Source organism: Microcaecilia unicolor, chromosome 7 (assembly GCF_901765095.1).
Source record: "Microcaecilia unicolor chromosome 7, aMicUni1.1, whole genome shotgun sequence".
Lineage (NCBI taxonomy): Eukaryota > Metazoa > Chordata > Amphibia > Gymnophiona > Siphonopidae > Microcaecilia > Microcaecilia unicolor.
Window position 1 is genome coordinate 28,641,396 of NC_044037.1, and position 121,896 is coordinate 28,763,291.

Below are 121,896 nucleotides of genomic sequence, written 5' to 3' on the forward strand. Positions count from 1 at the left end.
ACAGGTCAAGTACAATTTATTAATCATAGTAAGTCAGGCTTTTATTGTATCTGAAGAGGGCAGAATGATCTTTATATCTGGTTTTCTCTCAGAAAAAAGTCCAAGAAAAAGAAAAATAAGAAGACACGAAAAGAATCTAGTGACTCCAGCACCGATGACTCTGATGAGGAAGAAGAACCAGGCGGAGACATCTGGATTGAGAAATCAAGTGAGTTCTTACTTTTCAGGTTAAAAATTTCAGTTTGCCCTCAACTTAGGGGCCCCTTTTACCAAGCTGCGGCAAAAGGGTGTCCTGCACTGGCATTGATGCGTGTTTTTGACGCAAGCCGAGGCCCCCTTGTACCGCAGCCGGTAAAAGGTAGGTTTGTCTTTTCTTCATGAAATGGCCACGTGGCAAGTGAAGCACTTGCCGCGCAGCCATTTCAGGGGGGAGTCCTTACTGCCATCCATTGAGGTGGCAGTAAGAGCTCCCACGCTAACCCGACGGTAACTGCCCAATTACTGCCGGGTACACAGTGGCACTACAAAAATAAAAATATTTTTGTAGCGCTGGATATGACGGTGTGCTGGGGGTGAAAACTACTGCTGGGCTTCTGTGGTAGCCCGGCGGTACTTCATTTTTAGCAAGCGGTAAGCCCACTTTGAGCTTCACTGCTTTGTAAAAGGGCCCGTAATGCAGAAGAAGATAGAATTGTTACTGTATTATGAATTTCATTGGTTACCTGTGTCACATGGCATGACATTGAACAAACTGATGCAGGGCTCTTTTAAAGATATTATTTAAGTGAACATAATTATTTTTCTGGAGTTAGTTCTTTTTTTAAGAGATAAAGGAGTTACTGTTGAGGGAGGCCCAGTTGTTTTAATCAGTATAATTGGTGCGAGGGTGGCTATGCTGAAATGCTCCCCTGCAGGTGTTTTGTGCTGCTTGTGTTACTCTACACCCTTCTGCAAGAAAGAAGAAAACTTTTTTCTTTTTTTCTGGAGTTGCAGGAGCCACACCATACAGGAAACAAAAATATCCTCCTAAGTTTGTTCCTTGCAAGCCCTTATCCTTGCAGTCTGCACCTTTTGAATAGATCACTGATACGTGAAAATAGGTGGGGGGAGGAGGAGGCAAACTGGTCAATATTCAGCTTGCAGCATTTTTTTAAAACACTGACTGCTGCGGACAGAATTAGCCCTGGATATCCATTGACAGGCCATGTCTAGTCATAAGAACATAAGAATAGCCATACTGGGTCAGACCAGTGGTCCATCTAGCCCAGTATCCCACCTCCACAGGTCACATGTACCTGGCAGAAACCAAAGCAGCAACATTCCATGCTACCAACTCCTGGGCAAGCAGTGGTTTTCCAGTGTCTATCTTAATAGCATACTATGGACTTTTCTTCCAGGAAGTTGTCCAAACCTTTTTAAAACCCAGATACACTAACCGCTATTACCACATCCTCTGGCAATGAGTTCCAGAGCTTAAGTATTCATTGAGTGAATATCCAGGGCTAATTCATTATGTGCTAGCCATCAGGTCTTATTTGTTTTCCAGCTGAATATCGACTGGGACCTGCATAAGAATATATGGCCTCCCTCCCCTAGAAACTTCAGACCTCCGCCCCCTCCCCCCCCCCCCCCCCTGCCTGCCTGCTCAATCCCTGGTGGTCTATCAGGAAACAGGCAGGCGTGACAACTCATTCTCCTCTATTGCACCAGGGATAGAGCAGGTAGGACCACAAGGATCCTGAGGAGAGAGTTCTGGATATTCCACAGGTATGGGGGGGGAGGGGGGGAGAGGAGGATTGGCACTCTTCAGGCCGGTACCTGGAAGTTATGCGGGTGCTGGCATCCACATAGCCTAATGACCAAAGATAAAACTGCTATTTTTGAGGTCCTGTTTGGTCGCTTAGTTTGTGGGCACAGGTACTATATATGGCCAGCACCTGCATAGCTTTTTGCATACCCGATTCTGCCCTCGGAACACCCCTTTCCATCCCACTCCAAAAATGGCTGTTCAGAGCCAATATTCAGCGGCACTGCCCAGTTAATTGCTGCTGAATATAGGTGGTTAGCTGGTTCTAGGCGATTTAAGCGGGGAGGAACCTCTCTTGCCTTCTTTAGTCACTTTGAATATCAGGAGGCAAGTTTTTATTTGGATTACTTTTTCTTAAGGGCATGAAGCACTATAAAATAGTTCAAATGGAGGAGCATTCATCTTGAAGGGCTAGTTTGAGGTAAATGTGCAGCCAGATAAAAATGTAATGTTATTTATATGTACATCACTGCAGGAAATACAGAAGAGACCGATTTTGTAGGACCAGAAACACCAATCATGCATGCATCTCAAGATGATAAGCCTTTGAAGTAAGCAAAAATACCTTGTATTCTTAGTTGTGAATTAGATTCTCCTCATTGAAAATGATGTGTATTGCAGTAAAAATTGTTCTGATAAATTTCAAAATATGTAATATGGGATATTGTCTTTGTGTTGCATGGTGTGTCCTCCCTCGCTTGTTACATGGATTTGGAGCTCTTTTGAACCTTGACCCTATGGAGGTGGACCTCTCTCTTCTCAAACTGAAGTCTTTATCAGTAGGGTGGGTGCCAAGACCTTGATGAATCACCCCATACCACCACTTGAACACCAGTTGATTGGGAATACACAGTGGCTATGGAAATCTGCACCCCTTGAATGCTTTCTACATGCATTTTGTATTAGTGCATCAGACTTAGAACATAAGAATAGCCATACTGGGGCAGACCGATGGTCCATCTAGCCCATCAGCAAAATTCGCCCTTTCCTCTCTGAACACACCACCCGAACTCTCGTCCACGCTCTCATTACCTGTCGCCTGGACTACTGCAACTTACTCCTCACCGGCCTCCCACTTAGCCATCTATCCCCCCTTCAGTCTGTTCAGAACTCTGCTGCACGTCTCATATTCCGCCAGAACCGATATACTCATATCACCCCTCTCCTCAGGTCACTTCACTGGCTTCCGATCAGATACCGCATTCAATTCAAGCTTCTCCTTCTTACCTACAAATGCACTCAGTCTGCTGCCCCTCACTACCTCTCTACCCTCATCTCCCCTTACGTTCCCGCCCGTAACCTCTGTTCACAGGATAAATCCCTCCTCTCAGTACCCTTCTCCACCACCGCCAACTCCAGGCTCCGCTCATTCTGCCTCGCCTCACCCTATGCTTGGAACAACCTTCCTGAACCCTTACGCCAAGCCCCCTCCCTGCCCGTCTTCAAGTCTTTGCTTAAAGCCCACCTCTTCAATGCTGCGTTCGGCACCTAACCCTTACCGTTCAGTGAATCCAGACTGCCCCAATTTGACTGCCCCTATCGGACCGACCGTTCACTTGTCTATTAGATTGTAAGCTCTTTGAGCAGGGACTGTCTCTCTTTGTTAAATTGTACAGCGCTGCGTAACCCTAGTAGCGCTCTAGAAATGTTAAGTAGTAGTAGTAGTAGTATCCTGCTTCCAGCAGTGGCTAATCCAGATCAAAAGTACCTGGCAGAAACTCAAGTAGGAGATCGCATAGCTGATATAATTACTATATGATGCCTCCAAGCTAGATTTACCTTAGAGAGGTTTTCTTGTTGATGTTTAGATGGTTTCAGTAGTTTTATTCAATTTCCACCACTTTTGCTTGGTTAGGACACTCCTTTTCATTGTCTCAATTTCTTATCTTGGAGTGGTATATTTTCCCTTGTTTTCTTTTGTAGAAACTCAAGTAGTAGCAAGATTCTATCTATGCTACCAATCCCAGGGCAAAGAGTGGGCTTCCCCTATTTCTGTCTCAATAGCAAACTATGGACATTTCCTCCAGGAACTTATCCAAACCTTTTTTAAACCCAGATACGCTAACCACTGTTACCACATCCTCTGGTGATCAGTTCCAGAGCTTACTTCATTGAGTGTCCCCTAGTCTTAGTACTTTTTGGAAGAATAAACTTGCATTCATGATTTGTTTTCCAGTCATCAATATGCCCTGCTCCACACATTTTAGGGGAAAATGTGTTATTAAGAGATCAAAACATATACCCCAAAAAATTGAACTGCAACAGTTGATGAGTCAGAACTTAGTAGAAGCATCTTTGGCATCAATCACAGCTGTGGGTCTGTTGGATAAGGCTCCACTAGATTTCGCAATAGCACAGGACCTAATAATAGTTCTCAGTGTCCCCATCTGCTGGTAGGAGGGCAAATACCTACTTGTCGGGAATGATCTGGAGAGATAAGGAGCACCCCCATAGCGTGATTCTGCCACCACTGTGCTGTACAGTAGGGAGGGTGTCTACTTGTTAATGTGTTGTGTTGGGTTGCACCAAACTAACACTTTTGCATTCTGGCCAAAAAGTTCTAATTTATTTATTTATTTATTTTCAAATCACAAAGCTTTTTGCTGCAGGGCTACAGTACCCTCCTCAGTGGTCCTTTGCACACTTTAATTGGGAATCAGTGGCTTTCGTCCTGCCACCATACCATACAGGCCAGATTTCTGGAGTGCTTGGGTTGTTGTTATTGGTGCTCATGGTTGTCTTTGCTTTCAGATGCACGGCCCATCAAAGAAAACTGTTATATTTATCCTATTTGTCATGTAAATCAATACAGATTAACACAGGTGGGACCAGTTCAGTTAGTGTATGCTTTTGAAGACAATTGATTTTACCAGAGCTTAATCATTTAGGATTGCTATAGAAGTAAAAGGGGGTTGGTACTTACCAACCAAGCTGTTCATGTTGGGTTTGTTCTTCATTTTCTAAGGCTTTCCGGCACATATTTTCACAATTTGAAGCATTTAAAACAGGTTGCTGTTTATGAAGTACAACCTAGTTACTAATAATGTGTTAGCATGCATTACTAACTCTAGTTACCAGAGCTTATAGCTTAGGGTTGCCCCTATAGATTAAACAGACCAAGCAATGTCCCTTTCCATGTTCAGGTTGGCAGAATCCTCCATGAACTGTTTCTCTTTGGTGTTTTACAGCTATGGACACGCTCTGCTGCCAGGTGAAGGTGCAGCCATGGCAGAGTATGTAAAAGCTGGCAAGCGTATCCCACGGAGAGGTGAAATTGGTCTGACCAGTGAAGAGATTGCTTCGTTCGAATGTTCGGGTTACGTTATGAGTGGCAGCAGGTGAGTTCAGAACTACGAGGTGGGACAGTGATCCTCATAATGTATTAGCATTTCATCACAGAAAGAGGGAGCCTTGTCATAAACATGTTGTGAATTACAAAGTATCTATATAAATAATTCTCACCTTCTCTCTCACCTGCTGAAGCTCACTCTGTGGGAGGCAAACACAACACTCACTCTCACACTCATGCACCACTGTCACTCATAGACCCGCCCCCCCAGCCACGCCCCTTCCGGACATAATTCGCAACCCCAACGTTCTAAATGAAGCCTCCAAATTGCTCCAAACCGGAAGTGTGAGGCCTCAGAGATATCCTGTTTGCCCAGGCCTCCAAACCGGAACTCAGAACTCTGAAGCGCCGTATGCCCCGCCCTCGCGTCAGAACGTCATGACGACGAGGGCGGAGCACACTGCAGGAGCAGGACACAAACTCAATCTCCCGGCTGGGACAGCGACGCTGCAAATGCTATCTCCCCGTGCCCGGCCCTCAGCGACTCGGCGGCCATGCCTCACACCGAACCTGCATCACAGAGGGGTTGCGGGATAGCTGCCTCGCTGACGGTACGTCGATGCTGAAAACCCCATCTCCCCGTGCCCCAAAACCTTGCTAGCGCCCGTTTCATCTCTCCAAGAGACGGGCGTTTTTTATGTATATTTTATTAATTTGAATATAGTCTGCAAGGTAATTCCTTGAAAATGTCAGGCTAGCTATTCTGGGTGATCCGTTTGGGTTTTTAGTGTATGCTAGGTCCCTGGATTTTAATGTTTTTCATGCTTAGAAGTTTGTTGCTTTGTCTTTTTGGTTCTATCAGATTGTGGGGTCTTTTAAAATGGGGTCATTTTGGTCACACAGATGGCCAGAACACTAAAATTATTCACACTGACTAAGGGACATCAGGAGAGGTTAAAAAGAAAAATTCTGCCCCAGTACAGGACCCTTTAAATTGTTTTTTTGTTTGTTTTTTTTCTGTTACAAAGGAGTAGCCTAAGTAAAAAAATAAATCCTATTTAATAATTCTCACCTCCAACGTTCTGACTTGCCTGGGACCGTGGCTCATTCCGAGTTGGTCTGCTAGGCTCCATAGATCAGGCTGACATCACTGTAGCCATTATGATGTCAACTTCAGAACCTGGGGGGGGGGGGGGGGGGGACACATGCCTCACAGCTGATCCATGTCCAGAGGAGGGTCGCTGGGCATGGGTGGCTGGAGGGGGGGGGCAGGGGAGAGAGGAGGGTCGCTGGACATGGGTGGCTGGAGGGGGGGCAGGGGAGAGAGAAGGGTCGCTGGACATGGGTGGCTGCAGTGGGCGCAGGGGGAGAGGAGGGTGGCTACATGGGAGCAGAGGAAAACCTTGCTAGCGCCCGTTTCATTTGTGTCAGAAATGGGCCTTTTTTACTAGTAAATAAATAAACTTGCATAGAATTAATTCTGAGTTATCCATTATAGGATGTGGTGTGCAGTCTTTTTCCTATGTAAAGCAAGAAGACGTGACCATTTTTCTGCACTGCTTATTCAACTGCATTGGTTACCATTAAAATTTTGAGCCCGGTTTAAAATTCTGTGTATTGTACATAAGGTACTGTACTCTGGTACTCCATCTTTTTTGGCATCTCTGACAATTTCATAGACAACCTTTCTGGTCCCTCTGTTCCTTAGATGCCTGCCTACCTTGTTCTTCCATCGCCCAGATTTTTTCATTACTAATCCACCAGTAATTCTCCCTTTTTTCTTTTTTTTCTCTCACCAAAGTTTTGGAATTATCTTCGATCCCACATTCAGAAGTTCAGAATTTTTTCTAAATTTAAGCTACTATGAAAACTCATTACCTTTTGATTTATCTACTTTAGAGGGTCGAGTTTGCCTATGTGCAGCAGGGTTGCCAGTACCATGGATTTCCCGCAGGATTGGGTGGGGTTTTTTTCAGTAGTCACTGCAAGTTTCCAGTGGTCACTGATTGCAACTTTTGGGCGGGTTTTGGGCAGCCACACTGGTAGGTCCAATTTGATGCTGGAATGAGGCTTGTACATCTCAAGCCTTGTTCCCGCTCTAAATTTGGCCAGTAGAAGCACGGAAGGAGGAGGAACTATTGCTGCCCCTCATGTTGCTCCGAGGGGACCCCCTTGCTCTTCACAGGCTATTTTTGGGCACGGAGTTAGATGGGAAAAATTTTTCCATCTGGCAATCCTGTTGTGCAGATGCTTCACTTTCTTTATTATTAGAGTAGACTTTTGTCATTTATTTTAGTGTGGTTTTAACTTGTGTGAATATGCCTTTCCTATATTTAATGGAGTTCTTTTCTTTTTCCTTTTCATCCTTTTATGATTTTTTTTTCTTTTAAACCACTGTGATCTGTTTGCAGAAATGGCGGTATATTAAATTAACATAATACTTATTAGGATTTATTTACCGCCTTTTTGAAGGAATTCACTCAAGGCGGTGTACAGTAAGAATAAATCAAACATGAGCAATATTTACAGCAGTAAAAATATTCAAATAATACAAAGTATGGCATAGTATACTACTTACAATGTCAACACAATACAGCTCTCTACTGGAGGGATTTGTGGGGTGTCCCCTTAATCCCTCAGTGGTTTTTGTTCTAACCCCCCCCCCAATCAAAAATGGCAAGAGAAACTAGTCGTCGTTTATTAAAAACTTGATACACTGCCCTTCGACGAGGAAATCAGGGCGGTGTACAAAAATAAGAATTACACATTAAAAACAATAGAAAGGAACGCCAAAAAAAAAATGCACAGGACGGAAATCAAAAGGTAAAGAGGTCATAGTTCTGTTCTAGGACAGGCAACCAAGCCAGGTCAGTCAGAAGCAAGAAAGGGGAAGGCCTGGGAAAGTAAGGCTGAAATTTGGGATAGGATTGTGATAGCATCAGGATAATTGGTTATGTCTCTAAGATTGCAAAGTTAACTGATTATAAGCCGACACATAACCGGTTCTTTGCTATCTTAGAAACATAACCAATTATGTGCTGATTTTGAACGCGTCGATATTTATGTGTTTATTTTTGTGAAATGGATGTTCATGTTACACACATCTGGCGCATAAATGTCTGTCTCTCCTGTATTTTAAAATAGGATCTACGTCAGCAGATTCTGTTCTAAAACACTGGTAAAACTTGAGATGTACTGACCTGTGTGTCTCAATTCCTACTTCTACAACCTGTCTAAAATGCTCCTGAATATGAGTAGTGGTCAAGTTGGACCAGCTTCTATGATGAGAGGTGTTGGTGTAAAGCAGTTATGGAGAATATTCCCCACTTTTGAGAAAGTTGATATTTGAAGACTTGCGCTATCATTTCTCCATTAAAATGAAGCAGAAAATGTCATTAAAATAGATTTTAAGTTAAAAGTACACAATGAACGTTCCGGAACTGCTGAAGTAAACAATGTTGTTGCCATGGAACAGTCAGAGGGAGCGATTTCCTTGCCAGTTTTCTAATCCCCTCTCAGAGATTTGTAATTGGCCAGGAGTACCTGAGACCATAGGCACCCGGTATAAGAGGCTTGGAGAGGCTAAGCCTCCCCTGCTGTGCTGTGAGGGGTTTAAATTGTTGATTTACCTCCATCCTCACAACAGGAGCTGCAGTGAAAGCCCTCTAGCCTTGTGTAACCAGTTGTAGAAATTGGTTTATGGTTTAATTTGTTTACTGTACTGGGGAGAGCAGGGGGGGGGGGTTGGCTGGAGGTGTCCTGGGTTGCCAGGGAGATATTTAACAAGGATGACTTCCTGACCTTCACTGAGGACAGATAGCAGCAGAATCGGATACTGGGCCAGCATGATCAGAAAAAGTCACCAGACAACAAAGGTAGAAAAGATCATTTTATTTTCATTATAGTGTTTGGAATATGTCCACTTTGAGAATCAGGTGCTCAACATTAAAAGTTTATATTTATTTACTTATTTATGGCATTTTATCCCACATTAAACATGAATTAGGGTGTTTTGTGGCTCTACATGAGAATTGTGATGATATGATCCCTTGTTTCATATTGTTGACGGTTCTGCCCAGTGTAATATTTATGGTACAGTAAGGTTCTGAGTGTGTTTTTGCACAAAGTTGTGCATAGTGTTTTGCAGGTGAGCAATTGTGCTTAGAATATGCTTTGAGCAACCACTTTATTCTTTGACATATGATACATATCTAATATCTAAATTTAATAAAAGGATTTAATTGTGACTTATTTTTATTTATTTTTTTCTGTGTGTTATCAGACAATTATGGATTTCAGCTCCACCCCTGGCCCCACCCCTAACCACGCCCCCTTTAGCCTCCCCAAACAGTTGGGCCACCGACCGCCTATGCCTGAGACTATTGTAATACATGCCCTGTTCTTTTTAGGCATCGCCGCATGGAGGCTGTGCGTCTGCGTAAAGAGAACCAGATTTATAGTGCCGATGAGAAGCGAGCCTTGGCATCCTTCAACCAGGAGGAGAGGAGAAAGAGGGAGAACAAGATCCTGGCCAGCTTCAGAGAGATGGTGTACCGAAAGACCAAAGGCAAAGAAGAAAAATAAGGACAGGACTTACTGCACAGCCTCTCTTCTGATTGAGTTCCTTAGAGACAGGTTGTTGTTGTTTTCTATGATGGTCTCTTGTGGCCATCTCATTTTTTTAAAGATTCTTGTAAGGTTGTGAGGTTTTTTAACTCACTGTTTGTTTCTCAAATCTAGATGGGAGTAAAGAACATACTAAAACATTATTTTCTTTAATTTCCTTTATTTAACCCCCAGTGGCGTAGGAAGGGGGGGGCGGTGGGGCGGTCCGCCCTGGTGCACGCGTTGGGGGGGGGGGGGGGGGTCGGCTCGCTGGTTCCCTGCTCTTTCTGCCCCGGAACAGGTTACTTCCTGTTCCGGGGCAGAGAAAGCAGGGAAGCAGCAGAGCCGACGCAGCTCCCAGTGACGTGCACTGGGGGCGGATCGGCCCTCCCGCCTGCCCCCCGCTGAAAGGTAGGGTGCGTTTCGGGGGGGGGGGGGGGGGAGCGCTCTGGAGGGGGGGTGCGCAGCGGCGACCCGCCCCGGGTGTCAGGCACCCTCGCTACGGCACTGTTAACCCCATAGTTCAGGTTATCCAATGGTTATTCAGTCAACATAATTTCAAATGTCCTCTATCGTGATTGGGTTGGACTGGCCTTTTTTTTTTTTTAAACTCAGCAGTTCTTTTCTCCTGCTCATTTTGTCTGCTGGCTCAATTAGAAGTGGCCTTTTTTGGGCTGTGGTGCCATGAGCCTTCACTCTGAACTGCCTGTGGGGTTTTTATTTTTTCCATTTGTTCATAACCTTCCCTCCCCCACAGCTCAGCCCTTGCAGCAGCACTCTACGGCTAGGGACCACAAACCTTGGCTCTGTTTTCTGAGCCGGGTAGAAAGATATCCCAAATCCGGCCTCCAGGTGTCACCATTGAGCAAAGAATGGGAGTACCTTTCTGCCTCTGCAGGATGCTCTCTGGGAGCAGAAGCTGGGCCCAGGATTCAAACCTTTGTGCACCGCTGAGCTGACAGGATTTCTTTAGAGACCGAACTTTGTAATTGGCCATTTTCATTTGATTCACAAATTCAGCCAATTGCTGTGTTATCCAATGGATTGCAGCATTTCACATCCTCAAGATATGAAAAGTAGGGGTCAGTATTTGTACTGGGTTATGCCCAAGCACTGGCATTGAATATACAGAGATGCATAGCTAGATATCACTTATCCGGTTAGGTTCAATATTCAGCACTTAACTGGACAAGTTAAATCAGATAAAGATAGGACTGTATTTTATATGTTCTATGTATCCAGTTAACTTATCCGTTTTTTGTTTTTTTTTAATCTGTTTATTGGAGAATGGTTCAGAGGTGACTACACAAACATGAAAAGTCAAGCAATATAACAAAAAGTGCAGTCAACAAACCAGGTTATTTGCTATAAACACTGCACATGTCCCATTTGTAATTTATATATACTGATCCCTCCCCCCAGCTCAGTGCTCTTTTAGCTTTATAGAGACTGAGCTCCCGATTGTTCCTGGACTGCCTTCCATAGGGTGCCATATGGGTCTAGGTTCACCCACCTAGATTGCGATAAGCGCAAAAGTTCTCATGAAACTGTCTGTGACATGCTTGCCTGCTTGCCTTCCACTTAATTATGGTGACAGGGTCTTTCCCCACCCAGAATGTTTCAACATTTTTATTGACGACAACCAATAGAAAAGTTTCCAAAAAAGAACACACCCGCACGTGTGAAATCTGAATACACACAATAGTGACCAAAAAGATCCGTTTGTCATCAAGCTTGTATTACATTTAACCCCCCCCCCCCCCCCAATGATGCACACGTACGCAAATGATGCACACGTTATTGCACCGCCCCTGATTATCGTGATCTTCCACCCGCTCCGATAAGTGCCTGCACTGCGTTTCCAGCGTGCACAGCCTTTCCTCCAGAGTGACTACTCTGTCCTCCTGGGCAGAGATGCGTTCTTTAGCTTGCTGAATGCGGGCTGCCTGTCCAGCCACAGAGTCTTTTAACTCCTCCATTGCAGTGTGAAGTTTGGTCAGTTTATCATCCAAAGGTTGTGACAAGTGAAACATGGAGACTGGACAACTGTCCTCAGAGCCATGTGCCACTGACGCTTCTTGTTGAGCTGCGCAGTATTTGTGGCCTGCTCCCTGTCGAGACGAGCTGAACAGGTCGGCATACCAGGCACTGCGGACACTGTGCGCTGCCACTCTCAAACCAAAACGTGTCCCAGTTGAACAAAGTGAGTCTTGAAAAGTAAAAGGAGTCCATTCCATCACAGGTGTTTGCAGATAAGGGGAATTTTGAATTGGAGGGAGCGGAGCTGAGCTTAAAAGCGTCCGCTCAAGCAGCTGCTGTCACACGACCCCCGGTTAAAGTCTGAATATCGGCAGGAGCCTCTTTTATCTCTTTAAGGAGATAGGTGAGCCTTCATTCTGAAGTGCTCTTTAAACAGTGGTACTTCTTCTTACTGCCATGCTTGTGAGTCCTGTGTAATAACAATTTATCGGTTTTTATACAATTTTATTATTTTATGTTTCAACAGTTTTATTGATGACTCATCAAAGCAATTACATCTAAGAATATGGTTGTACAGTTATTCATACATGAAATTATGTACGATAACACACTAATGCCACCTGCCATCAAATTTTTAACAATTTTATCCCCCGCCCCTATTTTGTAAGGTTGTAACAGTTTTATATTTAAGCAGTTTTATTAAGTCAGCATGTTATACCATAACAGTCCATACCCCTAGCAGATTACACATACAAACCGGTTACATAGCTCTACTCATTTCGGAACAGCCTCGCAGACTTTTGAATATGTCTGCCCTATCCCTGAGCAACCTTCCTCACCCCCCACATTATTCGCACATTCTCTAGAAATAACAAATCCTATCACTATATGCATTGTCCGCATAACCAATTTTATTATTTTAAAGTGGGAGGCATGCCACAGATTATTCTACTACTACTAATCATTTCTATAGCGCTACTAGATGTGCTCAGCGCTGTACACATTATATATAGATACTTTCTCTGTCCCTAGAGGGCTCACAGTCTATGATTTTGTACCTGGGGCAATGGAGGGTTCAGTGACTTGCCCAAGGTTACAAGGAGCTGCAGTGGGAGTTGAACCCCGGTTGCCAGGATCAAAGCCCACTGCACTAACCATTAGGCTACTCCTCCACTGTGCAGCATCCAACCATACTGTAATAACTTTGAAAATCTATGCAACTGCATTTAAAGAAGGGACACTGTATGCCTCGCAGGAGTATATATTGTTTAATTATTCTGTCATTGATTAGAGTGTGTATGAAACTTGACTGCTGCATGTCCTAGTGAGTTATGTAACTGAGAGGTGCAATAGACCAGCATAGCAGGAACCCTCAAATCCAGTTCTCGAGATCCACAGCCCAGCCTGGATTTCCACAGTGAATATGTATGAGATCTACCTGCATTCACTGCTCCCATTGCATGCAAATAGATCTCATACATATTCATTATGGAAATCCAGAAAACCAGGCTTGGTTGTGGATCTCGAGGACCTCTGTCCTAGAGTGTGGAAAGCCATGCCGTGTACATAGCCCTTGTCTATTTCTGAGTGAATTTGTTATTTGCTTAGGTTGTACCCTGTCACATTACCAGTTTTGTAAAAGAGTGTATCAAAAACTATTTATTGTATGTCTACTTTGTAGCAGAACCAGCTGCTGCTGCTTTTTTTTTTTTAATTCTAGAAAATGTGCGTAACTGCTTAAGAAGTCTGAAAAGTTGTAAGATGAGGATGAAAGGTCTCCGGAGTGGAGGAGTAGCCTAGTGGTTAGTGCAGTGGACTTTGATCCAGGGGGACTGAGTTCAATTCCCACTGCAGCTCCTTGTGACTGTGGGCAAGTCACTTAACCCTCCATTGCCCCAGGTACAAAATAAGGACCTGTATATATGTAAACCGCTTTGTAGTTGCAAAATACCACAGAAAGGTGGTATATCAAGTCCCAGTTCCCGTTCCCTATTTCAGATTCTACATGGAATGTTGCTACTATTGGAGATTCTAGATGGAATGTTGCTACTATTGGAGATTCTGTTGATACTGTTTGAGATTCTACATGGAATGTTGCTATTCCACTAGCAACATTCCATGTAGAAGCCTGCCCTTGCAGATCAGCAACGCGGCCGCGCAGGCTTGTTTCTGTGAGTCTGACGTCCTGCACGTAGGCATTGCTGATCTGCAAGGGCAGGCTTCTACATGGAATGTAGCTAGTGGAGGAGTAGCCTAGTGGTTAGTGCAGTGGACTTTGATCCTGGGGAACTGAGTTCAATTCCCACTACAGCTCCTTGTGACTCTGGGCAAGTCACTTCAACCTCCATTGCCCCAGGTACAATGCAAAATACCACAGAAAGGCGGTATATCAAGTCCCATTTCCCTTTCCCTATTTGCTATATTCTGTGTCTCCTGCTGAGTGTAACCAACCTTTTGGTTACACTGCCTCCCTTTCCTACAGTCACAGTGGGTATCTAGATTGTAAGCTCTTTGAGCAGGGACTGTCTTTTTCTGTATGGTGTACAGCGCTGCGTAGGCCTTGTAGCTCTATAGAAATATTTTGTATTATCTCCATGATACTTTGTACCATACTTGCTACCTTGTAGCTCTATAGAAATATTTTGTATTATCTCCATGATACTTTGTACCATACTTTGTATTATCTCTGTGATACTATGTACCATACTTTGTAAGCCGCACTGAACCTGCTATTGAGCGGGAAAGAGCGGGGTATAAATGCCACAAATAAATGATAAATAGTAGTAGTAGTAGCTGTGGTAACAAGACAGTACTTTGTACGGTGGCAGAAACTGCATTTGAATTCAGATCTTTTGCTTTGCTCTAGCTTAGTCATTCTCAACCCAGTTCTCGGGAGCCCCTCAACTAATTGGGTTTTCAGGATAGAGTATCCATAAGGTACATCTGCATGCAGTGCAAGCAATACACATAAATCTTATGCGTATTTATTGTGGCTATCCTGAGTGTGTCCTAAAACCGGGTTAAGAATCCATGATTTAGGGTGGGTTGGCAATTGTATGGCTCAACAATCTAATATCAATTTTGTTTTATGTTTTTACTTTTTCTTTAATTATATGTGTTTCTTTGTAGGAAGGAAAAGACACACTCCTTTAAATGTTGCACTGACTCAAGTGTCCATATGGACTCGTATGTAAATGTGTCAGTTTTAAATAAATGTGTCCACTTGGGTCAGTGTGACATTAAAGGAGTGTGTCTGGACTACTGAGATCTTTTCCTCCTTATCGATCTATCCAAAAAAATAAATAAACTATATTATGAAATTGACGTTAGATGGTTCAGCTCTAGTTTTCCTAGCTTCAGTTGTCCATTGGTTGCGCCGGTGAAAAAATGTTTCTATCTTTTTTTGTAATATTAATTGGCAATGGTATTCTCATATTGCCCACAGTGTTTGCTTGCAGTTAGCAGCACACGGAGAATGCAAGGTTATTTTGGTGTTAAAAGTAGAAGTCCTGCAGTTTGCTAGATCCCATCTTCTTCTGTGGCATTAGCAGCTGTTTGTGCCTTTTCGTGCTGCGTCCCAGAGCCCAAACAGAACCAGCACTGCTTCGCACAGACAAACTCTCCAACTGGTATCTTAGAAACCTGGACAGCTGGTAAAGTATACTAAAACAATAACAACTAGAAACAAAAGAAGAAAAAAGAACCAAAAGATGCTCCTTGGGGTTAATACAGGTTTATTCTTTATCCAAAATTAGGAGAAAAAAAATAAGAAATAGTATAGATACAGTATACAGGACAGAAAGAAGAACATATACAGAAATGGAAATTCAGTGGAAAGGGTCAGGACATTCTTTCAGACTCCCTGGCGTGGGGCCAAAAGAGATGTACGCTGACCACTTTCCTGCCTTACAGAAAAGTTTGTATAGGTTTTTTTTTCCTTACAGTACAAAGGAGTAAGAGGAAGGGGAGGTTTCTCCCCCCATCTTGCAGGTCAGGATCTCTGTGTTTATAGTATCAACAAAGAAATACATAGCATATGTTTGCATTTCCTTAGAAGATGCATTTGTTGTCAAAAAGTGACAAAATGTTTTGGATCATTATCTTTCTTCTATTTACAGTTTTCCCCACAAAAGAATATATTTGTCAGAACTTTTGGTCTTTTGTCTCAGTATTTTTCTTATCCTTATTCTAAAGAGAGGAGACAAGAGTTTAACTGCTGGTGTTACATTTCTCTCCTGACAGCTCAGATCTTGTGTTTTGGAGACATGTCAGAACATAGATTCTCTTGTGTTCAAGAAGATACATAATAAAAGCTATTGCTACCTGGCTCCAGAGGTCTGTTTCTCAAAGGGAGATCTATTGCCTCCCCTTTGTGAGATACAGTATTTGATGTATTGTTCTAGACAGAAAAAGAAGTCTCTGCAAGTGTTATTTCTCTCACGGTTACAGAAAAGTCATTCTCTCTTGCGTTGAAGTGGCCCTCTACAAAAACATGGAAAAAAGAACTCTGTCGCCCAAATTCCCTGAGGCCTGTCCACACTTATGGGAGAGATCGTGGGCAGACAGGTTTACAATTACCTGCCTGGACAAGAGGGGGGGGGTAGAGTGAATTGCTTCCAGCAATAACTGTTCTTATGATCAGAAGGGGAGAAATCTTAATTTCTCCCTGTCTAAAAATGAAAAAATTAATTCTGTACATTGAATACTGGAGGCCTTCTCTGTGCCTCCTCCAACACAGCCCAAAAACAATGTAACATAGTAAATGACGACAGAAAAAGACCTGCACGGTCCCATCCTGTCTGCCCAACAAGATAAACTCATATGTGCTACTTTTTGTGTATACCTTACCTTGATTTGTATCTGCCATTTTCAGGGCACAGCCCGTAGAAGTCTTGCCCAGCACTAGCCCCGCCTCCCAACCACCAGCCCCCACCAGCTCTGCCACCCAATCTCAGCTAAGCTTCTGAGGATCCCTTCCTTCTGAACAGGATTCCTGCAGCTTTTGTAAAAAGGATGTGTATAAGAAAAACTTAACCTCAATCCCTGAACTTGTGGGAAGCTGGAACAGTACAGCGCTGAGGAAAGTTAGCATGCCAGTCAAATGCCTTACACAGCAAAGATAAACAGTTTCACAAAATACTGCTACTTTTATTTTTCACATACGATAAAGAGATGCAAAGCCATTTTGAAGTGCTGCTGGTTCCGAGTTTGTGTGCCTGTCAGAACCTAACCTGCTCTGTTTGGATGGTGTATACTGCACTTTTTAATTTGCGTAGGCAGGGTTCACCCTTTGCTCCTGGAGCAAAAGAAATAGTTTGTGCAATGTGAATCTTTCAGTTGGTGCATTCCACTGCTATCTCTGTTCCAGTCAGTACTCTGAAACTGAAATGTGTCACCAGGCATTAGTGCTGAGAGTCACAGGGGCGATGGGACCGACAACTGCAGATTAAGAGAACTCTTCCACCTGAGTTTTGGATGTATTTGACGATTGGCTTTTTATTGTTGTTTGTTTGTCTGTGCTTGGCATGCTTCTGCAAAATGTTTAGCATATACTATTGAACCAGACAGAATGTTACTCCAAGAATTGTTTTCCAGTTGTGTTTGCCCATTTGCCTTGAATAAAAAAGAAACCAGACTTAAAAGGTGATGTTCTTCATCAGGAGGATTTTGCTTTCAATTATGTCTTTTAGCCACTTTTCTCGAAATCTTGTCTTTCCAGGTCTATAAATTAACAGAGAGCATATTTTAAAACTTAAACCAATACAAAGACAAGCCTTCCCTGCCAAGCAGCTCATGTGATAAGAGATCACCTGACCTTGTGGCTTGTTGCTTGAGTTATCAGTTCTAAAGGAAAGGAATAACACATACGGGGCCAAGGCTAGTAATTTAGCCCAGTTTAAAACCTGATCAAAACTTTTTTTTTTTAGAGAGCAGATCTAGCAATCATTATTTACCAGGAAAGCTTTCCATGTGTCCACCTCCTGCTCCTGGAAGTGAGCAGCGTAGAATGAGCTTTCCTATTTGGAATTTTAGGGAACTTTGTAGAACCTGGTCACTGTTAATGGACCAGATTTTTGTCCCAGCTTGCCATGTCTTTATGTTTCAGTATGTCTTACTACGTCTGTTTTCACAGTGAAATTTCTGGGTCAGCTGCACGTGGGACTTAGGCTCTAACAGATTTGCTGAACAGAGGTACACTGCGATAGAGAAAACTTACCTGTGTTCCATCCTGTTTGATTCCAGTATAAATAATACTTCAATGGGTAATGTCTAGGAGAGATGAGAAACAAGTGATAGCTTGGCAGATTTGGAATGTATTGCAAGAAATGCAAAGGTTCAAACATGGCTTCCTGCTTAGGTAGTACATGTCAAGTCGCTTCACTGGCTCCCTATCCGTTTTCGCATCCTGTTCAAACTTCTTCTACTAACCTATAAATGTACTCACTCTGCTGCTCCCCAGTATCTTTCCACACTCGTCCTTCCCTACACCTCTTCCTGTGCACTCCGCTCCATGGATAAATCCTTCTTATCTGTTCCCTTCTCCACTACTGCCAACTCCAGACTTCGCGCCTTCTGTCTCGCCGCACCCTACGCCTAGAATAAACTTCCTGAGCCCCTACGTCTTGCCCCATCCTTGGCCACCTTTAAATCTAGACTGAAAGCCCACCTCTTTAACATTGCTTTTGACTCGTAACCACTTGTAACCACTCGCCTCCACCTACCCTCCTCTCCTCCTTCCTGTACACATTAATTGATTTGATTTGCTTACTTTATTTTTTGTCTATTAGATTGTAAGCTCTTTGAGCAGGGACTGTCTTTCTTCTATGTTTGTGCAGCGCTGCGTACGCCTTGTAGCGCTATAGAAATACTAAATAGTAGTAGTAGTAGTATACTGGAGGTTCAGTTTTGATCCTAGTACCAATGCTCTCAAGAGCTAATTCTTATTTGGGTCCTATACGTGAGGGCACAGCTTACAAGTAACCCAGAACTAACCCCCTTCCTCAAAATCTTTCAGATGGAAAACACTTGTTTACAACTCCCCATCCCCCCCACTACCTATACATCAGGATGTGAAAGTCATGGGCTGTCTAGAGAAGGAGGTGATGGCAGCTACAAGGAGCAGATGGGGTTAGAGGCTGATAGGGTCAAACTTGGAATTGATAATGGGGAGCATGCAGATGTTGAACATGGAGAGGCAGTAAGAGTGTGGTGTGTATTTATACAAGTGTGTGTGTTATGGCAGTTATAAACATACCCCTTCTGTCTGCACGCCCGCCCCCCACTAATCTATGCCAAGCCCTGTATGACTAGAATTCAGAGGTTTCAAGGTATACAAAATGGGCAATAACATACCATGCTTTAGGTAGCTTCCCTACAGAACAGATATGTGGCTTATGCCTGCCTATACTGCAATTCAAAAAGGTTCAAATCTGCAGACCAGGTATGATCCAGCAACTCTCTGCACTGCAAGTGTGTATCCATTATCCATTCCTCATCAGCCTCCCATCTGAAGTGACTATGGAAGTTTATTTAAGCAGGAAGTGCCTCTGCTTGGCACTTGCTCTATCTAGCAGGAACTGCTGGGCATTTCAGTCCTTAATTTGCCATATTCTATTGTTACATTCCTTGTTTTTATACAATAAGGTATGCCTTTGCATTTTCTCTTAAAGCTTTCATAATGCAGAGTACATTTTGACAAGCTCGTGGCTAGCAATTCTAACGTGGAAAATACATAGGGACAGTTATAAAGAAGTAGCAGACCCAATGTAACACTCATTGACACTGTCATTCAGGTGTAGTGATCTTGCATCCTTCACCACTATACTGGCCACTACAGTGGGGAAAGGGGAAGGCCAGCTTAATGTTTTAGGATCTTAATCATTTCACCTCTATCCAGGAAATCTGGACTGTCTGCACATGTTGTCCTTTAGATTATAAGCTCCTTTGAGCAGGGCCCGTCCTTCTTTGTTAAATTGTACAGCACTGCATAACCCTAGTAGCGCTTTAGAAATGTTAAGTAGTAGTACTTACAAGAGGTTTGATTTTGGAGAGTTGTATAATGAAATAAACAGATGCTGTTGCTCGTGGAATGGGTTTCCTGCGTGTTGGGATGCTCCACTTCATCCTATAATGATACCTTTTACAATACTTCTGGTCCTCTTCGTGCAGAAAATCAGTGCAGTGAAGCCAGCTGTCATGGATCTCCCAGGTCTGTATAAAGAACAGACACCATAAATGCAACAGGAAGTTCCATGCATGGCTATCATTGTGGCACCCCATAAAAGAAAAGGGTGAGGTTCTGAATGCATATTGAATCTCAAGCGATGGTAAGGGAAACATTTTAGTAGTAACTAACTACACAGTCCTGTACGTGATCGCCTTAACAGCTTGAGTGGAAAGAAGCTGCAGCCTGGTGTGGTTGGGGTCTGTCCAATAAAACAGCTGGGTAAAGGACTGTGGTTTTAGTACTAAAGATTTCCCTTGTGGTTGCATATGTAGAAATACACGTCTTGGTTATGACACAGCGGGGTTGAAATCTGAAGACATAAGTAGGCCTATCATGAAAGTACATTGTCATATTTTTTTCTTTCAAAGATTTATGCCCGTACTTAATATTTCCAAGGAATTTTTTTAATGCATGAATTACAGATGTCCTGCAATATCCTCCTTAAAAACGAGAGGCTAAGGTCCTGCTGAAAATCTCCAGGGAGCAGATTGAAATAGTAGCTGGGTAAAATGTTTTAAGCTTCCAGATCTGATGAAGGCCTTTTTTTTTTTCCTTCCCCTGACGGAACTTGGCCTGTACTCTTTCTTAGTGTTATGAGCACCTGTTTTGTTACTTTTGTGTTCCACTTCACATCGGTGCTGCCTTCATTGTATATGTTTTTGATTTCTGTTTGCTTTTGCCAACACTCCCCCCTCCCCCCTTATGTACAAGAGAAAAATAATATGGCTTAGAATAAAATCGTTTTGCTAATTCCTGCTGACCCTGCTGGCAGCCACCTCGGAGAACTAGAGGTTGCTGGTTCAAGTCCCACTGTAGCTTTATTACGTTGAAACCCTCTGATCACTGTGCAGTGGCAGCTAAGAAAGCAAGTAGAATGTTAGGAATTATTAGAAATGTGGTAAAATCAGTTAGCTTAGCGGGGTTAAATTTTTTTTTGGATAATTCTCTAAAAAGAAAAGTCTATAAGCCATTATTAACATGGGACAATCCACCGCATATTTCTATTATAAGAAGTATAAAATCTGTTTAAGCTTTTTTGGGCTCTTGCCATGTGCTTTGACCTGGCTTGGCCTCAAATGGAAACAGGATACTGGGCTTGATGGACCTTTAATCTGTCCCAGTATGGCAATGCTGATGTTCTTATATTCAAACATCTGTGAGTATTCTGGGTTTAAAAGCTATGCAAGGGCTGTGTGCAAGTTCAAACAGGAAGCTGAGACCCATGGACAATACAAATACAAATATTCAACTTGTGGGTGTTTTAAAAGAAGCAGTTCAATGGAGTTTACTGGCTGCTATGTCTTGCTCACAGAAACGTATTCTTCAAGCTGCTGTAATCCTCGTTCCACAGTAAAGTCTTCGCATGCCATCCATTCAATATTCTTGATATAGTAGCTCTGCACTGAAAAACAATACAATTATTAATCCAGATAGCACTTTTTCGATCTTCAAAATTATTTGATCTGGGTAACATACTTTCCTTACCTTTTAGAGAGCTCTCTATGTTGTGAACGGATCGTGTAATTGCAAGTTGAACAATATTAGCTGCAATTTTCTCAACTGCTTCAGTGTCACAGTCATCTTCAGATGGTACGCTCCGCTTTAAAAGAAAAAAAATCACCCATTTGTGAAAACAGAATAGTTTATCCACAATTCCGGTAATAACATGTATAGAATGTTCGTACGTTAGGGAAGCTCGCCAGGTGTCCTTGGGCTGGATTGGCCACTGTCGTGGACAGGATGCTGGGCTCGATGGACCCTTGGTCTTTTCCCAGTGTGGCATTACTTACGTGCTTATGTATTCTCTCCATTTTTAGAATTCTAAACTTAGTCTTAGACCTAGTATGCTTTACAAAGTCCAAGTAAAATCCCAGAAATCTAAACAGTGAAATAGATAACCACATTTTTTTTAACTTTTGTTTTTTTAATAAATGTGCCAACAGGAGCAGTGTTACAATGTGGGAATTAAAACAAAGCTGAAATCGAACGTTTTTGAAAATATCAGATGAGCCCTCCGAGTAGGGACCACTGTTTTTAAACCACAGCCCTTTGAACCTTCAACATAAATGACAATACGGCTTAAGAGCTATAAGCAATTAAAGGGCTTATTTTCGAAACCTAAACATGTCCAAAAAGTGGATGGATGTGGGTTTTTGTTTGCTAAAATGTCCAAATTGCTATTTTTTAAACCCATTGTAAGACTGTTTTCTAAGCATGTTGGTATGCAGTGCATCCAAATCACAAGGGGGGTGTGTGCTGGGGGCAGGATTTGGGTATTCTCAAAACTTGGATGTTTTTCTGCTGTAATGAAACAAAGCAAAAACATTTAGGGCTATAAGTTAGATGTTTTGGCCTAGAATTAGTCACAAAAGGTGCCCTAAATGACCACTGAAGGGATTAAGGCATGACCCCCCCCCCCTTACTCCCTCAGTGTTCACTGACCCTTCCCACTCCCCAAAGATGTAAATGAAATAGTATATACCAGCCTTTATGACAGCTTCAGATGTTATGGCCAGTCATATTAGAGCAGCAATAGCCTAGTGGTCAGTGCAGTGCACTGTAGAGAAGGGAACCCAGGCCCATAATCCACTCTAACTGTTACACTTGTGGTGGGAAGTGTCAGCCATTGGAGCCAACTCTGTGGGTGCTTGAGCACCCCCAATATTAAGAAAGTTCCTTGTATGTGTCCAGGGAGGGATTATTTTCATTGTGTTTAGCACCCCTAATAATTTTGAAAAGTTGGCTCCTATGGTGTCAGCCCCCCCAAAACCTACCGTACTCACATATAGGCAATACCTGCAGCCATAAGGGCTATTTGTTGTGGTGTACAGTAGGTTTTTGGTTGGTTTTGGAGGGTTCATCGTACAATATAAGGGGGTAACGATGAGATGTGTTCCTGGGACCTTTTATGTGAAGTCCACTGCAATGCCCCCTAGGGATGTCTGTGTGGCCAGTCTACTAAGAATGCTGCCCCCTTCCCCCCCCCCCCCCCCCCCATACATCTCAATGGCTTGTTGTTGTGTGCTTCTTCCCTTGGACTTATTTTTCCCCTCCAAAATAGTCCAAAAAGGTAGACACACTGAGCATCGAAACATCTAGCAAATGGCCTATTTTTTTTTTACACAAAGGCATTTTTCTGGTTTGAAAATCACTACGTTTGCCTCTTGATTTTTGGACATTTGCAGCAAAACATCCAAAATCAGAATTAGACATCATATCAAAAATGCCCCTCCATATCAAACAGCCTTCACTGGGTACCTCTGGTGAGTATAAGTTAATTGTACAGCGCTGCGTAACCCTAGTAGCGCTTTAAAAATGTTAAATAGTAGTAGTAGTGCTGAAAACAGTCATATAATCCGATTCCATATGAGTTCATGGCAACACAGGAGCCCACTAGAAGCATATAAATCAGCTGTTCAAAGTGAAAAGTAGTATTGTTATACAAAATACAGTTGTTTATCTCGTACAGCAACTAATCACACAGGGGCCTTTTTACTAAGCTGTATTAAGCATTAACACACACTTAATGCAGCAAAAAGTAACCTAACACAGGACGTATAAAGTGTTCTGCATACGTTTTGCCATTAAATGCGAATCTTTTTCATGTATATTTATTTGTAGCATTTGTATCCCACATTTTCACACATATTAGCAGGCTCAATGTGGCTTACAAAATACCGTAATGGTGAAGCCAAGTACAGTAGGTATTAAACAAATACAATTAGAAAAAGGGTCAGGTAAGGTAGGGGTAAATGGGTACAATAAGGGACAAGGAAATGAATAAAAATGTCCGTTGCAGTGTATGTATAGATGCATTGTAGACTTGAGGCATTTAAGTAGAATCAGTAGGGTAGGCCTTGTAAAACAGATAGGTCTTTAAAGATCGCCTGAAGTTTTGATGGTCGTGTATCGTTTTCACACTCTTTGGTAACGCATTCCACATTTGCGTACTTAAGTAAGAAAAATTGGATGCATAGGTTGATTTGTAGCTGAGACCAATGCAGCTTGGATAGTGAAGGTTCAGATAAGTACGTGATGAACTGATTCTGTTTTTGACTGGAAGATCTATTAAATCAATCATATCTCCTGGGGCATCACCGTAGATTATCTTGTGGACCAGAGAGCAAATTTTGAAGGTAATGCTGTCCTTGATAGGGAGCCAGTGTAGTTTCAATCGAAGAGGTTTAGCGCTATCAAATCTTTTTTTGTTGAATATCAGTCTGGCAGCTGTGTTTTGGGCTGTCTGGAGTTTTTTTTCATAAGCTGTACTTTACAACCTGCATGTATTCCATTGCAATAATCTGTTTGGCTTAAAACCATTGATTGTTTCAAGTTACGGAATATTTCCCTCGGAAAGTAAGGTCTTATACGTTTAAGTTTCCACATAGAATAAAACATCTTCTTTATAATGGTGTTAACTTGGCTCTCCTAGTGTAAGATGGCTATCAATAATAACTCCTAAGATTTTAAGGCTATCAGAAATAGGGAGAGAATAAGCAGGAGTGATTAGGGTTGTAGGCTTGTAATTATTGTATGGGGGTGAGAGGATAAGACAATGTGTTTTTTTTTCATTGTGGATATCCTGAAAACCTGACTGGCAAAGGGTACTCCAGGACTGGAGTTGGGAAACACTGAGCCAGAGCACTGACATTACTGCTGCACTAATTGGTAAGCAAATCCATAACAGGGGAGCCCTTAGCACCTCCTAAATAGGAGGTGGTAAGTGTTCCCATGTTATTTTTTTTAAATGACCATCCACTAATGCTAACGGGGATTTATCCAGTGGATTATTTGTGAATTCCTTAGAGATCAATTTAAATTTTTTAGGGTAACCCTGGATGGATATTTTCTCCATTCCTGCTCACTACATCACAAGGCTCTTTTAAGTGATCTCAGTTCATCTGTGAACCAGGACACAGACTATTTCCTTTTACAAAAATGCTTTTTCTTAGGGGGGCCAATCTGATCCAAAGCAATTAACGAAGCAGAATTTGATAAAGCTACTACCTTTTCAGCACCTAATAAGTCCGTATCTGCAAGCTTAGGGTTCAAAGTTGATTTAGAAATGTTGTAATTGGCTCATCTGTCATTAAACTCTGGAATTTGTTGCCATAGAATGTGGTAAAGGCGGTTAGCTTAGCGGAGTTTTAAAAAAGTTTGGCCGGCTTCCTAAAGGAAAAGTCCATAGACTGTTATTAAATGAACTTGAGGAAAATTCACTATTTCTGGGATAAGCAGTATAAAATGTTTTGTATATTTTTGAGATCTTGCCAGGTATTTGTGACCTGGATTGGCCACTGTTGGAAACAGGATGCTGGGCTCGATGGACCTTTGGTCTTTCCCAGTACGGCAATACTTATGTACTTATCTTTCATATGATTTGTTAGTTTATAGCTAATTATTTTAATATTCACTTTAAAAGAAAAGGAGACTAACAATGATCTGCCCAAGGCATAGGTATTATATCTAATACTTTCACAGAATCATATGATAAACCCCTATCTACAAAAACCAAATCCAAAATATGTCCGTCTTCATGCATTGTATCTTGGATAATTTGTTGCTGACCTAAAACAACAAAGCTTGTAAAAACAATCTTCAGTCACTCCATCGGTATGCCTCTTATATCCCTGCATATTAAAATCCCCTAATACAATAGTCTTTATGGGGTTCACATTAAGATCTACAATTATCTCAATTAACCCAAAGAAATCTCTATGTAAGATTCCAGGGTCACAATAAGATAATAAATACAACATTTAAAACGGATGAAGTCAAAACCAGAATTTCAATCTCCTCTATCTTTGGTAAAGACATTTTTATAAAAGTGTAAAAAAATCCTTAAATAAAACAACTGTTCCTCCCCCTCTCTTATTATCATGAGATTGTGAAATTACCAAATAACCTTGTGGAGGCAATTGGTTAAGAACGAGCATGTCCTCTGTTTACAACCATGTTTCAGGAATATAAACTAAATCAAACATCGTTCTTTTAAAGCTGCCTCCTTTCAGAAGCGCCAAAGAAAGCTAAATATAATTTTCTTTTGCTTCTTCCATTTGTGATGGATTTTTTTTTAACATAGCATGTTGTAAATTTATTTCCCAGACATATCACCCCTAAATCTCACTTTTGGGTAGTTCACCCATGGCATCTCTGGTTCCTACCAGAGCCAATGGAGGTTGAAAATGAGTTGCCCAAATTCTCTGGTTCTCAGCCAACTGCTCCAGAGCTGCCAAGTTACACAGATCCAGAAGGGATACTTTTTAGACAGTCCCGTTTTTTAACTTATTTTTTTTGTAATTATTTATTTACGACATTTTATACCCCACATTATCCCCAAAACAAGCTCGAGTTCAATGTGGCTTACAGTTTAGATTAAAAATACAGAGTTTGAATTTCAACAATATTGAAGTAGTATGATGAAGTGGCTGAGAGTAACAGATTCGCAAATGAACTGCAAATAGTGTACAAGATTTGCAATACAGAAAAGAGACAAGATTATCAACTAGGTATTGTTATATTAACTAATGGAATGAATTCTGAAAGAAATTAGTTTTTAGCCAAAAATATAGCATTGCCCTATTTGTAGTCCCTGATTCTACCCATTGACCCCCCTGATTCTATAAAAGTCACCAAAACTTTTGTTGCCAAATTTAGGCACATTCCAGATTTGCGCGTGCAATTTAATTGAACAGTGAGTCAATTAGTGCCAATAATTGGCTTTTTCACAAGCAAGTATTGGCACTAATTAGGAATAACATACATACTTTTAGGTGCGGGATCCATGCCTAAAATTTACACATAGTCCAAAAAAGGGGGCACTGAAATGGGTGGGTGGGTCATGGGTGATGGTTTTGAGTTCTACATGTAATTACAGAATAACAGTATTCTGCATGTAAATTTAAGCGTGAGCAATTTGCATCATGATTTTGTTGGCGCAAATGGAGGAGTAGCCTAGTGGTTAATGCAGCAGACTTTGGTCCTGGGGAACTGGGTTCAATTCCCCCTGCAGCTCCTTGTGTGACTCTGGGCAAGTCACTTAGCCCCTCCATTGCTCCAGGTATTTATTTATTTAGATTTTGCTCACACCTGAGTAGTAACTCAAGGTGAGTTACATTGAATATTTCTCTGTCCCAGGAGGGCTCACAATCTGAGTTTCTACCTGAGGCAATGGAGGGTTAAGTGACTTGCCCAGCAAGGAGCAGCAGTGGGATTTGAACCAGCCACCTCTGGATTACAAGACCGGTGCTCTAACCACTAGGCCACTCCTCCACTCTGGAATCTTGCTATTCTTTGGGTTCTACATGGAATGTCGCTATTCTTTGAGATTCTGCATGGAATCTTGTCACTCTTTAGAAATAAAGCCTTTCAAACACATGTCTTACACACAGGTACCACAAGGGGGGAGGGGGGATGAGAGGGGGACAAGTAAGGGATGGGTATAAGATGGATGTATGTGCACGGTATGAATCCTTTTTCTTTCTGAGTGAATAGCCTTATAAGGAACAATAGAATGGTATTATTAATAATAATAAGGGGGGAGAAAAAAAAGGAAAATGTTGATGCAATTGTGCTGTATTAGTGCAAACAGAGATACACTGAAAGAATACTTTGTAATGGATTCTCAATGTAACAGAGGAAAGTACAATGTCACGCATACTGAAAGCATGTATTGTATTAATGTTAATAAAAACAATTTGAAAAAAAAAAAAAAAAAAGATTCCAGAATCTTATTTATTTAGATTTTGTTCACACCTTTTTCAGTAGTAGCTCAAGGTGAGTTACATTCAGTTACATTGAATATTTCTCTGTCCCAGGAGGGCTCAATCTGAGTTTGTACCTGAGGCAATGGGAGGTTAAGTGACTTGCCCAAGATCACAAGGAGCAGCAGTGGGATTTGAACCGGCCACCTCTGGATTGCAAGACCAGTGCTTTAACCGCTAGGCCACTTCTCCACATAAGTACCTGTATATACTATGTAAACTGCTTTGAATGTAGTTGCAAAAACCACAGACAGGCGGTATATCAAGTCCCATTCCCTTTCCTTGATAGAATACTGCTTATGCGGCCATTTTTTGGGGGGCAATTGTTTAGGCACCATATGTAGAAGCTAGCCCTGAATGCATGCTTTATGTCCCATGTCCTATTATTACTACTACTACTTAACATTTCTAAAGCGCTACTAGGGTCATGCAGCACTGTACAATTTTAACAAAGAAGGACAGTCCCTGCTCAAAAGAGCTTACAATCTAATGGACAAGTATGCAGTAAATCAATCAATCAAATGGGGAAGTCTAGGTTTCCTGAGTAGAGGTAAATGGATGCACAAGGATGGGGTAAATCTCTCTCCTAGAACTGGGTAACTTGGCTGCTCTCCAACTCTAAGCATTAAGTTACTACAATGAAAGAATGTATTTGCTCACTCAAAAATATCACTGCTGGTGCACCTACAGCTAGATTGCAATTTCCCCTGCTACTTCTGATGGGAAGAAGGCCATGAATGAAGATCTGTGGGGCAGTGGCGTTCCTAGCGTGGATGGCACCTGGGGCGGATCGCTGATGCGCCCCCCCCCCCCGCCTGCAAAATGACACCTTCCCCCCTCCCGGCAAAATGACACCCCCCCCGGGTGCACACCGCTGGGGGAGGGGTGCTGTGGCGTGCGCCTGTGGGCTCCGACTTCGCAAACTTCGCTCGTTCGCTGCAGCTCCCTCTGCCCCGGAACAGGAAGTAACCTGTTCTGGGGCAGAGGGAGCTGCAGCGAACAAGCAAAGTCGGAGCCCACAGGCGTGCACCGCGGCACCCCCCAGCGGTGTGCACCCGGGGCAGACCGCTCCCACCGCCCCCCCCCCCTTGGTATGCCACTGCTGTGGGGTGGACTGGAGCAGGAGATTTAGAATAGGTAGATGTATGCTTGCCTAGGGTTCCAATATTGTGTCAAGCCAGTTTGGCTTGTGCTTCAGGAAGAAGACAATTTGACTTCATGTGGGTTTAAATACAGGGAAGGGAAAGGGGACTTGATATACCACCTTTCTGAGGTTTTTGCAACTACATTCAAAGCGGTTTACATATATTCAGGTACTTATTTTGTACCAGGGGCAATGGAGGGTTAAGTGACTTGCCCAGAGTCACAAGGAGCTGCAGTGGGAATTGAACTCAGTTCCCCAGGATCAAAGTCCACTGCACTAACCACTAGGCTACTCCTCCACTAGCAACATTCCACCTAGAAGCCTGCCCTTGCAGATCAGCAATGCAGCCACGCAGGCTTCTGTTTCTGTGAGTCTTACGTCCTGCAAGGGCAGGCTTCTACATGGAATGTTGCTAGTGAAATAGCAACATTCCATGTAGAATCTCAAATAGTAGCAACATTCCATTAGAATCTCATATAGAGAAAGGGAAATGGGACTTGATATACCGCCTTTCTGAGTTTTTTTGCAACTACATTCAAAGCGGTTTACATATGTTCAGGTACTTTATTTTGTACCAGGAGCAATGGAGGGTTAAGTGACTTGCCCACAGTCACAAGGAGCTGTAGTAGGAACTGAACTGAGTTCCCCAGGATCAAAGTCCACTGCACTAACCACTAGGCTACTCCTCCACTAAAGTCACAGAAAAGGGTTTCATGCAATGTGAGCACCTAGGAAAGATGAAAGCAGAGTTCAGATTGTTCTGAACAGTAAGAATGAAAGTCTCTGTAAACGACAAGACCAAAAGATCCAACGATCCCAAGGAGATGCCCACCTCTTTACCACTGCCTTTGACTCCTAACTACTGCTCACTTGCCCTGTCCTTTTATCCTCACCTCTATCCCTTACCCTTAATTGTTCTGTCTGTCTGCCTGTCTTATCTAGATTGTAAGCTCTTTGAGTAGGGACTGTCTTTTTGTGTATGGTGTACAGCGCTGCGTATGCCTTGTAGCGCTATAGAAATGATAAGTAGTACTGGCTGATCTGCAAGGCTTCGTTCTGTTTCTGAGTCTGATGTCCTGCACGTACAACGTGCAGGATGTCAGAAACAGAACGAAGCCTTGCGCCGGAAGAACAGGACCTCGGCTGGCGGGGATTGGGTCCCCTGCCAGCAAAGTAGGCAATGACGGCGGCAGGGAAGGGTTGGCGGCAGGAAGGGGGTTTCAGAGAGTCGTCGGCAGGGGGGGGGGGTCAAAGTTGTTGGTGGTGGTGGCAGGGAGGAATAAACAGCATGGCATCTAGCTACTTTGGGGGATCCTGCCAAGTACCTGCAACCTGGATCGGCCACTGTTGGAAACAGGATACCGGGCTTGATGGACCTTTGGTTTGACCCAGTTTGGTAAGTCTTATGTTCTTAAATAATGAATTTTGGGGGAGGGGGGCTTGCTATATAGTCTTGAAACTATGCACCTGTATATAACGTCCTGCTTGTGTGTTTGTGTTAATAAGATATGAAACTTTAAACAGAATGTTGAACTTAAGAAACAGTAGTAGCGATTCTGCCTCTTTTCCGGGTTGCTGCTGGTAACTTTTCTGCCAGCCCTTTTTTCAGCACAATCTCATGTGCAGTGGGCCCTGTTGTCCCAGTAGTGTATTAGGGGTGCTCTGTTCTCTCTAGTGGGATTTACACATTAAATTTGATAGGAACGCTGAAATCCTAGTAGGAGTTTCACCTACAGGTATTGAACGGCCTCCCCTTGCTCAGCAGCTGCCAAATAAAGCCTTTCCATGATAGTCTCATTGCTTGGAAGGCCCCTGCTTTTCCCGTCAGCCTTGTGAAACATTCCCCACTATTCATTTACTATCACGGAAAACCCCGGTTCTTGCAAGAATTAAGATATTAGGCTGCACATTTATTCTTATGATTTTTTCTGCTTTCTAGAAAAGGGTCTGCTCAACTAATCTATCCTCAAAGCTGGGAACATTAACCGATGGCAGATCAGTTACAAAAGTGAAATTACCTAACCTACCTGTCCTGAATGTCTGAGCATTTGGGATTCTGTTCTAATGCTGGTACGTCCTCGGTCTGTCTCACCACCAATCCTTATTTTGCAGGTTTCAGGGAGAAATGTTTGGATTCAGCAGTAACCAAGGTGACATGACAACTATCCAACAGCAAACAATTGTGCCTGGACTGCATTGTGTAGCAGAGGCAGCTGCCAGGAGGGCCGTGGGAAGGGCGGGATGCACAGAGTAAACGCGCAACAGGAAACTAGAACGGACTATGCAGAAAGCGTGCAAAAGAAATGTTACGTCCACTGCTGTTCTCTACTCTGCCCTGGCAGCCAGGGCTGGGGAAAATTCTGTTTTACAAGAGCGGATGGGTCTGTTTAAACCTTCTTACCTATTTTAAACAGCCTTTGAAATGCGGATCGGTTTCCCTCATTCTCTGCCCCGCTGCCCGTTTCTCTTTCAGAGGTCTTTTGCTCGGTTAACGTGGTCAGTCCAAGTCGGGTACGAATAGAAAATAAATAAATAAAAATCCAAGAACAGAGCCAAGGGTCATGGTTGGGTCATGAAAATGATTTCGTTTATTCTTAAAAATGCTTAGTTTGTCATAGTAAAGAACTGAAGTATAGAGAGAAATCAAGCCTGAGGCCGAGGTTTGAGACTGAACTAAGTATTACTTATTACTAGCGATTTGTAGTCAGGATATGTCATAGGGGCCAATTTTTCAGAATTATTGGGGGTGCTAAGAAGCCTAATGGAAATAATCCTTCCCTGAACACATACAAGCAATTTTCTCAATATTGGAGGTGCTCAAGCACCCACAGAGTCAGCTCCAACGGGGCATGTTTTCTTAGCCTGCTACTGTGTGGTGGGATCTCCAAACTCTGGGGTGGAATTTAAACCGGGTGAGCAAGTAGGAAGCACAAACAGTTACTGGGACATTGCAGAAACAAACAAGCTCTCAGCTTTGCCCTCTAGTATTTCTGGCACCTGTGGAATAATCTAGAATATTTAATTTCATATTGGATACATTTTACAGGTTGAGCAGAGTGGGATTAGCTGCAGCACAGACACTTGTACAAGACATCTGCATTTTGGCTCTCTTGGCTTCTAGAAGCAAAATGTGAAGTTCTAGAATTCTAGAGAAGGGAATGATGACTAAAATGCATTAACAACAGAAAGTGCTGGACATAGGGCTGACCTTGCCAACAAGCAGCCTAGGCATCTGCCTAGGGCAGTATTTGGGAGGTGGTGGTGCAGCAGAACTGCATTCTCTTATCCAGGAGTTCTCAACCCAGTCCTCGGGACACAACTAGCCAATCAAGTTAAAAGATACCCACAATGAATATGCATGAGTTAAATTCATATACCATGGAGGTGGGGCATGCAAATCTATCTCATGCATATTCATTGTGGATATCCTGAAAAACTGACCGGAAAGGTGTGTCCTGAGGACTGGGTTGGGAACCCCTGCTCTCATCTCAATTCCCCCCCTTCCCCCTTCAACTCCTGCTGCAGAGCTGCCAAGTTACCCAGTTCTAAGAGGGAGATTTTAGGCCAGTTCTGGATTGCAGACAAAACGGTCCTGTTGCATTTTGGAAGCTGTAGCCCTGATTTCTTTTTTAAGCTCCAACATTTCATTTAATTTTTATAACAAACAAAATACAACTAAGGAGAATTATATAAAACATAAAATATACATAAAACATAATTTTGTCATTGTCAGACAGGAAAATAATACTACAATCACAATCAGTTTATAATTAACAGAAAAACAATTGTAATACTGATTGATGAGACAATATTAAATCCATGAAAGGTAAGTTTCAAAAGGTTTCCAAATTCTATGGTATCGATTGGGGTTTTTTTCCGCAGCCTTAAGTTCGTATAAGACTAGGGCTGCATTTTGATCAAAATTTGTAATCGCAATTAATTGCATGATTAAAAAAAAAAAGGAAGCAGAGAAAACGTCAAACAACATTGCATTTATTAATAACATAACCATAAGAACAAGAACAGCCAAAAAAATGCATTTTCAGCATAAGTAAACTTCATATACTGTCTTTTAAGACCAGCAAAACACATTCAGTATATACATTAAATATCCTGTAGATTATCTTACCCCCCCCCCCCTTTTTACAAAGCTGCGCTAACAGCTACCGGTGCGGTAATGTTGGCACAGCTCATTCAGTGAATGGGCTGTGTACGCATTACCGTGTGGGTTTGTAAAAAAAAAAAAAAAGGGGGGGGGGGTTAGTGTTTCAGCCAGGTGCTGAGGCACACAAGATTTCCCACATTGCCCGGTGAAAGAGATGCCCATTTTTTAATGACTACTGCTACTACTACTAATCATTTCTATAGTGCTATTAGACATACTCAGTGCTATACACTGAACATGTGAGAGACAGTCCCTGCTCAACAGAGCTTACAATCTAAACAGGACAAATAAGGGATAAGGACAAAGACTAGAAAGATTCCGGAATCCCAAAGAGTAGCAAGATTCCAGAATCTCAAAGACTACTTCTACTACTGCTAGTTATCATTTCTATAGCAGCGCTGTACACTGAACATGTGAGAGACAGTCCCTACTCAACAGAGCTTACAATCTAAACAGGACAAATAAGGGATAAGGACAAAGACTAGAAAGATTCCGGAATCCCAAAGAGTAGCAAGATTCCGTGCAGAATCCCAAAGTGTAGCAAGATTCCAGAATCTCAAAGACTACTTCTACTACTGCTAGTTATCAGCCATACTTACAATCTAATCAAAACATCCAAAATCGGACTTAGATGTCATATCAAAAATGTCCTTCCACATCATACTTCCTGGGTATTCCTGCAGTTCCCAATTATGGATTGCCTTGCTGAGAGCTGTTCAAGCCACTCTGATCCGTCTCAACATCTGGTCTTCCACAGTCCATTTTAGATCCTCTTGCCCTTTCCATTTTACTTCCTACCCTGTTCCTTTTACCCTATCTAATGTAACTGTAATTGATTCCTGTACATTGTAAGCCACTTTGAGTCTGCTTAATGTGGAAAAAAGTGGGGTATAAATGTTCATAAATAAATAAATAATAAATACTTTGTTTTATTTGAATATTTTTTTACTGTCTATTCCTTATGTTTGACTTATTCTTGCTGTACATTGCCTTGAATGAATTCCTTCAAAAAGGCGGTAAATAAATCCTAATAAATAAATAAATAATTGCCAATAGTAACGGTTCCAAGACAGATTAAAGCTTAGCGGGGAGAAAGGACAACCCTGTCTCCTACTTTTCTTAAGTCATATTGGGTTAGCAATGTTATCATTAATCATGATTCTTGAGGCTGGTGAATGACAAAGGATTTTAAGCCAATTTGAAAAATCATCTTCTAGATTTAACCAGTTTATGATCTTAAAAATTTAAGGTCATTCTCTCTGGCTTCTGCTTAAATTTGCATAAATCAGTAGCACTGCCGGTATTCCCGGAGGTGCGTATGGGGTGGCCTGGGACATTCCCCCTACAACGGGCACAGACTTCTTTGAAATATTTGGGAGTGACTATCCCCATGGACTTGTCCACACTTTATGAACAGAATGTGCAGCGATTGATGCAGGACATGGGAAAACAGTTACAAGCTTGGGGACCTTTACCACTCTCCCTGATGGGGAGGATTGTTCAACATGGTTATTGCTCCTAGGTGGCTATACACATTCCAAACTCTCCCACTTTTTTATGGAAAGGAAGAAAACCACGCCTCCCATTCTCCACTGTGTGTGTCCCGACAGAATATGGAGGATTGGGGTTGTAAAACGTAAAATATATGACTGTTGCCAGTGGCATGCGACATCTAAATGATTGGTTCAGAGGAACTCAAGACTACACGCAACTATATCCTGAAATGCACTTCAGTAGCTACCTACATACAAAGGGGCCCCCGCCGCCATATATCCTGCAGAGAACAGGAATAATGGGGTTAGCGAAAGCAGTGTGGAAATGGATTTGCAAGCTCCACAGGTTCTCGGCTAGAGTCATCCCGTACTTATCGATATGTGGAAACCCTGCTTTTAAACCTGGGCTCCTCGACCCAGCATTTAATCGCTGGCAGCGGAACAGGATGGTGTACCTAACACAAGTAATCACACAAGAGGGGAGGATAAAACCCTTTCAAGAGTTACAGACTGAGTTTGCAATGCTTCCTTCGGACAAGTTTAATTACCTCCAGTTACGACGCTATGTACAATCCTTGCCATGGGAAGACCTGGCTGCAGATGTTAAAGAGGAGCTGGCCTCAGCTTACTCTTTGACAGCGCAACAGAGGGTGCCACTCAAGTTTCACCACAGGCACATTCGAGATACCGCTGAGGAATTGGACTATGTGAAATTACTGAACATGTGGCAGCAAGACATACCAATGAACCTTATTCTATCTCAGTTTAAAACACATGTTCTTACAATGCGTAAGCAGACAGCCATGGTCTTGCACTGGGAGACACAATATAAAGTGGCACTCCGGCTGTATATTTCTCCCAAAAGGGCCTTCCATATGGGGCTCTCTCCTTGGGGGGAATGCCCCAAGTGTGGGGAGCCTGGGGCCACCCTGGGACATATGTTCTGGACACGTAGGGGCATAGTTCAATACTGGAAGGATATAACACAGTATGTTTCAAAAATCGGGAAGTCAGGGTGGAAATATGACTCGGGATTGTTACTGGGACATCCGGTATTTGTCCATCCCATCCCGGCGGGACTAACAGCTTTTGTAAATAAGTCTATCATAGTTGCTAAGCTGGTGATCCTGTCTGAGTGGCTCTCCCGACACTACCCCACACGCGCCCGATGGAGGGCCCGCATGATTACACTCTTGCGGGTCGAAAGGATGGGAGTCGCAGATTTCAAATCCAGAATTGGATCACGATTTCAGAATACCTGGAGCCCGTTTCTTAATACACTGTCCCCGATTGCTAGGAGCAGACTGTTGAATTTTTAATGGTACCCAAACGGCTAGGTTAAGAAGGACTGGGGGGGGGGGAGGTTGGAGGGGGGGGAGGTTTTCTGGGGGGAAGGGGGGATGGAGAAGGGTTGGGGGGATATTAATAGAAACAAGTTATGGTTATGTTTCTGTGTTTACAGTATTTTCTTTACTCAATAAAAAAAAGATTGAACATAAAAATTTTTTTTAAGGTCATTCTATTCTGTCAAAGGCTTTTTCAGCATCTAGTGATAGGGCTACACAAGATTCATTTATATTAGAGGCAATATAATTAGAATCATAAAACAGTCTGAGATTATCTCCTATTTTTCATTAAACCAACTTGTTTGGGATAGACAATACAATATTGTATTTTGAAGAGCCTAGTAGTTAAAATTGTATAATCAATCTTTAACAAATATATCAGACTGTAATTTTGCATTAAAGGAGGATCTCCTCCAGGTTTAGGAATCAACGTAAGGTTGCATATGCAAAATTGCTTTGGTTAGAAGAAGATTGATGACGATAATAATCGTAGTAATTAGTTAATAGAGGAATTTATGGAAGGTTTTACAAAATTCTGAGGTGTAACCTCTGGTCTCAGAGTCTTGTTAGCTAGTAAAGATTTAATAAATCTTATTATGTAATTTTTCCTTCCAGCAAGGTCTGTTGTTTATCAGTTAGTTGAATATGGGTAAAAGTTTCTACAAAAGAATCCATTTCCACAGAAGTCGAGTGGAATTCAGACTGAAACAGATTTTCAAATAAGTTGGTAAACGCCTTCTCAATATCTGCTTGTTTGATATATAATCTTCATTGTAGAATCATTAATAGAGGTTGTGTGTGTTTTTAATGCTTTCCTTTTAAATATTGAGAGATCCTACCAGCAGTATCTTTTTTAATATATCTGAAGCAGCCGTCCTACTGGCAAGTTTATTTCAGTTTTATTTTGAAGTAATTAGTTCTGAGAAAATTGAACACAAGGTATTTTGATGTTGGGTTTCCAATACTTTTATTTTGTTCATTTCTAGTGTATCATTGTTCTTTTTCTAAAAGGAATAGCTAAAAATCTGATCATGCAGGTTAGTTTTATAGGTTTCCCCAGAACAGAACTATGTCATAATCTATCGATTCGTGAAGAAATTCTGATGAAAAAAGTTCACTAAGGTCTGGCTCAGATAGAAAGGCATTATTTAATTTCCATGTAGCCCTGATTGCAATGGGTAGAACCAAGGATTCCAAATACCACATTGCATTGGGAATGTACATTCAAAACCAGAACTAGCCAAAATGTCTTCCTCCTGGAACTGGGTAACTTGGCAGCTCTTCTGCTGCTCTTCCTGGGCCAAAGCTCCAAAAAGGACAGCACCAGCCTGTACGCAAGCACTGCCACATTCCACCTTCCTCCCAACTGAAAGTCCTGCACCAGGGAGGGCATAGTATGGCAGTTCTGGAGCATAGTCATGGTTTGAAAGGCCCCATGCTGGCACTGAGTCTAAATCTCTTTGGAGCTTTTGCCCAGGAAGATGTATAGTGACAGTGGTGGTGACAGCAGCAGGGGGGGTAGAAATGAGACCAAGCCTTGTGACTGTGGGCAAGTCACTTAACCCTCCATTGCCCCAGGTACAAAATAAGTACCTGTATATATGTAAACCGCTTTGAATGTAGTTGCAAAATACCACAGACAGACAAGTCCCATTTCCCTTCAAATCTACCTCTTCAAAAACTATACGAATATCACCAAACACCGAAGGCGTATGCCAAAGTGCTCCTGTGATGCTTGCTTGACGCAATACATTTTGTCTGCTACCTTCTTTTGATTGCCTTCCTAGAACTAGGTGCTAGGCTTTTTACTTGATCCTGTGTATCCAAGTTATTGTAGGTATGGGGCACATATTTTCATAACTCTATCCCTTGTTGGAAAGTTATTAGACATCATTTATCTTTATTTACCTTTTAATGTTACTGCTGTGTTTTAAGCTTGAGGGTCTTAGATCCAAAGACCTAGGTTAAGACACAGGCAAATTTATGTCCTCTCTGGCCAAAGTTGCACTCATGAAGGAAACTTACAGTCCTTTAGGCTTGGTTCTTTTTAATGCAAGACCTGTTATGATTCCCCAACGGAGCAATGTCTCTAAATGGGCTCATTGTGTGCTTATCATGACAGTAATCAACCCACTTCTACACTAGAGTAGAAATGGGGTTGATCTCAGTCTCTCAAATTTACTACTAATATTCCCCTTGTAGTTGATGTAATAGTGATGGAGTATTTGGCAGATTGTGCTCAACAGAAACTTGGCATTTTTAAGAATCTTTTTGTTGAGACTACTCCAAATTTCCCATTGTAGGCTTACCTTTACTTATTAATCCAGGTGTAGTTTTAAAAAGGGGTGTTATAACCTAATGTTATGAAATTAAAACATTTTGATATTGGACTATTGAAAGACTGCGAATGCCTGGTACGGCTGGTATTTTTGAAGAACTCTCTTTGGGTGATTAACAGGCCTCCATTATTTTTACTTAGAATGTTAAGTCTGAAGCTTGTCTTTTTATGCTTCTTATCCTTGACTGTTGGAAGATTTTGTCACATTGACAATCTGGCTTTTGGTGATGTAAAATGCACAACACTACTCTCCCACCTTACGACTATTACTGTGATTTTGCCATTTAAATTACATCTTATCACAACATCACATTGCATTTGTTCACACCGGAAACGGCAAATGCCTTTCCGGTACTATGTAAGCCACATTGAGCCTGCAAATAGGTGGGAAAATGTGGGATACAAATGTACCAAACAAATAAATAAATATACAGTAGAAGGAATGCAATTATTGTGTTAAAAGCAGCTCCTCCTCATGGAGCAAGATGTACTCTACACAGTCATGGGTCTTTTTGCGAAGCTGCAGCGAGCGCTGTGTGCTTACCACAGTTTAAAATGGCATCTGGTGGTACCTACATGCTAAAATATATTTTTAAGTTTGTAGGCAAGGGGGCGTGTCTAGATGGAAACTTAGCATTTTTGTGAACATTGCCATATAGCACAGGATTAAACTTGAGTCCTTGCTGCCTAAAGAATAGGTGTCGGTAAACACTCACACTAATAGCTATTCAAAATACCACCACCTGAATTCTCTCCAAGGCCAATCACTTCAACCAGAACACTCCATTGCTCATTTCAGTATCACTAGTTACCTATTGCTTCACGGGTTCATTTCAAGATTCTTAAACTTACACAAACTTTACTTTTGGTTTTTTTTTCAGCACATAACATCTTTGGCTCCCTATTCCATTTAGAATTCAGTCTAACTGTAAACAATTTTTTATTGAACAAATGAATAAAAATACATTAATTCAAACAAACACACGTTGTTCAATATTTTTAACAAATTTTAATTTCTAACCCAAACTCCCCGTAACCATTGCCTTGAAACTACAACTGAGATGACCCGTTGTCTGGACTCTTATGACCCCAGGTCACCAGTGGAATGATAAGGTCTACTTTCCTAACCCCTCCCCCAACCAGGCAGAGAACTCTAAAGTAACCCTTTACTAAACTTTATAAATTAGAAAACACTCAGGAACCTATTTAATACAACATTTCTTGCTTTATGGGAAATAGTTTGCAAGTAACAATTCCAGATAGATATGAAGACCCTTCTTCTCCTTGGAGAAGTCTGAGCAGCCAAACTTCTTTACAGTTTTATGGGGCCCCCTCCCCACCACACCATTAGTAACAGTGGAAAGCAGGGGTGTAGCCTGTAACACATTTTGAGGTGGAGGTGGGAGGGCCAACCATTCCTTACTACTCTTTTTCCGACTCCCCTCCTTCATTAAAAATGTTAGCTTTGCTGGTAGGGATGCCCAAGCCCCGCAGCCCAAACCTCCCCCACTACAAAGTCAGCAGCGTGCTCTCTAGCCAACAACACCAACATCCTCGTGCATGCTCCGTTCATGCGCACAGACTGAGCATATGCGAAGTGCCAGCGTTGGCTGCTAGAAAGCATGCCGCCGACTTCCTCTTACCAGGGAAGGTTCAGGCCGCCGACTTCCTCTTACCAGGGAAGGTTCAGGCTGCAGAGCTCTTTGGGCTTGGGCATACCCCCAGTCATTCAGGATACTGCAGCTGGGGGGGGCAGGCCTCCCCATGGCTATACCACTGGGTCAGCCGGGCCCCCTTGCCCCCTCATCAGCAGGCCTGATGAAGTGCTCCGGAGTCTCAACAACTCTGTGCAGCAGCGAGTAAAAATATGCTATTCACCGAATTCTCCTACCAACTGGAGGGGATAGCATTTAACGAAGACCAGAAGGATGGCCCTCAAGTTATGGCACTCTCGCTGAGAGAGAGATATAGAAGGTTGGTTCCTGGCTCTCTCTCTCTGTAACCCATACAAGCTGCACTCAAGGTTCCATCTCCAAGTGGCATCTACTATCAGTTAATAAAAGAGAGGCAGCTACTACAATTCAGTGTTCCATCAAATATCAATTGATCCATTTGAAACCAATATTACACTTATTAACTCACCTTTTACAGATTGCAACATTATGAAAAACAGCATCCTGTATTATTTTCATATAACTTCCTAAGAACCCCTGTGTTAAGGAACAAAACTGAGATAGTGAGAGGAAAAACATGGGAAACAGCATCCAAACCTTTAATTTTTAATGGCTATATGGACAGAAGATGTCAACTGCTTTATAGATAGAATACCAGGAAGAGCCGACCAGATCCTCTTTGCTAAGCTTATGTGACTCCAAAAACACACTCCTACTAAAATCACATACAAAGGTACATAACTGAGATGGGTCTTGTTTTATTTTCCAAGTTTATTATTTTTTTTTATAGAAGAGTGGTGAACTCATTTGTTTTTTCCTTTTATTCCGAAAATAAGTCTTCCTAGTCCACGTTATCCAACCCCTAGAATAAAGAAAAAGAGAAAGTAAAGAGACATCCTATACATCTACCTGGAACCTTGTACAACATCATGTTTCAAAGAGGTGGAAAACATTTAGCTGCCTTTATTTTTTTTGGGGTGGGGTGGGGGGGTGGGGGTGGGGTGCAAGGAAGGCAGAAATTGGGAGAGGGCAATTTCCTTCTGCTCTTTTGGGCTGGGATCTACAAATAACCACTATTTGGGAATGTTATCTCCTCCTAATTCACCTGGCTCAGTTATTGCATTCAAAGTCTTCAGCCGAGGGCCATGCGCCAGGCTCCATGTGGAGATCCTGCAATCATGGGCCCTATGTGTGACCACTACCCGTGGTAATTGTGCGGTGACTGACTTCCTTTCTTTCAGGGGCTGTGATTGTAGCCTTCCCAGCAGACCTACTGTACGGAAGACCTAATCCAGGAACTGGATTGAAGCTTGAAGAACAACAAAGAGAGTCCAATTCTCCCGCAAAACACACAAGGAAACAACAACAAGTCAAGTGGAAAATATTCAGAAGGACCAGACTGAAGTCGCAGATGTTAACAGTCAAAAATGATGATTTATTAAGACCCTACACGGTCCGTGTTTCGGCCAAAAGGCCTTCTTCAGGGGTAACTCTCTTTCAGTCCAGTTACTGGAGTAGTCTTCTCTTTAGGATGATTCTGTTGGCTCCACTTCTTCTAGGAGTCCGTTACTACATCTGACAGGAAAAGGTCCACAATCTGAGTCGTGCAACCCACTCTGATTTCTGTGGCCTGCCTCAGTCCTACAGCTATCTTGCTGGTAGTACAGGTCTGCTGACTCCTCATCATTTTTGACTGTTAACATCTGCGACGTCAGTCTGGTCCTTCTGAATATGTTCCGCTTGACTTGTTGTTCACTGGATTGAAGTTCTCCATATGGTGCAGCACAGCACTGCTACAGTTGCCAAGTCAGCCTATTACTAGACAATGTACTATCTTTACATTTTGGAATAAAATGTCTTTTCTTCTACACTTTCAAGGGCACATCTCATACAAAATCAACTTTACCCGAATTGTGCTGACTGCTCCAGAAACAAGAAACTAAGGGGCCCTTTTACAAAAGCTTTAGTGCTTTTATACCTATGGCCTTCTTAGCATTTAGTGCACGCTAATTCCGTTAGCACGCATTAAGCTTTAGTAAAAGGGCCCCTAAGGATACCTCCTTTTTTTTCTATCTGCTGTTCAGCCATAAAGCTGGTGAGGCCTAATTCACTAAGGCTTTCCTCTTGCAATGAATAACATCAAAGGGCTATGCCAGTACTACTCATATTTGCAGGGTGTTCTCTTCATGACTTCAATAATGCACTCTATACAAAAATCTTCACACAAAGACTTAAAAATTCTGCACACAACAGTTTTCGATTCTGCTAAATTCTTCACAGTACGTCAAAATGCCATATCATAGATAAAAAGTTAGTATTCAAAGATATAGAATTATTTGCTGCTTAATTTGCCAGAAGTATCACAGCTAACTTCTGGTTTTCACAAATGTTAAATCTGGCACTCCATGGACAGCTCCAAGATGCAAGCAGTATCAACTTCCTGCAACTGCCTATATTGGTACCAACACAGCAGTGTCTGTGGTCGTTACTGCAAAAGCCAACAGAAGTTAGTGCTACCTGCAGCTCTTTTTAGACTCTGTAGATTATCAAACAAAAAGCTCTGAAAACAGGAACCCTAATTCCGTTATTCTGGAAATCCCATGACAATAATGAGAGGCTGGGCATTGTGTGGACTCAAATTCACTGACCGCCACATGCACCCGGATGCTATATAGGTTGCCCAAATTTGGGCATTCAGGACAGATGCATTCACAAATTAATTAACTGAGGCATCACCAATAATTGGAGTTAATTGAAAACAATTTGGATTTGCGCACACATCTGTCCTAGTTGCTATTCTATAAACATCAGCACCTAAATTTTAAAGCACACAACTCAGAAGGGGCGTAGATATAGGAAGAGTATGGGCGGATAGGGGGTATTCCCAGAAGTTGGGCACAATGTTATAGAACAATGTCATGGTGTTTTCTACGTTCTCCACATTCCATCTTAACAATTTATTTTATCATAAAAGCATTTAATGCCTGAATTCCTTTAATCTTAGTGGTATATACATTTGACAAAGTTTTTACTTGCACCAGTTGAATCTGCAAAGCATTAATATCAAAAGTATTACTTTGTATAGGGTCATTCCATGCCAAGTGGTCTAAACCTTCCCACCATCATGTCTCCAATTTTGTTCAAATTTTATCTGTTGCGTGAGTCAGGTGTTAAACGAAGTTTCCCAAAATTTGAGGTCTCTAACTGCAATAGTTGCAGATCTAGACCCCCTTTTCTGAAAGGTTGTCAGTCCATGAGCGCGCGACATTTACCAAAATGCCATTTTTGGGGTCTAATAAAATCCAAACACATTTATAAGAATGGCTAAAAAATTCAAATCCTGTACAGTTTTTGATGCTAATTCCAATGAAATACATTTTAACATTATGGATGCAAAATCCAGTCAAACAAGTTGACTCAAAGTGTGCATCAAAATTGGTCGCGACTCATCGGAACATATCTGGACCAATATTCAGACCGCAACAACTTCCATGCAAACAAAGATACGGACTTGAAATTTTGAACAAGCATTATGCTTGTGCTGGACATAATGCTGCCAGATTTGCAACTAACCAGCATCTATAACCGCCCTGCAGGATCTCTTCAAAGTTGGCACTGTCAGCACAAATGGTAAAATGTACCAAAGTTCAAAGCTAATTATTAAAAAAAGAGTCTGCCTGAATCAGCTTGTGAACAGTATCATCTGAAAGAGAAAATTTTGCTCTACAACACTGATAGGTTTTTGTTTTGCAATGCCACCATTAAGTAACCATTTACTCAGAAGCAAGGAGATGTCAGAGCCAAAGTCAAATACCGCTCCTCCTAGCAGTGGTGGTAAAAACAGCCAGCAACGCACCTGACATTAGATACAACAGAGCCCCGTGCTGAATACAGGTATCCATACGTCCAACCATAGAAGCAGAGGGCATTGAGACTGGGGTTCAGAGGGATAAACCCTGAGTTTACCCTTCTTTGCCATATTGCTAAGTAAGTTGGAGCTACACTACACTCACAGCCACCATCTTGACTCCTCCCCCAACCCCGATTTAACTCTTCATATCATTTTGTCATAGCAAACCCATATTAGTGGTTTAAAAAAAACAAAACAAAACAAAGCTTTAAACCCAGAAGTTAAATAGAGTCCATCTGTGTCCAATCAGAGTAACTGAGCCAATTCTAATACTCCTGGATGATGAATCAAGGTGTATCAGTTGTATGATGTGATTCTGAAGCAAACGTTTAAATATGCCTAACATGGAGATGCGAAAAGAGATCCCATGCCAGGGGTGGGCAACCTGTGGCCCACCACTGAATTTTGCAGCAGCAGAGCACGAAGGTTTGTGAAGGTACAGGGAAAGATGGATGATGAACAGCTCAGGCAGATCCCAGAGAAAAACCTGTTCCAGTCTGCAGGCCCTGGGACTCGGAAGATTCACGTTTCACCATAACAAATGTACTAAGCACAAAGCAAAAGCAATAATGGAGAGGCCCAACAAGAAGCAAGGGAATGTCCTTGAGTGGGCCAGTCCTGACTCCAAAAGAAAATCTGTAGCAAAACAAAGCCTGTAGTCCACATACAAACTTCCAGCTATAATGAAAAAAAAATGAGCTCTTCTGCCAAGAATGGGAAAACTTGGGGACCTACTGGCAGGGAGTGGAAGAGAGGGAGAAGGGACTAAGGTCAAGAGGGGATTTCTATTATTGTTTTAGTATGTTTACAATTGTTCTGTGCTGGTAGTTGTTGGAAGTTAAATGAAACAAAAAAAAAAAAACCATATGTGTATAAAATTATGCAGTTTTTGCACACTGAAAATCATGGGTTTATGAATTCACAGGCACAAACTCACCTTTGATTTGTAATACAGGTTAACACCCGATACTCGTCTGTCTCTTTCCATTAGATACCACTGGTACTCATATCGTGCAATTCTTTTCTCCTGCATGAAAAAGCACAGTCCAGATTAATACAACTCATTCCATATAATTAACCCTCAAAATTTAACTAAAGGTGCTCATACAAAGCAAAATGGCTCACTGTTTTTAATTATCAGTTAATTGTACAAACTGCAATATTAAATAAAATACAAAGAAAAGAATATGGATGCAAGGCACAATAAATTTATGTGAATCATGGTGGAACAAAGTCTTACAAAAGTTCCAAATCATTAAAAAACCGAAAAGTACAGTATTTTACAGGTGTCAATAGCCTGCCAGCTACGTGGATTCCCTAAAATTAATTTTATGGTTATTTATAAATTTAATGCAAGTCAGAAACTGAGTGACCGAATACCATCGGATTTCTGCTTGCGACACTGGGCCTCGGCCTCTCACCTTGCCGCCGTTAGTCCAGCGGTGGATTTGGGTAGTGGCTACTCCGGGGATAATTAAACAAATGGTCATGATGGTCAAACTAGGCAGAATCTCAAACCACATAATGGCAGTAACCGCTGCTTACAAACTCCACTCGCTCACTGACTTGAGGGTCACCGGCCGCCGTCCAGGCTATGGCAGAGCGCACTGCGCCTGCGTACAACTCCTCCAGCTCTCGCGAGAATTCCGGAAAAAGGGGCCTGCCTGTCACTCACAGCCAACGCGAAGGAGGAGTTACGTTTTTGGTCAGAGCAGCCACTTCAGAAAATGACTAGGGATCATCATAAATACAGAGGGTTCGAGAGGGAGGGTCAGGGTGGGATTATGGGTTAATTCAAATGGCCTGAATTTGTTCGCCAGTCAATAATTGAAAGTTTATGTTTAGACTTCAGAACACATGTATTTGTGGTCTCAGATCCGAGAATGTTGTTTATTGGATGTACCTACTTTCCAACAAGTCTGTTTAGCTGAAGCTCGTTCTGGGCTCCCCCTCCCCCGTTCTGGGCTTCCCCCCCCCCCCCCCCCCCCCCCCCAGCATGCTCTATCACACTGGTGATAAATGTATTTCAGTTTCCCAAACTGCTGAAAAGTGCATGCACAGCAAGCTGCAGTTGAATTGCCTTGGCTGAATGACCGATGCAGGAAGCACTAGCGTATGGCTTCTACTCTCAGCATAATACAATGGCATGCAGAAAATTAATTATATGTAAATTTCATGCATGCAGATTTGCATGCTAGTCGAGGACACCTGTGCACAAAGTTTTTGTAGTAAGTGCAGCTTCCTGTGCGCATGTCAGAACAAAAACCAGCATTTTTAGCAGACTGGTCCCCTAGAGCAATGGGGCACTGCTGTGGACTTCATATAAACGCTCCCAGGTACACATCTCACCGTTGCTCTCTTATCTTGCAACAGCATAACAGTGAACAAAGTTCTCTAAAGCATGAAACAAGTGGAAAACTTATGATCCTGGTTTCACACCCTCCCCCAAAACACCCACTGCTACCCATCCCCTGAACTGTGTACAACTATGACAGCCTGTTGAATGTACTCTTATGAGTCTAGATCATCGTGGTAAGATGAGCATACCCAAGAATCCCAAACCTCTCCCCCAATCCCATCCTCCCCCCCCCCCCCCCCCAGGCAGAGGACCTTGAGCCAGTCTATTGTTAAATCATGATACACTCTGAAATCTACCGCACTTTTGCTCTGGGTTAGATAGGTGTAAATAACAAGTCCAAACACAGACAGAAAAGCTTTTTGTCTTCTTGCGGTAACATGGGCAGCCCGTGCCTCCCATAACATTGTCATGTAGCCTATTTCTCCAATACCAAAGAGAGGGAGGCACATCCTGCAACCAATGAAGGATATATGTCTTTCCCAATGCATAAGCTTTAGTAAGAAATAAATGAGAAGCTTAATCAGAAATCCCATAAGCTTCCCACTTAGCCAATAGAACCACATCAAAGAAAAAACTATACGTTGACCAAAAATATTCAGCAAGTATCTAAGAATTCTTAGTAATAGTACAACCCTGCACAAAGCCCACTTGAGATTCCTCTATCACGTCAGGGAGAACATGGGATAGACGATTGGCTAAGACTTTGGCAAATAATTTGATTTCCTAATTGAGCAGGGAAATTGGCCTATAAGATTCCAGTTTCTTCAAGTCATGACCCAGCCTGGGCATGACAATGATCTGAGCTAGCCACAGAGAGTCAGGCAACTGTCCTGCTTCCACTATGGAACTGAACATTAATGTCAGTGGGGGAGCAACCTCACTTATCATCTTATAAAATTCCCCTCTGTAACCATCAGGCCCTGGAGCCTTTCCTAGGGGGCACTTCTGTATTACCCAGGACACCTCCTCCTCCCCAAAAGGAGCACTGAATAAATTCAGACTTCCCGGATCTAACCCCAGAAGACCAAACCAGACAAATACATAGTGCCTTCCAACGGTGCAGGGTCTGGAAACTAATATAACTGTGCATAATAATCCCTCATAATTAATTTCAATATCTCCTCCAGATTCCCATTAGAAGAGTACAAAACTATTTTAAATGGACCATGTTGAGGGAGAGCCAAGCATGCCAACAATCTACCATTCTTATTAGCATGTTTATATTTTTATTTTATTTGTAACATTTGTATCCCACATTTTCCCACCCATTAGCAGGCTCAATGTGGCTTACATAATTTATTTATTTATTACATTTGTACCCCACGCTTTCCCACACATGGCAGGCTCAATGCGGCTTACATAGTAACAATATAAAAAATTACAAAGTCGTAAGAAGAATATACAATTTGTTGTAAACGTAATATTACTGGGCTTAACCGATAAGTGAATTGAACACAGAAGGAAATGAGCGTTAGGAGGTAGGCGTAGGAAGATGGAGAGGAATAGATATGGGATAGCAATAAGGATAATGGGAAACATGGTCAATGTATAACAATCGTCGGTAAGAATCATGTGGGCAGGCTTTAGTTAAGTTGAATCATTAGGCTAGGCTTTCTTGAAGAGATGGGTCTTCAATGCTTTTCTGAAGGGCAAAAGGCCGTTGATTGTTCAGATGGATCTTGGTAGAGCGTTCCAAAGCTGGCTACCCAAAAAGGAAAAATTGGATACGTAGAAGGATTTGTACTTAATACCTTTGCAGTTGGGAAGGTGTAGATTAAGGTAAGTACAGGAAGACGTCAAACTGTTTCTGGTTGGGAGGTCGATAAGGTTATTCATGTAGGTAGGGGCTTCTTCGTGTAATATCTTGTAAATCGTAGTGTGAACTTTAAAATTAATTCTTTCTCAGATGGGGAGCCAGTGAAGCTTCTCTCGAAGAGGTGTTGCGCTATTGAATCTAGACCTGCCGAAAATAAGTCTGGCTGCCGTGTTTTGGGTAGTCTGGAGCTTTCTCAATATTAGGGACTTACAACCTAGAAAAACACTGTTGCAGTAATCTGTGTGAGTACAGTGGATTGTACTAGGTTCCGGAAGGTGTCCAAGGGAAGATATGATTTCACTAGTTTCAAAATCCACATTATGTTGAACATCTTTTTGTTTATGAATTTAGCATGGTTTTCAAATGATAAATGGCTATCAATCGATACTCCAAGGATTTTAAAGTTGTCTGGGGTGCTAAGAGTAGTTGGGAGGAGTGGAGAGTGTTGAGATGAGAGGACTAAACACTGTGTTTTCTCTTTATTTAATTTCATCTTGAAAGCATCAGCCCAAGAGGTTAGAGTGGTCATACCTGTGTTTATTTTATCGGAGATTTCAGATAGGTTGGATTTAAAAGGGATGAATATGGTGACGTCGTCAGTGTAAATGAAGGGATTAAGACCATATTTGGCTAGTGATCTTGCCAGAGGAATCATCATAAGGTTAAAGAGTATTGGAGAAAGCGGAGATCTCTGTGACACTCCACATTCTGATAGCCATGGAGATGACATGTTTGTAGGCCCTTTGACTTGGTAGGATCTTGTAGTGATGAAGCTTTTTATCCAGTTAATGATGTTGCCACCTATCCCAAGTTTGTCCAAAAGTTTAGTTAGGTTGGTATGATCAACCATGTCAAAGGCGCTGGATAAGTCGAATTGCAGAAGGAGGATATGGTTACCAATTGCTATTTCTTGTTTGAATTTGGATATTAAGGTAATAAGGACCATTTCTGTACTGTGGGCCGAACGGAAGCCCGATTGTGATTCATGCAGGAGAACTTTTGAATGTACTCATTGAGCTGTGAAGTCAATCTGTTTTCCATCAATTTTGTAATTAGGGGAATGGAGGCAATTGGACGGTAGTTGGTAATATTGTTTGCAGGTTTCTTGGAGTTCTTTGGTATTGGTGTTAGTAATATATTACCATGGCTGGTGGGGAAGGAGCCTCGTTGGAGTAGGAAATTTTAAGTGAGTGGTGAGATCGGCGATGAAACACATTGGAGCGCTTTTCAGAAGGTAGTTGGGACAAGGGTCAAGTTGGCAATAAGACCTGGAGAGTTTAGAGATGGTTTTGGAGACTTCTTCATTAGTAAGGAGGGTGAAAGTGGTCCAATATCGGTCAGCCGGTACTTCAACTGAGCCAGGGTCCAGTTCATCAAGAAAGGTGTCTACAGTGGCAGTAACTTGGGAAATCAATTTGCGAAGATTAATGATTTTGTCGTTGAAATACTTAGCTAATTGGTCAGCAGAAGGACAATTTGAAGGTGATGAAGTTACTGGATCAGTATTTAGGACAGTTTTTATGATTTGAAATTGTTTTTTTTATATCTGCACCAGTCACTGTGATTTTTTGTGTGTAATAGTCTCTTTCGGCACTCAGACTTGCAAAGTTTCATAGGTTACTATGGAACTTTGTAAGTCTAAGTACTTTGAAAATATGCCTCATAGCATAACAGTACCACACATGAAAACAGTGTTATAATTGTAACAGACAAAAAGGTAGGATGGACATGAAAGTGACACACCTGTGAAGGAAGGGAGTAGTGACACTGCTGACAGTGCTTGGTCACTGGAAAAGGGCAAGTAGCATTTATGGGACTGCAAAATTGCTGGTATAAAAGCTTGCATGAAATAATAGGTTTTCAATGCTATCTTAATTTTTTTTTGTTTTGTAACTTTATATTTATTGAAGTTTGCAGGAAATACATGTAACAGACAATTTCTCAGTACCCTTCTCCGCCACCGCCAACTCCAGGCTCCGCTCATTCTGCCTCGCCTCACCCTATGCTTGGAATAAACTTCCTGAGCCCTTACGCCAAGCCCCCTCCCTACCCATCTTCAAATCCTTGCTCAAAGCCCACCTCTTCAATGTTGCTTTCGGCACCTAACCTTTATACCTTTCAGGAAATCTAGACTGCCCCTATTTGACTGACTGTACATTTGTCCTTTAGATTGTAAGCTCCTTTGAGCAGGGACTGTCCTTCTATGTTAAATTGTACAGCGCTGCGTAACCCTAGTAGCGCTTTAGAAATGTCAAGTAGTAGTAGTAGTAGTATCTTGGGAGAGAGAGAACAGCAAATGTAAACTGTACATTATAGCCAGACCTCCCCTCTCAAAAGCAAAGTATAACATTCATGTAGAAATACGTCCAATAAAGACAAACTCAAACTACAAAAGCAACCCTCTCCTCCACCCCACCCCCACCCCTTCTGTGGCTCAATCCAGCTAAAATCCCCTCCAATTGAAGAAACTTTTCCCCACATCTCCCAATACTGTTTCCACTAGTTGTTATATAAGGCAGTTAGTCTTTATTGATCAAAAAGAATACACAGCCTCTCTTTGACCATGTCCAGGGTGAGCCGGTCCTGTGAGAAGCAATCACCAACCTCGTGACTGTCATGGTCAGGAGCAACAATTTAGCCAAGGCTCCTGTAATTCTTTCTACTTTCCCATTAAAATAAAGCAAGTTCTAAAGTACCTGGAACAGGAGTTTCAAACAGTTGTTGCCTATATGCAAACTCCTCTTTCCACAAATCCTGAACCAGAGGAAACTCCCACTCATGGATAAAAGTACCCACCATGATACACCCACGCCAGCAAAGACCTCCCCCTTTCCTAGTAATGACCCGCATCCTAGATGGAGAACAATGCCACTGCTCCAAAACTTTAATCCCATTGTCTAGAATCTGTGGTGCATATGACAGTGTATTTGTGCACAATGAGAGATCTTTCCACTCTTCTTCCAAAAATTATCTTCCTAAGTCCCTCTGCCAAGCCCTCCACCCAAGAAGAGAGTTAAGAATGCTATAAAGGAAGGATATATACCCTCTACCCAATGGATGTCTCAGCAAGGCTTAAAAGGCAGACTTAGGTCCAGCGCTTCCCTCTACTAACTGCTCAGCCTAAATAAAGTGTTTAACTTGAAGATATGGGAAAACATCTCTGGCTTCCAGGTGATAGTGCTCCTGTAAGAATCCACCCAGATTGAAGGATACCACCTTCTTCAATAAAATGGTCAAAATATAACAGTCCCTGATGCTCCAATCTACTAAACAAAGCACTGCCCCACCCAGGCTCAAATCTATCTGTACCCCTCAAAGGATGGTAAGGCAATTTCTTATTCTTCAACAGAAGCTGTCAAGCTTGGAGCCAGACACTCATAGTTGTCCTTACAAATGGATTACCCAACTCTCCAACAGTCTTCGAGGAAAAGATTTACCAAGGGAGGTAACACAGCTATACATTATCTGACCCCTGTTCCACCAGTACCCACTGTTTAGGTTGTAAAGTGCACCATTCAAAATACCACCTTCATCTGTGCCACTTGATAATATTTTTCCAAATGCTGTCTTAAATTTTAAGAAAGAAGTCTCTAGACAAATGTATGAGGGGAGGTGGTTCCAGATGGTTGGAGTCATCACATGAAAACAAGACTATCTTGTGACATCAATCCAAAAATTAGAATATGACGGAATTGCCACTAGGTTATGACTGGAAGATCTAAGAGAACAATAGATTTTTTAAGAAAAGAGGGAATTCCAGAATAGAAAGCCTGATCTGCAATTTCAAAGAACTTTATAGAGGAATGACTCATCTGGCCAATGTGATTCCTACAAAAAACGAACCCTTCCAAGAAAGATATTGGAGTGTTACTTATGCCATTGGTTTGAAAGAAGGATAGGAGAGCTGGCAACTCTATTATCTTTAACAGATAGCAGGCCCAATTTGCCCCCCCCCCCCTATTTCTGTACTGCAATGTTCTCAGCTGCAGCATTTGCAAATGTATATTTATCAAGAGTCATTATCCTGTAGCACTCAGCTTAGTAACTCCTACAGTATATAACACACTGGTAAAATGCATTATTTTACTACAGCTTAGTAGATATTGCCCTTTAATTGCAAGCCTCCTAGAACTAAGGAAACACCTGAAATTTAACTTGCCTTTAGCTACCAGTTATAATAAATTAAAAAAAAAACCCAAAAACTAGACTTAGATGAAGCCCTCAACAATTAAAAGAACTGATCCAGGTAAGTTTATCACACCTTTAACTTGTATTACAGCCAATAATAAACTTTATTATTACTGTTTCATGGTAGTTCTATTATTAGGTTTCAATTTAGTTTTTGAAGTTTGCCTCATTTATTGTATTTATGTTTATTCTTGTTTTTGGTTTTTTTTTTACTATAGTTATGCTGTTAACAAAATTGTTAAGTTTTATGTACAACTGTACCTGCTGTACACCACCTTGGGTGAATCTCTTCATAAAGGCGATTAATAAATCCCAACAAATAAATATTCTGAATCTTAAAATATAAACTTTTTGGATTAAATGCTCTTAAAAGATTTCTGTCTCCCTGATCATGTATTTTTGGTCACGGGGTTACGTTCCTGCAAACCAGTTGTTTAAACATCCAGGGGGAGAGTCTGTCTCAAAGCTACTCCTATGCATAAGCTTCCTGTTTGTTTGCTTTATACCTTAGGGCAGACTATACTGCCTGGTTGCTTGCACATGAAGATCCAAGATCCATACCCCGGTAGAACAAACTGGCTGAACCAAACTGAGCAAAGGTAAGAGCTACCCGTTAAAACTCATCTGATCTCACTCAAGCTAATACTGGGAGGTGGGAGTGAGGATCTGTTCTGGACAAAAAAAGAATGGGGCACACATCCCTCTGGGTAGGGTTACCATATGGCTCCAGAGCACCCTCTAAAAATTGCCAGTACAGTCCCCTAGCAGCTGAACACCCGCAAGGCTTATTTTTAGAAGTAAATGACTAGTACTGTCTTAATTTTGTAAACAAAACAAAAAAAGCAGGTCATATCTTAAAATCAGCGGAAGCCTCTTGGCTCGGTTTGCAGCAGTCGACTTTGAAGAGTACACCATTCCATTTTGGGAACTCCCTCCCTTCCTCTGAACTTGTTCATGTCCCTTTAAGAATCAAAGTCTCGCGCGATCTTGTGCTCCCAGGCTAGCGCGATGGCGGCTCTGATGAGCGGGCTCGATGCCTGAGGCCGCCGCGGACCTTACTTCAGCGAAGGGAAAGGACCCCCGCTCTGTTGCAACGCAGCCATGAAGCAGGACAAGGAGAACGCGAAACCCAAGGAGAGAAGAGTGGAGTTGCGGGGCGAGGACCCAGAAAAGCCAGAGAGGGTGAAGGAGAAGAAAGAAACTCTGAGTAAGGTGAGCGACGGGGCTCCTGCCGAGAGACGAGTGCAGGCCGGGCCTCGGTGACGTCACGGGCGGGGGCGGAGCCAGAGGCGGAAGGTTCTCTGGTTGGAGCCTTGGGGAGAAATCTATGGGATAAAAGTCCTTTCTTAATTCTCACTTTTGGTGGCATTCTGTTTTACAGATCCACAAATTTGAGCAGTCTTTAGCCCTCAAAGTTCGAAATTCCTTATATGTTGAACATGGAAAAGAAAATAAGATGATACCTTTTTTATTGGACATAACTTAACACATTTCTTGATTAGCTTTCGAAGGTTGCCCTTCTTCGTCAGATCGGAAATAAGCAAATGTGGTAGCAGATAGTATATATAAGAGAAACATCACAGCATTACTTTGACAGTCTGACAGAGTGGGAGGGTGGGGGTATGCATGGGGACATCGAAGCATTTCATTGATATTCTAACAGGATGGGTGTTGGTAGGTGTATTTCTCTGTTTATTTCTGTGTTTATTACCCTCCTCTCACCTACCAACACCCATCCTGTTAGAATATCAATGAAATGCTTTGATGTCCCCATGCATACCCCCACCCTCCCACTCTGTCAGACTGTCAAAGTAATGCTTTGATGTTTCTCTTATATATACTATCTGCTACCACATTTGTTTATTTCCGATCTGACGAAGAAGGGCAACCTTCGAAAGCTAATCAAATGTATTAAGTTATGTCCAATAAAAAAAGGTATCATCTTATTTTCTTTTCCATGTTTTATTTTGTTTTATTTCTATTGATTACATAAAGAAAACATTGATAACATTTAAGAGTGGACTAACACGGCTACTACTACTACTTAACATTTCTAGAGCGCTACTACCACACCTCTCTACTTATATGTTGATAAAGGGTGGCTGCCTTTAACAACCTATCTTTTCCTTAAACAAGAGCGCTTCATAGTACTCGAGTGTAAATTGCAGGTTTTGCTTTGAATGCATTCACAAATTGCTTCCCCTCTACCCTCTTCCTACCTCCCTCCTTTTTCTTCCTCTGTTACCTGTCCACTGATATTCTTTGGTGTGATTACCTGATTATTTCTTGTATTTCCTATCCCTGTTATTAAAATTTAATAAAAAATTTCTAAAATAAATAAGAAAGTAAAAAAAAATCTATGGGATTAAACAAGAAAGAGCACGTTCTAATATGTAATAAGAATAGTTAATAAAATCATCGTCTGCAGTGGCAATGTTTGTGCTTATTGCTTTGGAGTCTTCGCTTTGGTCGGGGATGGTGTAAAAGCCTGATCTGCGGAATCCCTGGGATCTTCCGGATCTAAGTACGACCTTAAGACTGGAGCACATCTTTGCTTTGACGGCCGCTGCTGCTTACAGTATGCAGTGATCACAAGCCATAACCCAGAGCTGCGATTCTCTATTCCCCTCTTTCCGTGGCGAATCTTCAAGGAGGTTAAACCAAGGAGGTGTAATAGACTGGAGTGGAAGTGAACCTACAAGGTGGAGGAGAAAAAACATAATTGAATATCACTAAAACAACTTCAAAAATTATTGTAGCTAGTAGAAACAGCAATTATAAATTCAGTAGTTTGTGCTCACTTTTCTTCGCTGTGCTTCTATAAAACTCAGATGTCCAGATTTCAGTGAGAATATTCTGTTTCCTGATGGGTTCATCTTAACTGGGTGTAATCTGCCTTGGGAAGCCTGGTGTTTAAAAAGACGATGGAATATATTGAAATTAAATGGAACTAGAATTAAATTATGTGTTTTCTCTCCCACCTTGCAAGGCACTGCCTATCCAACAAAAAACAGTGTTAGACTTATTACAGATGGACAAACAATAGAGGACGACAACATGGATGCAGCAGCTCATAGGTTTGCTTGCTGTGTTTTTTGAGTGAACGCCAATGACGGCAGCGCGGGGCAGTGGAAACAGAGATTAACCAAGTGGCTTCCTTGCTTACAGTGGACTATATAGGCTCACTTCCACTCCAGTCTATTAAACCTCCTTCAAGATTTGCCAGGAAAGAGGGGAATAGAGAACCGCAGCGCTGGGTTATGGCTAGTGATCACTGCATACTGTAAGCAGCGGCGGCTGTCAAAACAAAGATGCGCTCCTTCTGTCACTAAACTTTTATTACCTCGAGAACGCTAGATCCTGCTAAGTCACGCCCCCTGTGACATAATGTTACCGTCGCACAACGGGGGCCTCGCAACTTTTAAGGAGGACAAGATTGCTACGCATTGAATACATCAACAGTCTTCTTTTAAAAACATTTTTTTTGGTGGATATATCTAAACAACTGGGCAAAGAAAAAAATGAACTTTTAAAGGTGTTTTTAATTGAAGCTGGGAGGATCTCAAGGATCCCGCTATATCCATCTTTTGCCCTTTGGTCGTACCTAGTACTACTACTACTATTTAGCATTTCTATAGCGCTACAAGGCGTACGCAGCGCTGCACAAACATAGAAGAAAGACAGTCCCTGCTCAAAGAGCTTACAATCTAACCAAATCTTTTTTTTTTTTTTTAATTAACTTTTCTTACATTTTATCTGGGGATTATCCAGTCTGATTTTCAGGGATGGGATTAGATGAGACAAGATCTGGCTCTTGGAAGGTGGCTTCTGGCTAAAGTTGGGTTCCAAATACCCTGTGATTGTGTGTGGCCTGCTCTTTAAACACCACATACCCCCTGTGTGTCTAAATGACCAGGTCTTACGTTGTCTCATTAGGAGGGAACCTTTAAAAAATTATTTAAAAAACTGGGATGTGGTGTAAACATAAAACTAGATAGAGTGATGGGAGGGGATTCTTAATATGAATGCGTAAAGCCTTTCATTACTTTAAAATATCAAGTAGATTAACACATTATTTAAAAAATTAGTTTTAAAAAGCAGAGTTATTAAAACTGTAGTCAGTAGCAAAGACCCTCATTTAAAAAACACTTGAAGAAAATGGTGTAGGCTAACTTTCAGCATGATAATCCTTGCTTTTTATTTAGTATCTGTAGTTTGGTAGTTGTGCAAATTCATTAGAGTGTGTGGTCAACTAAAAATGTGGAAGGTGATACCCCTTTTAATTTGATAAGTTCTGTCAAAATCCTACATTTTCAGTAAGTAAGATGAGTTTGAAGCAAGCATGCTGGGAAATTGATCAGCCTACTTTTAAAATCTTATATTCAAGAGATTGGCATATTGTGTAGTAATAATTTTTACATATTTGTAAATACAATTATGAATGCTAGATAAATGCCAAGGTTTGAATTTTACATTCATTTTTGTAGATTATAAAGTTAGACCTGCTGGTTAAGTGTGGTTTTATAAGTGTGTGGTCAGGTACACAAGTGGTGCTGAATAAAGTTCATTACAATTTACATCTGGCTGTGAAGATCTTTTGGTCCACCCCTACTACTTGGATTTTCTCTTGTAAAAATGTCTGTTCAGATAAATGATAACATCCATTTTTATCTGTTATAGTTTTGGATATAATTTGTAGCATGGTCACAATAATATCTCTGCCAGGTGATTAAGAGAAGAGTCAGTAATTTAAGGGGAATTTTTCAAATATAAAATATACAGTGTGTCGGGGCACAAACAATGTCAGGCACATTTTAAAGAAGCAACTTGGAGGCTGACCCATGGTTGAGTAGTAGCACTGATCATTGTTGTCCAAAGGTCCAGAAAGAATTCTCAGTCTTCCAAGCCAGAGCTGTGGATCTTGCAGAGAAAGCATTTGTGGCTCCCTGGGGAAGAAAGGGAATCCCAGTCGTCATGTCTGGCCTCTAGATGGCATTATTGCAGAGTCCATGAGTGCAAAATGCCCAGTGATTATGAAATGCCCTTGAGGTCACAAAGCTTCAACAGCCAGCTAAACCATTCCCAAGTAAAAACTTTACCAGTACACTCAATTCTTAATCCAAATCTGTAATGTAACAGTAGTAGCAACCAAAGAAAATCAATTTACAGTTCAGTTGCCTGGGAAGAATTGTTGCCTTGTGCAAAACAGAGTCCATGTCCAGCCACCTCAGAGGCAAGGAGATGGCCAGAACCTCAGCCCCACTGAGAGGAAAAGCTATAACACTTAAAGGGAAAATTGTGGGCTATTGGGAATAAATGGTGAAGAATTTTGATGGAATCACAGTAGATTAAGGAGGGATCTTCTGCTAGAACAGCTGCTGATCACAAATGTACGCTAGTAAGACTGGGACACTCTCTCTCACAGCCCCCAGGGGGAAAGAGGGAGGGCTGACCCTAGCCCAAAACTAAGATCCAATAGGGAGAGCTCATAAGGAGTCCAATCACACAAAACTACAGACTACAGGGGTAGCAGCCCTAATACATAGTGCTATCTATTGCACAGACAATGCAATTGAATACAAATAATACTCATTCCATGAATATGGGGCAGAACAAGGTCAGTTTAGAAGCCTGTCAGGATCACTATTAGTAGAAATCACAAAATGGGCCCATTGAGAGAGCCTATCCTGCTTGATACCTCGCTATCTCTGCCCCACCCTTAGGGCAGGGGTCTTATATAGTTTATATTTTATGAATTTGCATTACATTTCCTTACTTTGCATTATATATTTTTTTCCTGTTTTTCTTCACACATTTTGTGACGGGTATAAACAGGAAAGCCTGTAGTTATAAGCTCCTTACAAGCTTAAGTTTCTAGAAAGTACAGGTTCCCTTTTTTATTCACACATGTGCACATTACACCGCCCTTGTCCTAAGTCTGACAAGTCTTCCTAAATCTGAAAACGTCTCATTTAAGTCTGGAAGTCTAGTTAGGCTGTGCAGAGGAGTGCTGGAAGGATCTCTGGGATATAGCCCCTTTCTGAGGATTGTTACTGCAGGGATGGGGTTAAGTGAGTTGGGAGATGATATGAAATAGGGGAAGAATTTCCAGGTAGTTGTGAATGAAAGCTCTTGGTACTATCGCCTAACCACAGCCAGGTATGAACCTAAAAGGAGCAGGAAGAGACGTCTACGCCCAAGACTGAGGAGTCATTCATGCAGCTAAGAATTACTGTATCTCTGCCAGGGATGTAGGCTGGATAATGATTTCCTTCTGTGTGAAAAGATTTCTGAGGGGAGCTGTCCCTGAAATGAGCATTCAAGTAGTGCACCCTGTCTCTTTTACCTGTGAGCCAGTGACAGACCAAGATATACAACAGAATTTATTTAAAAAAACCAGAACTGCAGTAACAGCTTAAAAGCTAGCCATAGACAAGTATGAATATCTATACAGTACATACTAATTTTCAGTAATAACTTGGCATTGGGGGCAATAAACTGAGTAAATATATAACAGTATATTTACTGGTGCCAAGGTCTGGTATACCTTTAAATTATTGCTGAGCTCCCTATAAAACTACATGATATAACTGGGCCAGTAATGTAATGCTTGAACACATACAATTGTCCCTAGACCCTCTGAGGACAGCAGGTGGTAATGAAACGCACATAATTCACCTGGGAGGTGCAAAGGGATGCTGCTTTTGCCCCAGAATACAGTGATGGGACCGGTGATTAAATATTGGAAATAACAGAGAACTTGTGAATTACAGCTAAACCTAAGCGCACGCATGATTCGGAGGAGTGGCCTAATGGTTAGAGTGGTGGGGAGCCAGGTTTCAAATCCCACTGGCATTCCTTGTCACCTTAGACAAGTCACTTTAAGTCTGTGTTGCCTCCGGGTCAGATTTAAGATTCACTACCTGAACGCAACTTGCCTTGAACTGCTACTGAAGAGGGATGAGCTAAATCCAAGTAAATAATTTTTTTTTTGCTTAAATTGATGATGGATGTTGCAGGAGTAAAGTCTGAGGACTCACTAATTTGTTCAAGAGCCCAGCTCAAATCTCTTCCCCCTGTGTGTATGCAAAGGATTGCTCATACTCCTGAGGACCTCTCTCTCGACCGACTAAGGTTCTGCACTCTGCTTCACGGAGCCTTTATTCTTCAGACATAGGATGCAGCAAACAGCACTCCGGTCACAGATGACAGTGACCTGCTGGCAGCAGGTGTCTGCAACAACCCCAAGGACTGCAGAGATGTGACAATGTGACTCCTGTTGACTTAAAGCTAGTCTTATGCCAAGCTGTCTATTTATCTTCCACTGCTCTGCCTTGCTGAGATATTATTCAATATGGAGTTCCTGTAGGGGACCAGCAGATATAGAATTGGGCAGAGGAACAGGCAGCACTTCTCCTTTTTCTTCAAACTCAAAGCTTGCACAAGTTTGACGTGTTTGGACTATATCAGAATCTGGAGACAATAGATCCTTTTTTTGTGATCCGGTTAGTCAGTGGCATAGTGAAGCTCCTTGAGAAAATATCAGGCTGAAACAGCAATGTGGAGAATTGCTGTAGGTGTCCATAAGCCACAATTAATATCATGGCTGCGCATGACGGGCATGAAGGTATGAGGTGACTGCACAAAGAGCAGGGTAGGAGGGTATTATGTTAGGAATATTGCTGTTCACAGGATATATATTATTATCCCTGATGGTCAGGTTATGGGCTGTGAAAACTACGTATGACCACCTCAACTTCCGGAAATCACTAAAGACTTATCTGTTCGAAAAGGCATATCCTAATGATCCAACTTAATCACCTGAATCCAGCGACTCAAGTAAACCCAGACTTGTTTTGAACTTTGTGAACTTTATATAACTTCCCTCTCTATGCTTCCTATTGTGTCTGTACATATCTATTTCATTTGTAATACATTGCTTTATATTTGTTTATTGACTGGAGGAGGCTTTCGCCCCACGGCGCTATGTAAGCCACATTGAGCCTGCAAATAGGTGGGAAAATGTGGGGTACAAATGTAACAAATAAATAATTAACTTCATTTTGGGTCTCTAAGCTGAAAAAAGATGAATAATGAAAATCTCTTAAACTGTGTAAAGTTGCAAAAGCTGTTTTATACCATATTATAGATAATTAGATCTTATTTGTGCTGAGATAGAAAAAAACCTTCAGTCACCATCACAATCATATAATCATTGATTCCTTCTTTTTATTTGAAAATTGTCTCTTGTTCCTTTGATACCTCCTGCTTCTCAGTCAGACCCAGCCTCTACTGGGGGGTTTCTATTTTTAACCCTCTCTGCCTCCTTGTTTAGCTCAGCAGTCAGACTGCAGCTGTTTCTGGAACCTGAATCTGGTCACCAGGTGTCTCTGTCATGCAGTGCTTGAGACCCCTTACTGCTGATGGCTGTGAATGTTACCTCTGTAGCATCCCTGGTCAGCCCAGAGAACAGAATCCGCCTCCTGCATGCTGCTCCGTAAACATGATTCATCATGCTATCTCGGTTACCTTTTTACAAGGAGCCCAAGATGAGTTGCATTTTAATTCTTCTGGTGTCTGTGTCAAAGGAACGCTTGGAAAAGCTTTATCAGTAGTAGCTGTGCTGGTACAGGCTAATGGAGATTCTCCTTTATAAACATTTATATACCCTCTCCTTGACGTTACAAAATGGCAATCAAGATGGTGTACAATCATAAAATATTATCAAACCACCTTGGGACAAATCGGTGGCAAGCTTATGAGCTTACTGAAAAAGTTAATTTGTTGTGGCAAAATTTTATTAGTAAAATTGTACCAGATTTACTTCATGGGGGACACCAACACTTCCCTTTTTTTTTTTTTAATTTTCAGCAATTTTTTATTGATGAGGTCACATGGTATACAATTCCATCTCAGTCAATATAAATCGTATAACAGCGAAGTCTAGTACACATTACTAAACCTGAAACATCCATCATCAATGTTTTCCAAACTTTTCTCCCCTATCCCTTCCTTCTTGTCTTCTCCTATATTTATAATGTGTACATGTATAATTACTGTGCGGTTGCATAACTATTAACAATAAACTTTTATATGAAACTCCAATATTTATAACTCGTGTTTTACTCGGTGTATTATCCCAACAGTATTTACTGGCGGGTCCTCTTGATGTGCTCCTTCAAAGGATTGTTCTCCTATCTAATAATATACATGTCCCTCTATTATGCATTGAACATTACCCTTCCCCCCCCCCCCCCCCAACCTCCCTCAACACTTCCCTTTTTAAAACGCTCCTTGCTGGCGTGATATCTTAGTATGGAGTTCCTGTTAACCTGACCAGAATATATCCCTGTTGATATGAATATGAGTTGTTGTAATGCAAAAATGAACAACTTATCACAGATTATGGTTGTAATGTTTTATTGCATGTTCAATAAAAATTGTTTAAACATAAAACGCACCTTGCTTGTAATAAATCAAAGCATGACTATATTGCCAGGAGTAGCTGTTTCTGTGAGTTATCAAAGAGACCATGTCCTTTCTTATCATTAAGTGTTCTGTTTCTTGAAGGTGGTGATACGGCGCTTGCCCCCCAGCCTGACCAGGGAACAGCTTGAAGAGCATCTCCAGCCTTTACCTGAGCATGATTACTTTGAATTTTTTTCCAATGATTCAAGGTAAGCAGAAGGCCTCTTGGCTATCGTGAAATGCTGAGGTAAAAGCAAACCAAAAGTGTGTCTAGTTCAAGCATACGTAGAACAGTACAAAGAGTAATGGTAATGACCAAAGACTGAATAGGGTCTATGGCAATGGTTCCTAAGTTGGTCCTTGGGAAACTTCCAGTCTGTTGGGTTTTCAGGATATCTATAATGAAAGAGGAGTGGCCTAGTGGTTAGGGTGGTGGACTCTGGTCCTGAAGAACTGAGTTCGATTCCCACTTCAGGCACAGGCAGCTCCTTGTGACTGTGGGCAAGTCACTTAACCCTCCATTGCCCCAGGTACAAATAAGTACCTGTATATAATATGTAAGCCGCATTGAGCCTGCCATGAGTGGGAAAGCGCAGGGTACAAATGTAACAAAAATAAAATAAATATACATGATACATTTGCATGCATTGTCTATTCTTGTGCAAATTCATTTAATTCTGGCATTTATAATCCACTTAACCATCAAGTTCAAAGCAGAGAACACTCGCATTATAAGCAGGTACTATTATCTCCGTCCCTAGAGGGCTCAATATCTTGTTTTTTTGTACCTGAGGCAACAGATGGGTGAGTGATTTGCCCGGAGTCACAAGGAGGTGCAGGGGGAATCGAACCCAGTTGCTGGGATCAATGCCTGCTGCAGTAACCATTAGGCCACTCCTTATTGTGAATATTGTGCAAACCCAACTGGATGGGTTTGTTCCAAGGACTCAGTTGAGAACACCTGGTCTGTGGTGACAGGAGCAACTGGGCATGACCCGGTGAATCAAGCAGTCTTGATACGTTGAAAATAATTGCCATGACCATGGAAGCTCTCAAAATCTCACTCATTAGTAATTGAGCAGGTTACAAGCTTGAGAATCAAAGATCTCTGAATGTTATGTATTTGAAAGGATTTTACTCTCCCTTCTTTGCCCCCACCCTCTCTTTCTCTCCTCAGCTTATAAAGAGCTATGCTCTGCAGATTAGCAAGAGCATTTGGCAAATTCCTTAGCATCTGCGCCAGGCCAGTCCAAAAACCTGTATATGTTGTGTCCATCAACTAGCAAGTGGACAGCACCCTTACCCCTCCCCCCTTTTTACAAAACCAAACTAGTGGCTGCTGGTGCAGTAATGCTGACACAGCCCTTTCAAACTGAATGGGCTATGTTGGCACTGCTGCGTGGCTTTGTAAAAGGTGGCGGGTTAGGTTTTTAGACTGGTCTGGTGCTCCAGACAAAAGAAAATTAGCAGGTAAACTTTATTTTCCCCTTTATAAAGTAGTTTACCTTTTGCAAAAAAAAAAAAAATTAAATAAACCTCCTTCCTATTCAATCAAATGCAACGGATCCCTTGCTGCTGTGCTGGTGTATTCCTCTATAAGAAATAATTACCAAAAAAAAAAAAACCAACCCACATTTCAGCTTGACATCTCTTGACTGTTCCATAAGAAAACCAAGGACATGACCATTTGTTGTGTTTGTCTTTTAATGCTGCCTTTTCAGCGTGTGGATAGTGTCTGTGAATAGAACTACTGCAAAACAATGCTAACTCTTTGATTTCTTTCCACAGCTTATTTCCTCACATGTTTTCCAGAGCATATATCAACTTTAAGAATCAAGATGACATTGTTTTGTTCAGGGATCGCTTTGATGGATATGTTTTCATTGATCAGAAAGGTAAGCTTAGAGCTCAAGAGTGAGATTGAGAGGTTGTGTAGGGCAGTAGAATATGATAAACATAAGCGTTGCCATACTGGAACAGAATGAAGACTCATCTCTTCAACAAGGCATACAACAATGATCAACAAATATGAACTCCTGCACACATGTCCAGAACTGCCTCCACTATATCTACTTGCCAAAATATTAACATGTTTTCTCATCATCATAAGTACATAAGTAATGCCATACTGGGAAAAGACCAAGGGTCCATCGAGCCCAGCATCCTGTCCACGACAGCGGCCAATCCAGGCCAAGGGCACCTGGCAAGCTTCCCAAACTTACAAACATTCTATACATGTTATTCCTGGAATTGTGGATTTTTCCCAAGTCCATTTAGTAGCGGTTTATGGACTTGTCCTTTAGGAAACCGTCCAACCCCTTTTTAAACTCTGCTAAGCTAACCGCCTTCACCACTTTCTCTGGCAACGAATTCCAGAGTTTAATTATATGTTGGGTGAAGAAAAATGTTCTCCGATTTGTTTTAAATTTACTACACTGTAGTTTCATCGCATGCCCCCTAGTCCTAGTATTTTTGGAAAGTGTGAACAGATGCTTCACATCCACCTGTTCCACTCCACTCATTATTTTATATACCTCTATCATGTCTCCCCTCAGCCGTCTCTTCTCCAAGCTGAAAAGCCCTAGCCTCCTTAATCTTTCTTCATAGGGAAGTCGTCCCATCCCCACTATCATTTTAGTTGCCCTTCGCTACACCTTTTCCAATTCTACTATATCTTTCTTGAGATGCGGCGACCAGAATTGAACACAATACTCAAGGTGCGGTCGCACCATGGAGCGATACAACGGCATTATAACATCCTCACACCTGTTTTCCATACCTTTCCTAATAATACCCAACATTCTATTCGCTTTCCTAGTCGCAGCAGCACACTGAGCAGAAGGTTTCAGTGTATTATCGATGACGACGACACCCAGATCCCTTTCTTGGTCCGTAACTCCTAACGTGGAACCTTGCATGACGTAGCTAGGTTCACGCTACCCAAGATCCTTTTGCTATTACTAAATGTATATTTTCTTATATAATTCTTATATATTTCTTATATATCTCTTATTATGTTTGCTGAAAAATACTATCATGTTCTATCATTATCATGTTACCCAAAATCCTTCTGTTATTACTAAATGTATACTTTCTCATGCATTTCCACTACTCATGACGTATTGTAAGCCACATTGAGCCTGCAAAGAGGTGGGAAAATGTGGGATACAAATGCAACAAATAATAATAATAATGAAGGTCCATCAAGCCCAGTATCCTGTTTCCAACAGTGGTGAATCCAGGTCACAAGTACCTGGCAAGATCCCAGAACAGTAAGGCAGATTTTGTACTGCTTATCCTAGAAATAAGCAGTGAGATTTCCCAAGTTCATCGTAATAATAGCTTATGGAATTTTCTGTTAGGAAATTATCCAAACCTTTTTTAAACCCTTCTAGGCTAACTCTGGCAGCAAATTCCAGAGTTTAATTACATTCTGGTCTTAAATGTTTGTCTACTAGGTCAGGAGTATGCCGCCATAGTAGAATTTGCACCATTCCAGAAAGTTGCCAAAAAGAAAAGTAAGAAGAAGGACGCCAAATGTGGGACCATCGACGAAGGTATGATATTTTTGCATTGTGGTTACGGTCTGCCTCAAACATGAAAGGAGCTTCTTTACCGGTTTCCAAGTAGATGGTATTACTACTACTACTACTTAACATTTCTAGAGCGCTACTAGGGTTACGCAGCGCTGTACAATTTAACAAAGAGAGACAGTCCCTGCTCAAAGAGCTTACAATCTAATAGATAAGAGTGAGACAAATATAGGACAATCAAGCCATTGTGACATCACTGATGAGGTTGACTCTTAGGCATTGGTGGAATGAGGCATTATGACATCACAATCTCAGCTCTGGTTAAATCACTGCTATATGTAATACTACTACTACTACTTAACATTTCTAGAGTGCTACTAGGGTTATGCAGCGCTGTACAATTTAACAAAGAGAGACAGTCCCTGCTCAAAGAGCTTACAATCTAATAGATAAGAGTGAGACAAATATAGGACAATCAAGCCATTGTGACATCACTGATGAGGTTGGCTCTTAGGCATTGGTGGAATGAGGCATTATGACATCACAATCTCAGCTCTGGTTAAATCACTGCTATATGTAATACTACTACTACTACTTAACATTTCTAGAGCGCTACTAGGGTTACGCAGCGCTGTACAATTTAACAAAGAGAGACAGTCCCTGCTCAAAGAGCTTACAATCTAATAGACAAGTGAACGGTCGGTCCGATAGGGGCAGTCAAATTGGGGCAGTCTGGATTCACTGAACGGTAAGGGTTAGGTGCCGAACGCAGCATTGAAGAGGTGGGCTTTAAGCAAAGACTTGAAGACGGGCAGGGAGGGGGCTTGGCGTAAGGGTTCAGGAAGGTTGTTCCAAGCATAGGGTGAGGCGAGGCAGAATGAGCGGAGCCTGGAGTTGGCGGTGGTGGAGAAGGGTACTGAGAGGAGGGATTTATCCTGTGAACGGAGGTTACGGGCGGGAACATAAGGGGAGATGAGGGTAGAAAGATAGTGAGGGGCAGCAGACTGAGTGCATTTGTAGGTAAGAAGGAGAAGCTTGAATTGAATGCGGTATCTGATCGGAAGCCAGTGAAGTGACCTGAGGAGAGGGGTGATATGGGTATTCTGTTGTGATAGATGCTTTACTCTCAGTGTTCTCTGTGCTTTGCATTTTATTAAGTACTAAGATAAGATACGCACACAGAAAGTTATGGAATGCTCCAGTATTGCTAGCTTTTTCTGTGTTTAAAATTGTATTGGAAATGATGGTAGAACTCATTTATATGAAACAAATTGTACCAGGCTGTGATGGGTTTGAGCCTTGATGGGAGAACAGCGATTGCCTTGTTAGTCCACCTGGATATGTGGAAATGAGTTGATAGCCAGCCAAGTTGTGTGTGATACCATTTTAGGATGGAATATTTTTATTGATGAAAACAAGCCGCTTAGTTGAAACAGGAAAAAGAATATTCAACTTAGTTCAGTTAAAGTAACATCAACAGAAAGCTCAAGTAACAATTTTCCTCCTCCCCCCACCCCAAAAAAAAAATATATATATTTGCCACATAGGAAACAAGAAGCATCTCCCATCGCCTCTGAACCAATAGAAAATACAGTTGTACCAGTTGGTACTATTCTTATAGGAGAAATCCGGGCAGAAAATTCCATCCAAGTACTTCCCCCTTCTAGATACCAGAGAACTCTTACCTACCTAATACCTAAACCGTGGAAGGTCAGTTTCTTATACCGTTTATGATAAATCTCCCATTCCCACCTCTGATCTCCCTCCCCTTCTCTTTGTCACTCCTTAAGCCAGGGGATGATCCTCAGGTGATAACCTTTTTATTGGACTAACTTAATGTACCACCTACAGCTTGGTGGTTTGACTCTCATTTCCACATAGCCTAGATAAGGGAAGGGAGGCGGCACTGATCACCACAGTTTTCTTTTTGCTAGAAAAGGAGAGCATGTAAAAGGTGGTGACGGATACTAGTGCAGTAGAAACTGAGCCTGATGACCAATCAGCCATTTGGCCCTTTTTATCTAGAGGCCTTTGACCATCAGGTTTGAAAGGTATAGCAAGAAATCTAGTGGCTAGCTGAAGAGCATCTTTTCCGTTTTGGATAATGGAGAATTGACTTTCAGATTTCTCAGAGCAGGAAATGTCGGATGAAATGTTAACTTTTTTCCTTGTATTGCTATGTCTCCGCTCAAGCTGCTAAATGCTGAGGCAACCTACTACATGAATATATTCTTATCATCCCCCCTTGAAGCTCCCTGGTTTTGAGAATCTCTCATTGACCTCTGCATAGTCATGTTAGTGTCTTCTGCCTCTACAGATCACTGCCTTGTTCTGTTATGGCAAACTTGTTGTCATTTTCTTCTGCTTACATTTTTCTGTGCAGACCCCGAATACAGAAAGTTTTTGGAGAATTACAGTGCAGATGATGAGAAGTTGGCCTGCACTCCTGAAACTCTGCTGGAAGAAATAGAGGCACGAAACAAAGAACTAATAGGTAGTTTGACTATGAGGTGTATATATTAGTTTTTATGTTTTCTTTTTATTATGTGTGATGATTTTTTATTAATTATTATTATAAACTGCTCAGGTGTTTGTTATGATGGATGATATATCAAGCCAATAAGCAAAATGAAATGATGTTTTAGAATGAGCTTGCAGAAGGGAAATAGGTTGTTTACAGCTGTTGGGTATTTGTATTTCTCAGACTGCTATGCCCTGTATTAAGTATTGAGGTTGAGGGCCAGCTGACCAAAGTATTAATTCATGGATACAGTGGATACAAATGGTATTTTGCAAGACCAAACACCTGTTTCATTCGCAGATGTCTTGGACTGTTAACCCACTCAAAGCAGGACTTATGAAGAGTGAGAGATATATTGTAGATGAGGGATCTGCTGCATTAGCAGTCATGAGCCTCTCAGGATACAATCATCCTCTGAGCTCAGCGACACAGGGGGAGGGTCTTCCTTCAGCCTCTTCTCAGTTGGCAAACAGCCGAACTTTCTCTTATCTCTATTCTGTTTTTTTTTTTAAATAATTGCAGTCATCTGTTGCTGTTCGCTTTGTCTTATGCTCCACTTGATTATCATTACCAAACTCTACAGGCGGCAGCTTTAGATTTGCTCTTCTTTTTCGGCAGAACTGATGTCGCCAAAAACGGGACCGAAGTATGGCATGCAGTTAAACAGAGCATGCGCTTATCCGACCTGCACTTAAATGGAGTGCACTGTGTGTGTGTGTGTGTGTATGTATATATATATATATATATATATATATATATATATATATATATATATATATATATATATGTGTGTGTGTGTGTGTATATATATGTGTATGTATGTATAAAAATAAAGTGAAAGTTAAGTAAATAGCAAGAGACTTTTTTTGAACGTACTAAGCGCCACTGTCTGAAATACTGTAACTGACCTTTATTTCTCCAGAATTCAGAAATTTTGCCTCATTAAGGGGAGATCACAGAATCATCTCCTTGAGATGATTGCAGGTTGTGCAGAATACAGCTATATAACTGACTTTTTTCTTTTTTTTTTTCCTTGGCCAGATTTGGGGCCTCATTTATCAAGCTGCGATAGCCGTTCCTGCGTTGCAGTACTGATGCCCATTCAAAGTGAAATGCTAGCGCGGCTTGATAAGAGACCCTTGAAGTTTTAACCCTTTACATAATCAAATTACAATAGCTTCCTGTTCAGGCATGGGTTTACTTTAAATTGGGGGTTATAGTTTTTTAAATACTGTATGGTGAGGCTCCACCTTATATGACAGAAGTGATTCATTTGGTACTAGGATGTAAATTGGTTCGGTTGCGTTGAACAACCTTTTCTATTCTATCCCTCAGTATGGAAGGTCAAATTAGTTTATTTTTGTTACATTTGTACCCCGCGCTTTCCCACTCATGGCAGGCTCAATGCGGCTTACATGGGGCAATGGAGGGTTAAGTGACTTGCCCAGAGTCACAAGGAGCTGCCTGTGCCTGAAGTGGGAATCAAACTCAGTTCCTCAGTTCCCCAGGACCAAAGTCCACCACCCTAACCACTAGGCCACTCCTCCACTCCATTAGATTTGTATCTAGTTCTTTTTCATACCAGGCTGCGACTTTTTGGAACTCTTTGCATGTTAATCTTAGACTGACTAGAAATGATCAACTTTTTATTCAGGAGGTCACTTAAGACCTTTTTATTTAGGAAATATGTAGTGCCTGTTCCTAATTGCAATATTAGTACAAAATTTGCATTATGTTAGTGGCTATCAGTATTCATGTCTATCACCTGCAATTGTTCGTATTATCTGAACAATGGGTTAATTCTTGTATTAACTATTGTAACCTACAGTGAACTGCTTTGGTATTTGCGGGTATAAGTCCTGTATAATAATAATAATCTTTTTAGTACATTACAGTCTTGATTATCCGACTTATAACTGAAAAGTCATATAATATGGAAAACTCTGCGTAAACCCCCTAAACAATGCATAAACAAAGTCAGAGAGTTCCCAATTTTCAAAAATTGTTCTAAAACAAGGATTTTTAATAGAAATAAATGCAGTGACAATCACCAGGGGTCTGTTGGATATGCCGGACGGTTGGATTACCAAAGGTTGGATAATCAAGATTGTACTGTAACTATTTGTTATTATTAGACATTTATGGTCCCAGTGGATATAAATTAGAATTTTAGAGTGGGCTGAAAAATCCTGATCCCCTTGACAGTGGGTTACAGTCTGACCTGATTTTGATACCAGATATTCTAATAATCAGAGTGGAAGTTCTCAAACTGTGGGTTCCAGAAGACTTGTGGGTGAAGCATAAAACATGACTGTGGTCACTAAGGCGTCCTTTTACTAAGGTGCACTAATGATTATTGTACACTAAATAAGACACCCTTTATGTTCTATGATGTCATATCATTTAGCATGTGCTAATTGATAGCACACACTAAATCTGTTAGCGAACCTTAGTAAAAGGACCCCTAAGTCAGGGCACTCAAAAAGTATAACACAGGACAACAGGATAAGCTGTATGTGGCTTGTATGTGCTTGTAGCATTAATGGCAGGGAACACCACACACTATACTGGAAATCTGATGCCACTTTTACTGTGTGCATAAGTACATAAGTATTGCCATACCAGGAAAGACCAAAGGTCCATCAAGCCCAGAATCCTGTTTCCAACAGTGGCCAATCCAGGTCACAAATACCCGGCAAGATCCCAAAAATGTACAAAAACATTTTATACTGCTTATCCCAGAAATAGTGGATTTTTCCCCAAGTCCATTTAATAATGGTCTATGGACTTTTCCTTTAGGAAGCCGTCCAAACCTTTTTTAAACTCCACTAAGCTAACCGCCTTTACCACATTCTCTGGCAACGAATTCCAGAGTTTAATTACACGTTGAGTGAAGAAAACTTTTCTCCGGTTCGTTTTAAATTTGCTACATTGTAGCTTCATCGCATGCCCCCTATTCCTAGTATTTTTGGAAAGCGTGAACAGACGCTTCACATCTACCCGTTCAACTCCACTCATTATTTTATAGACCTCTATCATATCTCCCCTCAGCCGCCTTTTCTCCAAGCTGAAGAGCCCTAGCCGCCTTAGCCTTTCCTCATAGGGAAGTTGTCCCATCCCCTTTATCATTTTCGTCGCCCTTCTCTGCACCTTTTCTAATTTCACTGGTAGGTCATGTGTTTGGTATAAATGGAGGGTGATGTCTGAACGGAAACAATTGGTAACCACAGACTAAGGCAAGTCCGGTCTTGGAGTACCCCTTGTCAGTCAGGTTTTCAGGATATCCACAATGAAGATGTATGAAAGACATTTGCATATAATGGAGGCAGAGTACACAGCTGGAGTTCATGCACATTCATTGTGGATATCTTGAAAACCTGACTGGCAAGGGGTACTCCAGGACTGGATGTGGGAAACACTGGACTAAGGCATCAGAAGCTGCCTCCTCTCCATTCCACAATACCCTTGTCCATTCCCATCTGTTCAGTTTCTTTAGATGAACTCTTTTATTTATAAAGTCTTTAAATAGTACGGTTTATGCACGCATCTGTTTTACATGCTTGCCCAGCTGCAAAAAGACTTACTTAGAGAATGATGGGAATGTTTGGCTTATAACCTGGTTTGATGTTTTTGTTTATTTTTAATTTTGTCTTGGAAGCTATTGAGTGTTTTTATTTGTTTCCGTATGTATTTTAAAATTTTTTTACTACTACTTAACATTTCTAGAGCGCTACTAGGGTTACGCAGCGCTGTACAAAATAAACAAAGAAGGACGGTCCCTGCTCAAAGGAGCTTACAATCTAAAGAACGAAATGTCAAGTTGGAGCAGTGTAGATTTCCTGGGTAGAGGTGTAGTGGTTAGGTGCTGAAGGCGACATTGAAGAGGTGGGCTTTAAGCAGAGATTTGAAGATGGGCAGGGAGGGGGCCTGGCGTATGGGCTCGGGGAGTATGTATTTTAAATTTTTTTTTACTCTGCCATGGGTAAAGGTGAATTATAAATAATAAATCTAAACTTACCTCTATTGTTGTTTTTTCTGGATAAAAATCATATAGAGTCATTTTAAATAAGAAAGTAGGAAGGAGGGGCTCAAATTCAGAGACTAGAACTGCTGAAATACAAGTAGTGATGAGAGAGACTTCAAATGTAATAGGTTAAAACAAACACATTATAAAAGAAAACCAATCAAGCAAATAGGCTGTGAGCATATTACCTAAGGAAGACTTAGGTGGATAGAATAATAACAAAGATTAAAGACAAGGATGGAGAGTTGCTTATGCATTCCCCATTAGGTAGAGAAAGATATTTTGGAAATGCCTTAAGACTTATATACATGTGGCCTAGAGACTGAGAGAAAATATTGATTATTACCTAGAGATAGTAGATGGTGTCAATTCTGTACAAAAGCGGTTAATAAATTTCAATAAATAGAATTTATTTACTTATTTATTGCAAATACAGACAGACTAGTTATATGAACTAGCAACACCACTGAAGTTCTGGAGGCTATTAAATCCTTGTCCCTGGGGACAGCTCCATGTTTAGATGGTCTGTCAGTAGAGGTTTACAAGATCTTTGCTGTTGAATTGGTTGCTCTGCTGGTGAGGGTAATTAACAGACCACAGTCTGATGAACCCATTCCCACAACAGTGACGGAGGCCTGGATCTCGGTGATCCTGAAGGAGCGCAAAGATAAAATGGAGTGTCAGTCTTCATGACCAGTATCGCTCCTTAATGTGGATGTAAAAAATATGTGCAAAGTTGTTGGCCTGCAGACTGGGCGAGGTACTTTCTTACCTTGCACATCCAGATCAAGTGGGATTTAATGCACAGTGGCAGGCCTCAGACAGAATTTGCAGAATAATGTTTTAGAAATGTCTATTAAATCATAGTGACATCTCATCTTACTGATGCAAAAAAAAAAAAGCATGTGATAGAGTCCACTTCAAGTTCTAGATTGTGTCCTATGTGGGGGTAGGAGATGTTTATATTTATTAAAATTTGATAAAACCGCCCCTATTGCAAGACAAATCCAGAGCAATGTACAAGCCAAAAATCAATAAATCAAAGCAAGATTAATTCAGAAGATGGGGGCGTGACCTATATTCTGACCCTAGAGCTTATGGCCCCTTTTACCAAGCTGCGACAAAAGGGGGCCTGTGCTGGCATCAACGCATGCCGAGGCCCCCTTTTACTGCAGCAGGTAAAAGGGTAGATCTTTCTTTTCGGCAGGAAATGGCTGTACGCCAAGTAAAGCACTTGTGTGGCCATTTCAGGGGGGGGACCCTTACTACCACCCATTGAGTTTGACAGTAAGGGCCCCCCTTCTAACCCAGCAGTAACCAGGCAGCACGTGGCACTGCCTGATTACTGCCGCAAACACACCGGTGCTACAAAAATAAATTGTAGCGTCAGATATGACGACGTGCTGGAGGTGGGAAGTACCACTGGGCTACTGCGGTAGCCCGGCAGTATTTCCTGTTTAGCAAGCGGTAAGCCGTGTTGGGCTTACTGCCGCCTTGTAAAACGGGCCCTATGTTAGCTAAGTTACCACCGTTTATTCTATGTTCTCTCTTAGGAGGCATCTCTTTCTAATCTCCCTTCACATCATCACTATTATTCACCCTAGTAATGGAGCCCCAGATATTAAGGGGATTAAATTAAGTATGCAGGATTTCAACATAGGTCTGTTTTGTAGATGACATTTTGTTGTTTTTAACATCCCCAACAATCACCCTGCCAAATCTGATTAAAGATATACAGAAGTACTCGAAAATCTGTGCTTTCAAAGTCAGTATGGGGAAAGCTGGAGTGTTCTAATGTTAATCTAGACAGAGCCAGACTAGATATTGTGAAGACCTCATTCCATGTCAAGTAGGTGAAAGAGCATAAAATATCTGGGGGTTCATTGGGCCATAGCACTGGCGGGGCTGTTCGATACTAACTACCCCAAACTAATTAGAGGTGGGAGCAGCTAATGTTACCTTGTTTTGGTAGGATGACCACTATTAAAACGAACATGCTTTCTGAAACTGGTACAGTAGCCTAGGATCTTCCAGTTGCAGTTCCCAGGAAGAAGGTTCTGTCTTCCATCCAGGACAAGCTGCTTAAATTTATTTGGAACAAAAAAAGTCCTAGATTTTCAAGGCAGCTACTTTTTTAAAGATGGGAAATTTGGGGGGGGGGGGGGGGGGGGGGACTGGGTTCCAGGTTTGTATCTCTATCGTAAGACAACCTCAGAGGAGAGCTATGATAGTGGTTCCAGAACCATGAATATAAGCAATGGATAAAAATTGAACAGGATCTGGCTACCTAAACGATACAGAACTTTGAAGGAGGGAGTCTGACCCACAGTTGACTATTCTCTGGGATAAAATGAGTAAGGATACAGATTTTCAATAATCATGACCTATGCCAATCGGTGAGAACCTTATCTTTAAACAGGTGTGGGCTTAGTGCCAAGAGTTGGAACTTGCAAGAGTTCACTAGTGGAAAGAGTTGGGACTTGCAAGATGGGGTCAAGTTAATGAGTATGACAAACTTTCTCACACCTGTCGGATCGTGCACCTGAATTTCTCTACTTATGTACAAATTGTTCATTTCTTAAACAGCATAGAGAAATTGATTGCACAGAGAAATAGGGCCATTTATAAGTGGGAAAAGGTTTGAAGGTCCTTTGTAGGTGAACAGATTAGAGATGCAGCAGTTTACTTAGTGAAAGGTAAATGTGTTTGCTGTTTATAGCCAGTATATTCCAATACAGGACTCCCCACGTGTGTAACGTTGGTAACTCGGGGACATTTTTCTCTTATTACATGAGTACATAAGTATTGCCATACTGGAAAGACCAATGGTCCATCAAGCCCAGCATCCTGTCTCCAACAGTGACCAATCCAGGTCACAAATACCTGGCAATATCCCAAAAAAGTACAAAACATTTTATACTGCTTATCCCGGAAATAGTGGATTTTCCCCCAAGTCCATGGACTTTTCCTTTAGGAAGCCGTCCAAACCTTTTTTAAACTACGCTAAGCTAACCGCCTTTACCACATTTTCTGGCAATGAATTCCAGAGTTTAATTACACGTTGAGTGAAGAAACATTTTCTCCGATTCGTTTTAAATTTACGACATTGTAGCTTCATCGCATGCCCCCTAGTCCTAGTATTTTTGGAAAGCATAAACAGATGCTTCACATCTACCCGTTCAACTCCACTCATTATTTTATAGATCTCTGTGATTTCTCCCCTCAGCCTCCTTTTCTCCAAGCTGAAGAGCCCTAGCCACTTTAGCCTTTCCTCATAGGGAAGTCATCCCATCCTCTTTACCATTTGCGTCGCCCTTCTCTGCATGTTTTCTAATTCCACTATATCTTTTTTGAGATGCGGCGACCAGAATTGAACACAATTTTCGAGTTGTGGTCACACCATGAAGCGATGTTTTCCATTCCTTTCCTAATAATACCTAACATTGTATTTGCTTTCTTAGCCGCAGCAGCAGCACACTGGGCAGAAGGTTTCAATGTATCATCAACGACGACACTTAGATCCCTTTCTTGGTCTGTGACTCCTAATGTGGAACCTTGAATCGCGTAGCTATAGTTCGGGTTCCTCTTTCCCACATGCATCACTTTACACTTGCTCACATTAAATGTCATTAGACGCCCAGTCTCCCAGTCTTATAAGGTCCCTTTGTAATTTTTCACAATCCTCCTGTGATTTAACAACTTTGAATAACTTTGTGTCATCAGCAAATTTAATTACCTCACTAGTTACTCCCATCTCTAGGCCATTTATAAATATGTTAAAAAACAGCGGTCCCAGCACAGACCCCTGGGATCCCCAGTAACTACCCTTCTCCATTGAGAATACTGACCATTTAACCCTACTCTCTGTTTTCTATCTTTTAACCAGTTTTTAATCCACAATAAAACACTACCTCCTATCCCATGACTCTCCAATTTCCTTTGGAGTCTTTCATGAGGTACTTTGTCAAATGCCTTCTGAAAATCCAGATATACAATATCAACCGGCTCACCTTTATCCACATGTTTGTTCACCCCTTCAAAGAAATGTAATAGATTGGTGAGGCAAGATTTCCCTTCACTAAATCCATGTTGACTTTGTCTCATGGATTTAGGGGAGGAGTAGCCTAGTGGTTAGTGCAGTGGACTTTGATCCTAGGGAACTGAGTTCAATTCCCACTGCAGCTCCTTGTGACTCTGGGCAAGTCACTTAACCCTCCATTGCCCCTGGTACAAAATAAGTACCTGAATATATGTAAACCACTTTGAATGTAGTTGCAAAAACCTCAGAAAGGTGGTGTATCAAGTCCAATTTCCCCTCCCCTCCCCTCATTAATCCATGCTTTTTAATGTGCTCTGTAATTTTGTTCTTCTGCCTATTTTTTTTTCTCTCCTTGTCTTACATATTTACGTAGCTAGGTGTCTAGCTGATATAGAGGAATGGGATGGAAACTTTGAGATAAAAAGTCTTTGTTTATACAGTAGAGGTTTCTTTTATTTCTACAGCCCAAACTTTGTTGCTTCGTGGGCTGTAGGGATATTAGATATAGTTTTGTTAGTGTTACATGTGCTATTTAAGGGGATCTTTCACTAAGCCACGGTAGCCTTTTTAGCTTGTGGTAAATGCTGAGATGCCCATAGGCTTAGTAAAAGAGCCCTAAGTGTACAAGCTGTGCTTATTTTGAAACTCTGTTATGTACATTTTGCTGAATCTAACTAAAAAAAGACCTCCTACATTTTTGTTTTTTAATGGTAGGCATTTGAAAGGCATAACATCTACCTTATTCTTCTACCGAACTCCTTTCTCATTGCTACCTTGTACGTGAAACCGAATTAGATCCTATTCATTGATTGAGCTAATCAGTGACTTAATTTGTTTTTCTCTTATGTAGCTAAAAAGACAACGCCACTTTTGAACTTCTTGAAGAACAGACAGGTATGATTTCTAGTTTTCTATAGTAATCTCTTTCCAAGTTTGCACTAGTTTAATAAATTAAGGTAAAAAGGGGCCTGGCCTAGCATCAGCTCATGTTTTTGATGCGCGCTGAGCTAACCATTTGTGGGGAAAAGAAATGGCCGTGCGGTAAGTGAACCACTTGCCGTGTGACCATTTTGGTGGGGAGCCCTTACTCCACCACCCATTGAGATGGCAGTAAGGCCTCCCGCGCTAACCCTGTAGCACTGGAAGTGGCGCGCGCTGGGGGTGGGAACTACCACCGGGCGGTAGTTGTGGATTGGCGCGTGGCAAGCCTGTAGCTACACGCTAACCCTTTAGTAAAAGGGCCCCTAACCTTTGGAAAATGTATGTGTGTGTTGCATTAGGCAGTCTGTGTCTGTGTATTTTAGCTCCATTTGTGGAATATTATCTAGTCACCAGTTTGACTTACAAATAATTGAACAAACTTGCATGAAATATTTTACTAAACCTTGGAGAATTTTCACTGTTCACATGTCCATAACTACATCTTTGGGCTTTTCTTTCTTTTGTGTCTAAATTTTTTAAGAGAATAAGAGAGGAAAAAAGAGAAGAGAGGAGGAGGAGGGAACTGGAAAGAAAACGACAGCGGGAAGAGGAGAGGAGGAAATGGAAAGATGAAGAAAGAAGGAAAAGGAAAGAAGCAGAGAAGCTGAAGAAAGCAGAGAGAGGTCCAGAGACCGAGAGAGAGAAATCAAAGGATGAACCTAAGATTAAGGTCTGCATTGTTTTTCTTTTCGAAGAGGTCACTTGGTAAAGCATTGACTCTTAGCATTAAGAGCCATCCATGTTTGATGTCCAGGTCCAGATTAGCTGAAATCTGGGATTTTACCTGTAGAATCTGTAGCTCCTAAGGAGGAAGGGTACCTGACTCGCTCTACTGTGACACCCATTGGCTAATATTGGAGACTAGACTGGGCCCCAGTGGGACCTTGTTATGAGGGCCTAGCTGGTGAGAAGAAATACGGCGAAAACCCCTGCTGGGTGTCCAGTCTAGTAGAGCTGTTCGGAGCTACATGCTCACATTGAGTAGGCAGTTGCCAGACAAGATATAACAAGGTGGTTTTTTATTTATTTATTTTTTTAATTGAGGGTTTCATTTCTTTTTTTTATGGTGGTGGGTTTTTTTTTTCCTTTTTAAATATATCAGCATTACTGTAACAGATCTCAGTAAATCCTTTGCTGGGTGGTTGAGTGGTCAGGTGTTAAGTGCTCACACCACAGGATTTACAGTCTCTTGAGTTTCCTCTGTGACAGATGCAGTTTTCAAACTTAGAAAATATTGACGTACGCAGCACAAAGTTAATCTGGTACTTATAAAATGCCTCAGTTCTGATTGTTCTTCGACATTTTGGTTTGCCATACTCTCCTGCAAGCAGAGACTGCAAAAGGGGGTTAATCCCTGTAGGGGTTGCCTTGCTTCCTGGGCACTGGATATTATCATTATGACATGCAGGCCTGAAGAACCAGACCAGTTCAGTCTCTTGTGCTGCAGGATTGCAAAACCAAACAGTACCTTCAACTCAATTGAGCTGAACAGGACTCACATGCTTAGAACTTTGTCAGATGGCTGTTCTCTAGCGCAGTAATACTAGGGCAAGATTTACTCTTCATAGTCTCTTTAGCTTGACTGTTGTTGCCTTCTAGTCATGACCGTTTTCTAATGCCCCTTATAAGATTGTTCTAGAAGAATTCATTGCAGGAGTATGTACAAGAACAGGTCTCAGTTCAGTTGTACTTAGAATGCATGCTTTTCTTACAGCTGCTGAAGAAGCCAGAAAAAGAAGATGAAAGGGATTTGGAAAAAAAATTTAAATCAAGAAAGTCTGAAAAGGAGAATCTGAAAGAGGAAAAGATTACCACTGGGCAAAGTTCAACTCTGAAACGATCAGATGGAGACATGAAAGAAGAGAAGATAAAGAAGTTAATATCTCGCCACTTTCTAATGTTTTGGAGCAGGCTGTGCAGAGTTTTGAGTGTATGGCTGTCAAAGAAATGACCATATGCAGCAGAACAGAGAATTATAACGTTAAACTAGGAGCTCATTACTCATCTAAGAAATAACCGATAGAAAAGCTTGAAAGCATGGCTTCCCAAACCTGTCCTGCAGCTAGGTGGGTTTTCTCAATATCCACAATAAATATGCACGAGACAAATCGACATATACTGGAGAACCAGCAAATTCAAATTTATGCCCTGTATATTTAATGGGGGTATCCTGAAAACCCGACCAAGTTTGGAAGATCTCAGAACCGGCATTGAATATTCACCCAATTCAGAATCTGCTTTCATTTCATAGACCTTTTCCAGTCCTAGAGGAGCATTTGCAATGCCAATAAAACTGTCCCATGTCGAGGAAGAACAAAGAATACCTTCCCCAGGGCCATATTTAAGATTATAGCACCATAGGCAGAGGACCAGGGGTGGGAGAATGTTCTCAGAAATTGGAGAAGCTAATGTGAGGTGGGAGGTTCCTCAAACAGTTTCTGGGTACCTTCAAATGTGAGGCCCTGCCATGTATATATGTCTGAATCTAGCCCTGGCATTCCCTCTGTTGCTTTGTATGATACAAAATGTTTGCTGTTGTCTTTGTTGCTATTACTGAGAAGAATCTGGAGCTTTTAAAATTTTGTTGTGTCTTACTGCTCTCGTTGCATTCTGAAGGCTCCCCACCTCCCCAAAGTTGGTATTGGTACTCACAGATCATACTTCCTTGGCCACTGCTGTCAGTGGACATCACAATAAGACTTTTGAATGTTTTTGTTTGCTGGGCTTCCCACATCTGTTCTACAGACTCCATAGTCATCCAATTCAGAATAGCCATAGTGAATATGCATGAAAGAAATGTTACATATGCTAGATAGCCAAATATATGCAAACTTCCTTCATGCATATTCATTATGAATACCCTGAAAACTGAACTGGCCATTTGGAGGAGTGGCCTAGTGGGTAGGGTGGTGGATCTTGGTCCTGAGGAACTGAGTTCGATTCCCGGCACAGGCAGCTCCTTGTGACTCTGGGCAAGTCACTTAACCCACCATTGCCCCATGTAAGCCGCATTGAGCCTGCCATGAATGGGAAAGCGTGGGGTACAAATGTAACAAAAATAAAATAAATCCCCATGACGAGTTTCAGAAGCCCTGTTTTCATCTGTGAAGAGGCACTGTTTTGCTGAAAAGGATTCTATTAAAAGCAAAGCACTTGTTGATGCATTAAGAAGTCCATCAGTGGTGAATATTTGCTTTTGTTGGACTAGTGAAAGAAGTCATTAGGAGTTTAGACCAGTGAGTCAGGTTTAGTGGCTTGAGTTTTTCTTAGTTTTGTTTTGCCACTGATGATGATATACCAGAGGCCCAGCTCCTCAGCTGATAGAAGAATGGAAGCAGAGTAGACTCCATGTCTGCTATGGATGTTTGCAGCTGGTGTTGACTTTCCTTCCCTGCCCCTCAACAACTCATGGACCCACAACTCAGCAGAGCCACTGTAGTGCAGCATACCTCCATCACTAGGCTAAAACCCAAATCCACTCATTTTATTGTATCCGCAGATCTGAAGACGACTATGGAAGAGATTATCGGGAGAAAGACTACGAGAGAGAGCGGGAGCGGGAAAGACGACTGCGAGAGAAGGAGAAACCGAGACGCCTAGATGAAGATCGCCATAAGCAGAGGGAGCGATTTGAGCGAGACAAGACGTTCCGAAGAAGAGAGGAGGAATTCAGAAAGGAGAGAGACTTCTACAAGGAAAGGCCAAAGAGAGAGAAGTTTGCGGACTTCACAATAAACAGCGATAAAACTGAAAAAGCCACCAAAGAAGACAAAAAAGAGGAAATGATTAAAAGAGATCGAATAAGAAACAAGGTGCTGTGCCTTTTAGTTTTATACGTGTACATTAGGAAAATAAGCTGTTGGGCTGTAAAGTTTTAAGGCTTTTGTTGGTGCCTTGTATTTTGTGCTTGTATTTTTGGGAAACACGCTATGCTTGTATATTCCTAATGGTTCTAAAGCTGAACTTGGCTTGGTGTCTGCACTGATACACTTGAATCGGTTATAAACCAGACTCATTGAGGCGACTAAGATGGCATACAACCAAAAATAATACAACAGTAGAAATTAGTGAAAAAAAAAAAAAAACAGCCAACAAAACCTTTCAGCAATGCCTTAAGGAGGTGGTGGGGAGAGGCTTCTGTGTTTGCAGAGAAAAGCAAAACAAAATATCCGTTGCTAAGATAAATGAATTAAAGTGATTAGCTCTGTATTTGCAGACATTCACTTAGGAGCTCTTTTGCCTCACCCCATCCCTGTCTGCTGTCCGGACCCCCCTTCCCCACACATACTCACACACTTGTGCCTACAAGCCTATGTGCCACCAGAAACAAGCAATCAGACAAGCAGAAGTTTCGAGCAAATTATTATTATTATTTTTGTCTCCAAATATTTGAGCTTTAGAAAATACATCTGAGCTGCTTGTTTGAAATTCTACCTGTAGTCCCTAGAATATCAGTATGAGCCCTCACCTGTTCACTAAGGTCTCGTGCCAAAGTCTCCTTTCTTTTTTGTGCAATGGCAACTTTTCTTCATATTTTTAACTTGTTCAGATGTGTGTTTTTATTATGGCCACACATCTTTTCAAAAGTTTATTCTTATTTGAGCAGGCATTGATCTGATTCTGGCAAAAAAAGGAAGACAGGAACAAAACCTCTACATACGTGACGTCAACAAAAAAGAAGTAGAGAATGGAACAAATGACGATCAGCTGTGGTGATGAGGTCTTTAACTCTTTATTAAAAAGCACCAGTACAATAGGACCTGACACGGTCCGTGTTTCGGTGAGCTGCCTCAAGGGTCACAAGTGTAGCTCTAAACCTAATGTCAGGCAAACTCGCTGGTGCACGACAGAAAAAACCTGAGCCCTACCCTGAGCTCAGTGCTGGAATATCAAAGCGGAAAAAAGCGTTATGTTTCATAACGGCGTTCATAGTGGGGTTTTTTCTGATTTGATACTCCAGCAGTGAGCTCAGGGTAGGGCTCAGTTTTCTCTGTCATGCACCAGCGAGTTTGCCTGACATTAGGTTTAGAACTATACTTGTGACCTCTGAGGCAGGTGGCTGTACCCACCGAACCATGGACTGTGTCGGGTCCTATTGTACTGGAACTTTTTCATAGAATTAGACCTCATTTTATTGGTCTGATTCTACTTTAAGCAGAAGTAGCACACGTTTCTTGCAATAACTAGTATAACACCACCCTAGTTAATACAGGCTTGTAATGAGACTGATCAGGACATATTTACAAATTCTTAAAAAATTATATAAGAACATAAGCATTGCCATTCTAGGACAGACCAAAGGTCCATCAGGCCCAGCATCCTGTTTCCAACAGTGGCCAATCCAGGTTACAAGTACCTGGCAAGATCCCAAAACAGTACAATACATTTTATGCTGCTTATCCTAGAAATAAGCAGTGACTTTCTCCAAGTCCATCTTAATAATTGCTTATGGACTTTTCTTTTAGGAAGTTATCCAAACCATTTTTAAACCCTGCTAAGCTGCTTTTACCACAAATTATCTTCTTAACAAAATGTAAAAAGGATATATAAAATATATATATTTCTTTTTTTAATTTGGCTTGCCACCTTGCAAAACCAAAAGGCAAATGGAGAATGGCCTTCTTAAATTCTGTTTTGCTCAAAAGGTCAGGTTGTGCTGCTTTGATTCCTGGCTCCAGCAAGAGCTGCGTCTATAGTCTTCTGTGCTCTAGGATATGAAAGGAGAAATGCCTGCCCTTTCTCTGTATTTCTGGCATTATTATAACATTTTGACAGCATGATGCTTCACGATATTATCAAGTCCCAGTCATTCTGTCTTCTTTCCTTGCAAACTGTGTTAAAACATCCAGATTTGGGGGGGATACAGGCAGCTTTTTTTATCACTTTAATCTTATATACCCATTTAAGAAGCAAAAATAGAAACCCCAATTGATACGTATGTATAGCGGCCTTTCAGCTTATTCTGCATTCTTTCCATTTTATCCATTTCATAATTATACAGACTACGTACTCTAAAGGATTTGATTTGGCTCTGCATTTTAATTTCTTTTAATGCCCTCAAAGCAGATTGCAAAGCTTGTGTTATTACACGTATTTGTTTCTTGTAGGACCGCCCTGCGATGCAGCTTTACCAGCCTGGGGTCCGGAGTCGGAGTAGGATAGCACACTGTGAAGAGAATACCCCAAAGTCAGAAGAGCTAGGTGCAGACAGAAAGGAAGAATGTGAGACACACGAGATAAAAGAGGAGGAGTGAGGGCCTGCGAACTTGGCTTCTTCCACAGGTTCATGCCACCAGACACCATGGACAGAGCGAGCCAGAAGTGCCTTCAACGAGAAGAGAAGAGGAAAGAAGCAGGCAAAGATGTCTTGCTGCTCGGAGCCCTACAGAGGAAAGCGTAAAGTGTTCTAGAGATGGAGTGGGAGTAATATGAATTCTTAATTGTGAAAGTCAGCAGTTGTCAGCTCTTGGAGCTTCTGGGCTTCGCTGTAAAAGCAAAAGAAGCATTTCCCAGGGTGCAACACAAAAATCTTATGTGGCCTTAACAAGAAATGCTAGTCCTCCATCTTCAGTCTTGGCACTTGATCTGACAGTGGGCTCTTTGGATTGCTGCATTGTAAGTCAGTGCTCAGTACACTGAAAACATTTTTTGTTGTTGTTGTTTTTTGCAATGCTGAGCAGCACTCTCTAACAGAGTACTTTGCACTTGGGTCCAGTTTGGTCCTTTTGGGGTAGCCCATTTCCTTCCATAGATGTAGCTGCCAGAAAGAACTGAACAGCCCACTCTTACCAGAGGAGTCTTTCCCCCCCCCCCCCCCCCCCCCCCCCCCAGTGTGGAAATCTCCTTCGGGGATACAGGCCAGGCCAAACTATCAAGTCAAGCCCAAGATATGGTTTCTTCCACCCACTGCAGTTTTACCAAACGAACACTGTAACTCCTGCAGTAAACAGCACATGGGATTGTTCTTAGTAACATCTGAGCTTGTCAGTGTTGGATTCCTTAAAACTATTTCTTGCATCTGAATGCTCATGTTCTATACCTGCTTACTGTCACCAGGTATCTGGGTTCATAGCCATGCTAGCAATCAACTTTTTTTAAACCAGGTAATTCAGTTCCCTTTCCAGGAGACTAATGAGAACTGATATTTCTCGGTTTACCTTTTTTCATATTGTACATTTTGCAGTTTTGTTTTTATAGGTGGTTTGCTCTTAAGCAGGATGACAAGTGTGTTTCCTGCTTATACTCCTTGCTAAGTACTTCACAGCCCAGGGAAATGTTAATATTGACATTCTTTACTTTATCGAATACTAGCTTTAATAATTTTGTACTACATACAATAAAAGTTATATATAATATCAAAATACCAGGAAGTTGTTCATTATTTCTGCTTGGCAGATCTAAAATAGTTACTCAATTATGCTATTTTCCATAGCCACAGATTTTTTTTTTCTTTCAATGTAGGTTTTTGGGGTCAATATTCAAATGCTCTGCTCAATGTTTTGTTCCTTTGTGCTATATCCAGTGGCTCTGGTTTCACAAATTGTGCTGCTGCAGGAAGGTCTGCATATTTCAGCCCTTGCCATGAAATTCCTTGTTTTATGTAAAGAGCCTGGGGGGAGGAGGGGCTGGTGGTTGGGAGACGGGGCTAGTGCTGGGCAAGACTTCCACGGTCTGTGCCCTGAAAATGGCAGATACAAATCAAGGTAAGGTATACACAAAAAGTAGCACATACAAGTTTATCTTGTTGGGCAGACTGGATGGACTGTGCAGGTCCTTTTCTTCCATCATCTACTATGTTACTATGTAAACTCATGCTGGGTGACCAAGGGCCATTTAGAGCTGGGGCAGCAGCAAGGGTCTGTGACTCTCTTCCCCCCTTCTGTTTTGCTGTAGGGATTCAGGTTGTTTTCCTCTGCTGCCTCTGTGTGCAGTTCAGAAGCTCCAGCCCTTGGCAGAAGAGGCATACTGAGATGCATTATCATTGCTCTCCTTATTGCCAAACCCAGGTGGGGCTGGGAATAATCATAGAGAGGATGAGAGGGGGTTTTAATGAGGGTACGGGATGATGGGAGGCAATGCAACAGTGGATCCTCTTTCCTTCCCTCCATTTCCTAATCCAGTGTCCTTCCTTTTTTTACTTCTCCCTTTTCTTTCTGAGCACATATGGAATGTCAGAAAAATTTACCCTCCTGTTTACTAAGCCGCACACTAATGCCACTTTGAATGGATTTTGTCAGCATTGCTTCGTGGCTTAGTAAACAGGGGCCTTAATGAATATGCACATTTACACTAATAAGCAAATTTAATGCAAATATGTAATTAGCCACCAACTTCTGAAGTTTTTTTTAACGCTTACTACACCCTCTATCCTTGAACTGCTGCACAGAAACTCGAGCCTGGGGCTGTGACCAATATTATTCTCTCTGGGCCATTGATCTGTCTCCATATCTCAATGGTCATACTACTGTTTGACTAATGGCTTAGGTAGTCAAACAGTAGTATGTTTGACTACCTAAGCCATTTTTGTTGATAGTGGGGAACGATGCTTTTAACAGTTTGTAAACTATTTGTACTGAAAATTTGGGAATTTTTCCTTACGCTTTTTAATTGGCACTCCTTTGGAGGACAAGAAAATATGCCTTTCTTTTGTTCAGGTACCAAACTTTCATAACCCTCATCATAAAAACAGAGAGCTCAGTGGCTGAGCCTGGAACCGAATACATATTTTGTGCCTTGCTTTACTGTATCATCACAGTATTTCTTCCTTAATAACTGCTGCCTTTCTGAATATAGTGGGTAAATACATGAAGGAGCCTCGAGGTGGCGTTCTCCTTGCTGGTGCAAATTCACGGTGGAAAACTCTATGGTCCCTTTAACCTTTCACCTTTTGTGACGTAGTTCTTTCTCTTCTATCTCCGCCATTGTGGTGTGCGGGAGGACGTAATTTGCTATGGTGAGTAAATCCGTGTCCATCCTGTGCCCTGGTAACCCGGGTCCTGCTGTAAAGCTCCGTATACCGCACTCCTTTTTCCCCCGCAGGCACTCACGTGGATAGTGAGGAGGTGGGGGGAGAGGAGGGCTCTGTCCGCACAGCCCGGGCCTAGCTTTACCGGCAGCTCGGAACTGTATGGGGTGAAGGTGCGGCGGTGGCGGCTCTGTTCTGCTTGTGCTGGACGGTGGCATTAATGATTCTCGCCCTAATGCTGGTTCGAGAGCCGCTTTTGTGGCAGCCAGAACCAGCCCAGGTCTCCCGCAGCACCTTTTAGCCTGCAGACTACGTTCACCCCGTTTTTTTTTGTGCTATGTGCAGAGGTAGGAAATTTACCACTTTCCTATATCAGGTTGTGGGCCTATGACCTGGAGCTTTCAAATGCTGCTTTGATGTAGTGCTGTGTCCTGTTATAGCTCTCTCTCTCTTTTTTTCTTCCAGTCGTCCCACAAAACCTTCAAAATCAAGCGGTTTCTGGCTAAGAAGCAGAAACAGAACAGGCCAATCCCGCAGTGGATCCGTATGAAAACTGGCAACAAAATCAGGTATGATAAAATGTTTGCTGCTGCTGCTGTTTCACTGTGTTATTACACGAATTCCTTTTTTTTTTTTTTTTACTGTAGATTTATTGCTGAGGTCCACCTTAATGGTGACTGTTTCTTGTGCATCGTTTGCTTCTTGATTTTGTGTTTCTTGTTGTAAGACATCCCGAATCGAGTAGATAAGGTCTCTGCATAGAGTACTGAATAAAGAGCCATCGGGGCTTATACTGGGTATTTTCCTCGAAGTCACACTACGAAAAACCCATTTCTACATCTGGCCTTTAGTGTTTGGGATACCCCTGTTTTGTGAATCTGGGCTAACTTTATTTTATTTATTAAGCTGATTGTGAAAACAAAGTCAGATTTTATTAATATTAAAAAATCTCAAATTGCCCGGAGTGCAATAAAATATCTCAAAAACACGAAAATCACTCCTATTGTATACAGTCTATAGAAGAGCACAAACACCTGAACTGTGATAAAGAATTTTATATAAATGAAATAGCCTCAATAGCCCAGGGAACCTACAATTAGGACTCCACTGAATTGGCTAACATCATGGGCGCTCACTACTTTCCGAAAAAACCCACAGATAACAAAAAAACTCCCTAAGGGAGAAAAAGGTTCTGTGAACAGAAAACGGAAAGCGGAGTATTATCAATTATTGAAAGACAGTCCAAATCAATGTGCCCCACTACAGAGAGTACTAAATGGATATAGAAAACTTGTAAATTCGCTTCATAGACCTCTTAATAAAATGAACCGGAAAGATACAAAAATAGAGCACAAATACAGTGTCTACTATTCAACAAAAATCAGCCATGACATTCGAAAAATACAATCACTTAGCTTGAAGCGATAATTTTTGCCTCAGAAGTTAGAACATCCAAATTTCCAAACTTCAGCAGTGAAAAGATTTCAGAATGGCTGGTACGTTGCTTCCCGTCAAATGTTTGCACCGGTCATGAAGTTAAATCAAATCCAATTTTTTACAAAGTGGGTAGTAATGGGTAGTCCTCCACACTCGCAATGTCTTGCAAACTTTCCCGACAGCAAGGGACCCCACTGTTTCGCAACCTTCTTCAGGAGAAATATCAAAAAACAAAAAAATGTTTTTTCTTTTCAATCCATCGCGAACAATGACTCAGAAAATGGTGGACATTCAAATAGGACGCCAACTCAAAAGCTCCGCCCATTGGGTGTTGCATCACAGACTGATGTGTCCAATTGTGTTGCTAGAACTACTCAGTTTAAAAATGACGCGCCACAACTACATCAAAACTTAAAGAAATAATGTCAAAAATGCAAAAATTACTAAGGTTTGATGAATACTTGATAAACTGAAGACATTTAAAACCGGGAAGATTTAAAAAAAATGCTTCCCATTCCATAGGTCCATTTAATCCATTCGGATGAGTGGTTTGTAGATGGTAAATCCACTTTTGTTCTTTTTGGTGGAGAATATGCGAAACATCACCTCTTCTGTTGTTATTTGTAAGCTGTTCTATAACTAAACATCGCAATTCTCTAAACTCATGATTCTTATCTAAACAATGTTTAGCCAGAGGCATATGAATTTTTCTGGACTGAATGGCGTGCAATGGGCGGAGCTTTTGAGTTGGCGTCCTATTTGAATGTCCGCCATTTTCCGCCATTTTCTGAGTCATTGTTCGCGATGGATTGAAAAGAAAAAACATTTTTTTGTTTTTTGATATTTCTCCTGAAGAAGGTTGCGAAACAGTGGGGTCCCTTGCTGTCGGGAAAGTTTGCAAGACATTGCGAGTGTGGAGGACTACCCATTACTACCCACTTTGTAAAAAATTGGATTTGATTTAACTTCATGACCGGTGCAAACATTTGACGGGAAGCAACGTACCAGCCATTCTGAAATCTTTTCACTGCTGAAGTTTGGAAATTTGGATGTTCTAACTTCTGAGGCAAAAATTATCGCTTCAAGCTAAGTGATTGTATTTTTCGAATGTCATGGCTGATTTTTGTTGAATAGTAGACACTGTATTTGTGCTCTATGTATCTTTCCGGTTCATTTTATTAAGAGGTCTATGAAGCGAATTTACAAGTTTTCTATATCCATTTAGTACTCTCTGTAGTGGGGCACATTGATTTGGACTGTCTTTCAATAATTGATAATACTCCGCTTTCCGTTTTCTGTTCACAGAACCTTTTTCTCCCTTAGGGAGTTTTTTTATCTGTGGGTTTTTTCGGAAAGTAGTGAGAGCCCATGATGTTAGCCAATTCAGTGGAGTCCTAATTGTAGGTTCCGTGGGCTATTGAGGTTATTTCATTTATATAAAATTCTTTATCACAGTTCAGGTGTTTGTGCTCTTCTACAGACTGTATACAATAGGAGTGATTAATGAATTATTGCCATTTTATGCCTGTAGAAAAATCTTTGTAATTGAGGCTTGTCTGTTCATCACTCTACTCCTGCTAGTCTTGGGCAGGGGAGGATATAAAAATAGTGCTTTAGAACTCTACATATAGTAACAACTTTGGGGCCAGAAAATAAAGCATCTCTTGGGATTCATTCGTGCTGAGCGGTCCCACAGGAAGTTTAAAATGTTTTTTTTTTTTTTTTTTTTTTTTTTGGGGGGGGGCGATTACCTTTTTGAGTCACATAGTCTCACTAATCTCACTAACTCACCTCACCAACCCTCTCAAACTATGAAAGCTTACCTTATACAGCTATCCTATTCACTCCCTCCCTTCTTCCCTTTCTTGATCGCTACACACTACTAATTATTCATATAAAGCACTTGCCACATTGAGCCTGCAAATAGGTGGGGGAATGTGGGATACAAATGCAATAAATAATAATAAAATAGTCTGGTCCGGTGCCCGTTACCCAGCTTGCAATGTGACAAGTGCTTTATATGAATAATCCTTTCTTGTTTTAACTTGGCATTCTTTTCTACAATGTGAATTTTGTATGTAAACTGCATTTATCTGCCGATAACTGCGATAATGTGTCTCTGTTAACTTCTCCTATGTCCTCTAAATGCCATAATTGCTGGGTAAACAGATGTAACAGTACCCTGATAATGCTGGGATGATCTGTTTTTCTTTTTAAGTGGAATTCTGGTCTGTTCCTGTTTAGCCTCTCGATCTATTTGGAAAGCAGGTTGCAATTACAGTGCTTCATCTTGTGGGAGTACTGCCATTACCCTGCTAAGAGTAAAGCTTGTACTACATTCTGGTTTCACTTTGTGTTGGTGGAATCATTGATTCGTGGTATGTACAAGTAGGTTATAGGAAAAAGTTGTTTTAAGCAAGAAACTACTAAAGAATTTAAACTTTCCAAGCCTAAGAGCTGTTTTTCCTTAAAGTCAACATAGACGGGTTCATGCCCTGTATAGAAACTTCTAGCAGACCAGCTCATTGAAGATCAGAGAAGCTGCAGCATAGTCCTTGAGTAGCAGCTACAATTTCTTGTGTGGTATTTGTAACAATCCAGAATAATGCCTTGGTCTCTTCTGGGGAACAGCTGGTTAAGGCAGGGAGAGGCAGCCACTTTAAACAAAAACAAAAAGCAGCTTATTAGCAGAGGTGCAAGCGAACAAGGCAGCTCCCTTTTCTCTCTTTGTGGCGGCTGGCCTCGGGTTTTCTAGTTTTGCTGGCTCCAACGTCAGGAGTTCTTGCTTTTAAAAAGGAAAAAAAAAGCCGCACCAGTGCTTCTCGCCGTGATGGCAGAGAAACTCTGCCACTGTGCAGTGTCAGCAGCGGGGTCTGGGAGTGAGCGGATGCTGTAAATTTTGCACCGCATTAGAAATATTGCTGGAGGCAGGTCCTGCTCTTTCGTTCTCGGCGGCGACGGCCTTGAGTGGTAAGGATGCGGGCGTTGGCAAGGATAACCCGCTACTCCGATTTTGGCGGAAAATGTTGCTATCTTGCCTTCTCCATGTGTGTCAGCAGATCGGCCTCCCTCTCTGTCGGTTCTTCGGCAGAGCAGGCTGCAGGGAGTGTACCCATTTTTACTAGTAGGGTCGGGAGTTTTCCTACTGAATTTGTCCTGCAGATGTACAAAGCTTTCCTTTTACACAAATCGGGCCCTCCTTCAGCTGTTTTGGGAAGGTCTGAGGAGGGTCAGCTGGTCTCTGCTAAGCGACCTAGGGAGTCCTGGGAACTGGAGGAAGACTTAGGTTCTGATCCAGACCAGGAGATGCCCTCTCTTGAGGAACAAGACTTTTTAAGTGAAAGGTTACTGAAAACTCTGGTCAAATAGATTTGGGTGATGAGTCTCTCTTCCTGGGGTAGGACCCTTCGGTGGTTAGAATTTTTCACAAGATTTACAAGAGCTAATCTCTTTGGTGTCCACTACTTTACGTTTTGAAGGAGAGCCCCCTGCAGTAGACTGACGTAAGGTGGATCTCCCAGTGAAGTGCATTCGAAGGCCAGGCATGACCTTTCCTATGCACCAGGATATCTGGGACATCATTCAGGCGCAGTGGGATGTGCCTGATTCTGCCTTTACACTCCCTAAGTCTATGGTTTGTCTCTATCCGGTCCCTGATTCCGACAAATCTCTTCTTAAGCCTCCGGTTGTAGACATGTGGTCTCTGCGTTTACTAAGCGGAATACTGTTCCCGTGGATGGTGGCACTGCGCTTAAGGATGTTCAGGATTGTTGTATGGAGGTTTTGTTAAAGAGTAGTTTTGATGTCTCTGCTTTAGCAGTGTAGGCAGCTATTTGCGGCTTTTTGGTAGCTAGAGCTTGCTTTCGCTGGTCTGAGAAGGTCCTGGATAGAACTTTGGGTGATCTGACCATGATAGATGCCGAAGTGGCGAAGATTGAGGTGGGATCAGCCTTTTTGGCAGATGCTTTATATGATTTACTGAGAGCCTCGGCTACGTCTGTGGCCTTAGGTGTAGCTGTACGACTTTTTGGCTAAGAGGATGGTCAGCAGATGCGGCTTCTAGATCATCCAGACCCGGGTTGATTTTGTCAGCTTGGCACTTCAGCAGGTGCGGTTGACGAAGCTATTCAGAGCTTGGTTGCCACGGTGCTTTGGTCACAGCATCTATCTACTTCTCTTAATTCGGTGTTCTCTGAAGAGTTGAACAAGTTGGTCTGCAGTTTGGGAGATACTAAGGTGCCTGGGGCGCGGTCTGTTTTTGAGTCGGGGTTGCGGTTTTTGCCGCTGTAGACCAGCTAGAGTGGCTCCGGTGCAGTGATCCTGGTTCTTTTAGAGAAATCGGTCCTTTAGAGGACCTCGAAGGGGAGGCCGAGACACAGGAACCTCTTTCTAATCTATCGCTCATCCTGCAAGGTGGGCCCAGATTACTTCCAATCTTTGGGTACTAGAGGCTATTCGAGATGGGTACGCCTTAAAATTTGCACGTCGTCTTCCAGATGCCTTCCTGGAGTCTCCTGTCATTCTTGCCTCGAGGCAAGCATGGTCAGGGATACTCTAAAAAGGCTTCTCGATCTTCAGGCTATTTGTTCAGTTCCCTCTGAAGCTCAGACAGGGTCGGTATTCCATTTATTTTGTCATCCCAAAGAAGGAGGGTTCTTTCAGACCAATTCTGGATCTCAAAGCGGTCAGTCGGGCTCCGAGTATCCAGTTTTCGTATAGAGACTCTTTTTGCTCGGTCGTAGTGGCAGTTCAGCCCGGAGAGTTTTTGACTGCGGTAGATCTAACAGAGGCCTATCTGCACATTCCAATTCGGCCCATGCATCGTTTTCTGCACTTTGTGGTGTTGGGCAAGAGTTGCCAGTTTCGGGCACTGCCCTTTGGCCTGTCTACAGCCCCGCGCATGTTTACAAAAGTTATGGTAGTAGTGGCAGCGGCTCTCAGGAAAGAGGGAATTCTAGTTCATCCTTACCTGGACGACTGACCAGAGCGAAGTTGTATCAGGAGAGTATACAGGTCACAGATCATGCGGTGCAGTTCCTATGTCGATCGGCATCGGGGGAAGAGGTGTCGCCAGTTGGATCAGGAAACAGCACAGCTCATGAGCTGGGCAGAATTACATTTGGTTGCTTTTTCGGTGTCCCACAAATGTTCAGGTAGATTTTCTCAGTCACAACAGTCTGGATCCCAGGAGTGGGCTCTCGGTGGCGTTTGAAGGAATCGTAGATCACTGGGGGCTTCAGGTCATGGATCTCTTCACCTCTGCTTTCAATGCGAAGGTGCTGCTGTACTTCAGTTGCTGAAAACAGCTCAAAGCACAGGGAGTGGATGCACTTCTGCAGCCTTGGCAAGCAGGGCTTCTCTACACATTTCCTCTGTGGCCTCTAATAGGGTGCTGCCTTCAGAAGATCGAGGCGCACAGGGGCCAAGTGATCTTGGTGGCACCGGATTGGACCCATAAACTTTGGTACGCTAATCTCCTGTGCCACCTTGTTTGCTCTCCTCTCAGATTTCTGGAAGGTCTCTGTCTCCTGTTCCAGGGTCTGGTAGATCATCCAGACCCGGGTTGATTTTGTCAGGCACTTCAGCAGGTGCGGTTGACGAAGCTATTCAGTGAGCTTGGTTGCCACGGTGCTTTGGTCACATCATCTATCTACTTCTCTTAATTATATTGGGACTAAAGAGCTGCACGGGACTGAGGACACCGTGGGGGTGGACCAAGGTCCACGGGGATCCCGCAGGGATGGACCCGGGTCCTGTGGGGTTCCCATGGAACGGAAGAGGAAACAGAGACTACCCTGCCTTCAGTTCCCTCCCTCCCTCCCTCCCTCCACCTCTCCTCCAGCCCTGGATGTCCTTCCCACACATACCTTGCATCACCCTGGTAGTCTAGTGGCTTCCTTCGGGGCAGGAAAGGTCCCTATGCTTTCCTGCCCGCTGCCACTGATACTTTTGCCACCGCTCGTTTAAGATGGCTGCAGAGACTTCAAGTGGCAGTCTCGCGAGGCTGCCACTTGAACTCTCGGCAGCCATTTTAAAGAAGTGGCGGCGAGATCATCAGCCTCTGTCAGGTCCAGATTTTTAGCATCTGGCTTGTTTTATAGCACCTTTTTTCATACTTTTTACATTCAGTGATGTATACCACATTTGAAGATGAGCATGTGAAGGATCCCCTTATGCTGAATGTGGGTTGTTGTTGTTTTCTGTTTTGTTTTTTGTTTTTTTGTGTGTGTGTGGAATCCTGTGAGATGTATTGTCACAGTGGTTGCAGCTTGGTATATTGCAGGAACATGTGCCATTCTCTTCTTTTTGCGCTTGTATTGGGAGCTTGCTTTTCACTAATTGGCTGGCTGTCGGAAGGCCAGCACTGGTGGGACTGGGAATATCTCTTTTAGTAGTTCATCCTCCTGGACCTCCAGGAATAGTGGCTGCTGTAGATCTTTCATGAATCTTCTCAGTTTTTCTACCTCTGGCTTGTATGTCACTACAAGGGGAATTCTGTCCGTGGCTTTCTTTTCCTTGTACTATGAGGCAATATTCTTGGAGATTATTTTGGTGTTGTAGCCTTCTTGTTTGAATGTCAGGATTTTGAGGTGTTTTGTCTCATGCGTCAGAGCTACGATAGTATCTTGTGGCTTGGTTGGGTATAATGGCCTTTTTTTGTATGTGGAAGCTGGAGTTGTGGCGGTAACTTTAATCTGTCTGTAGGTTTTTTGTGTATAGCCATTGCTGACGGAAACCATTGTGTTTTTAAAAAGTTTCTTCTCCCTCAGTCCAAATCATAAAAATGTCAAATAGTGCTTTTGATAAAAAGGTTTAGCAGAAATTTAAGTCTGTAAATTTGGGATGATAAGCTCTTTAGGAATTAGCCTCCCTTTGGAGATATGACATCAGCTATTATAAAAGCAATGTGACTTTTAAGTTTATTTTAATTAGCTGAGGTCTTAAGAGTTGCCTCTCACATATTTCTGGTCGTCCTAGTTTCCCCAGGTTGGCCGCAATGTCCGTGATACCACGGGACATCTCTTCTGCTTCCAGGGGGTCAGGGCCCAGTGATTATAGAGGATCTCTTGTGGTTTACAGCATGCCCCTTCAAAAGTGGCAGTTAAGAAGCCGGGTGGTGGTCTACCACAGTCATTTCTACTGTGCTGAGATCGTGTAAATGATCCACCTCACTTTCTTTTTTTGGAGGATATTTGAACATTGGGGTGTGAAGCAGCAGCTCTCACCCTGGCATATTCGGGGTCTTGAAGTCCTGGAACCTGAAATCATGGCATGGTCTAGAGCAAGACTTGGCCCTCAACTTCCTAAAGGTCCAAGGTTCTGTGCGTTTCCTTAGCTGCTCAAGCACGTGCTTCCTGCTTTGCATTAGGTCAAACAACTTAGACCCCAGTTCACCTAGTGCTGCTGCAATGGGACTTTAATCTGGTATTGAACATTCTTGTTGGCCCTCCATTCAAACCACTTGGAAGCATGTCTGTCAAATATCTTACTGCTAAGACACCTCTGCCCAGAGAGTATCTGTTTTGTAGAGATCCATACTTGTCTCTTTCAGAGGACTTTGGTCTTACAAAAGACAATTCCCTCCTTGCTGAAGGTGGTTCATCCTTTTTGTCTGTCTACTTCTTCATGGAAATTCCATAAACTGGGTGTTTGCAGGGTTTTGCTTTGTTATTTGGAAGCAGCTAATTCCTCTGTCTGCACAGACCCTGAAGCAGAATTAAAACAATTTAATCATCGATTGTGCAGTGGATCAAAGCTGCTACAGAGGCGGCTTACATAATAGTGCGAGGGAATTTAGTCCTTGTGGCCCTCGGAGCCTATGCTACACTGCCTGATCAGAGGCGTGGGCAGTAGTGCCTGAAGACATTTGCGAAGCATTACAAAAGGGATGTTCTTCCTTGAGGGCATTGATTCAGGGGCCTTTCCTCCACCCAGTGAGGGATTGCTTTTGTACACCCTGTTGGTTTGGACTGGTCTAGCAGAGACAATAAGGGAGATGTTAACTTTCTAATTTGTCTTGTTAGACCAGTCCATGACTCACTTGAAAGATTATGGAGGATGGGGTTTATTTATTGCATTTGTATCCCACATTTTTCCACCTATTTGCTGGCTTAGTGTAGCTTACAAAACATTGTGAATGATGGAAATACAATTTGTTGCAGTACGATTATGGGTTACATTGTGAAGAGTTTATAGGAAGTCAAAGTCAAAATATCATTTGGGAATAGAACAATGGAATGTAACAATGGGGAATTGATAGGGCGATAAAACAATAGCAAGAGAACATTAGGGTATAACAATTTTATCTGTGGGTAGAGTTTTAAGTGGGGTGAAAATACGGGGGAAGAGAACTCAGAAGAGAGTGTATTGATGCATTTCTATTAGTGTGTATGGACTTCATGTGTTTTGATCCTCGCAATAAATTTTCTCAAAGAGATGAGTCTTCAATAGTTTGCGGAAGTCGGTTAGTTCGTAGATCGTTTTGACTTTAGTATGTATCCTCTCTGTGGGCAGTATATAGTTATATTTGCTGCAGTGGTGTTCAGTGGGGTTGTTGATGGCATGTGGTACCTTGGATCCGTCTGCACTTGAATTGGTGATGTCACTGGAATATTTCAGTATCTCTACCTCTATCTGCTGGTCAGAAAGGGGCACAAACTGTTAGTTTGCACTGGTCAAGCAGGACTTGTGGAAATTATCAAATATGATAATGTCACCTTTGGAGGGGAAGAACTGAACCTCCCCCCCCCCCCCCCCCAAACCAATAAATAAAAGGTGGTAAAAGACCCGGGGTTGGCAATCTTTGATTTCAAGGTAGCCAGTCAGATGTGATAGAGCAGTTGGGATATAACTAACATATATACATAAGTACATAAAGAGAGAACCCTGATAGAGGGAAGAGACCATGTGTGCATGGAGACATCAACAAATAGTAATGGTTCAAAGGAGTGTTGCTAACATTGTGCATAATGTAGAGCAGTGGTTCTCAACCAGTGTATCACCAAAAATGTGATAAGCATGGTTGCTGTCATAACCATGTGTGCCTGTGGGCTGGGGAGAGCAGGGAAAGGGTAAGTGGCCCTTTCTGCTTCCACCGCTACCCACAATTCTCGGTGCTGCCACCATCCTCAGCTAGAAATGTTGCAAATCTGCTCTTCCCCACTCAGCAGTCTCCACCTTTCTTTGCATCATTTTCAGCAATATATATATATATATATGATTATATGATTATTTATTCAGCCATGAACGGTAGTGTTCAGTGTGTCATGGATGTAAACATCTGTCAGGTGTCACAATGGAAGAAAGATTGAGAACCAGAACCAACAAAAAATATTCCATTAGCACAAGAGTAAGTATGGCATGGTTCAAACCTTCAGTATTTATCAAGCTTAAATAAGAACATAATGAGGTGTGTTAAGTGAGACCTTCAAGCCCAATATCCTCTCTTATGTGCTCACGGGAAGGTGTCATTTTTCCATAGAATGAAAAGCTCAAAGACAAGAGAGAGTCCTATTAAGCTGGAAAGAGGGAAACTCAACAGGAATATGGAAAAAAAAGTACTTTAGAGATGGGGTAGACATTTTGTACAGGTTACCTGTCAAGCTATTATGAGCCAGAACTGTCCTGATTTGAAGTATGCAGGAGCAGACAAAGGGCACACTTTTTTTCTCAAATGTAGAGTTACATCAAATGTGGTCTATTTTTAAGCACTTTTTTCTACCTTTGCTGTCTGGTCAGTTTATTTTTCCAAGCATGTTGGTCCCAGTTTCTCTCTTCAGCTTTTATATCTACTGCTCTCTTTCCAGTGTATGCTGACCATTTGTCCTTTCTGCAATTTCTGCTTGTCTTCCATTCCCTCACGTCCCGACCTCCACCCTTTGGTCCAGCATTTTCTTGTCTTTGCTTCCTTCCTCTTCGCCCCTATAATTCAACATCACCCCTTCCTCCATCTCTATGGTCCAGCAGCTCTGTCCCCTCTCCCTCATCTAACAGGTTTGTGACCCCCCCATCACTACTGCCAGAAATTAAAACCATGTATCGTGGTTTGCTGTTTTGTGCAGCTCAGGAAAGAGTGCAGTGTTAAGAGTTAGTGCAGCTGTATCTCCTCTGTCGGGCTGTTTCCTGCTGTTTGTGCTTTTTCTTCCCAACTGCTGCCGTGAGGATTGAGGCTGCACTTCTTTTGGGCTGGATCTCCTCCGGGTTGTTTCCTGCTGACTGTTCTCTCCTTTCAACAGCTGCTGTTTACTGCAGGCTGGTCCCACGATACACTGGTCGAGAACCACTGCTCTATAATGATACCAGCAGAAAAGATGCTGAACTCTACCTTACTCTTGTGTTAATGGAATATTTTTTGTTGGACAGATTGTACAGGTGTTTCACTTTTTATACTTTGCAATGTGATTCATGGCTCATAATAAAACAAGTTTTCTTTTCTTTTAGGTACAACTCCAAGAGGAGGCACTGGAGAAGGACCAAACTTGGCTTGTAAAATATTCAGCATGGCATGTTGTCCTTTAAACCATATGATCTACACTTGTCAGACTACAGAATCCAGCCTTTGCCCATTGTTACTGTTCTGTTATAGGTTAAAAAGACAATTTAAAGTGTCATGTATATGTTGGTGAACTTGGAATCGAATCCTACTAAACTGTTCTTTATATTCTACACCTGGTAGTCTTTATTTGTAATGAATTTCTATTGTTGTATAAATTCCACAGAAAGACAAATGGTAAGCCAGTTATCCGATCATCTAAAAGCAGAATAAGTTACATAAATGGCATTATAGAAACCCACCAACAACCTCTAGTTTAAAAGAACAATTTGGTTCTAAAAATACACTCAAAGATAGACATGACAAGGTATTGCTGAATAAACTCAATAGTTAAAGATCTAAGTTCTTTGCTTTGTGTTGCTGGTAGTCTTGTTACTAATGAGCCGATGCTTAGAACACAACACCAGCTCTAGAGCCAGTTAGTACTGGACTAGTGCCAGCGTTAATATGTGCAGAATGTTCAGAGGGCTGCAGCGCAGGAAACAATGTGTGCGCCAAAGATTAGCACAAACTATTTAAATGTAGTCTGACAGATGTAAATGAGGTCACTTACTATTCCCTCCCCATACTCAGCGAACAACACACAAACTCTGCCCTTACTGCTGAAAACTTAAAGCCAGCTCAGAACTGGTGTTAGGGTGTTTTGAAGAGAGGATTTCTAATATTTAATTTTTCCCGTCTTAAAATCTGAAAGTTCGTTTTGTTTTTTTGTTTTGTTTTGTTTCTAATTTTATTTCAGAAGCAGAAGGAAGCCTGTGCTGGGAGTGAAAAACAAATGGTGTGCGAGACCAAAGAAACCCGAAAATGAAAACACACATTGGCGCCTATTTTGTACACTTAAATATAAGCCTCTCAAGGCAGAGAAGAACGGCGCCAGTGTGTGCTTCACTTCCTGGTTTGACTGGGCCTGCGCACAAGAGCTGTGCTTACCACAAAACTCGTCTGCACATGGCATTTTGTTCCCCCTTACTTCAACTCTCGTATACCTTTTGCATACCATTAGAGTTGAAAATCGGGCAGCTATGTTTTGGTGCTGTTCCTCAGGTATGGGTCAGCGCTATTCCCTATAGTGTGGGAGTTCTGAGCATTGGCCCATTAAGTGTGTGGCAGTGTGCACACCTGCCTTAACTGTGAACTAATTGGCTAGTTAAAACCAGGTACTGAAATAATGGGTAACAAATAAAGCACCTTGCAGAGTAAATCTACACAGCTGAGTTTGAGCATCCTGGCCTATATTGAGGTCAAAAAGGTTTAGAGTTTGAGCTTCACTATAAAACTTAGTGGAAGCTTATTTAATCAATGAACAAAATACATTTCAGAGAACCTATGAAATAGCGTTTGTTATACATTTGTCTAGATGGGTACAGGATGATTTCTAAACATTTGAGGTTTCGTCCATCCTCTGTCTACAAATGGGAAAAAAAGTTTACACTACTGTGGCTAGACTCAGAAAACTGTCTTACCAAGATCCACAAATCAGAAAGTCTATAAAGAAACATAGACTTAACATCTATAGGTTTGCAAGTCTCTCACTGTGACAGATCAAAAATTGTCTTGCCTGATAATTTTCTTTCCTTTAGTCGCAGCAGATGACTCCAGAGACTTGTAGGTTGTATCCAACTCACACTTCTCCTTCCTCACAGGGAAACATGATAAAACAAAAACTGCAAAGATGCAAACAGATTACAACAGTCCATCTAAAAAGTAAAAATGTGATCCAAGAAAGAGAACAAACCGATAGGAACCACTGCAAATAAAGCAGGGTGGGACTGGATTCATCTGTTGCCACTAAAGGAAAAAAAATTATCAGGTAAGACATTTTTTGTTCCTTAGGGTCATCAGCAGATGAATCCAGAGACTTGTGGGATGTAGCAAAAGCAGTCCTTAAGTAGGATGGGAATCTGAAACTCCTGCGAACAGCACCGACCGAGTAGAGATACCTGAAAGGAAGTATCTGGAGCAAGTATGCAAGGAAGGCCATATCTCCTATTTCCTCCATGGAAGTCAGACTGATTCTACCCATGGAGCAAGTATGCAAAGAAGGCCACATCTCCGCCCTACTTACTTCCTCCATGAAAGTCAGACTGATCCCACCCAGAAAGTTGCTACAGCTCTGTTAGAAGATGCCCAGAATCTGGATGGAAGTGCTTTACCCACTAGAAAAATGCAGATGCGCTAGCCACCTTGACCCAATGAGCTAGCATAGCTATGGAACCCCCATGAGGTTCTGAGGCCCCCAAGTAAAGCATGAACAAATTATCTGACCAATGTAACTCATTGACACGGTCTAATAGTGCCGAAGGACACAATATCTAGCTAGCAGGAACAATCAAAGGCCAACTGAGATGAAAGGCAGAAAACCTCTGAAGAAGAAGGTGGGATGGAACACACAGAGGGGCATAATCGAACGCAAATGCCCATTTGTAAAAACGTCCGTCTCCGAGAACGGGTCTGTGAAGGGGCGGGCCGAATCGTATTTTCGAAAAAGATGGACGTTTATCTTTAGGTTTGAAAATACGGTTTGTGCTGGGCAAATGCATAAGATTTGGGCGTTTTTTGAGCTAGGCGTTTTCGTTTTTCAGCGATAATCGAAACCAAAGCGCCCCAGCTCAAAAACGAACAAATCCAAGGCATTTGGTCGTGGGAGGGGCCAACATTGGTAGTGTACTGGTCCCCCTGAGATGCCTCTGCCAGCTTCAAATATCATCCCAAGCTCCATGACAGCAGTATGCAGGTCCCCCGAGCAAATTTAGTTTAGTTGGTGCTGCCCAGACCCATGCAGAAAGCAAAAATCGGAAGAAAAAAAAAAACATGCAAGTGCAGTTGGGGACGTCCAAATTAAAAAATAGTAAAAGGGAGATTTGAACCAGCCACCTTCTGATTCCGAGGCCAGTAGCTCTAAGCACTGCACCACATGAATCAGTTGTTTAGATGTCCTTCCCTTTCCATTAAGTCCCTCCAAGTTTCTGTCAGCCAATCATAGCTGTTTAGCTGACATGATGTCAGCTAAAGGAGCTGTGATTGGCTGACAGAAACTTGGAGGGACTTGGAAAGGGAAGGACATCTAAACAACTGATTCATGTGGTGCAGTGCTTAGAGCACTGGCCTGGGAATCAGAAGGTGGCTGGTTCGAATCTCCCTTCTACTATTTTTTTAATTTGGATGTCCCCAACTGCACTTGCATGTTTTTTTTTTTCTTCTTCCGATTTTTGCTCTCTGCATGGGTCCGGGCAGCACCAACTAAACTAAATTTGCTCGGGGGACCTGCATACTGCTGTCATGGAGCTAGGGATGATATTTGAAGCTGGCATAGAGGCTGGAAAAAAAAGTGTTTAAAGTTCTGGTTTTTTTGGTAGGAGAGGGGTAGTGACCACTGGGGGAGTCAGGGGAGGTCATCCCCGATTCCCTCCGGTGGTCATCTGGTCATTTAGGGCACTTTTTTGGGACCTGTTCGTGAAAAAACAGGGTCCAGAAAAAGTGTCCTAAATTCTAGCTAAAAACGCCTTTATTTTTTCGATTATTGGCCGAGCGTGCCCATCTCTCCTCAGTCAATAACCACGCCCCAGTCCCGCCTTCACCATGCCTCCAACACGCCCCCGCCAACTTTATGCGTTCCCGCGACAGAGTGCAGTTGGAAACGCCCAAATCGGCTTTCGATTATACCGATTTGGGCACCCACAAGAGAAAGACGTCCATCTCCCGATTTAGGTCGGAATTTGGGCGTTTTTCTCTTTTGAAAATAAGCTGGACAGTCACCCTAGTAGGAGAAAACCTCAACAGGCTGAAGTCCAGAGTTCCAAAACCCTGCTTGGACTGATACTCAAATCTCTGAAGAAAAACAGGCCGCCCTAGAACCCCAATGGAAAGAGCATCCAGAGTTGTCCTTGGGAAGATGCTGAGGCTTAGAGTCACCGAGAGCTTTCAATGATTTGCCAAATCCTCACCAAGCAGCTCGCCTGAAAAGGGAGCCTAACCAACCACTGTGCCATGCTGGAACAGCAAGTGGCCGCAGCCTAGGCGAAAGGCATCTGCCTGGATGACGCTCAACCAAGACATACAAGGAAGCCACCCAAGATGTCTGCCTCAACTCTACAGCTTTTGCTTGTCAACTAGATGTTACAAAGAGTATTGTTCTTAATAAGACCATACATAGAGGCAAGCTCCTGAGGCCTCAGTCTTCATAGAAATCACACCGATGTGGTAAAAATGGTGTCTTAATTTTAAAGAATAAGGCAGGGGCTGAAAAGATCTGCAGTTCTTATGCATAAAAGCACTTCTGCACAGAGACAGGATACACTCAAAACACGCAGACAGATATAGCCTCATATGTACACCCAGAGGGACATCTTCCATAAAATTCATTCAGGTTCTTTTTATTAAGTTAACTTTTTAGCAAAAGCCATCAAAGTGAAATAAAATAAACTATAAAAAAAAATATATATATATATATATAAGTGGCAGCCAATGCTCAGTTTGAAATAAAGAACAACATGGTCATACTTCCTTGCCAAAACAAAAAAGGAGGTGAAAACCCTCACGAAATCGTGGGATATAAAACAAAAAGTGAGGAGAGTTGATAAAGATACCAAAATGATATATTTATTGACTTAAAAAATTAAAAAATGACAATGTGCATAAAAATGACCCGACACGGCCGTGTTTCGGCCCAATGACCTGCCTCAGGGGTCTTTATAACCTTAGAAGATGTGACTCGGGATGTATACTCCAAGGAGAATGTCAAAACACAATCGTCTTAGGTCTCCTCTCTTCAAAAAAATATATATATAAGAAATATATATTAAAAGACAAAACGAACTTGTAATACTCCTCTCCGAAGAGATGTCTACAATTTTGAAATATATTTTTTTCAATATATTTCAAAATTGTCTTTTAATATATATTTCTTATATATATTTTTTTTTTGAAGAGAGGAGACCTAAGACGATTGTGTTTTGACATTCTCCTTGGAGTATACATCCCGAGTCACATCTTCTAAGGTTATAAAGACCCCTGAGGCAGGCCATTGGGCCGAAACACGGCCGTGTCGGGTCATTTTTATGCACATTGTCATTTTTTAATTTTTTAAGTCAATAAATATATCATTTTGGTATCTTTATCAACTCTCCTCACTTTTTGTTTTATATCCATACTTCCTTGCCTGCAACTTTACAGCGGTGTTCTGAACTAGCTGGCATCACTTAAGATTGCTTTGGTCGATACCTCTAAACAAGGAGTTAAGTAATCCAAGTAGGTGAAGACTAGGGCATGTATAATAATTCACAGTGCCCCTTTGTTCAATAACTGCTGAACTGAACAAATCTGCTGTAATTTTTTTTATTTACTACTGCCGATCTATGGGGGTGAAATGATAGGTGTTTTGCTGGCTTACAGTCTTAACACCTTCATTTCACAACAGATTGGAATTTGAACCCCACACATAATGGGACTTGATATACCGCCTTTCTGAGGTAAGAAAGGGAGACAGGCTGCCTTGTTTTAAAAAAACTTTTTTTTGCATATTTTCAGCCAATTAGCAGCTAGGGAAAGGTGAACACGATGATTGCGTATCCTATAAATTGATGGTGGCCAATATTTGGATTTCATCTGTATACATTATTGGTATTAACTGCCTTTATGAAGAGATTCACCCAAGGTGGTGTACAGTAGGTACAGTAACATTAAACTTACAATTTTGTTAACATAACAATGGTAAAATGAACAAGTGTAAACAAATTCAATGAGGGAGGAAAACCTGAAAACAGCCAATTGCAACCTAATAATAGGACTACCATGAAACAGGATCAAAAATATACACATTTAACAGCACTGAAATTGAAATAACGTAATATGATGTAAGCATAATAGTGATACAATATCTAATAAGCACACAGTTCAAACATTCAAATGACATTGCTATGATACTAATGCTTTTCTACAATACAACCTACCATATAGCTGAGGGGCCAAATGCAGATATATAGATGAGAACAAGATGCATATTACAGAGTTAGTTGGAATAAATAGATGGGTGGCTAAACTCAAGATAAGTTCTTTGTACAGTTAAGATATAAGGAACCAGGGTAAGTTACAGTGTATGTAGCAAGCTAGTCCAGGTGCATACTACTACTTATCATTTCTATAGCGCTACTAGATGTACGCAGCGCTGTACACTTGAACAGGAAGAGACAGTCCCTGCTCTACAGATCTTACAATCTAATTGGACAAACGAGATAAGGGAATATTAAAGTGAGGATGATAAAATAAGGGTTCTGAACAAGTGAATAAGGGTTAGGAGTTAAAAGCAGCATCAAAAAGGTGGGCTTTTAGCTTAGATTTTAAGATGGCCAGAGATGGAGCTTGACGTACCAGCTCAGGAGGTCTATTCCAGGCATATGGTGCAGCAAGATAAAAGGAACAGAGTCTGGAGTTAGCGGTCAGTAAGCGGAGTTTGAACTGTATGCGGAAACAGATAGGAAGCCAGTGAAGTGACTTGAGGAGAGGGCTAATATGAGCATAGCAACACTGGTGGAATATTAGTCGTGCAGCAGAATTTTGAACAGATTGAAGAGGAGAGAGATAGCTAAGTGGGAGACCTGTGAGAAGCAAGTTGCAATAGTCTAAGCGAGAGGTGATAAGAGTGCATAGTGAGAATATAGTCAGTCACCTTATGTATTAAAACCTTGGGAGAAGAGCCAGGCTTTTACCTGCTTCTTGAAACAGAAATAAGTAGTCTCGAGTTATACATAGCCCCTCTGGGAGTAAATTCCAGAGGGTGGGGTCTTCTGAGAAGGCTTGCTTGTGGGTATGACGTACAATTTTTTTTTTTTAATAATAGTGATGGTCCTTGAGAGGACCTTGGAGGTCTTCTCTTAGATTGTAAGCTCTTTGAGCAGGGACTGTCCCTCTATGTTAAATTGTACAGCGCTGCTTAACTCTAGTAGCGCTTTAGAAATGTTAAGTAGTAGTAGTTAAAGGTATGTAAAGGACTAGCTTACTCTAAGTACTCTGGCCCATTTTGTCTGAGGGCCTTGAAAATCAAATATAGAGTTTTAAATTTAGCCCTTTAAGGTACTGGTAGCCAGTGTCGATTTTTGCAGGAAGGGTGCAATAGTCACACCGTTTGCAGCCTTTTAGCAGTCGTGCTGCAGCATTCTGAATTCGTTGGAACGGATACAAACTCTTTTTTTTTGTTTGACCAGTGTACAGGGCATTACAATAGTCTAGTCGTGCTGTTATCACTAGCCAAGTTTTTATCCAACCGAGGCTTTAACCCTTTCATCTATGCAGACGACGTCACAATATACATTCCTTATAAATCTAACCTGACAGAAATCACCAACGAAATCAAGAACAGCTTGAACATCATGGACTCTTGGGCTAATGCATTTCAACAAAGAAAAAAAACACTGTCTCATCCTCTTGTCCCAACACAGCACAGACAACCCCACAATCATCAACACCCCAGATTATACCCTCCCTATCTCAGTCAGCCTGAAAATCCTTGGCGTTACAATGGACCGCTACTTAACACTAGAGAGCCAAGTGACATCCACAACAAAGAAAATGTTCTACTCAATGTGGAAGCTCAAACGCCTGAAGCAATTCTTCCAGAGGGAAACATTTCGCAACCTGGTACAATCAATGGTACTAAGCTCTGTAACCTACTGCAATGGAATCTATGCGGGATGTAAAGATCAAACCTTAAAGAAACTTCAGACCACTCAAAACATGACAGCTAGGCTTATCTTCGGAAAAACGCAATTTGAAAGCGCAAAACCCCTCCGCGAAAAACTATGCTGGCTCCCAATCAAAGAACACTTTGCTTTCAAAATCTGCACTCTGGTTCACAAAATTATCTACGGCGAAGCCCCGGGATACATGACAGACTTGATCGACCTACCAACTAGAAATACATCTGAATCAACACGAACGTACCTAAATCTGCACTTCCCAAGCTGCAAAGGACTCAAATACAAATCAACCTACGCATCCAGTTTTTCCTACATTAGCATACAACTGTGGAACGCATTACCAAAAGCCTTGAAAACTACATACGATCACCTAGACTTCCAGAAAACACTAAAAACTAACCTGTTTAAAAAGGAAGTAACCTGTTCCGGGGCAGAGGGAGCTGCAGCGAAGTCTGCAAATTCAGCTGACAGACGTGCGCTGCGGCACCCCCCCCAGCGGCGTGCACCCAGAGGCAGTGTCATTTCGCCGGGGGGGGGGGGGGGCGCATTGGCGATCCGCCCCGAGTGTCATGCCGGCTAGGATCGCCACTGCCTCCATTGTTTACATATAGATCTCATTCATAGGACCATGGTGAGACATCCCTGCATCTGGAGGCATTTTTGAGCTTCTCAAATATAACTATTTTGAATATGCTTAGGCAGTAAAGAAATTTTAAAGATAGACCCTTGGTAAAAAGGAAGCAGCTCCTATTTACCAGTTATCCTAACAGCCAACTTTCCATTCCTTCTCAACAGCTTCCTCTGCTTGATGAATCAGCAGCACTTAAAAACTGGTGTTCCTGGTATGACTAAGTTCCTTTTTTTAATTCCACTTTAAAAAAAAAACAAAAACAAAAACCACAGCACATACTACCCTGGTGGATTAGGGGCAGTACTGAGCATTGCCACTAGAAGGACCAGGCATCAATTTCTAGACCTGCTTTCACAGCCCCTAGGGCAGACAGTCCCAGTCATTGACTCAATCTAGGTGTCAGGGCAATGAATGCAGTGTTCTGAATCCTTGGTGTATGTGGTTCCAGGCAGAGGTGTAGCCAGCCTTCTGATTTGGGGGGGGGGGGGGGGGGGGGGGGAGCAAGGAAAGATCCAAAGGTGGACACCTATCCCCCCATACTAAAGAACTTCCCCGCCGAACTTCACCCCTCCTCCTTGCACTGCTGCAGTAACCTGGAAGTCAGCGGCATGCCTCTAGCCATCGGGACTTCCCGAACATGTGAACTGAGCACGTGTAAGGAGTGCCGGCATTGGTGAGGGGGTGCCAAGGAGGAGGGGTGCAGCTCAGCAAGGAATTTCTTTGGCACGGGGGGGGGGGGGGGGGAGGGAATACATTGCATCCTCAGTCCACCTTTGGGCAGGGCTTTGGCATCTGGTCACCTAATCTCAAAAACGATATAGTGGAATTAGAAAAGGTACAGAGAAGGGCGACAAAAATGATATAGGGGATAGGACACCTTCCCTATGGGGAAAGGCTAAAGCGGCTTGGAGAAAAGACAGCTGAGGGGAGGTATGATAGAGGTCTAAAATAATGAGTGGAGTGGAATAGGTAGACATGAAGTGCTTGTTTACTCTTTCCAAAAATACTAGGACTAGGGGGTATGCAATGAAGCTACAATGTAATAAATTTAAAATGAATCGGAGAAAATATTTCTTCACTCAACATGTAATTAAACTCTGGAATTCGTTGCTAGAGAATGTAGTAAAAGCAATTAGCTTAGCGGGGTTTAAAAAAGGTTTGGATAGCTTCCTAAAATAAAAGTCCATAAGCCATTATTAAAATGGACCTAGGGAAAACCCACTGCTTATTTCTAGGATAAGCAGTATAAAATGTACTGTTTGGGGATCTTGCCAGGTACTTGCAACCTGGATTGGCCACTTTTGGAAACAGGATGCTGGGCTTGATGGACTTTCAGTCTGCCCCAGTATGGCAATACTTATGTTCTTATTTAATGGGTGCAGTCAGAGGCGGCCCTATGATAAGGCCAACTGAGGCCGTGGCCTCAGGCGGCAGGTTTCAGGAGCGGCAGTGGCATCACAGACATGTATTTTAGACCATTCTTCAAACTTGGCTAGATCCTTCCCCATGCTATTCACACCATTAGCAGCATCTGCCCTATTGCACAATTTGGTATCATCTGCAAAGAGGTAAACCTTGCTAGACAGCCCTGCAATATTACTCAGAATATGTAGTAAAAGCAGTTAGCTTAGCGGGGTTTAAAAAAAAGGTTTGGCTTACTTTCCTAAAAGTCCGTAAGCCATTATTAAGATGGACTTAGGAAAATCCACTGCTTACATCTAAGATAAGTAGCATAAAATGTTCTACTGTTTTGGGATCTTGCCAGGTACTTGAGCCTAGATTAGCCACTGTTGGAAACAGGATACTGGGCTTGATAGACCTTCAATCTGTCCCAGTGTTCTGGCTTGGATTTAGTTGGTCCTGGGTTCACTTCCCAGAGGCAGTGGATGTAGATGTTTGTAAAGGGTAAATTTATCTAAGTAAGCTTGCTGCGAATATACAGCACTTGGCAAATATTACATTGAAGCTGCTATGGTATACATGTACGAATATATATGTGGCAAAGAATGGACAGTTTAACTCTTGGGCATGTGCGCACCCCGCCCCCCCCTCAAGTTGGAAACCAGCAATCAGACCGTATCAGAAAGATCCTTGTCTAAGTGGGGATGTTGTCTATAATTACTGATCTATAGCACACCTCTCCTTCATTTCTTTGGTAGCTAATCATTTGAACTCCGAAAATAACCCTAATTCCTCATCCTAATCACAGGGAGGGTTTTGTCCTTGTCACAGCGCTAGTGGGTACGGTTACAAATATTCAGGTGCCATTGAATGATGGTAAGTCATCCTTTCTTTTATTGCTAGATTTGTCAGCGGCTTTCGACTTAGTGGATCATCTTCTCCTCATTAGCTATCTGCCCCATATAGGAATTTGCAACATGGTATTACAATGGTGTCAGTCATATTTGCAGGATAGATTCTACCAGGTGCTCTAGGATACAGAATAGTCTCCCATTTTTTTCTCATCCAAGTGGAGTGAACCAAGGGTCTTTGCTTGCACCTATCTTACTTAATATCTTTATGACACCACTGGCAGCTTTGATCCAATTGTTGGGACTGATCCCTTATATTTCTCCATATACTGAAAAGACGAGTCTGACCACAGTGGTCCATGCCATGATTATTATTATTATTTGTTACATTTGTATCCCACATTTCCCCACCTATTTGTAGGCTCAATGTGGCTTACATAGTACCGGAGAGGCGTTTCCAGACTCCGGTGAGAACAAATACAAAGTGGTGTTGTGGTAAGATAAAGTTCACGTGGCATGTGTTATGTTCATTAAGTACTTTAGTTTTGTTGTGTTGCAGATATCAGGCGTTTATGTTGGATCGGCACCCGGGGCGGATTGCCCCCACCGCCCTCCCCTTGGTACGCCACTGAATGGAGGTAGTGCATGCAAACAGATCTCTTGCATATTCATTGGGGAAAGCCTGAAAACCTGACTGGACTGCAGCCCTCAAGGACCCAGGTTGGACACTCCTGCTCCAGAGGTTAAAAAAAAAAAAAAAAAAGGATCAGGAGTGCTTGGCCAGAAGGCAACTTTCTACAGCCAATTCATTCTCATTTTGCTGCTGTGTGAGAAACAAGATCTTCAAAATGATGCCTCTGCCAGAGCAGATGCTGCTAGACAGGTAGGAACTGAGACTATGCTGTTGTGGTAGGTAGCAGGACAACCCTTACCCACGGCATATTCAGTCCCCAATAGCTCTAGTTCCTTAGATTAGTGCATGATTTAATAAGTGTACTTAGGCCAATTGCCTCTGAGAGACTTCAAGAAAAGGCAAACTCAAGCTTTGACCTTAGAGAAATGAGTAACTAAGGTGGGGCAGTATTAGGAAGTTCAGGCTGCAGCAGGGAGGACCTGTCACTTCTTAGTTATATTACATACATATTAGATGACGGCAGAGAAAGACCTGCACGGTCCATCCATTCTGCCCAACAAGATAAACTCATGTGTGCTACTTTTTGTGTGTACCTTACTACTACTACTTAACATTTCTAGAGCGCTACTAGGGTTACGCAGCGCTGTACAATTTAACAAAGAGAGACAGTCCCTGCTCAAAGAGCTTACAATCTAATAGACAAGTGAACGGTCGGTCCGATAGGGGCAGTCAAATTGGGGCAGTCTGGATTCACTGAACGGTAAGGGTTAGGTGCCGAACGCAACATTGAAGAGGTGGGCTTTAAGCAAAGACTTGAAGATGGGCAGGGAGGGGGCTTGGCGTAAGGGCTCAGGAAGGTTGTTCCAAGCATAGGGTGAGGCGAGGCAGAATGAGCGGAGCCTGGAGTTGGCGGTGGTGGAGAAGGGTACTGAGAGGAGGGATTTATCCTGTGAACGGAGGTTACGGGTGGGAACGTAAGGGGAGATGAGGGTAGAAAGATAGTGATTTGTATCTGCCATTTTCAGGGCGCAGACCGTAGAAGTCTTGCCCAGCACTAGCCCCGCCTCCCCCCCACCGGCTCTGGTGCTCTAACTACTAGACCACTCCTCCACAATAACTAAGCACTCCCTAAAAGCTTAATTGCAGTATTTTGCAACATCTGCAGCCACCTGAGCTGACAACCAGGTAGACCCAAATATACTATGTTGCCATAATCCACACTGCCTCCACATTCATGTGTGCATGCTCTGCATTTGTTGCACTAGGCCTGACGTAGTCAGATGTGAGAGTTAAGGAGGTGATAAAAACAGGCTCTAATTGCAATTCTCTCATCAGCTGATCATCTGGAACTTTGCATTTGATGTGCTAACAGTGTAAATTTATATTAACTTGCATTAAAGATATTTTTAATGTACTGTACAGTAGGTTCTTCCAGTGTTTAGCACTGGGATGAGTTCCAGGTTTTTTTGTGAAAAATCACATCCTGGTTTCTTGTGGTACAAGGTTAAAGAACTCAGAGGTCCTTTTACTATGTCACAGTATAAAGTGGCTTTGGGGCATCCTTACGCGGGTTTTTCCTGCGTGCTAAGGTCAGCCATTTTACTGCTGTGGTAAAAATGATTTTCCATTTCTCCTATTAATGCCCATGTACTAATGTTGCTGTTAAAACGGTTACCACATTAGCACTCTAGTCTGTAGGTGATAAGGCTCATGTGTTAATCCTGTGGTAATGGAGCTGCCCTAATTAATTAGCGCAGAAATACCCACTCTGCCCCCAAAACATGCTCCTCTGTGAGAAAAATACAAAACATTTTTTTTAGCGTGTGCAGATGAGGAACTTACCACAGGACACCTGGCCTAGTCCTTACAGCAGCTTAGTAAAAGGATCACTTGATGGCACAGATGGAGATTTTGCTGTACATTTGCATTAAAATATGTTTGCAAAACAGTCTCTCAGACTACGCTTCCCCTTTACTGTTTTCTCAGGGTTTTGGTTTTTTTTTTCATCCTCCCATCCTGCTTCTTACAACCTGTTACCCCAATGATTTTTTTGCAGTAGTAGTTCACTCATATTTTCACTCATTTTCTAAACTGGAGGGGGGGGGGGGACATTATTCTCCCTCTCCAGTCCTTAAATCACAAAGATGGCCCTTCAAGTTAACTGAGGGGGCACAAAGTTAAAACTTCACCTATGGCGCTTTTGGCTCAAAAGTAAATGCGGGTAGTAGAGGTCATGATCACCATAATTAGCGCCTGTATTTACCTGCGCAGAATGTTCAGAGGCTCAGAGCGCAGGAACGAGCACACAGATGAACAATGCAAGTAGCATGCTAATGTACTCAAGCTCAAAACAAAACTACCTTATCGCTGCAAAAGGTCGAAGCAGGGACAGAGAAAGTACCTGTATATAATAAATGGAAAGGTAGTATATCAAATCCATGACACCCCTCTACCCCCAAATAGTCTGCTATTGAGACAGACATGGGAAGCAACTGCTTGCCCTGGGATTTGTAGTATGGAGTGTTGGCCACAATTTGGGTTTTTGCCAGGTGCTTGTGACCTGGCTTGGCCACTGTTTGGAAAACAGGATACTGGGCTAGATGGACCATTGGTCTGACCCAGTATGACTGCTCTCTTATGTTCTAACCCTTGTGCGCAGCCCTTTTTCAGATGGTTCTCTAAATATGAAACCAACTGAGAAATGATACGATCCCCTGTGTGAAAAGCATGGAATCTCAACTAAAATAAGAGGGGATAGCGAGAAGTGATGCTTAAACCCATTAGAAGGTACTTGGTGTTGAAAGCCACACAGTCTCAATTCTACATAATAGGCAGAAATCATGCTGATACACACCTAGCACTTTCAGTAATGGATTCTTGAAGCCATAAGAAAACTACATAATTAATTTGCTCAATGATAGTTTGATAGTTCAGACCAATTATTTAAAGGATATATGTGCACATTTCAACACTGCTGGTAAGGATCTGGTCCTTAATGATAAATTAATAATCCAAAAAGTTATATTTTTTTTCTCCAAAAAAGCACAGGAACTTCTCACACTGCGTACCTGTTCTAAGCCACATCCTAAACCTGGTTATGCAGCTTTATCTTGACAAATGCTGCTAGCTTTAAAAAAAATGTTTTGTGTGTGAATCATCGCTGCCAGATGATGTGGTAACAGTGGTTAGCGTATCTGGGTTTAAAAATGTTTAGACAAGTTCCTGGAGGAAAAGTCCATAGTCTGTTATTGAGATGGACATGGGGGAAGCCACTGCTTGCCCTGGGATTGGTAGCATGGAATGTTGCTACTAATTGGGTTTCTGCCAGGTACTTGTGACCTGGATTGGCCACTGTTGGAAGCAGGATACTGGGCTGGATGGACTCAGTATGGCTGTTCTTATCATTTGCATGCATTATCTGTATACTGGCCCATCCTTCAGATTTCTCTGATTTTGGTGGTATTAACTGTGAAACCCTGGCGTTCTTACATCCTGAAAGGCTACAGGACTTTGCATGGATGTAGCACAGAAATAATCCTCCACGGGGAGGAAGTGACGTCACCGGGCAGCATGGACACCTGAAAAGCTAGCTCCGGTGGCCTCGCGGCAAAAACGATCGCGTTCGCGATCCAAAGCTAAGCTGGAAAGCTAAAATTGACGGCAGCACTAAAGCGGGAACTCGTACCACGAAAGCGCATGAATTTTCGCCGAACTGTGGCTGATCTTTCAAGGTTTGCATTCGCCGGAGGCGCGACCCCGATAAAAAACAAAATGGCCGACGCACGGAAAAATAAAGAATTGACAGAGAAAGCAAAACCCCAGGAGCCAACGCTGGAACAGCGATCGGTAACAGAACTCACAGAAGAAGAGCAGCCCAGCCTGCAATTATGCCTGCAAAACATCAGCGCTGACCTCAAGGCACTGCGAGCTGAGGTAGCTAAGTTGGGCACAGACTTGCGCGACGAGATAAGAGAGCTGGGAGTGCGGCTAGAGGACACGGAGGCCCAAGTGGAAGCCCACAGCGAGGCCCTTGGCTCGATGGACCAACATATCACTGAACTCCGGAGCGAACAGCAAATATTACAAGATAAACTGGAAGATCTGGAGAATCGGGGACGCCGCAACAATTTGAGATTTCGAGGCCTACCGGACACACCTCTATACCAGGACAGTGAGCAAGTAGTACAAAAAATAATACAAGAACTGTTCACACAGAACGGGGCCAATATGGAACCTGAGGCAGTGCAATTGGAGAGGGCACACCGGGCACTGGGACCGGTAAGAAGTAATAGACCCAAAGATATCATTGCCTGCTTCAGTAGCTACAAACTAAAGGAACAAATACTGAAACTGATGCGACAAACTTCAGACTTTAAATGGGATTCCTACCATGTTGAAATATATCAGGACCTGGCAGCGGTGACGCTGAGAAGGAGAGGGGACTTGCGGCCATTCACGAGATATCTTAGAGAGCAGAAGATCCAGTACAGATGGCGGCACCCCTTCGCTTTGGTATTCTACAAAGATGGCAAACAACATCAGATTCAGTCTCTTTTGGAAGCCAGAGCAGTATGCCCGGAGTCCGCAGATGAGAGTGACAGGCGGGAGGCCAGTTCAGGAGCAAGACCAAACTCCCGCTCCCTCCCACCAAAATGGCAACGAGTGGGAAACGGCCGGAAAAGACTACAACGACAACAATCGGCCTCAAAGATCACCTGACGAGGCACAAACTTTATATTCGGGAAAGTTATTACCTTTAAAATTGTTGCTGGATGTTGAAAATGTTGAGCAGAATTCCAGCTTTTGGACAAGAGGTAGTTATGATGTGTTTTTGTTGTGGGGCCCCGGGGCAGGGCCAGCTGTTCCTTCCTCTCTGAATAGGCACCCATAGAGATTCTGTTTGGGATGCCTAAAATGTATGGGGGAAAGTGGGGAGGGGGGGGGAGTACAGGGGGGAGTAATGAGAAATAGAAGCAAACCATGTATGTCTCTAGCAGCAAATAGGACACAAGTTATGAATAAAGTAAAAGCGCTGAAGCAGGGAGGATGGATGTATAGTAAGAGGTGATGGGAGATATTAAATGCATGTCACTCAATGTCCGAGGGCTGAATATACCTAGGAAACGGCAGTTACTGTTCCGGGAATTGAGGCGGCTTGGGGTAGATATAGGGATGATACAAGAAACCCATTTAAAGCCCAGACATGAATATCTATGTGCTAATAAGAAATACCCTCTCATATATTTCGCCTCCAATATAGATAATACGAAAAGCAAAGGGGTCCTGATAGCATTCTGTAGTGGCAAGAATTGGGAGGTACAAAAGGTTATCAAGGATAAGAATGGGAGATATCTGTTAATTGTTTTAACAATGGGGGGGAAGACCTACACACTGGTGAACATATATTGCCCTAACACTAAGCAGGGAGACTTCCTCTCGGATCTAGATCAGATACTGCTACGGCATTTGGAGGGTTCTCTCCTGATAGGTGGTGATTTCAACCTCACTCTGCATCCACTACTAGATAATACGACACGTAATGCGAACTACGCTAAACAAGACAGGCGACACCTCCACGAGTTTATAACACGATGGCAACTTATAGATTTATGGCGAAGGGACAATCCATCCCAGCGAGCTTATACATATTTTTCCACAGTGCATCAGTCCTCTTCTAGAATAGACCTATGGATGGGGGACGCATCTCTGTTAGGGGTGGTGGGGGAACACACTATACTACCTCATACATGGTCGGACCACTCTCCGGTGCTATTAACAATCAAGGGGTTAGACCCTAATAAAACAAAACGGCAGTGGCGCTTGGACGATGCTTTATTGGCGGATCCATCTAATATTTCCCAGATAGAATCGGCCATCCAGGATTATATCCTGTTCAATGATAATGGTGAGGTCTCCCCAACTGTGCTATGGGAGGGCTTTAAAGCAGTAATAAGGGGACATCTGATCGCACTGCGGGCAAGGAGATGGAAGGAGAGATGTGCTAGAGAAAAGGAATTACGCCAACAACTCCTACAGACGGAGACACTGTTGCAAGAAGGAATAGATCAAAATCCGCTGAAACTGAGGGGGCAGGCACACAAAATCCGAACTCAGATACATGAACTGGAACTAGCAGATCTGGCAGAAAAACTACAGAGGGTACGCCAACAACATTTTGAATTTGGTAACAAACCTAGCAGACTACTAGCCCATAAACTGGCCCAACATGCTAGCAGAACCTTGATAGGGGGCCTACGGGATGCAGGGGGAGTGGTGCACTCAGAACCCGAGTTTCTAGATGCAGCCTTTAGTGGATATTATAAGACCTTATATAGTGATACAACAAGCTGTGCAACTGAAGAGATTAGTAATTATCTGGAGGGCGTGGAGCTCCCGCGGCTCCCCGACATAGCAAATCAGGTACTGGGGGAACCCATAACACAAGAAGAGATAGAACAGACGATTCATGGGCTCTCTGTGCATAAAGCTCCAGGGCCAGATGGCTTTACAAATAAATTTTATAAAACTTTTCAAAAACAATTGGTCCCTCTGCTGCTCCGGGTGTTTAACTCTTTGGATAGGGCCACGGGCATCCCACCTACATGGAATCTGGCTACAATCACGGTTCTCCCTAAACAAGGCAAAGATCCCCAGCTGTGTAGCTCCTACAGGCCTATCTCTTTGTTGGGAGTAGATTATAAAATATTTTCCAAAATTATGGCCACTAGGCTCCAGAAATACCTCCCACAGCTTATACATGAAGACCAGGCGGGCTTTGTATGCGAGCGCCAGACCTTTGACAACATTAGGAGAGCGCTACAGGTTATTCAGGGGGCCCAAATACTTACATCTCCCCTTTGTATTTTGTCCTTAGATGCAGAAAAGGCCTTTGATCGGGTCGGCTGGTCATTTCTCTTCGCAGTGCTTGAGAAGTTTGGGGTGGGGGGACGGTACGTGGAATGGCTGTCACTTATATATGAGAATCCGAGGGCAGCGGTGCGGATCAATGGGACATTAACTAACTCCTTTCCCCTGCAGAGGGGCACCAGACAGGGTTGTGCACTGTCGCCACTTCTGTTTGCCCTAGTAATGGAACCCCTGGCATCGAGGATTAGAGCACATGAGAGAATAAGGGGTCTTATTGGGGGGGGTATTGAGACGAAAATTCTATTGTTTGCAGACGATGTCCTACTTCTGTTAAAGGACCCCCTGGTTGCATTCCCCGCTTTGGAGGAAGAAATACAGGCATATAGGGCGGTGTCCGGCTTTAAAATTAACTTTACCAAATCCGAAGCACTTGATATAAACTTACCTGACACAGTCCTGGAAACATTGAAGACACAATTCCCATATAGGTGGGCTAAAAAGTTTGTCAAATATCTTGGGGTCAGTTTACCACGCCGAATGGAGGAGGTATTTGAATATAACTTTCCAAGTAAGGTGCGAGAGCTCTTTAGGGACCTAGAGCGTTGGGAGGGATTGACACTATCCTGGGTGGGTAGAATTAACGCTGTCAAGATGATGATGCTCCCGAAGCTGCTGTACCTATTCACAGCCCTCCCAATCGAAATACCAGCTGCCTTTTTCAGAGGCTTACAGGGCAGGGTGTTCTCATTTATATGGAAGAAGAGACCACCATGGGTAAAGCGAGAGATGATGTATCAATTTAGAGATCGGGGAGGCATGGGGGTTCCCCAATTCCAGATGTATCAGACTGCAGCCCACTTACGAATTTTAGCAATCTGGCTTCAGAATACAGGGAAACTCTGGACAGAGGTAGAACAAAGCTGGTTGGAGCCCTACCCACTTCGTGCAATACCATGGTTACCTAACCCCACACTCTGGGCATTAATTAAAAGAAGTCCCCTTCTCCTGCAGTGGCCATTAACAATTTGGTACAAGGTTAGGAAGCAGTTTTTTCCAGAGCGTAAATATTTCAAACATACATTTCTCAGATTCGCCCCCCAATTTGGGCCGGGTAGATCAGATAAAGTATATAAGGAATGGGAAGATTGGGGACTCTGTGAATTAGGACAAATGTGTGAGGAGGGTGCGGTCCCACCCTACTCGGAACTATGCCAAATACACGGGCTCTCTCCCTTGCAATCCTTTTATTATTATCAAGTACAGCACTTTATCAAAAATAAAGCAAGGGAGGAGCTGGAGCTAGCCGAGACACAGCTAGAGATAGGGATGACAAAAGGGGGGAACAGGGGGGGCATCTCAAGAATATATAAGGCTTTGTTGGCCCGAGAAGATCCCGTAGAATATTACATACATAAATGGGAGGTGGCAATAGGGACAACATATGATCCCGCACTGTGGGGAAGGGCTCTCAAATCCTTGCTTAGGGTATCGATCTCTAGTGCTATGATAGAAAATGGGCATAAGATGTTGTACGGTTGGTACTATACCCCAAGCCGCCTGGCCAGGATGTTTGGGACAGGTTCCTCCCAATGCTGGCGGGACTGTGGAGAGGAAGGTGATATGTACCATATATGGTGGTCCTGTGTATATGCATCTAGATTCTGGATGAAAATAGTGGACTTTGTAAATTTAGTGACGACCGCACAATACCAGCTGAAAGCGGAACACTGTCTACTTCACCTTAAACCACCAGTGATTCCGTCACACGTCCACCAGTTTGCCACTCAGGTGTTTGTGGCGGGCAGGCTGGTGCTGGCGGCATCCTGGAAAAAACCTAGCCTACCGGACATTTCAGTGGTGCTGGAAAAACTGAACTACATCCACTTAATGTCTAAGCTGACAGCGATGAGTAAAGGGCGCTTAGCCCAACATAGGAAGATATGGGAACAATACAACACTTGGTCCGCAACAGCAGCGCAGTAACAGAGACTTCAGGACTGTTAAAGGGACAATGGGGGGGGGGGGGGAGGGGAGAGGGGAGGGGGGATCTACAGGAGGTAGTTATGATAGGACCATTTACTGTAATATGCAACTGTTCTTCAAGATATCCTGTTATATGACAGAAAAGTCTTAAATTTTGTTTTGTATGGTTCTGAAAATTATATAAATAAAAAACTTAAAAAAAAAAAAGAAATAATCCTCCACAGCTCAAAATGGTATGATTCGTAGCGGGGCTGTCATAACCCCCAGAGGCTGGGTAAGGGGAAAGGGGAGTGATGTCAGACTCGCACGGGAATTTGAACGCCTAATCTACCCAAAGTGCACAGATCACTCCTGGGAAGATATTCTCTTAGGCTTCAACAGTTGGTGTCACAGACCTTGCAGCTGTCTGTGTGATGCTGCGTCCAGTTTGCTTGACCTGATCTTTCAGCCAATTTGCTGTAGCTTTCTTCAGGCTGCAACGGTCCAGCAAACTCCCCCCCCCCTCGAGGAGCTCCAAGGATCACTGCGGGGAAGACTGGATGGGCTGTTTTGATCTTATAGCTGCTGCAATATTCTATGTTCAAACTGTAGAATTTTAATCAAAGTCATCAATTGGAATGTAATGTACAAGTAAGACCCCGGAAAGGTTTCTCAATTGATTCAGGTTGCCCCTCAAAGGGCTCTTGACTATGGACGGAGAATTTGTGGGTAACAGCCAGCTTTTTTATGCAGCAGAGCAGGAGAAATCCCCTCATTACCAACCCTTGTCCTTTGGTCAGTTATCCCAGCGGTTGACATGCAGAACACGCACAGAGAAAGAGGCCCACGCTTGAGGATGGGGGGTGTCTACTGTGAACATGTTCTTGAAGTTGTGAACTTGGGGATGAGGCTAACATCGGTGGTTCATTTCTTAAAACACAGGGGCAGCAGCTTTCATTTCTATCCTAGCTGTGTTGGGGAATCGAGAAAGCATATTTTCAAAGCACTTTGGGAGGCTAAGTTCCATAGGGTTCTATGGAACTTTGGGAGGCTTTCAGGCTCATTTTCAAAGCACTTAGCCTCCCAAAGTTCCATAGAAACCTATGGAACTTAGCCTCCCAAAGTGCTTTGAAAATATGCCTCTAAGTGCTTTGAAAATGAGCTTGTTGGGCTCTAGTCGGATGGAATCATTCTGAACATCTATATCAATAAGCATGATGTAAAGAAAGGAGATCTTTCTGTGGAGCAAAGACAATGGGATTTAACCCTGTTGCAAGCAGCAGAACAAATGTAGGAAAAGAAACTTTTAATATTTTGTCATCTTTGCTCGGTATCTATCAAGTGAAATAAGTTTCAGACCCACTCATATTCTTCACAGTAGTTTTAAAAGGCAAAACGTGCCAGTTCATTAGATACATAGTAAACAGTATCCCCCCCCCTCCCTTCTCTCATTTGTTAGGAATTTTATTAAAAAACAAATTTCACTCTAATTTCAGCACAAATAATAAGTTAAAAAAAGCCATTGTAATGGCATAGTTGTTAGTAAGCACAAAAACACTGAGCAGCTGCACTGCTTTGAACAAAACCATTAAGACCAGCGCTAATCGAAATAGACTTTTGCAAGCATACAGGGAAAGGGGATTTGATCATGATACCACCTTTCTGTGCTGGTACTGTCCCCTAATGGGCTCACAATCCTAAGTGGTATATTGTACCTGAGCCAACGGAGGGTTGAGTGACTTGCCCAGGGTCCCAGGGAGCTGCAGTGGGAATTGAACCCAGTTCACCAGGATGATGGATCAAAGCCTGCTGCACTGAGGACTGGGCTGCTCCTCCACTCCATGACCATTATCCCCCCCCCCCAAGTGGGAATCTAACCCACAACCCTTGTAAAGGGGTACCACAGCCCTACTCCCAACTGCACAAATACACACACAAAGAGAAAAAGCAAAATCTTAAGCAAAGATCATGGAACAACCAAAATAAAATGAATACAACTAAAATCAAAGTAGCTGGCCAAAGACAGTATCTTGCAAAAGGTTGATCAAGTTTGTTTAGAGCTGTTGAGCTTCCTTAAGGATATTTACTGCTGGCTTTGTCCTGAGAAAAGGATGTATCTTCTTTTAGCAGATTTTGCTATTGGCAGGCTCTCCTCTTACTTCCTCTTTCGAACATTTTGTACATTGACAAGTCCCCAAAAAGGAAGAAGGCTTAAAATATTGTCGTGCCCCCTCCCCCACCCTAAGAACTTTTCTGCACGATATCCTATCCACCCCGAATTTTCAGAGACATGAAGATCCAGACTGGCTCCTACATGCCAGAATCTTCTTGATGAAGATTTGAAAGAAGATGACAGTCAGGAGACACCCTACACCCAGCCTTGGTGCTGATCACTCTCCCAAGTCACCAGAGACGGAGAACGGCCAGCGCGCGGCCCACGATAGTGCGTAGGGTTGTGGGCGGCCCGGAGCCACGGGGACAGTTATTGTTGTTGCTGTTGAGGGTTGCCAGGGTGACGCTCCGCCCCCGCGGAACAGGCTCCTCCTTCTCTGGGGCACCAGCCAGCTCACGGAGCTCCGGGGGCGCGTCAGCCCGCAGGTACTGCCAGGCCTGCCGCCCGCTGTGGTCCCGCCGGTGCACGTCGGCTCCAAAGGCTCCGATCAGCAGCTTGAGCAGCAAGTCGTGGCCCTGCATGGCGGCCAGGTGCAGTGGGGTGAGGCCCCCGCGGGCCGGCGCGTTCACGTCCAGGGCCCGGCCGCAGCTCTGGGCGAAGGCGAGCAGGCGGATCAGGTCCTCGTGGCGGCCGTGTTTGGCGATCCAGTGCACGGCCGAGTAGCCGGTGACGAAATCCCGCCGAGAGAGCAGGCTGGGGTCGGCGCGGAGCCGCTCCTCCAGCGCCTCGTAGTTGCCCTCGGCCGCCGTCAGCATCCACTCGTGCTCGGCAGGGTCCAGGGCCAGCCAGGCGGCTCCCTCCTCCTCCTCCTCCTTCCCCGGGGCCGCCGCCATCCAGAGCCCAGCCAGAGGCAGCGTTCCCCCGGCATAGCTCAGCAGGCTCTCCCGCAGCCCCCGCCGCCTCAGGCTCACGCTGCCCAGGAGAGAGGAGCTGCGATCGGCCGGCTCTGCGCCGCCCTCCCCCTGCTCCCGGCACCATCGCGTCGCCCCCCGCTGGCCCTCCCGGAGGGTCAGGCTCTTGGCTAGGGGTCGCCTGGGGCTGCGGCTGCCGGTCGCTCCGCTTCCCGAGTTGGGGGATCTGGGTGCCGCGGAGCCGGAGGCCACCTGTGCCATGTGCTGCCCTCAGGGGCCCTGGCTGCGCCCCCTCCTGGCCGGTGCAGACATGGCTCCTCCGAGAACGCTTCCTGCAAGGAGCAAAGGGGAACTGTTAGCGCCCAGCTACAACATTCAAAGCAAAAGAGAGAACTAGTTTGTATTTTGGTTTTTATTTTGCAATTCTTTTACCTTTCAAAAGAAAGATCGGAGAATAGCAGTTACGGGTTTGTTTTTTTTTGTTCTCCCTTGAAATGATCAGCTCTGTAACTGTTTATACGCCAATTCCGTTCTGCTCCAGTTCTTAAAAAGAAAAAGAAGACTAATGTAAGTGTAAAAAAATTGCAGAACTAGAGCGAGCCCTTGATTGCTTCCCCCTTCCCGATCGTTTACCTGCTTCTTTCTTTCTTCCTTCCTTCACCTGTCGCACCAGGACGGCTTCTTCTTCTTCCTCCTCCGGACTCGCCAACCCAACCCCACAAGGGCACCTACTGGACTGAAAGTGACCAAACTCCTCCTCCTCCTGGAAAGCTCTTCGGCTTCTCTTCCGCTTTTCTTGTTGCCATTCGTGGGCTATTGGCTAGAGACGTCTTTAGGAGACCAACAACAGCGCCGTCCCCCCCCCCCCCCCTGTCTGTTCACCGGGTGGGAAAGTGAAGAAGGCGAGACCCACCCGTGATTTGGGAGGTAGGACGGAGTCTGCACCCGGTGGTCTGCTCGGCAGCATCTTACGAACGACACCGAAACGGTAGAGGAAACAGTGTAGCATGAACTCAAGACACTGCAGGGCAGGATTAAGCTATAGGCAAAACAGACAAACGTACTGGGGGGGAAGCTGTCAAATGTACTATTTCAGCAATTCCGAAGACAATTTTTTTTTTTGCCTTCTTAAGTGGAAAGAGGACTCGGAGGGATGGGCCAGAGTCACCACCACTGCTTGTAAAAGGGAGAGAATGTAGGATTGAGCTACTA

General features: G+C 42.5%; 6 protein-coding genes, 1 long non-coding RNA gene and 1 other non-coding gene across 9 annotated transcripts in view; 4 read left to right on the forward strand and 4 right to left on the reverse strand.

The window, feature by feature from the left end:
- Window positions 1-9,865, forward strand: part of NKAP (NFKB activating protein) — a 22,110-nt gene extending 12,245 nt beyond the window's left edge. The window contains exons 6-9 of the mRNA XM_030209378.1: window positions 93-208; window positions 2,283-2,358; window positions 4,996-5,145; window positions 9,506-9,865. Of these exons, the coding sequence (XP_030065238.1) occupies window positions 93-208; window positions 2,283-2,358; window positions 4,996-5,145; window positions 9,506-9,680 (517 nt within the window). The 3' untranslated portion in view covers window positions 9,681-9,865. The remainder of the gene's footprint in view (window positions 1-92; window positions 209-2,282; window positions 2,359-4,995; window positions 5,146-9,505) is intronic.
- A 7,427-nt stretch (window positions 9,866-17,292) lies between these two features.
- On the reverse strand, window positions 17,293-30,899 carry AKAP14 (A-kinase anchoring protein 14). Its single transcript, XM_030210168.1, has 6 exons — window positions 30,843-30,899; window positions 21,394-21,508; window positions 21,219-21,310; window positions 19,713-19,892; window positions 17,899-17,951; window positions 17,293-17,402 (listed from the first exon to the last, which is right to left on the reverse strand). Exons 1-6 carry the CDS (start codon window positions 30,861-30,863, stop codon window positions 17,318-17,320), a joined length of 546 nt encoding a protein of 181 aa, XP_030066028.1. The 5' UTR covers window positions 30,864-30,899; the 3' UTR covers window positions 17,293-17,317.
- Window positions 30,900-40,582: 9,683 nt separating this feature from the next.
- NDUFA1 (NADH:ubiquinone oxidoreductase subunit A1) lies at window positions 40,583-45,369 on the reverse strand. Its single transcript, XM_030210312.1, has 3 exons — window positions 45,162-45,369; window positions 44,678-44,767; window positions 40,583-40,692 (listed from the first exon to the last, which is right to left on the reverse strand). The coding sequence occupies exons 1-3, from the start codon at window positions 45,261-45,263 to the stop codon at window positions 40,672-40,674; spliced, it is 213 nt and encodes a 70-aa protein (XP_030066172.1). The 5' UTR covers window positions 45,264-45,369; the 3' UTR covers window positions 40,583-40,671.
- A 7,219-nt stretch (window positions 45,370-52,588) lies between these two features.
- On the forward strand, window positions 52,589-84,006 carry UPF3B (UPF3B regulator of nonsense mediated mRNA decay). Its single transcript, XM_030209627.1, has 10 exons — window positions 52,589-53,315; window positions 61,674-61,780; window positions 63,360-63,466; window positions 65,030-65,128; window positions 67,488-67,598; window positions 76,539-76,582; window positions 77,151-77,339; window positions 78,384-78,544; window positions 80,169-80,481; window positions 82,777-84,006. The coding sequence occupies exons 1-10, from the start codon at window positions 53,205-53,207 to the stop codon at window positions 82,921-82,923; spliced, it is 1,389 nt and encodes a 462-aa protein (XP_030065487.1). The 5' UTR covers window positions 52,589-53,204; the 3' UTR covers window positions 82,924-84,006.
- Window positions 70,973-80,720, reverse strand: LOC115474243. Its single transcript, XR_003942829.1, has 3 exons — window positions 80,711-80,720; window positions 77,553-77,566; window positions 70,973-71,048 (listed from the first exon to the last, which is right to left on the reverse strand). It is a non-coding gene; the product is annotated as an uncharacterized LOC115474243 (long non-coding RNA).
- A 1,522-nt stretch (window positions 84,007-85,528) lies between the features above and the next one.
- On the forward strand, window positions 85,529-97,736 carry RPL39 (ribosomal protein L39). Its single transcript, XM_030210081.1, has 3 exons — window positions 85,529-85,622; window positions 86,100-86,203; window positions 97,512-97,736. The coding sequence occupies exons 1-3, from the start codon at window positions 85,620-85,622 to the stop codon at window positions 97,558-97,560; spliced, it is 156 nt and encodes a 51-aa protein (XP_030065941.1). The 5' UTR covers window positions 85,529-85,619; the 3' UTR covers window positions 97,561-97,736.
- Window positions 89,333-89,461, forward strand: LOC115475228. The gene has a single exon (XR_003943000.1). It is a non-coding gene; the product is annotated as a small nucleolar RNA SNORA69 (small nucleolar RNA).
- Window positions 97,737-119,464: 21,728 nt separating the features above from the next.
- SOWAHD (sosondowah ankyrin repeat domain family member D) lies at window positions 119,465-121,420 on the reverse strand. 2 transcript variants are annotated; one of them, XM_030210390.1, is made up of 3 exons: window positions 121,318-121,420; window positions 121,117-121,227; window positions 119,465-121,016 (listed from the first exon to the last, which is right to left on the reverse strand). In XM_030210390.1, the coding sequence occupies exon 3, from the start codon at window positions 120,943-120,945 to the stop codon at window positions 120,064-120,066; it is 882 nt and encodes a 293-aa protein (XP_030066250.1). In that variant the 5' UTR covers window positions 120,946-121,016; window positions 121,117-121,227; window positions 121,318-121,420; the 3' UTR covers window positions 119,465-120,063. The 2 variants fall into 2 exon arrangements, with proteins under 2 accessions (XP_030066250.1, XP_030066251.1); XM_030210391.1 differs by having other exon boundaries at window positions 121,117-121,246.
- Window positions 121,421-121,896: the final 476 nt, after the last annotated feature.

What these genes read in the sequence shown, in the direction of transcription:
- AKAP14 (XM_030210168.1), bottom strand. Translation starts at nt 30,863, where the DNA reads ATGCTCAGACATTCAGGACAG. An exon ending in TGCTCAGACATTCAGGACAG is followed by an intron (nt 21,509 to 30,842) that starts GTAGGTTAGGTA and finishes TTTCTTTTAAAG; the next exon opens with CGGAGCGTACCATCTGAAGA. An exon ending in AGCTTGAAGAATACGTTTCT is followed by an intron (nt 19,893 to 21,218) that starts GTGAGCAAGACA and finishes TTCTTTATACAG; the next exon opens with ACCTGGGAGATCCATGACAG.
- RPL39 (XM_030210081.1), top strand. An exon ending in AAAACTGGCAACAAAATCAG is followed by an intron (nt 86,204 to 97,511) that starts GTATGATAAAAT and finishes CTTTTCTTTTAG; the next exon opens with GTACAACTCCAAGAGGAGGC.
- UPF3B (XM_030209627.1), top strand. Translation starts at nt 53,205, where the DNA reads ATGAAGCAGGACAAGGAGAACGCGAAACCCAAGGAGAGAAGAGTGGAG. An exon ending in TTTTTTTCCAATGATTCAAG is followed by an intron (nt 61,781 to 63,359) that starts GTAAGCAGAAGG and finishes TTCTTTCCACAG; the next exon opens with CTTATTTCCTCACATGTTTT. An exon ending in TGTTTTCATTGATCAGAAAG is followed by an intron (nt 63,467 to 65,029) that starts GTAAGCTTAGAG and finishes TTTGTCTACTAG; the next exon opens with GTCAGGAGTATGCCGCCATA.
- NDUFA1 (XM_030210312.1), bottom strand. Translation starts at nt 45,263, where the DNA reads ATGTGGTTTGAGATTCTGCCTAGTTTGACCATCATGACCATTTGTTTA. An exon ending in GCTGGACTAACGGCGGCAAG is followed by an intron (nt 44,768 to 45,161) that starts GTGAGAGGCCGA and finishes TTTTTCATGCAG; the next exon opens with GAGAAAAGAATTGCACGATA. An exon ending in ACCTGTATTACAAATCAAAG is followed by an intron (nt 40,693 to 44,677) that starts GTGAGTTTGTGC and finishes TCTTTATTCTAG; the next exon opens with GGGTTGGATAACGTGGACTA.
- SOWAHD (XM_030210390.1), bottom strand. Translation starts at nt 120,945, where the DNA reads ATGGCACAGGTGGCCTCCGGCTCCGCGGCACCCAGATCCCCCAACTCG.